We start from the raw sequence: 122,883 nt of genomic DNA, 5'->3' as shown, positions 1-122,883 counted from the left end.
TCAGATGTGTTCTATGTTCCAGTGCTTTCCCACTGAAAAAACATAGAATTTTATTGCCTTGATTCTCTCTTCCTTTTTAGACTGTTTCAGACGATTATAAGTTACCTTCAATATTGTTTTTATTGAAAGATTAGTGGAAATTTTTTTTCACTTTTTTTTCCCCTGTATTTACTTTGTGCTGGACAACTTTTGTAAATACTCATTCTAACAGTTTCCCACATATAAGTATGTATGTCATTTAGATTATCCTGTTAACTGTGGGTGTCTTTCACACAGCAGTGGGTGGAAAAATTTTCTATGGAGCATATGAGAAGGTGCAGTACTTGAAAATTCTCCATTATCATTTAACACAATTGTTCTCATTCACCTTACATTTGCAAGGAAGAAGAGTGCATGGTCCTCCTAGCTTTGGTCTAACGGCCTGTTTCTTGTGGTAAGGTAACATGATTCTAGTAAGGAGTGGATTTGCAAACTTGGGATAAAGGAAAAAGCATTAGGATGTTCTGTTCTTCTCCGTGGATTCTCTCACTTTCTGTTCTTTGCTTCTTTGCTCATCCTCCATTCTGTGCAAATAGAAGGAAGTAACTGTTTGCTCTCTGTAACTGTTACTGTAGACGAATGTAAAATTTTTTTTTTATTAAAATCTCTTGCATTAAACCAATTACAGTTACAGCTGTACAGCCTTATAATTTGCCACATGGTAAACAAGTTGTTTCTACACTGGTCATTACCAAGCCAAGTGGCAGTTTCCAATCTGCATTTCATTATTCCTTCTTATTCATGTTTTTGATGCATGTTTTGCATTAACAATATTACTAAGGCAGGCTACCTGGAAAATAAATACAGAGTAGTGACTGTTTAAGCTGAAGAAACAGAATGGAAGATGCCTGCCTTGTAAGTATTTCACATTATCACAAAGCTCCTGAGAGTTTTGTGATTTTAAGTCTTGATGTCTTGTTAGTCCCATTTTTCATGACTTTACTGCCACGTTATCATCATATAAAAGTTCAAGAATAATTCTCTTAACTTGTTTAATCAAACATGTAAATTTGTCCTTTTCTCTCAAACAGTACCAATATGGGAGGAGATCTAACTAGAATAAAATTTACTGTTTTTGTTATCAACTTGAAGAAAAAATATTAATGTTTAATGTGGAGGAACTTTAGTATAATGTGGAAACATCAGTGATAACAGCTGCATGCATTCTTTCAAATAGAAAAGTCTTTGTTTAATCTATACATGCAAACCATAGTAGTCTTTGTGTCAATACACTTTTTGGCAATTATATGAAAACAAAAAAAAATCTATATGTGTGTGTGTATACATCTATATCATACACACATGAGGGTGCCAGCAATAAGGCTTGAGAAATTAAAAACATGCTATGTATGTTTTGTTTTCAGTCTTTTTTTCCTTCCAGTAAATTTTGATATTTGTTGCCTTGAGTAGTTTTCTCTCAGCTAGAAAATTCCTAATTTTCTTTCATAGAAAATAATATATTAGAATTACCAGCCTAGTAATTCTTAAAGTAAGAGAAATTTTTGTTCTCTTGTTTTGTGCTGTTTTGTGCTGTGTTGTGCCATTATATACTGCTGAATTTACTTGGAGCCTTGCAAAGCTTAAATATGGAAACAAAAAATGATGCATATAATTTGGCAATATGTAATAAAAATAAAGGAATAAATAGTTACTGGCTTTAAAGGAAAAAAATGATTTGCACAGGGCATGTTGTTTACAGCAGTGTTTTCAGCGACACTGAGTCTTGGACTATTGTATGCATCTGTCAAACTCATATGAAAGTATGTTTTGTTTTAATTTCAGTATCTGAAAGCTTCGGATATCTAACTCTGAAATACATTTTGTAACAAGTAGTTGTTAATCCATGTTATCAGTGTAAGTGTGTAAGAAATATGCCTTTGGTTTGCTGGTTGTTAGATGATCTGTTAAAAGGCTAATTTAAGCAAATTCACTCCTTGTTGGGAGTTCAGCCAAGTTGCTAAAACTGTCAGACATTTTGCCAAGCAGAAGAAAGTTGTATCAAGTGATTAAAGACTTGTTTTCCTAGTAGGAAATAATTATTAGAAGATAACTGACAATTGTTTCATACATAAAAAGGGGCATTTATCATTCAGTAAATGCACACATTTAAGTAATTCGATGTTATTCTTTGCTTTTGAGCTTGTGACATTGTTGGTTAAATCTAATTTCTTTAAGTGCTTGCAGATGTTATACGTCATCCTTGAGTGCTGATAGTGAATTAATCTTTTCTCCACCCCTGTGTTAAGATTCCCATTAAACAGCTCCTCGCAGATTAGATGTTAAAATTAAAAGCATTTGCACACATGTTTCTGGCAGTCTGTGCAAACTGCCTATGAAAAGATTATGCTTTCTTGGTCCCTGGTGGTCAGCTAATAAATATTACTGTGAATATTTACAGTAACACCAGCAATGTTTCCTAACCCTCCTAAGCAAGCAGATGGAAAACACCCTTTTTTGCTATCTGTAGCCATTTTTATTTAAGTTCTTCTACACTTTTTTTTTTTCTCCTCATTCATTGAGAATCGTATACAACTGTTTCCCCTTTGAGGAAACACGATGCAGCTTTATTGCAGCTCAAAACTCACATTTATGTGGAATGTTACACCAAAAAGGAAGTCTTCCTTTTTTTAATGTCTGCTTCTGCCAATTCTATTTCTTTTTGCCACAGCAATATTTTCTTCCAATGTGAATTTACAAAATTTAGAGTTTCTCCTATAGCTATAAATGCTTAGGAATGTCTTACTACCACCATTGGCATTACTGTTGTGGTTGCAGAAACTGAGCCTGTGTTCTTCCAGATCAGCTAACTAAACATAGAAATTAAAAATGTCTTTCAAATGTTTGCATGTAATTGTGGAGTTTAGGGCTGTAAATGGAGTGACATCTGAAACTGCAGAAGCTAAAGAGGTGAAGATTAACCCCAAGTCAGAAGTTCCAGGTAAAAAGCGGGGGGGGGGAGGATTTGTAACTCTGGCAAATTTAAATCTGTGTTCATTATGCTAATAATAAGATATAAGAACAATTTCCATTAAAAAGATGGAATCTCTATTGCTAGAGATTGGAGCTTTGCTACATTAAAAGAAGAAAAGTTCAAACCTAATGTCTTCTCAAGCTTTTAAGGACTTAAAACCCAAACTTAAAGGTGAATTGTTTCCAAAGAAAATGGTGGTGTTCTTTGCTGGTTATCAAAACTAGAAAGTGTATTTTGGGATGTACCTAGCTGTTTGTGAGTATTCTGAGAAAAGCAAAAATAACTACTATCATCTACTGTATATAATATAAGAGTTTTCTTTCTAAGAAGAAAAATTAATAGCTAAATAAAAGAGGATTTTTGTGGTTTTGCATCAAAACCTCAGCTTCACAGAGCTGCAAACTCTTTTGTGTTGTGCAAGGATTAAGTCATGTGAGACAAACCTCAAAATGGTTCTAGAATATTGTACTTCTGAAATGTTAAATGTGAATTTTTTTTCTAGATTATCAGGAAAAAGCGGAAGAGCTTTACTATGTTTCCAGTCTCTTTCTAGGTTCTTTAAGAGCACATCTATGTATGTTCTACCATTTTTTTTTAAACCTACTGTAGTACCAAAACAAGAGGTATTTACATGCGTTTTGTCAGTACGTTTATTACTGCTGAAAAGTGTGAGATGGACTGTTGTCTTCTGCTTATCCCCCGAGAAATACACCTAAAGACTAAACATTTCCTTTTTAACAGCCTTATCAATAGATATTATGCTTTGACAAGACCATTCTTGTGGCTAAGAAAGCAGTGTTGCAGTTTAGTCTCAGTGATCAGTACTTAACATGGCTGCTAAACTTGGCTGCAGCAGGGAGTTTTTGTATGTATATCAGATGGGAATTGCAATGAAAGAAATTGTATGCAGTTCTATACCTACAGCAGTGTTTGACAGGGAATGGACTAGAAATCAGTATTTCTTCACGGCTCAGTCCAGTTTGAAATTCTTGGAATTGACTACTTGTTTGAATGAGAGAACCATTTAAAAAGCATCAGTATGATGAGTAGAAAAGATTATAATGTTTGAGTTAAAGCCAACTATTATTAGAGGTTTTTGACAACGATTGACAGAACATAGTAACTTAGAAACCCTTTGCCATGTATGACATTTCGACAAGCACTGTCCTACTACTGGCTACTGAACTGATCAGTAGTACCCGAGAGACGGAACAAACTACTGGCCCATATTTTTTTGCGTTTGTTAACATAGTAAGTGAGACTGAAACTTACTGCACCAACAATCTAAAAAGTGATTCTGTTTCCCTTTATGTAAAAGAAATGTAAACCTTCTGAGAGCTGTCTGGATGCAGTTTGAATATGATCCAGTATCATTAAGGTAAGGGAAATCCTGGCAGTTCTTCTGTGCGGTTAACCATAAGTTTTTCATTTGCAACATCAGATGCAGTCTGTGTTTCACACCATCGAATTGCAAAACATTAGTATATGGCCAGATTTTGGGCACAGCCCAAAAAGGTTTTATAGATTCAAGGCAGCTAGGCAATATTTCTTTTATATTGTTATGAAATGGTAGCTATTTATTATCCATCACTGTAGAACAGCTGCTTCGTATCTAGTGTTTGTTGGTGGAATATTTAGTAGTCCCAGGAGCCAGGGAAGAGAACCTCATAACACAAAATGCTGTGCAGTTCATTGTTGGGCAGCTTTTTATGAAGGCTATTATATCACACAAGCAAAGTCAGGTGACTGAACTTGACACAGTAAAAACAGACCAGTGGTAGCTCATGACTTCCTAGAATGGGAAGTTCTTCTAAACATAACCCTCTGAGAACAGGAAGCCAAGACTTATAATACTTCAAACTAAACTTTTGTAAGTTAGGGAATATGGAGATAAGTACATGCTAAGGTTTTGAGAATTTGACCTTTGGGTACTGGCCAGAGAGACAGTCTGGGGGAGCAGTGCTGCAGAAGCCCATGTTAAGTTTGGCAGAGGCAACTGGTTTTACATCACTAAATAGAAAGGACCTTTTAGGTACTCTGAGTCCACATGGTCCCTGAACACTAACCGTAGTATTACGAATAAAAGTATATTTAGCTTAAGTAACTAAATGGCAACTGGATGTAAATAAAACAACAGCAAGAGGTAGTAGGAGTTTTAAGCAGGTAAGCCTAGTTGGACAAGAGTTCCTAAATAGGAACAGTGCAGAATGCATAGTTCAGCCTATGCAGAAGGTGTGAGCTGCAAACATTCTTTCTCAAGAGAATTCGTAAGGACCATAAGAGTGATCCTGAATGCTTTTAGGTGCAGGTGTCTGAGAAACTGCATATAGGAAGGGAAATGAAGGATTTGGCATTCAGCCGCTCATGGAGGGGAGCCGACCATGTGAGAATGTTGGTTGTAGAACTATCTTCTATGTAAAAATGTTTGCCTGCCTCTTGCAACAGTTTTCTCTAATGTTATAAGGTATTAAAGTGCTCTGTCTTGAGTGAAGCTTTTTTTCATAATCAAAGGGTGTTTTTGAGTTAAAAGCAGTCACTGAGTTGGTACTGATTCATCTGTACATTTCAGTTTACATGGAATGCCATAGATCCAACACTAAATTGTATCAGGAGCAAAAAGATAGCAAAGGAAATAGCTTCAGTGGAAGATTGGAGCACTGAAAAACATCCATCAAAACTGAAATTTTTTTCTGGAAATACAGTTGGAAAATATTTAGACTGCACTTTGCTCTGTATGCTCAAGTAGTGGATGCCAATAAAAATGAAGACAAACAGAAGATCGCCTTATTTTTGACAATAGGAGAAGCAGCAGATGCGTTTAAGAGTTTTCAGTTAACTTAGAGGAGGCTTATTATGAAACTAGAAAAATTTGAGGAGTGCAGCACTCTAAATAAAAAGAATGAGTCATAACTAGACTTGCCAGATCTGTCTGGACCCAAAGCCAGACTCTGAATAGCATACTGTCTGCAGAGTATTCTGGATCATGGACCTATGGAGTGCCATCTGCAGGCAAAGGTCACGTAGGTGGTAGACCTCTATCTTTATGGGGCTTTAAGAGAGCAATGACTGTGGCATGCTGCCCAGAACCTGCTTACTTGGAATGGGAATTCAGGGAGCCCCCAGCACTCTGGCTAAAGTGGTCCTCCCCTGAATTCAACCAGTGGCTTCAACTTCCTTGTGCTGGTGCTTTTAATAGTAGGATGTGTTACAAGCATCCTGAAACCTGCAGTGCACCAGCCAAATGTGGCTGGTAAATCTAGTTACAAGACAGAAAAGTTTTCCATTAGAGACTTAAATGGGAAAAGTTCGGTAGGTATAAACAAAATCCTGATGTGAGACCAGACTGTGATTGAATCCAGCCTACAACTCACAGGAAAAAGGGTACATCTACTCTGTCACAGTGGTGTGGTCTTGACTTTGTGCTTGATGCTTTGTCCCCCAGTTGCCTCCAGTACCTCTGTATCCATGTTTGCTGCCAAAAATCCAGCGCAGAGATGGGTTGGTGCTTAAAAGCATCACTTCAAAAAGCAATCGAACTTGCCCTCTTGGGCCTTCCCTCTTTCCCTCCCTTTGTCTTCTAAAGGTATCTCAGGAGACCGCCTGACTGCATGTTCCAGTGCCAAGACCTGTGGGAGTAACTGAGCCCCAGTGTCTGTTCCATGGTTGCTTCTGGGGACTGCAAAGGGTGCTTACACAGGCTATGGACTAAATCCTATTTAAAAAAAAAAAAAAAAAAAAAAAACTACCCAAGTTTTTGCTGGGAGAATTTCCTGCTCGCTATTCACAGGTGATGGTTAGGAGATGACTGGAGCCCATTTCAGTTGCATGGAATAAAAGAGTAAATTTAAAAATAAGAAATCTGTATACCATGGATCACAGCTGGCTTTCTGAGACACCTGGTTGATAAGGGTAATCTCTAAGAAAGTGTATGCCTCAGAGACCAACCTTAACCTCTTGTGCTGTGTCCCCACCCCCAGGTCTGGAACAAAATTGCCCACTGGAGCACCAAAGCCAGGCTATAGTGCCTACAGCTGCATGCAAATTGAGGACAGTAAGGAGAAGCCCAAGCTTCATATGTGATATAGCCCCCAGAAACCCCAGATGGACTGTCCAGGAACAAGTCAGAGCTCTAGTGAGTGGCTTCATCAACACACTCCTGTTAATGAGCAGCCTAGAGATCAGGGCACATCCTGCTGAATTCTTTTTGCAGTAAGGGAACCAGAAGTACTAACGGTATCATGGATATCAAACATCATATTCACAGTCATCACATCATGACATTTTGCAGTTTCAATTCTTTAACCACTCCTAAAATACTGTTTTGATCATTTCTGAGTATCGAGATTGTATTTTTATAGAACTATTATGACTCCAAAATCTCTCCTCTTACTTGCCTGTGTGAAGTCTTTCCCTCTCACTGCATGGCAGCTTGGTTTCTTTAGCAGCATTTGACAAGATGAATGTTTTTGAATGTCTTTTGGAAATCTTAGTAGATTATATTGTCTGCATCTCCCTTGTCTGCATACTCCCCCACTCCGTCAGAAAGCTGCAGTGGATTCATGAGATATGACTTCCTGTTATGGTAGTCACGATAACTTTTCCTCAGCTTACAGCAGACTTGGGTTCAATAATTCAATTTTTAATTATAACTTCTACCAATCGGCCTCATATAGTGGATTTACTGTTCTGAATTTTATTAAGTGGTGCATGGAAACCTTTAAAAAATGGTATCTTACTTGGTGTTGTCTGTTCTTCTAACACTAAGACAATTTTCTGAGAGGTTACCCTTATGGTAAATAATTCAGCTGTCCCATACCTTCACATTTAATTCAGTTACAACACTTAATTTCTAAATGTCAGATGAGTCCCAGTGAGTTGTTACACTTCATTTTGTTGATTTGTTCTACAACCTTTTCTGCTGGCACTTCAATTTTAGGCAGATCCTCCTATGTATCATCTTTAAAAAAAAAAAAAAAATCCACTATGGAAACCTCCTGAAATTTCTTTAGTAAATGTAGATGAAGAAGAATCATTTAGTTTTCTGCTGTGATTTTATGTTTTCTAAGCACTATTTTTATACCTTGTACATCTGTTGGCTTTGCAGACTGTTTGGCAGTTTTCCTGCTCTTGATGTGTCTGCAAAAGAATTTTTTATTAGCTTTTATGCCTCTTACAATTTGTTTCTCAAACTTTCTTGGACTGTTTTTTTGTGTTCTTACATTTAACCTGTCAGAGTTTGGGTTCTTTTCTATTTTCCTCATTTGGCACAACTTCAGCTTCTTGAGTTTTGCTCTCTAACAGTGGACAAAATGGGAACTGATTGCTTTATTAAGCTCCAGCTATGATGACTGCAGCAGTACAACGTGCCTCTGTTGGGAGAAGGGTCCAGGTTCACCCATTTTTCTTACGGCTGCTTGAGGTTCTGGGCCCCAACAGGACCAGAATGGATGTGAAGCCACTCTGAACAGCCAGGCTGCTTCGGCAGGAGCAACTCCAGGTACTTCTGAAAACCTTGTGCTGTGGCTACAAGTACAAGTCAAAGCAAAGCCCAGAAGATAATGAAAAGAAACACAATCTGTGCAGTAAATTGCATCTTTTTGCAAGAGTTTGCAAACACTGCAGCACACACACAGCAGAACTAAGCAAACACTAATAGCACCCCTGCTCAATGGAAATCCTCACAGAATTGGCCCCTACAGGATTCTGCATTGCTGCCTCATTTGTTTCCTCGTTGCTGCAGAAGAGGAGTGAATAATAAGCCTGAAAACAAATAGACGGCATTTATCATATTTATCACCCAGTTTCATAGCCAATTTATTTCCAAACAATATGGTAAACTGGTAAATTCTGAAATGATATAATCCCTGCTGTGGGAATATGTGCATGAAATGTAGTAGTCAAAAAAGAAAAAAGACTTACAGATACAATTTCTAAAAATGGGGTGGAAAATTACTGTTTTAAAAACACAGTTTTACTATACATCTCATATAGAAGACTGCTCACTGAAGAGCAAAAATCCCAAAACAATTGAAGAGTTTAAAAATGCCTTCTGGGGTTAGGAAAGCAGTCAAGAAAGTACAAAAGAGTCCAAATTAGCCCTTTCCTCACATGCAAATCTTTGATGATCTTATATTCATCTAAAAGAAAGTTGTATAGGCATATAACCCTGGGAAATATATAAGGAAAGGAACCAAAAATGTAGATGACCTTGCTGATTGTTTTATGGGAAAAAGAAGCCAGGAGTCTTTGCTTATGTGTATACCTATAAGAATGAAACACATGTTTAAAAAGAGAATGTTTTCCACCGCTTGGAAGGGGAGAAGCGCTGGAAGAGAGGGCTGATGCCAAATATTTTTCTACTCTGAGTGCATCAGCAGGGTTCTGGCAGGTGCCCTTACAAAAATAGTGCACATACTTGTGAACATTTAAACATCCCCTTTGGGAGATGGTGTTTCCACAAACTTGTTTGGGTTTGTTCAGAACCTGAAGTGTTTTAATGGAAATGCAGAATATGCTTGATGCTACAGAGGGTGATGTTTTGCTCTGGATAAAAACAAAGCAAATTGCCTATGCGGACTAAGCATTTAAAAAAAAGGAGGAAGGGTGTTGAACTAACTGAAACCCCCCCCCACACACCAAAATATAAATTCTATGTGATAGAAATAACGTACCTTTGGAAAGGAGGGAGCACAGCAGATGCAGGTGGAACACAGCAAGGCTGGTGCTTTACCAGCACTCATGCCCCAGCAGACCGAGAAGGCTACCAGGTTAATTTGGAAGGGTGAGCTCCTGTCTCTAGTCAGCTGCTCTAACACGCACCTGGAGGCTGTTGTGAGCAGATGTGCCCAGTGGATGTGGCATGGTGCACAAGTTAGTAAAGAACATGAGAAACTGCACAAGGGGCTAGAATCTTGAGGGAGTTAAGGACAAAATTAAGTTGTCCGTGAATATTTCTCAGGAAGGTTTTGGTATATCTAACAGTTTATAATTGGTGACCAATGGCCTGTGTACCACAGGCGCTTGCAAACACTGATTGTCAGTTTGCTCAAATAGAGAAATAGACTTTAGCATTAGTCCAGGGGTATTAAGAGTTTTATATCTTTATTTATGGGAGGCCAATCTTTGCTGAAACTGTGAAGGTTTTATAATTGTTTCTAAAGGGGCTGGTAAACGTCTTGTCACAAAAATAAAGAGCATTGTTTTTAGCCGTGCTCTCTAGAGCATTTGACAAAAATGCAGGGGAGAAAAGACTGCAGCCTAGATTATGTACATGTCAATCTTATAAACAAAACCAAATGAAAATTTCTGTTTTGTTTCAGGCAAAATGTGACCTGTGGTTACCAGAGCTATGCTCAGGATGAGATTGAACAGAAAGTAAGTAAAAGTATTAAGAGAGTGGCTGGGGCATCGCATTTTCAGATACCAACAGCAATTCAAGGGGGATCTTTGAGTTCTCAAGAAGATATTTTGGCTTTAGGTACAGGATGATGTTCTACACACTTTTTACAGGAATATAGTTTTAAAATGATACATGAAGGTAATTTAAGGATTGAAAAATCAAAGAGAAAAGCCAGGGATCTTCTATACTGTTGCAAAATAATAATACTGAAGAACCTGTTACAGCTTGTCGCATGCACAAAAAAGGCTGTGAAAGACCTGTATTTCCCTAGGGAAAATAATCAAAATCTTTTAAATTGCTTATTTGCTTTACTTCTGTTAGGGGGAAAAAATCTGAACCAAAGCTAACTATTCTTCCAAGAATACTAATCTTATTTTTCTCAGGTGGCCTTTCTAGAAAATACTACAGCTAAACAGGTGATGGTGAATGTCAAACTTGATTTTGCTAAAGATAATGTAGCTGACAATGTTTTGTCTTACAGCAGATGCAGTGCAGTGGGCATAGGTTTAAACTGTCTGGATTTAGTTATATACCTTCTAGATCCTACTATTCCTCATTTCTTGGGGTGATGAACATGTTTTCAAAATAATAAAGCAGAGTCAGATACCTGATCCATGTTTAACACTGTTACATTTCAGAATGGAGCCAGTGGTGCCTGGGTTTTCCACTGATTAATCTTGTTCTAAAAGAAAATGTGCCATTAGAAATTGATACCACATTCACCACAGAAGTTTAAACATGTAAAGAGCTGGATGAGGTAAAACAAAAACTTAAGTCATCTGGTCTGTATGATTGGGTGCTCTGAGAACATCTGCTGCATCATTAAAATGGCACTCTGCTTATTGTTCTTGGGAAGCGGTGATAGCCCCAGTGGCAAAACTGCATCATATAGTGTGGTCAACCCAAAGCAATGCATGCTTCTGACAGATGGATGACATCCCCTTACAGGAGGAAATGAAGGGATGCTGGGTTGCCTATTTTCCCCATGGATATCTCACGCAGGTGGTAACTGTACCATACTGAGACAACTGAGCCCCAGGAGATAGCACAACAGGAACTGCTACATTTTCTCCTTAACAGCAGCAGCGCAACCTGAGGATCAACACAACAAGGCATCTCGGAGACTCTACAGTTCCTAGTATTTTAGTTAGCAGATTAGCTATAATTTTTTTAAATTCTGTATTACGTTAATTTTGACTGCTAATTCTTGCTTGTGTTATGTTTGGCTAGGACAAGAAAATATGTGGGGAATTGTGCTCTCAAGGTGGCAATTAGAATTCAGACACTGAAAGAAGCAGACCTCTGCTTGTTAACACAAGGTAGTTTGTCTTCAAAAAAAAAAAAAAAAAAAAGAGGAAACGCTCCCCAAATGTCAAAAGTTTGCAATTGGGATGCTATCCTAGGAGATGGAAGAAACAAGCCCAACCCTTTTCAGGCAGAACTAGGATTTGATGCCAAGTTCCCATGTGCTTAAGGAGTATGCTATTCATAGCAGTAGGTTGAGATGTGTGTATTTCAAATCATTGCCTGTAATGTGTTATATTGCCACATGACAATATGAAAAGCTTACTTTTGTTGGCAATCTCCAAGAACACTTAGATCGACCTCCAGAGTTTGGAGAAAGCCACACCTGTGAATCTCATGGAGCTTAGGTGCAGTCAAAAAGCAATTGTTTCTGCAAATGTCCAGCAGTTGTAATATAAGTGTTTTACCAGGTTTTGGGAGTAGAAAATCTTGCCCCATAAGGTTTGGTGGCAGCAAAATGGATGTTTTAAGTGTCTGAATTTGGGACATAGGCCCTTGAAGTGTCAGTTAATGGCTAAGTCTTTTTGTGAATTCGGGTCTGCCTGACTGTATAAGATGACGTCTATGACTTGTCACTTTCAGTTACTTCGGGCTTGCACAGTGATCACCATACGCATATACGTAATTTAACTCTGCTCCCTCACTTTGACAATGGCCCTGGGAATGTTCGGAGAGGGTGAACTTTAAAAAAGGGCAAGAACATCTAAGAAGGGTGTTTGGAAGGTATAGTTCTGGAGAAGTGTAAGTAAAATATCAGACAGAATTTAAAAAAAAGGAGATGGAGTGTTATAAAAATTAGTAGGTGAGGACTTGTTCTTGTGAAACAGCCTTTTTGTTCATAAATGTTGGATGTAATTAACTCTTATTGAGTTCACTGATCTAAATACAGCTTTCATCATAGCATTCAGAAACTTAATTATGTTCTCCAGTGCTGAGAGTCCCTGTTAACTGAGTGTCCCGCATTATCTGCAGAAGCATTGGGCAATTCATGAATTCTGTCGTCTGGTCCAAAGAGTGTAGAGATAAGGTTACGCTCCATAGCTTGTGCCCCCTTATGATTATTTATTATACAATTTTCAAAATCCAGGTCTTGAACATAATTAGACCTGTAGTTTCAACCCCAGCTATGCACAAAGCAAACTTCAGTTTTGCTTTCAGTTCAGTTGCTTAACAGAACCCCATTTTGAACTGAGAACTACTCTCCATCCCTTCATGAAGGCGAAGGAAAAAGTCAAGACAATCTGAGTAAACTAGTGGATTTTAGAACATAGGGAATAGTTGACTGTTAAAGTGAAAGAGCTGCTCCACTTGAAGTCTAGCCACCATCCTAAGCATAAATGGTGAAGGCATCAGCAGATGGTGTTGAAAGATATGTTGAATCATCCGTGTTTTTATAAGGTGAACAAAAGAGCTTTTGTATACCACAAATGTCTTCCTGTGTGCAACTCTTCATATCAAAGGGAGCTATAAGAAAGAGATGGCCATATCTCATTATGATCACAGTAACAGAAGGGTACTGCAGAAATTCCACTTAGCTATAACATCGAATCCTTTTATTCGGGGGGGGGGGGGGGGGAAGATGACCACATTCTAAACTAGCCCAATTTGTGGTTTGGTACGCTTTTTATACTCTGGGTTTTATCCACTCCAGCTGTCAGATGGAGACAGGAAAAATCAAAACATTTGTACAGTATCCCTTCTAAAGGAGCTGCTTAGGTGGTCAAGTCTGGATTCACCTCCTGTCTTCAGTGCTACAGCACATCTGCCAATTGGCTGATGAATAAAAATTCTTTAGCTGGAGGCAATTCTTTAGGAGCAGACTTGGGACCTACATCCATACAGTGTTTTTTGGCATGTTCACAGTGATTTTGAGATGTGATGGTGAAAAGCAAGTGAAGTATCAGCAAGTATACGGAGCAAACTCTTCACCGACAAATATGGATGCTCAAAACATCTGATTTGCTCATTCCTCATAGTTTAAGTTGATCTTCACACGCCTAAAATACAGTAAGCGTTGCTACTTTAAGGCTTGCTAGCTTTCCTGATCGAGCGCACTGAGCAGCACTGGACCTACCATGGGACAATGGCACTGCTCATTGCTAACCTTTTCCACAATGAAATTTGCCCAGTCTTTGCTTTCCATCTCTTATCTGTTTTCTGATCCGTGACAAAACTTTTCTCTCACAGCATGCCCAGTTAGCTGCTTCGGAAGTCTCTTGTGTGGGATTTCTTAAGCCTTTGGGAAGTCTATTTAAAACTAGCAATTTAGTTCTTGTTTATCTGTAGAGGTACTGACATGGTTCAAAGAATTCTAGGAGAGTGTTCAATTTTCCATGCAATGCAAGAGTTGTAAGCAAGTCACCAAGAGACAAACCATCAAAATGGCACTGAGCTTTTGGTGCTGTAATTTTTGAAAAATCACTTGGACAATTGCAGCCAGTTATTGAGGTCTTGAGGTCTGACATTTCCCATTGGCATCAATGTAACTTGGTGCTCGGCAGCCCTGAAACAGCTAAATCTTTTGTATCTAAACCTGGGCCATGCTTAGAGGCCACTTTTATGAATATCTGTTATGACATCTGTTTCTCCACTTGTAACATAGAGAAGTATGATAGATTTTATCTTGTTGGACCTTTCACTTTAGGAGAAAAAGAGCTTCCTTGGATAGAAGACTCCAAGAAATTCAAAGTCTTCATTTTATGTCTATACTTAGTTTCAGTGTTAATTCTTGGATCTAGCATAATCTTTGCAGCATCTGATTGCTTAGCTCTCACATCTCGTAAATGTCCTGCTTGACCTACTAAAGCTCTGCCTGTGGCAAAATTGCAAAACACATGAAAAAGTACTTTATTTCCTTCCTCCTCAGTCATAACTGGAGATCTGCAATATATGTGTTTCCTGGGAAATATTCCATTTCACAAACTGCTCCCTTAAGTGTGGGGTCAGCTTAAAAAGGGTCAGTGTTTTTAGATAAAGCATTTGCTTTCTTTTGAATGTTTAATTTGTTTATTCCTGTTTTCAAATAATCCCCAAGCTATATAGTTCCTGTAGTTGTGATTGTCATGAATTCAAGTTATTCACCTCCCAAGGGTCAGAACTTTCATCAGTATGCCATTGGCATGAAGCAGCAAGCATTGCATATTCATTGTCCGAGACACTGGCTAGAGGGCCCCAAAAAAGCTTGACTTTTTTTGTTCTCAGAACAAGGAAAACAATCCTTTCCTTTCTGCAGTCCCTTGATAAGTGTTTCTGTCCAATAACGGTGCTCTCTGCTCTGAGGCACATTTAACTGTGAAGTTTGCAGCGGGAGAGGCTTTCCTTCAAGCTGTTAGTGTTTTATCCTGGCAGGCTCCTCGAGATTGTTGTGAGGAGTCTAGCCAGTTGGTGAGCTTTGTAATCTAAACCAGCTGTCCCCAGGCTGAGGCCCCCATTTGCATTGTTTAACATACTTAGAAAATGAAGTGTTCATTTTTAACATTCCTCCTCCAATTGGTTTAATGCTGAATTACAGAAGAGAACTAAGCAAAACCAGGTGCTTTCTCTGTATTCTCTCCAGTGTCTGAGGAGGTACAGACTCCCGATCTTCTCCATTACTTGCTATTTCATTCTTTGGACTATAAATGACGGAGGAACTGAAGTGCTAGCAGAGGGTAATGTTTGGAAACACTTTCTAGTTATTCGTCAGCGCAGACTCTGTTTTTTTTTTTTCACCTTTCCTCAACGGTTTTGGACATGCAAGGATTAAAAAGGTAAGTGCTATGCGTGAAACTTCTTTACTTACTGAAGGGAAACCTACTTGTGGAAAATATCTGTGGCGAGGATTCAGTATGCCAATCCACTTGCTAAAGCCGTTTGCAAAGAGACAGGATCTTAATGGTCAGAGGTGGGGAAAGACAATCTGTCTGTTATAAAAGCCGTGCTGTCTCTAACAATTTCCTTCTTGATCTGTGCTTTTATTCTACACTTTAGGAGCCCCAACATCTGCAGGAGTGCTGAATTGCAGCAGCAAATGATCCCACTGGCTACAGTAATTGATTTAAAGTTAATTAGTTACTACTGCAGAAGTTAATTACTAATTTAAAATATTTTGCCTGCTAGGCAAGCTACTGTGACCAGCTGAAAATAGTGTTGATAGGTTGTGCTGCATGTCTGTTAATAATTCTCAAGGGTATCTGAGATCAGAAGTAATGGGCAAATTGCAATGGTGGTTGCAGACAGAACACATATGAGGCAATAAGGTCCAAACCAAGAGGAAAGAATACATCATCTTGTAGCAGCTGAAACTAAAAACTGTATACAAAAGTATGAGTTCTGCTTGAACTAAATTTATAGTGTATTTTGTTAGCGTGTACTGCTCTACAGTAATGTAAAATGTAGTCCTATTGCTAGGTATCTTAACATTCAGCTATAACCTGTTTTATTTCCTTCTAGTGCTGTTCTTGCTATACACGAAGTGAGTATGCAGTCATTTTACCCAGTGCATGCTTTAAAAAAATCTTCAAAAAGATTCAAGGAATTAATAAATGAAGTGTAAGCCTAAATGGATAATACTGTACTCTGAATGCTTTGCCTCTGATTCTAAGGAAGAGTCTGTGTAGAATTTGTCTGTCCTTGTCACTCAGAAGTTGCCAGACAAGCACAGTCTGTCCCCACAGCACTATGAACAACCATTTTAGGGATTGTGTTTGCTTTTCAGAGCTTGTGCCCATCTCCACATTAAAAACATACCGTGTTCAAATGTGTCAGTTACTGTTTATGAGTAGTTTTGTCTAATACGTTTGTAGGTCTTGTTCAGCAGCTCAGTTTGCACTGGAAATCAGAGACAGCTTTAAGAGAGAAAGTTGGCAGCTCACTTGGGTAGCAGAACTAAGGCTACCTAAAATATCCCTTGCTTCCTGTACTGGTTTTGTGGGAAATATATTGTATACAATTGCCATTCAGAACTAGAATCCAAAATAAGCAAGACGTGGGTTTAATTGTATTGAGAAGAAATTCTATATAAGGCATCAGCAAAACACTGAAATCCATAGTGCATAGAAAATAAGTTTCATATTGTTCTTTCCTGATTTTCTGTCTGTTAGTAGATATTTGGGGGGGTTAGTTGACCTGAGAATTTTATGCTCTAGGTAAAGAATTCTAGATATATCCACAGAGCTTTGTTAGCGAGGGATCCTACTATTCTTTCAGTTGCAGTGAAAAAAACCAGTAAGTCCCACTAGATCCTGAGATGATATAACTGGGGAAGGCTCCATTGAAGATAACAGCTTCTAGTAGCTGATGGCCTGGCACGGTGTGTCTACTTATAGAGCAAAATATTACTCAAGATTGAGTAAAGGGTCAGAATCTGGCCCTAACAAGTGGATTAATCTCAAGTGTAGTCTCCTGGGGGTGAAATGCGGTTTAGCGGTTAGAGCAACTGGCTTGGATTCAGGACCTCCTGCATGACATGTCTGCAGCCCTGCCAATGAGTTGCACTGTGAGCTTAGGCAGGACCTGTGCTCTGGTTTACCCATCTGTAAAATGTGCATAATGCACATGAAAAACTTTGATATTCTCAAAGGAAAGGTATCAGAGAGGGGCAAAAACGCTTCATTGAATGTTACGCACTTGTTCATTAAACACCTGCTGCGTGGGGTGTCATAAAAAACAGATTAGTTAATAGATATGTACCATCTGATTCTGATCCCACTTGCTTAAACCATAGTGAGATTAGTGACTTGGAGGTCTGAATCTGGCCCATGGTTTTAATATTCTCTCTCTAGAGGTCAAATTTATGTTAACAAAACTCTGGAATGCACTGATGTGTTGCTAGAGATAAATTTTTTCTTGTATATTTAATTCTGTACAGCAAGCCTGGATATCAAAAGGTTTTCAGCCTATTTTCTATGCACATTGCAGGATACTGACTGCTTTCACACTGGCCGTCTGCCTTACGAGCCCTGGAAAAGCACAGGTGAGAGGTGCATACAGAGATCTGTGAACTGTTTTATACTGAAGTGCTATAGGCATGAGACTTATCTGGCTAGCAGGTGAATAGGAAGCTCTGTGGTCTGGGGCTTTCATGAAAAGGAAGCTGTGTGGTCTAAGGGTTTAGAGGGGAGGACCTGGAGCCAACAGGATCCTGGAGTTGAACGTGGACTGAGCTTATTGACTCATTCTTGCCAGCTCAGCAAAATATCCCTGTAGAAACCTGGACCTCACTGAAAAGCTGATTCTGCCTCTGAACTGAGGACTTCTGAGAAAGTAAATAGAAAAAGCCATCCCACAAGAGCAGGGACTGCTTAGTTCTGTGGTGGGGAACATCCATATTTTGAACACTTACTGACTGAACATTTTCGGTGTGTAGCAATCCTGTAGAATTGTGTTTTAAGCCTTTTTATTTTGGACTGCGAGTCTGATGACTGCATCTTAGTCTTCATTTCAATTCCTATCCCAAGCCATTTTTATTCAAGAGGCAGGGCTTTTGAGGATGGAAGGAAGTAGAACAGTCCAGTTCTTGAAATAGCAGAAGCGTTAGTTCTGTGTGTTCCTGGGCACCAAGTAGACTTTGAATTAGGAAAAACAGTTCCCAAAGGCATGTTAAGCTTGGATCCTACTTGATAATCCAGATATGTTCAATGTCCAGAGCTGTGTTTCTAAATACCTTTGCCAAAGGGCTCTGAAGTGTACTTATTTTTTTCTGTTACATTGATAAATTCCTGCGCATGGCTTGCTTCTTGATACTGTTGTGAACATTAGATCTAGATGGGAAATGCTTTTCATGCCCCTGGGGAATTTTTGCGATGCCTTTAAAGTTTTGTTTTTATAATTTAAATAATATTATTTCAATTTTGATTTTTATAAAAACATCTTTTACTGTAAGCTAATTTAAAAGTCAAAGCAGAAAGCCACTTGAAAGCAAAGAGATAGCAACAAATTCTTTTGGAAGACATTGAAACAGGTCATTTCAACAATATTGGAATCTTTTCTGAATGAAGTTCTAGAAAATTGTTGAAACTGGTATTACGGCAGTTTGTGTTTCTGAATCATCATTTACTGTCAAAAAAAATTATTTTGTTAAAAACCATCTTAGCTAGCCTAAATGTTGTGTATAAGATAGGACATATACATTCTTTACAACATGGGGCTGATTATAGCTTCTACTATCAGAATACCTTGGCCTCCACAGCATGATACCAAAACATCTCATAATGCCAAAATAAATGAAGGCAGAACTCCCTTCCACATGTCTGACACTTCTAGCAGTGGTTTTGTGTGTTCATATGTACAAATGGCAGGTGCACTCCAAATAGTACCATGTGTTTCATTTCATGTCCCTTCCCTAGCTCTTCCACTGGCCCACTTCCACTGCCTCATCCATCTCACATTGTCTCCCATCTACAATTTATTACTTTTCCAAACATATGCAAAGTGCTTTACCCACTTATTTCTCCCACAAAGTTCAAAATAAGTGTATTTATCACTTACCAAAAGAAAAAAGAAAGGGGGAGAAGAATAAGGCAGAACCTTGAATCCACTCCATCCCTCTGCTCTGTTACTTCAGTGCTTTGTGTTTTCTGGATATCTCTTGCTTACATTCATCAGTATAACCTGTTTATTGACAGGGTCCTATGCTCATGTCAACTGCTTGGCGCACTGCTAAATAGCTGGAGACCCAGTCAAAAACTAGGGAGAGCAGAGGATCATTTTAATGGGCTTTGAAACACTCACCACCAGGATTGTCACCATTTCAGAAATGCTGAGTGTCACTGATTAGATGCTGAAGACTCCAGGTTCCAGTCCTGATAAAGAGCAGCATCATAAGATACGAGCAAGGCCCCCAGTAATCTTGCATGCCTAGAACAGTTGTCATGTAAACATTTATCCTCTAAAAATCAAAAGGTTTGGTATAAATGAAAAGCCTTACTTTTATTAAGCTTGTCATAACTATGGCTTCAGCTCAGTCGGACAGCTAACTTGCTAAAAATTATGTACTGAATTGTCTATACATGGAGTTGTAGAGCCTGTTACTCAGAAAAGTTAGCTAGTACCTTTGAAATGAGTGTCTTTGTTCTGGCAAAAACAAGACCCAAAAATAGAAGAATGTAGCTTCTTTGTTAACCCCCGGTATGGAGCCCATAGTGCATTTTGTGTTAGTTAGCCCAGTGGAGAGCACTGTCCTGACACTGTCACCAGCTGAGGGAATTAGCTTTTGAATTAAGGGACTGGCATGTGTGCTAGAGGTCTCAGGTTCATGCCTTGCTGTGTGTCCTTTGGGGAAGGGCCCCTATTTTGATGCAGTGTATAACACTGAACAAATTGTTCTACGTCGTAGTAATCCAAATGACTATTTGACTCTGCAGCCCTCTCATTTCACAATCACTGAGTGTCCTTTCTTTTTCTGTTTTTAGCAGCAATGCACTAATGGGTTTGACCTGGACCGTGCCTCTGGGCAATGTTTAGGTAGGATTTTAACTGAATCAATGGATTTAAATTGGGGTTCAGAAACCCTGAGTTTATTGAGTTAATGTTGTGCTGCTGTTAGTATGTTTTGGTTGAAGAGAAAAAGTTCGCATTATATGACAGGTATGTGTGTGTATATATATGTGTGTCTGTGTATGTGTATTTACATAGCTCAAGTATATACCTATCTTTGACATTACTGAGATACTAATTGGCTGTCAGTGCTTTTCAAATAGCTATGATGCATTCAGTTGTGTTTGGGATCTCAGCCCAGTTGCCAATAACAAGTGTTGTTCACTCTCCTCTTTCTTCTCCAAACTCAATATTTACTATCTTTGATGGCAGCCTCCACCTGGAGGCCACAGATAAAGTCTATGCCTGCTGAGTGGCCAGAATCCAAGTTAATTGTTGATTAATTGCTGATTAATAAGGGGGTAGCATGTGCTCAGCCATGCAGCATCTTTTTATCAATGAATGTGAAGGGAGGCTTTAAGTCTCCAGGGCAGCATATTCTGCATGCATTAAAGTTACTCAAAACAATTAGAAGAAAAACAGGAACAGATTGCTTGCCCTGTCATTGCAGCCTAGTGTTTCTGTGCTCTGAGAACCAAACAAATTCTGAGTTTGGCTAAACTGTGTGTATCTTTCTAAATTTAACTCAACAACAACAATCTTGATCAGAACAAGAAAGACCTGAACCAGGTCCCCAGATCTGAACATCCCTAAGCTTTTCTGTGGGAGGGAGCTTGGGAGTTCCAAATCAGGATCCAAGTTTCACAGCTGGGCAAACCAAACCACCAGTGTTTGAAATCCTGATATGCATGTTGTGGTTTGGACAGACCCACTAGCAGGAACAGGCAGTAGCATGCTGTAGCCATGTGTAAATCAGTATTTAAACCGAACATTTATAGAATAGCAAAGTAGGCTTTCCCCTCTCCCCCTACCCTCTAATACTGATGTAAAACAAGTAGAACATAGGAGTTGAATATATGGGATTTTTCCTGTTTTGATGTGATCTAACTACAAAGTGAGACTCATAAGGAAAGATTAGCTTTTCCTTTGAAAGAGGATATCAAATTTTTAGCAAAGTCTCACGTAAAACATATGTGACCTCTTTTTCAATAGGTCACATTAAGAAGCAATCACTGATTTAACTTTTGCAATCTCCTTCCAGATATTGATGAGTGTCGGACTATTCCCGAGGCCTGTAGAGGAGATATGGTGTGTGTCAACCAGAATGGTGGCTATTTATGCGTACCCCGAACAAACCCAGTGTATCGATCACCATATCTGAATCCTTATTCAAATATTTATCCACCGCCCCCAGCACCAGGCGCAGTTCCCAACTACCCTACTGTTACAAGACCTCTGATTTGCCGATTTGGTTACCAGTTGGATGAAAACAATCAATGTGCTGGTAAGTGCTGGAAAACTTTATTCTAGACTTTCATTTATATTAAAGCTTGTATTACATTGTGGAGACCATTGTTCTGCATTGTCCTTTAGTTATTCTTCTGCCACTCATGCCCAATATTTTGAAGTTCTTTTCCTTTTCTTAAAAGTGTGTGAGTTGTACATTTCATATATTCTTCAGTGTAAGCTGAGACATGTTTTAGACTCTTTATTTAATTAGGAAACCTATCTTTATGAGAAGAGTAATCTTTTTATGAGATAATCAACCATCTGATAGCAGGTGATTTGTCAGCACATCAGAAACATGCCTTTTATGTTTATGATTCTGACCTTGACAGAAAGCATGGCCCTACATTTGAAGCATTAGTCTGGGACAGTGGAAACCTTAATTCAGTTCTTGGCCTTATGTGACCTTGCTCAGATTCCTGGACCTCAGTATTCCTCCTGTAAATGGTATAAATAAGAGTTGTTTCTTTCTATGCTTTGCCTTCTTGACTTAGACTGTAAGCTCTCTGGAGCACATACATTGCTCCTTATCTAGAGAGAAGGACACAACTGTTAGCCATTAAAGCAATGGTAATGCTATAGATAATGGCTTTTGATAATGTCAAGTTATGAAGAAATGGAGAGAAAATTTCTGAGCTAAATTAATGGAAGTTCCAGTGGCCAAAATATTTTTTTTTGAGGCAAGACTGGGATACAAGAGATCAGAATCAAACTAATTGCTGGTGACTGCTCAGAGTAAATCCAGGAGATAGATCTCACAGCTCTACCACAAAGTTCATGTATAACCACTGTTCATTTTGGTATCTCAGTTGTCCTAATGATAAAGTAAAAATGTTATCTGTTATTTTATTTATCCAACTTGTTTCAGAGTTTTTATCAAAATCTTTTCTGATCCTGAACCATTCTTTGACTAAAACAAAACCCACCCCAAAACACAGAAGATAGGTGCTTTCAATAGAGAATTTTAGGTTTCCATTGACTAAGGAACTGCACTTGATTCAAAACATTTCTTTATGGAATGCTGCTGCAGCACAACACAAGAGCTATAACTGAGTTGTCTTTTGGGCTGATTCTGCCCTATTGTCTGGAATTTCTGGCAGGACTTTGTTTCAGATGATGCACTTCATTTGCTTCTCTAGTGAGGAGGCTATGATGCATCATGGGAGATGTGGGAGACTAGATTTAAATTCAGCCACTTTTGGACACATTTTTCTATATTTTAATTATTGCCCTTATTATGTTCTGAGGTGGTAAAAATGTACTTTCCAGCCAGCACTAGTATTGATGTACACTGTAAAATTTAAAAACTATTATTTTCAAGGGGTTTTGAAATCCATGAGTAGCTGAAGAGTTAAAGGTAAAAACAAGCATGCACACTATTCATTTCTTTAAAAATTTCAACTAGTCCTTCTGATCTTAGTGAATTAATCAAGCTCAGTTATGTATATACTGATTTGTAGGCTTCCAGGAGTGTTTTCATTTTGCTAGCTTTGATGTTGGTGAATCAGGAAGTGGGGCCATTAATAGAAGTGTTAAAATGAAAGGAGAAAAGAAATCCTTAAATTTTGCTGTCTGTCCTGCTGCACCCAAACCATACAAATCAAAGCAGGGGGATTTTTGGAAGCTTTTACTGTGGAACTTCCAGCCTGCAAAGGGCATATATGTTCCTTATCCATGCTGGCAGAAATGTGAGGGCTAATGCTTTCGTCTATTAGGTCTTCTGTCACTTCAACTTTCAAATATGGGAATTTAATTGTGAGGGAAGGTTTGGTGAATACAGCCATTAACAGGAATAGATGGGAAAAGACAGACTGCCACGTGAGGATCACAATTAGCTGGAAGCAGTTTTTGAAACTCTACATGAGGCTTCAGTTGTGGCAGATGATAGATCACATTTGTGTAAGAGGAAGAAAAACAAAACTTAAAGAAAACAAGACCTGGTCAGAGCCAAAGGGTCCCTGCTGGGGTTAGATTTCTTTTTTCATTTAGTGAAATCTTCTGGAGACATTCAGCGTCTTTATGCAGTATTTATTTTTGTATCAGGGTGCCCTAGGATGGAAAGGGAAGACACCAAGAGAAACAGTAAGAAATACAGCATGTCTCACTGCAGTGGTGGTAGAAAGGCCTGATCTCCTGTGTCCAGGACTTCTGATGCAGTTAATGGGGGTGATGGGCAGCCTCGTGCTTGAAGACCTCAGAGATGAGGTACCAAGGAGCCTTGGCAGGGTCCTCAGGCAGCCGCAGGAATTTCCCCAGGTCACTCAAGGAAGTCTGTACCACACAAGTCATGGCTCCATCTTATTCTAAGCTAATAGCATTGCTAATGTTAATGATACTTCAGTTGCTGTGTGCTTCCCTACCTGTCAGCATTCAGGAAGAGTTTAGGATATGAAGCACTTCAAGGGTTAATTCTGTGGTGGAATGGTTGGAAAGACTGAACTGGAAGATATTTTATCCAGTAGCTGAGCCACTATATAACTTACAGGTTTGTTATATTGATGTTTTGGCATCTCCTTTCAGCACCTTCTTTCCAAATAAAATTAGTCACAGGTATTTCCATTAAAGATAACGAGACTTTTTGCTATTGACTTCAGGAGCAGCAAAGCTATTCTAATGCCGATGTTCCTGAGAATTCTCCAGTTTTTAACAAAGTACACATTTTTGTCTGGTCAGACATGGGGTTACAGGTCTGGGCCACATTTTCTGTAGCTAGGCCAACAGAAATCTTTACTTTCTCTTTGAATTCCAGTCAAAACAATTTATTAAACACAGGAACCTTCCCTGGGAGATTTGCAGCCACAGCTTTGAAACACTGAGCTTGTACAAGAGACTTCCCAAGTGAAACAGGATAAAAATTTGATCTGAAAGCAATGTGAGCCTTAACAAGCTTTTTCCTTTTTCACATTGCTAGAGCTGACAGAAACATAAGGCGGCTGTGAGAGGGTCACTCTGTCCCAGCCTGGCATCTGGCTTGCCTGCCAAGGCTCCACGTTCCCTGGCTCTCGTAGGAATGTGCATCCCGGGTGGTTCAAATAACATTCCCCCTCTTGGGGGATGATTTATTCCAACATAGCAAAAAGAGATATGAGCAATTCCTCTCCCTTTCAAGCTTTTTAGGCCTCATCCTTCCTGACCCGAAATCACAGGCAGGGGTTAGGTGGCCATGCTCCTTCCCACCCTGTTCACCACTCAGAGGAACTTACCTCCTGATCTCACCCTTTGTGGAAGAAAAATCCTTCCTAGCACAAGTGCCTCTCAGACACCTGTCAGTTATCTTTTTGCCCACTCCAGTGTCCTTGGCATGATGCAGAAGGAGCTGTAGCCATTTCTGATTTTAAATGGGGCCTGTACATTGCCTCCTCACACAGGCAAAAAAAAGTACATGAGAAAATCAGTTTTCATCAAAGCAAACATGTTTTCCTCTTAATTGGTTGTTACTGTTAATGGCAGGGGAGTTCACTTGTCTTCTGGGAAGTCAGACAAGTTTTATTTTGCTTGGGACTTCATTGTGACTATTTATACAATAGTGCAAACTCTGGCTTGATTTTTTTTCTTTTGGTACCACAAGATTGCAAAAAAAGAGTCAGTTCTCATTTTAAAAATTGTTTCTGCCCTTTTACAGTAGGAAAGACAGGGTGATGTGAGCCCAGCAAGTTAAAAAGCAATAGGCAGTGAAATATTTTTATGATAATTCTTTTTTAAATCTTCTGTGGGTTTGAGTCCTGATACATGGTGGTGGTTTTTTATTTTTAGTTGCTGAATACCTTGTATCTTGCATGTATAAATGCAGTGTGTTTTAAACTGTACACATAATGTGTAAATTCCTACCGAAGCAGATTGGGAATGATTTGCAACCACAATTAATGGTGGAATAAAAGGCCACATCTAAGACATAGCAAAGAACATCTAGCTCAAGAGCTCTGCTAGAACTTTTTGTCTTCTAATCATACTTCTCTCAAAATACAGAATGTTTAGTCATAATGATGACTTTTTGTTCAAGGAACTTGGTCTAGTAACTGTTGGCAAGAATAGACTGGAGCTTGGGCCTGTGTTTTTGCATTATACATTCATAAGCCGAGAGTTCTTTCCTATTTCCCTTCACTCCACCTCACTGTTTCCTGATTTACAATGATCTTTAAAACATGCCTCAAACACAGATCCTTCTGGGCATTGTGGAAAGAAATGTAATGGGTCAGCACTTGTTTTTGCTTTTTCTCCCATTAATGCATGTGCACTATGTGAGGAGAATGGTGGGGGTGCGGAAGCATCTAAGAGGGTTGAATGGAGGAACTGGAGAAACTGCAGACAGAAAAGACAGGTAAGTGAATGTTAGAAATGGTATAAGCATAAGGCAAAGTGCGTATGACCTGGAGACAGAGAAAGAAGGGAGGAGGCCAGAGGAGGAAGTAATAAAGAAAGGCATCATCTTTATTTTTAAAACAAAAGCTGAAAGTAAGAAGCAGGAAAATAGAGAGAAATGGAAAGATGCTCTTTGCAAGCATAAATGAGAATTGTTCTTCAAGGCCTAATCTGTGCAGTGGTCATTGCTTCACCTTTCCTCATTTCTCAGAGACTGCCAGGCCCTCCTACATTCCCCACTCACAGGTCCCCATTCCTACATTCATGGAGTGAAACTTCTTCTTTCAAAACATTTTGTTTGCACGGATGGGTTTTACATCATTATTATTTATATTGCAAGCTTACCTAAAAACCACATCCAAGCCTGGAATCATACTGACCTGTGTTCAACCTTATTAAGAACAGCCTATGCCTAGATGAGTTTTCAAGCAAAATAAAGGAACCAGATGTCTGTGTCTGGGGAGAGGGGAGGCAAATGAGATACAAGGAAGTGAAATGAGGTGCCCGAGTCATGCAGCAGGCCCCATGAATTGGGGATAGAGCCCAGAACTCCTTATCCAATGCCTTAGTCAATAAGCTGCTTCATAATAGTGACTTTTCTACGGTGTTCTCTTTGGGGATATAGAAACTGAAGGAAGAAAAGGAGGGAAATGTAGCGAGGAGATCGTGTCCTGGAAGGGTTTGTGTAAAGGAAAAGAAATGCAATCCACTCCCATCATTGCTTTCTTTTTTTTTTTTTAATCCTATTTGTTCCAGCTCTGAGTATTTCTCTTTCCCTCTTAGTCTGTGAGGCAATCTCTCTTGCCATTTCAGAGGGCCAATTCCTGAAGGCCATGCCTAGTTCCTGTTAGGACTACACTGCTATCTGTCCAGATTAATGAGACACCAAAAGAAAGGTTGCATGAGGATAAGTTTTGCAAATGGTTTGGAGCAGCCTTCGGAAGGGGTGTGTAACTGAGCGACATCTCCTGATTACATTAAGGACCATGACTGTGTCACCTTTATTCACAGGATGCTTTTCATTTCTGTCATGTGGGGAAATATAAACTTGGACCTCATGTGCTGCTATAGCAACAGGAAAGTCAGCTCTGAAGCATCTCAAGAAGAAGCTATAGTTGGTGGCTAAGGCTTAGGCTAGAAGATTTTGCATTTGGCTCCTGATTGCCATAGACAAACCTGCTGGCTATTTTGAGACTCCAGGTCACTCTGCATAAACTGAAATAATAATTCTTTTCCTGGGTTGTACCAAGGGTAAATTCCCAAGATGATAGGTGCTCAGATAACTCCCTGATAAGTATGATGTAAAAACATATAAACAGGAGAGAAAAAAGGCCTGGTTTAATAATTCTAGAACATTAAAGCTCAAAATGAGGTATATGGAACTTATTTACTAGCCTAGTGCACTAAACTGTATGGAAATCACTGGATGCTTTTGTCTGTGTTTCTATATGGATCAGAGGAAGGGGGAAGTCCTAGAACGTTATCAGTATCTCCTCAGTTTATTTCAGGAAGGCCTGTGCTACAAAAGCTTTCAGTGGTTATTTGATCCTGTTGTTTTTCAGTCACCATCTACTTCTGTTGCGCTCATTTCATGTTTTAACAAAATTCAAAATAGTTTTCCATTGATTATCTAACATAATGATGGGACAAGATAAGCCAGATAAAATAAAGACCTGGTAAATGTGTACTATATGTATTAAGACAGAGGACCATATGCCAGGGGATGAAGAAGGGTCAGTAACACCTTAGAGTACAGACATCCTTAATATAGCACTGCCCTATTGAATAAACCCACATTGTGCTACAGACAATCATAACTATAATTCTTCTGAATTCCTTCTGAATCTGATGGTCTGAGCTATTCACAACACCAACAATCTTCCTAAAGGTAATCATGAGTTGACCATAAAATATTCATGAATAAAAAGGTCCATCTGAAAACACTCAGAGCTACTTCCTCCCTCAGGAAACCATTGCACCAGCACAGAGGATGGGCTGGGACTGAGGAAAGGCAAGATTCAGCTAATCCCTACAGTAGTGTCCATCAGTAGGGTCATTCCTACAGAAACACGTTCACTGATAAACAAGGCGAATGAGGGTGGGAATGCTGCTTTTCACTGAAGTGAATCCACTTGTGGTGGAGGAGTTGGCTTGATAGAGGAGGTTGCTGTATGTATCTGTCTGTACCAGGGTAAACTGAGCCTTCTGTGGCTTGGATTATTACTTCTTTCATTCCTCGCTAAGTGTAGTGTGGGAGTAGTATGCTCTAGTGGTTAAAGCACTGGCGAGTTTCATTTATTTCTGAAGCTTCTACTACTCTTACAGAAATGAGTAAAACTGAACCAAGAAATATAACATGTAAGCCAAGAAAGCTGGCATCTTGTTAAGAAAACTGGCATCTTTGTGTAGTGGAGTGAAAAACGGCAGGTTCTGGGATATGGCAAAGTGTAGCAGTAAGTGCAAGTCCATCATTCTGCATCTCAGTGCCTTTCAAGCATCACTGACTAACTGTATTAATGTGCAGTGATGTGGGAAGGGAAAATAAAATAAACCCAACTTCAGTAGAGCCACAACTGAACTTGGCTGAACTACAGTCATGCTGGATAGGTAGCTGGATACTTAATTGGAGACCAAAATCTCCTCTTAGACCTGTGCTTATGGTACCCACTGACTTTGTGAAGACTTTAGAATCCTGGAGCAAAAGTTCTTCCAGTGAATTTACTTGATTTAGATTAGTCTGGAGCCTAAGCCACTGAGCCCAGCCCAGAATAAACTGAAGTGACTTATGAGCAGGGATGTTTTGAGTTTGGTACCATATTTTTCTTCTGTGGGAATCCTGATACCATGGTAAGGATTTCTTGTGCATTGTGAGGGAGGAAGAGACCGCTGGTTCAGCACATCATCTTCCTGTTCAAAATGGTGGCAGCCAGGAGTGTTTGAATTTGGTTCCAATTTCAGCTTGAACTTAAGCCGATTCAGTCTGTAGATGTGCCATCACCTGCTTATTAGGGGGTGATTAAAAGTGTTATTGTTTCTTCTGTACTAAGACTAGGAGCCAGAAGGGAAGCACAGTGGCATGTGGAGGGGGTCGGCTGAATGGGAATGTGTCATATTACAAAATATAGTTTGGTTGTATGCAGAGAAGGGGCATAAGCACAGAAGGGACAACATCTGTGTCTAGTTAGATGTGCAGACAGCACTTCAGTCACAAGAAGGTTGTCATGCCTGTAGACTGTGACCTCTCTATGTCATCATGTGTTTTAGTTTTCCCTGCTTCCTTGGAGTTATCTGATACTTTGGTACACGAGGTAGTAAGAACCCAGGAATCCCATCTCCCTTGATTTTTCACTTTGAAAACTGCAGAGTGAATGAAAGCGTATGCAAGGCAAAGAGGTTTAACTGATACATTGCATTTTGGTTTAATGGCCTCAGTTAAGCTTGGCCCCTGAATTGGGGGTTATTGGTCACTGGGCTCTGAGCCAGATAATACATAGACTTCAGTTGTCAGCGAGAGCTAGTTGGCAGGAGGTTATATGTGACTCACCTCAGAGGAGCTGTAGTCGTGCCCAGCCTGCCATATTCTCAGGCATGTGTTGGCCAGGGCAGGGTTCTGACCCCCGCTGTTAATCTCTGAATGATTCCTTAGACTCACTGCTAAAAGCAGTTTAATATGTGGGGCTTTGTGGCTGCTTTGCCTTTATTACGTCTTACTTCCAGGGATTTCAGCAGTGCCAGATCAGTTAAAGCCACTATGTACCAATTAGCTCTGTCTGCTCTGGAGTAGATTGAGTGAGCTTTCCTTTGTGGGATAGCTGTCATGCAAATCGGTCCTGCCAACTAGACAATTACAGTGTTTAAAAAAAAAAATTAAGTCACTCAATGGTGCTGGAAGACTGATGGACTTCACAAGTACCCTGTCTCAATCCATTGGCTCTGAGGCTTGTTTTTCTCTCATTTTTCCACTAGTGTCTCTTTTGGCTATGGATGACAGTCCATGCCCAGCGTTCTGCTGAGAGCTTCAGGAACTTCAGTTGTACCAATGATTCCTTCTCTATCTCCCTGCGGCATAACGTGCAGAGTTCAGTCTGTAATATAATGAAGTGCCTTCCTTTGCCTGGAAGGCTTATTTTCAGTGTGCTTAATAGCATCAGCACTCTGCTCAGGCCTGTGTTAAGCATTGCAGTGTCTGCAGCGCCTGCAGTGCCTAGAGAGGGCAGTGTTCTCAATGACTTAAAAGTCACTGTTTTCCTTGGCCTCTCCCTTATGTTTCTTGGGTCAGCTTTGTTTCTTTTCATTTGGTTCCAGCCTGAAATTGGCCACGGCTATATGTCACAATCAAGAAGTTAAGCCAAAATATATAGAAAATATGAACTGACTCCTTTACCAGCATAAATCAGCCAGATGGGCCGTATGTTTTGCCAGACTCTATAGGCAGAGGTAATGTGCTGGCATTGCTCTTTCATCTTGTCCCTAGGACACCAGACCCAGGACAGAGCTGTCATGTGGAAATAAGTGTTGTGTAGAGTTTGATATGCTCTGACCCCCTCATCTGCCAGTTGTCTGGCTTCTCATTTTATTACTTCAATGAGATGAGAGAATTTTTCAAAGAAGATAAAGCTACCAGGAGATGAATGGGAGTCACACATCACCAGGCCGGGTCAGGGGAGTAGTTTCAGTGTTCTGCCTCCTGGCTGAGATGTGCTGCCCATCGGGGATGACGAGAAACACTCTGTAGTCTGTATTCAGTTTTAATACCAGCAAACCCCTCTCTGCTTGCAGTTCTTCCCAGCCATAGCTTATGGTTGCTGGTGCCTTGTAGTGTAAGGCAACACTGTTGTGTGAAGAGAAAAACATCCAGTTGTTAGGGTGCTAGTATAAGTCATCAAACAGCCAAAATGAAGGCCCATGTCCCCAGAGCTTAGTTAGGCCCCTCAGTCTCACTGACCTTCATGTTCAGCAGAAGTTTAGCACATAAACGCCCTTTGATCTGATCTGCAGTCCTTTGCCATGGGTTCCCAGTATGGCCTCAGTCCTCTTAGCTCGATATTATTCTCAGAAGGGACTGCTCCTCTGAGGAATCTCACAGTCTGAGCATCCAGATGGAAATTCTCATGGGGTCTACGTTCTCCAGTAGCAAGTATTCAGCACTTTCTGAAAATCAGGATGTGTACGGTGTCTTCCTTTGGGCACCCAGAAATGTATGTATACAAAATCACTAGTCCTTCCAGAAAATGTTGCCCTAACTTTTCTATGCCTCAGCTCTCAATAACGTGCTACTACAGTGAGAATAAATCCATTCATGTTTGTGAGGCATTCAGATACTGAAAGTACAAGAAATGCTTCAGCTAGACAGAGAGAGCCTAGAAGGGGGAGAAGAGTGTGTCATAGACTTGAAGGACTCAAATGAATCCATGCTCTACTGTCTGGTCTGTCTCTAGGTGTTGGGTTGTTTTTTTTTTCACAAAAGGAAGTAATTTTAATGCCTGTTTTGTTCTAATGTCTTGAACTTGTTTTCATTTTCTAAATTTTTTTGTGAAGTAAAATTTTTGTTTTTCAGCCACCCCAAGTAAAAGAAGCTGGTCAGCCAGCAGATTTCTGGTTGGATCAAAGGCATTTACTGGTTTTGTGTATGACCCTAACATATCTGTAGGTGACACTGAATGAGAAGATTGTACAAACAGTAATACACAGAAGTCTAGAAAAGCTAGAATTGTGGTCAGAAAACTAATGAACTGGAAACTCAGCAGTAGATTGAAAGACAATCTAAACCATGGCCATAGGATGAAAGGGGAACAGTAGTAGGCAGTAATGTCGACAGCAGCATAGCATTAGGCAGTTTCTTGCAGTGTTGCTAAGACTTCTCATCACAGAACACAGCGGGGAAAGTCCTTCAATATGATTCTATTAAGAATGGATCAAAACAACTGACATAAAGCATAAATACTTTACTATCAGATAAATATAGGTAAGTTTATGGAAAACTCAGTTTAGAGCAACAGTAAATTGGAGGCATTACTAAGATTGATTTTGATTAAAAGATTAAAAGAACTAAACTATTGTAAAGCTTAGGTTTAGATGACAGCAATTGAAACTGTGAATGTCACAGAAGCAGAAATTGTTTATGGTGGGTGGTGTAAAAATAAGATTATTCCTGAATAGGGTGTAATTAGTTTAAATGAAGGAAAAATCCTTTCAGACTGAGCATAGGAAAAGCCTTTATGACAGTGCAGTGTATCAGATTATATGACATAATACACTAGGAATATTATACTGGTGCAACAGTATAAAACATTAGCAGAAACATTTAAAAACTGTTGAAAAAATCACTAGTGAGAAACAGTCCTGCAAAAGCGAGGAGTGGGATAAATGTTATCAGATATCTTTAAGTTGCTGTATCTTTGAGTCCTTTGTGCTTCCAGTGTGCATGGAGGTGCAGAAGAAAATTGTTTACTTCATCTAAGACTGCAGAGAAAAATTCACAGTGTGGATAAGAGCCTCCACCCACTAAATAAGTTATTGTGACTATGGTGGAGCAAAGCAAAGCTGAGATAGCTTAAATGGGTAGCCTAAGATCCCCTTCCAGTAGGAGGAATCTTGGAGCAGTGTAAAGTCAGTTTAGCCAGACTGCCACTCCTTACTCCTGGTGCGGGAGCCGGGCCAGGGAAAGGAGGTGTGTTCTGAAAGCTATAACATGCTGCTAACTTCCTGCTATCACAAGCCCTTTGGGGAATATCCCAAACTAGGCACAGGCTGGAGCAGCCTTGAGATCGTGCTCATGTATTTCAGGGGCAGAGTGCAGCAATATATACATTTGTTGCTCGCAAATCACTAAGCGTTGCATCTGGACTCTTAATCTAAAAGCAGATTGAAATTATTTTAATTGAAGGCAGGGCTGATTTTGCAATGGAATAACCCAGAACTGTGTATTGACAGTTATCGGTTAGTTTTGTGCAGTTTTCCCAAAAGACTGCAGTAGTCTGGCTTTGGGAAGGAGATGTTCTTCCCAATTAAATCAGTTTTCTTTGAAGGTGTGGTTTTGCAAAGCTATATCATGTTATTCAGTTAGTGCACTGCATTTCTTGGGCAAAATTCTCAGTGAAATCAGTGTGTGTTTTTCATTTTTTTGTTTTTTTTTGTCTGAAACATTACAGTTTGGTCTATTGATACTTTCAAGAGGTTTAACTATTCTTAAATGAAAAGCGGCATAAGAGGATAATAAACTTTTACAGGATAACACATGAGACTTGCAACACAGCTTATAATTTTAATTGAAACCAGTGAAAATTTAATTTCCAGATTCCCCAAGCAATTTTGAAAACCTGAGTATTAAAATCTGTTGAAAATCTGAGACTTAAGCCCAGAGAGCTATGGCATATAAGTAACCTATGCAGACTGGAGAACCCTTGTAAATGTAATTAGCAGCTGACAATCTGTAGCATCTCCAGGAATGTCCCAGCAGGTCATGTGTGTTCTGAAGCTGATAACGGATGGATATCTTCACAAGATACAAAATATCATGACACTCGTCTCCACCAAAATCTCAGGCTGACATCTAGAAACTTGGGACATAAAAAGACTTCAGAAATACATGATCCATACCAGGTTCACTTCCTGTGAACTGAGGAGGGGTTCCCTCTGAATTAAGCAGAGTCCGCAGTATTCGATTGGACGTGATTAGAAATATTAACAGGATTTGCTAGGTACACTTCTGTGCTGGATGGTGTGTTCTAAAATGTGCCTGCTCTTTTGCATGACTGAGTGTGACCAAAGTCCTTGTGGCCATAATGGATCAATGAAAGGAAAGTGCTATGATGAAAAGATGTAGTTTGGCTTTTCACAAGAGCAGGCCCACATGATGGAAAACTTACTGGGATGTGCCTTCTGGAGAGTAAGAGAAGGAGTTTGCTCCAGGAATAACCACAGACATTAGATCTTCCAGCTGGTTGGGAACATTGCCTTTTTTGTTTATTTACTGTATTTTTTATTACCTAAACAGAATGTGTTTTTTCAGGCCAGGCCAGCTGAAGTTGAACCATTTTGGCTTGGGAAAGTTCCATGTGAACATGCATCTTTCTGAGCTTTCCTGGGGCCTGTGAGAGCTGAGAGAACTGCCCTGTGACATTTGTAATATGACTGGTCAAGTGTTCAGCCTTTAGCACTGCCTGGAAACTTCTGAATTCTGGTGCAAAGAGGATAGATTTACCTTGAAGCTTTGGGAATAAAAATGTTGAGCTTTCAGTGAAAGCTATTATAATGATCTGTATGCTTCAGTGGGACAGTACTGGTTCTAGCTGTGTTTGTACGGCATCCGATGAAATGGTTTTCCCACCTAAATGAACACTTTCTAATAAGTTAAGCAGAGGTTTCACAAAATGTTGCCACTGAGCCACACTGATAACAAGGTTTACAACTAATTTGTGTGTATGAGCATTTTGAGTTAAATGCATTTATGCTAAAACAGATTAAATCAGAAGTTCTCTTTTGAATTTGCTTGGAACAAAAGCTTGCAGAGAATCAGCTTTGACCTCAGACTGCAGTAGAATTCTGATTTCTACAGATAAAACTTTTGTTGTGGTTAAAAAACAATATAGGGCCACATCCTGAGTAAATTAAGATGCTGGTATGCAGATACAAATTAGCTCAGGACAGTGAGGAAGGAAGAACATCTGTTTTATTAGTATTCAATGATTCTGTGACTGCAGTGCTTAAAGTGCAGGTGGCTGTGTCTGTTATAGGATCTAGCCTTTAATTTATCTGCATCTCAGATTCCCATCTATAAAATGGAGGTGGTATTCTCTTTGTTGTATAGACTTTGAGCTTTAGCATTGGTTTTAAGGTGCTATAAGATCTATGGGTGGAAGTAGAAATAATAATCAGAAGTGAAGGATTTTATTCAAATTTCCAGTGAAGTGAATCCTGAGTTTCACTGAGTGCACAGTCAGTCAAGACCATCCAGATCAGTACATCTGTTTTATGGCAGGACTGGTACAGGGGAAGAAGGTCTGCCCTTATTCATTAGTCAATTGATTTACTGATTGACAGTTGGGGGCCAGGACTCCTGTTGGTGTTAGGTATCTTTCATTAGACAGACATCTCATTTTTTGCAAATTCAAGCTCTCATCTTGGCCTGCCTGGGAGGTTCACAACCATTCAGAACCTGTCATGCTCCTGCTCAGAACTGGCAGCTCTTGGGACTAAATGGAACACAACTCTCTGCCTCTAGAGGCTGGGCACACATGCTGTGAGGGATTGTTATCCTAGGATTTCACAAATTATGCAAATTTCTGTCTGAATTTATGCATTAAAGGTAACTGAATGGGTTTAAAAACAAAGAGAGAGAGAGAGGGAGGGAGAATGGGTAAAAAACCCTTGGAGATGAAACATCTCTTCTTCCAGACAGCCATGGACTCAGAGTAAGGAAAGAGGGCAGGAGAATTGCCAGTAGACATCCACATCACACACTAATTGGAACAAGCTAAACCTCCCATATCCACACAGTTTTCATTTATCCAGAAAGGTTTGGAACCCAGTTGGCCAGCGGCAATATTTGGCACATTGCAAGGAAGAATTCCAAGCAAATGTGGCTCAATCATTATAAACCAGCGAATGCCAAATCTAAGTTAAAGCCAGTTACTTGAGCAGGGATTATAGGCATTTTCCAATGATCACCACTGCAGAAATAAATAAATAAATAGATGGCTTGCTATGTATACACTCAAAGAGGAATGTTGCCCAACATGCATAGCTCTTTGCTATTAACAGTAATGAGGACACAGCTGTCTGGGCCTGGAAGCCAGTATTTGCAGACGATAATTTTCAAGGATTTTTCTTCTCCACTGGCTTTTGTCCACTACCCGTTCTTTGCTTACAAAAGACCCCAGAAGGCCCTAACGTTTATACAAGAATTACCTTGGGTTTATGATGCTTTTGAGATTATTTTAGAGCATGCTGACACATGGACAGATCTGAAACACAAATGAAATATGAAAAATAATTTTCTCCCCAGTAAGCTCCCCAACTCCCTTAAGGCCAAGCATAACACTCTCTTCACAGACAAGCAAGACAGCTCCTTGAGCAGCTGGCAAGGGTTGCTGCCATGGGCAGAGGTGTGAAGCCCTCCCTTCCCAAGGAGGAGTGCACAGCTGGTAACTCCCACAGCCTGCAGAGTTAGTGGCTGAGTCTGGGCAGAGAAGTGATGTGACTGTTGAGTTAGGTAAAACCAGCCAGCTCTGCAGAAGCTCTAAAGCAAGGATAAACTGATCCCGCTGTCCAGACATACATTCTGCAAGCACCCTACATGTGACCAGCTTATTTTCCCTGTTTTTATCAGCTAGGTTCAGGGGAGAGGCCTTATGTTCCTGAAGGAAGACGAAACATTGCAGTGTCCACTGTATGTGGTCTCAGCTCAAACAATTCAAGTGATGTGAGGCAAACTACAGCCATAGCACCTCCACCTGGAGCTTCCTTGTATCCCCAAACCAAACAGCTTTGGATGCAGTCAGTTTCTGAATGAGATGTTTGTGATGATAGTGGAAGTTTTGTGAGAGATCAGCTAGTGATGACTCTCATATCACTATTTCAGTTCTCTGTAATGCAGGTCCCTTGTTCATATATATATGCACAAGATCCTCTTTTTTTCATATATATGAAAGATTTTAAGGTATCCTATGAGAGTAACTTGAGCATCCAGATTGAATTCTCACTATGGGTAAGTACATTTTGCATACCTTGAATTTCTCTTGTATTTTCAAGGCTCCAATATGTCACTTGCACAGTTGTCTGTACAATATTCTTGAACACAGGTTGAGGGTTTTGTCCTGTCACATCAGGAGTGGCTGCATTTTACTGGAAGAAGCAAACCTTCCAATGAAAGGTTCTGTTATACCCTGCAGGTGGATATTTGCATCCCTTTGTTTCTGTTGTGGCTTTAATTTCTGGATTTATTTGGATCAACAGGGGGGTAGGACCAGATGATCTCCAGAGGTCCCTTCCAATCCCAGCTATTCTGTGATTCTGTAATTTCTTCTGCTGTATAAAAAGTAGGGCTGTTCTCCTCTTTACTAGTTGTTGTGGTCTATTCACAGTCACAGACCTCTTTAGCCTGCCAAAACACTTGGAAAAGGAGCTCTTAATGACTCAGTTAAAATGTACGGTCAAGAAGTTCACTTATTAGAGGAAATGTAAACTGACCACCAATTGGCTAAACCAGCTGGCTGGACTATTTGTGCTAGTGATGTCTCAAAGCTCCCTGGGGAATGAAAGCAGGAATAGCAGTTCTCTTCTTTTAGTTCTCTCATGCTCTGTTCCCTAACAGAAAAGACTGATAAAATTCAATAGAGGAGGAGCCAATAGTATTTCACAGAGATGTTTAAGGACTTTATAAATAGTGTTCTAAATTCTTATATCTTTAATATTTTTCTTCTTATGAAGTCTTTTTAAACTACCTGTGAAATTGCAGAGAAAAGATACAGTTCAGCCTTAGAAAAGTTAACTTCTTTAATATTAGTAGTTCTGCTCTTCTCTGTGAAGTTTTTTAAGCTTTCTCTAGAGGTGCAGAGTTTGGCACTTGCATGAGACTATTTCACATCATGCAGCAAAGGAAGAACTGTAAGGACCTTATGTCAGAAGTATGTTTTAATATCTTAGTTGTCTGTGCTTTTCCAGGCTCTAACTGCATTCCTTTTTCTTTTCTATTGCAATACCGTCACTTACATAACCTCCTAGGAGCTGGGAGTAGTCTCAGTAAGTGCTCACTGGCTCCTCTTACCACCACACCAACAGATCCCAATGTAGCATATGATCGTATGAAAGGTCATTTTGAGAAATGGATAATGCACCATTAACATTCTGTTTGTTCGGCTGAAAAATATGTTTACTGCTGATGAAGATGAAGCCACAGTGATGTAAGCAGCAGCTGCTTGGCATCTTCTAATTCAGCAGGTTCAGTATAGTCAGTAGGATGCTATCACATCTTTACACCATTCCTGCAGGGTGCTCAGGTCACTCTTGTTCTGCCATGCCACAGCTACTTGGAATAGCATATATGCAGCAAGGAAATACTAAAATTACCAAATCACATGCCCTGACCATGGATTTTATAAGTTGTGCAGAACCCAGATCAGGCAATTATGAATCCAGTTAGTACATCTATGCCCCATTGTGTGGCATCTCCACATTTAAGCAAAGCTCTTAATTGAGAGTGAGAGTTTGAAATCAGTAGTTTGTCTCATTTCTCATCCCAGAATTAACATGCAAACTGTACATTTGTGCAAAGGCTCTCAAACAGCCCTGGGAATAATCCAAGCAACCAGGTGTGTTCTTGTACCACCAGGGAGCCCTAGGAACTGGTGGAAAGGAGGACCTCTGATCAGGCAAGATGATGCAGAGTATGTGTACCACACACAGGACAGTGTTCTGAGCAGAAGGGGAAGAGGCTGCCACCACTTTTGTGCCCTTGGAAAATTCTTATCTGCATCACTGTCCTGTATATCTCAGTCACAAAAGCAGGACTAGACCTGTGTTCAGAAAGCAAAGTCCTTTCATGGTTAAGCTGTTGTTTATCATCCTTGAGTCATGTTAAAAGTGTGCTAGCTAAGGAAATGCTCTGATAGCTGGCAGGAGATCTAGAACCTGTGACACATGTTGAGCAATTTTCATACCAGGCAGAATAAGCAGCATTACAGATTCATGGCTCACACTATTTAGCATCTACTTCCAGGCTGACCCATCTATGTGAAAAAATACTTTAATCCTTGTTTAGCAATCAACCATTAACATAATGCATATGGGATGCAGACAGAAAATGAATTCAGCAATCAACGGCCAGTCCTCAGACACTGAAATATGCAATTAAACAGGTGTTTAGGGAGTTGGTCTTGGATAGTGTCCAAGCTCAGCTGGGACAGTTGTCCTTGGAAAAAAGCATTGACCCCCACACAGCAGCAGTTTGAATTTGGCTTCAGTCTGCACTTTAGGAATGTGGCATTGTTATTTCTCCCCTTTTCTTATCAAAATTAATTATCTTGAGGAAAAAAAACTTCTGAGAAAACATGTGATTTCACTGAGTAAAAATCTACTACTGAGGAAATTATTTCTCAGTGTCCAAATAAGGAATAGGGGAGAAGTTTGGGGAAAGTGCTCCAAGTAATCTTGGAACTGATATCCATGTTACTAAGCTTGGACGTTTAGTTCTGGCCTGTAATTATTCCTGTAAAAAAATAGACATCCAATCTTTGTATTATTCTAAAATGGAGCCCTGAGGGTTATAAATGACTGAATGAGCTTTAGTGTTTGAGCAGACAGAGATTCTGGAATGAGCTTGCAGTTTTGAGCTCACTGCAGGAACGTTGTATCTCGAGAACGGTGCAAGTTCCTGGCATTAGGCTGGTACCACACTGGGACTAAAATACAGACACTGAGAGAAGTAGAACCCCAAAAGAAAACACCTCTTATTAGAAAGGGGAAAAAAGCCTTCTTGGCAAATTCTATAACCGTGCTGCAGGATGTAGGCTCTCCCACTTGTCAAATTAACCTTCAGCCCTAGTGCATTGAATCATATGGTGCTGTTGGCTCTCAAATAATTATGATGGCAAAAACATGTGCACTTTTGTCAATCGTTGGTCAGAAGAATGAAACTCTGTCCTAGCTACTATGACCAACAGAAATCTGTGGCATGATTATCAGAATTCATTACTTAAGAGAGGAAGTCATGCATGCTAAATATGTTCCAAATAGAACAAAATGTAACAGTCCATCTGTGAAACAGCACTCATTGCCAAAAACATATTGTCTTGGAAATCTACTGTCCACATTGTCTTCCCTCTTCAATACAGAGTCCAAGCAAAGTTTCTCTTCTGATAGCCAAAGTGGCCAAGAATGTGGTTCTAGCTCAGAGATGGTAAGTCCATATCCGTCCATAATTGCTCTCTGCTAGGGCTGCTGTAAGCTTGCCAGCTAGCAGGGACAGGAGCTGTGATGGAGGGAGTGGAAGAGCCACAGCACCCTGAGCATGGACCTCGCTCATGGAGAGATAAGTGTAGCCACAAATCCCACCTCCTTCAACACTGGTGGTTGGATTTAGCAAGGCAATGGTTTCCCTTGTTCCTATAGTGGCAGGTGTGAATCATCTCCTTGCAATGGAGCTTCTTGGGTAAGCTTTCCACATGCATTGTTTCTGTCATGTGATATATAAGCACATGCTCATAAATATGAAAATGAAATTAATCAACATAATTAACAACTTCTTTTAAAAGTAGTCTTTTGTCAAGAAAGTGTTTTGCTGAAGAGCACTGATATCGTTGTCTCTAGACTGAGCGATTAACTAATCTTTAGGATTTTGTTTCCTGCTGTATTCTTTGATGCAATTCTGTGTACGTACAAAGTTCTGTTTCTGAGCATAAGAAAGGCAAATAATTTCTTTGCTTACAGATTCTGAAACTCTCTTTGCAGTGAGTCTGATGTGCTCAGCACCTCTGCTCCCTCTCCTCTTCTCTGCTGGCTTTCTGCCTCTTGAACCCACTCAGCTTTCCAAACAATCTCTTAGCTCCTGTATGTCTGCTTCTCCTAAACTGCAGCTTAGTCCTCTCTGGGCTCTTTGATTCAAAAAATTACCCATGATAATAACTTGCATTAGCTTTCTTTGTCTTGCTTCATAAAGACACACAGTCATTCCATGCGTCATGAAAGGAAGGTGTTTGGCATGCCTGACATCTTTAGGTTGATGACTTAACATCTTTAGTTTGATGATTTAACATTGCCTAGCATAAAAATGTTATCAACATTTTCTAAATTTTCCGTAATTACTCTGCCTTTGCTACAAACATCAGAGGTATAACATTGCTCACCAAAAAAAGAAAAAGAAAGAAATTTATGAATAAAAGTACAAATAAAAATTCAACGAAAAAAATCAGACATGGGCACATTTAGATTTTTGCAAAGGAGAAGTAATTTGGGAGAGCTTTACAAGTTCCTATCCTCATTTTCAGCAATTTCAGCAACCAAGATAGATCTAATGGCTTAGAAAATTAAAAAAGATGTAAGCATAAATTCTCAGGTGTGATGGTTTTCAAAACAGATAAAAATGCCTAAACAATGTTAAATTATTCAATGAAGAATGTAAGACACCACTTTGACCCTGTAATCTTACTTTTTTCGTAACACAGACCGTAGAACCTTACCCAGCACCCAGCAGCTGATAAGCCCATGATTTTTGCTAGAGCATAATTCAAAGAAGAGATACTGTTCAGGTACAAAGCTATAAAGTAATGGAAAATCTACCATATGCTTTACTATGTTTTTCAAATGGTTAATTGGTAATACTGATAAAGTATTTGCCTTATTTATATTTTGAATTTGTCTTCTAAACACTGAACCTCAGCACATTGTCTTCTGCCAACTTCACTGACCATCTCCAGCTAAAATCTTTGTTTCCATGAAGGTGTACATAGATCACTGTCAAATATAACTTGAACCTTTTCTTAAGTATATTAATAAACAAAGCAATATTTTGCTATGAAACAAGTTTTCTTGACTTGGAATTATTCTTTGGAGATTTCCTCATCTCTTTGCAATATCTCTGTTTTAAGTGTTGACACCAGAATTGTATTTCAGTAATTATTTTACTAATGTAATATACAGTGGTAAGAACAATTTCCTGCTTCTACTCAGTGTTCTCATGTTTACATCTGCCTTTTCAGTAATGCTGTGTCAGGAAGAATTCATGTTCAGATGATTCTCTTCAGTGACCTTAAAGTTATTTTCATGACCAACTTTTTTTACTCTTGATATATGACCTTGCATTTGTCTGCCTTGAAATGCATTTTCAAATGCGCCCACCATACCTAGCAAACTAGCTTTTGTATAAGAGTGCTGTTCCTATTTTAGGTCTCAGCTCTACCAGCTTTGATCTTCTGCATCTTATCCCAGACATAGAAAGCAGTAGATCTCAGGATCTTGTAGACACTCTCACAGAATGATTCCACATTTACCATTCTCTCTTGAAATTTCTGGTCTCCCAGTTTCATCCTCCTTTGTATGGCCAATGTTGAATATGTCTAGTCTTAATTCAATGGATTAGTGTCTTGTTTTTCTTTCTATGCTGTGCATATTCTTTTCTTGCAATATTATTGATATAAATGAGCATGGGCCTCAGTTGTGTGTTCCTTGTGGACAAGGGTCAGTCTAAAAGATCAGTATGTGTTCTGATGAGATTTAGCATCCCTATTGAGAAGTGATGGTGTTGTCCAGTTTGACATCTAGGTTTTCTTTCTCACTATATTGAGATGCTGCCCCCTTTTTGTATGCATGGCTTTTAAATTTTTTTTATATTATTTTTATTTTGATTATGGGCAATGAATTGAAAATTTCATTCACTGTTCTATGATGTGGCTAAATTCTAAAGAATCTGTGGACATGACTGCTTGCCCTTACAGATTATAAAATACAAAGCCAGTAATTTGCATGCTAAACACAATTAGTTCATTTATTTTGATATTGTAAATGATATCTATCCAGGCACCAGGCATCCTGCCATCCATTAAAAATACAATCTGTACCAATAAAAACAAAGCATCAGCACATCACATCCCGCAGAAGACAGCCGGCCAGGAATATAAAAACCACTCTCTCCACCCTTCCACTCCCCAGTGGAAACCCAATTGCCCCAGCCACTTCACCTCTGTCAGAAAGTCAAATAAATAGAACATCACACCCCAAGCTTGCTAGACTCAGATTATGACCAAATCACCACGGCCATAAGTTTTTTAAGGCAGACAGTTTCAGCTAAGAGAAAGGGATGCAGTTGGTTTTGGTGTACTCAGGCTCAGGCTCTTGCAGAAAGGGCTTCTGACAGACTTGCTATGGAGAACCCTCCTATTCATTCTCCTATTCAGTCCGTGAACTAAAGTCTGGGCAGCTTTGGATCTTTAAAACTTGTGACTTTCAGCTATGATGCTCCTTGTTCATTCTAGGTGGTATTTCTTAGGAGGCGTAGAGTGGTGTTCTGGATGGGCAGTCGCTCTCAGAATTCAGTTGGGAAGTAACAAAGTGAATTGTTCCCACTTGTGGTCAAATTTAATTTCAGTCTGGACTCATGCCTCAACTTCTGCCCTTGAAACTACCTGTGGGAGCAATAATATGAACACAAGAACTGGAGTGGTAGATGAGAAAATGTAGATGACTGATAATTTGATAGCACACAGCAGCATAATCAAGAGCTGAGACATCCAGGGCCACTTTTGGCAAAGCACTCCCAGGCAAGAAAGTTTTGAATAGGGATCCACCCTGCCCTGCCTTGGTTCCCTAGAGTGGTTTTAAGTACTGAACAGCTGTTCTCTCAAAATCAGAAACCTTTAAGTCAAACAGAGTCACTTGTCACTTGGGAAAATCTGGACTTGTACAAAATGATTAGGTATTAGGACAATCTTTAAAATCCTCTTGTTTTTGCAAGTAATTTCACAGCTGCAGTCCCAGTCTTGTCTCTAAGGGTAAGAAAAGGTGTGGTAGCTAAATAAGTCTTTCAATTTGCCGCTGGCCATGTTGGTAGTTCTCTCTCTGCTTCAGTAACTAGTGGAAGCTTTGAGGTTCAATGCATCATTAGGGTAGGACAGTCACTATGTGAGTAGCATAGAAGCAGCAAGAGTTTAGCTGAAAGAGCCTTCAAATGACTCTGAGGTCTCCTATAGAACATAATGCTTTCAGAGTGATGGCTAGTCCTTTACTTTAGACCTCAGTAGCCAATACAGAGGTTGCATGAAATTTCTGGGAAAGGGTTACATTTAAGTGTTAATATAACAGGAGGCATTTTATATTGGGCTGCATGACGGGCTAGAAGTCAGAAACTTTTGTGACCTGTTCTTGTTTCTATCTGGTTGAGCAATCGCAGGCTAGTCCTTTAACATCTTAGTCTTGAATTTCCCTGTTATAATCCAGGGGCACTGCTATTTATTGTCAAATGGGACATTGCAGCGTTTCATTGTATAATTTGATTTATATTAGGACTGAGGGGCTTCAAATAAAAATAGCCTAATTGTGGACTGACTCTGTGTATAAGGAGACAGGCCTTGCTTTGAATAGTTCTAGATACAAATCAGTGAGGGAGGCTGGACTTTGAAAGACATTTTGTTATCCACGTTATTCAAATAGGAAGCAAGGCACTGGAAGATGAAGAGCAAGGGTGAATTACCACAGGGTAAATTCTCAGCACATCAACTGCAGTGTGGTTGCTGCCACTGTGCAAGTCCCTTGTTGTGCACAGTTGCTACCAGCCTGTTTTCACTGAGAACTGATCTAACTCGTATTTGCTTCCTAGTTCCCCTCAGGGCAATTCTTCATCTAGCCAAAATCACAGAAGAGGTACCCAATAAAGTTAGGTACTAGTAAAGCCTAGTCTTTGCTCTTGGGATGCAGGTTATGTTTACTAAGGATCTTGAAGATGAAAGGCACTAAAAGCAGGTTTGGTATTATTAAAATCATACTTGTAGAATAGTAATGGATGACACCATATGATGCTTCCACAGTATTGATGCCAAAATCACCAAATACCACGATTTGTTCAACCCTTAGTACTGGAGTCAGTGGGGTTTCTAGGGTTTCTTTCTCTCTTGCTTAACTTTAGCAACTTTCCTGCTCTCCAGCTGACTAGACCTTACTTTGGGGCTCAGATAAATCATTGTGGGATTTCTTTCCATGGTGAAGACTGCAGCACAAGTTACACTGGGTCACTCTCCCAAGGTCCAGAGAATTGCATCTCAGGGACTTCTTAGCCGTAGGTGCTATCCTTGTATCAAATAATCCTCAGAGAATTTTTATTCCATGAATTTATCTAATCTCCTTTGAAACTACAAAATTATTGACAATTTTTATATTGTTTAGTATCATTTATATTTAGAATCACACTTTTACTCTGGTATTATATATCACCCATCACTAAGGCAGAGGGGGTAGGAGTGAGCTTTGAAGTGATATTCCCCTAGCATGTACACACCTAGGATTTGTGTTTGAATGGGACAGAAATAACAAGCCATGCAACCAGAGTAAGAAGTGGTTTTCACATTATTGACTTCCACTTGTAATTTTCCACCCAACCAAAAATGACCTGGGAGTGTTTTAATGTAGTTTCTGTGCTGGCACTTAATTCCAGAGAATTCATTAAAGGCAATCTCTCCGAGTTTTATGGATAGTTTTTGCCCCTGTTGAAATAAGGTTGGTTTTTTTTTTCTTTCCCTGTTAAATATCTAATTTTGACTTTATCAACCACACTACTTCTCACTGTATGTCCCACTGTGTAAATGGGTTAGGCAGGGCACCCTCTGTCTCCCAGCTCTGATTTTCTTCAGAAAAATATCTAATGGTATAAATTGTTGCACAGACATTTTTCCCAGGGTGTAGACATCAGCTTTCATTTAATGAGCCCATGTAACGTAAATAACCCCTGGCAGACCGGGGTATATTTGAATTGAGAAGGCTGCTTGCTAAACATTATTGATTTGATTGCATTGGCTGGGCCTGTCAGAGTTTAAAGGTGCATCATGGTAAGGGACAATGTTAGAGAAAGCCAGTCAGAGGCATGTAATATACAGCTGAGTGTATGCATTAAGACCCAGGCCAAAAGATATGATATTATCAGTAATGCTGTTTATACCTCTCCATTGCATAAAGCTCCCTTAATCAAGCCAGTGAGGTATTATTCAGTGTAAAATGAGGGGAGTCAGGGTGTTCTGCATGGACAGCTGCAGGCTGATCAGGTTTTCCTGTGGCAGCAGAAACTCCAAAGATAGCCTCAGCTGTAAAAATTTTGCTTCCAAATGGAAATATGTCTCCACTATCACTGCAAAAGGTAAAGAGTGAGCAGAAGCAAAGAAGTCTGCCTGGTAGATGGCAAAGAAAAGAGCACCGACATCTTACTTTTCCTGAGTGATTTTATTACTTCTCATCCTACTGCTACAAAGATGACTCAGGAGCAAAACTGATCCCACAGACACGCATTGCTTTCGGTGAAGGATGCATGTTCTATCCATGCAAGAAAGATGCGCCGCAGCAGGGTGGAGGGTCTGTAGACTTCAAAGAGCATTGCTATCACATGTGATGGTAAGATCCTGACCCTCATTTTGGACTCCACTGGGCCTCATGAGTTAAAATTACTGGAAGCAGTGAGCATGAAAAATGGATATTTACTTCTACAAGCTCGGGGTAGGCTGGAAAGAGCAGGGTTGGCAAGATCCCACTCCTAAAACAAGAGAACACAACAAATAGAAAGTTTTTTCATTTAGAAAACATTAATGTCATTCTTATGAAATTTATGGTTAGATAATGCCTGTGTTCCAATAGTACCAGTTATGTGTGATATGCTGTATGAAGGGAGGATTCATATTTTTTAACCCAGTCTCAGAAGCAACAAATGAAAAGCATGAGGAAATGACCGACATATCTATGTAATCTATATAGTCTAGACTTGTTATCTTGCCCCTTTCCCGACTTACCCCATCTTTTTGCCAACCCTTCCTCTAGCCAATAAATACTTGGGAACAGATTTCCTGCAGATCTAATTACCTCTCACTGTGCCACTCTTGTTATCCTACCAGCTTTGTCTCTCACCATAAATTGCTCTGATACAAGATGTTGGCAAGATAAGAAATCTAGACTCTCTCTGTATATATAATACACATTTATATGTGTGTGAGTGTGCGTATTTATTTATTTATTAGTATATGTTAGATATGCTGCTGTGATGGATCTGATTGGATCAGTCATTTCGTGACTGCTAGGATTTTACAGTTCACTGGCTGTACTAGGTGCCTCGCAGGCAGATCCTGAGACATAATTCCTGCCCTCTGCCGCATGCTCCAACCCAGTGTGTTTGTACGATACTTTAAAACATGACCCAACAAAGTTTGGATTAATAAGAATCAGGGAGGGATCAAGGGAGTAGCATTACTCAGATGACATAGTACTTCAGCAAAGGCCAGTGCACAGTATGCTGGAATAAAAAATAGTTTAGGTATCAATAAATAAAACATAGAAATCTGAGTTGGCTGAAAAAATGACACAATTTATCTTTTGCTATTTCCATTTCTGACATGTAGAGGCAAATACAATGCCAGAAACATCAGGGAAGAGATTGAGCAAGGAGGGATTCAAGCTGAACTTATGACTCTGAAAGGCATTTTTAATCAGTTAGGTTCCAGTGTTCTGGCTTATATAAATGGAGGAATGTTATTCACCTCCTTTGCAAAAAAAAAAAAAAAAAAAAAAGCCCACAACAAAAACATCCTGAGGGGTTGTAATAACATGCCAAAGACATCAAAACCAATATGGATGGTAAAAAATTAAAAAGAAAAGAGTTTTATTTTCAGGAAATTGATTCCAGTGAAGTATACATTTTTTTGTCAGGTAAAGGTTCAATTTGGTTGAACTTTCTGTCAGAAGAAATTACAGTGAAATTTTCTGTGTTGGTGGGGGTAGCAAGTAATATTTTGCATATGTCGGTGCCTCATGACAGTTGTGTTTGTGCCTCTCTCAGCTTGAACAGTCTCTTCTTGTTGTCTTTTCTAATGTTTTGTTGATATACTCTGTGTTGCAGATATTGATGAATGCGCTTCAGACTCCCACCAGTGTAATCCCACCCAGATCTGCATAAACACTGAAGGGGGTTATACCTGCTCCTGCACTGAAGGCTACTGGCTCTTAGAAGGCCAGTGTTTAGGTATGTTCTTCAGAAATGCTCTCTAAAAGGCCTTTGGCAGTTGGTTATTCTAGTAAAAATTTCTCCTCTTCTTTCATCGCCATTGCTTTATCATTAGCAAGGTTGGACTGTTGTTAGAAGAGTTTCTGAAGGTCCATACTTTCACGGTTTATCTGCAAAAAAAGGAAACCTCATGCAATATGGGATTTGTGCATGTGTGTGTGTGTGCCTGTGAATAGCTGAACTAATTTTACTGAGTATCTTTGTCAAGTACACAGTCAACTTTAGGCTACATGGAAACTAATGTCTTTCTTATTTTGTTAAGTGCCAGCAGTATGCTTGGCAGAAAGACTCCCTCGTGGAACAAAAATGCAGATGTGAATGCCATATGACAAGCATCCATGTTACACATGGGATTTCCATATTCCCAGTCTGAAAGGATCCCCTTTCATTTAAGATGAGTCACAAGCATATGTACAAAAAGTCTGATCTATTCCCAAACTGACATGTCCTTTCCACATAGTTACAGTCCTGCCCCAAAGACATCGGTATTCGATACCAAGCAACAAACCAGCAAATCCCTGGGTTCACCCAACCCTTGCTTGGGGACAAGAAAAAACGTAATTCTGAAGCGGGTGTTGTTTCTGTAGCTTCCAAGCAGTTTTATTTTGGTTTGGGGTTTTTTTTGTTGTTGTTATTTTTCTTGCAGCAATGTCCTGTCATCCTTTTAGTTCAGCCTTGTTGAAAAAACATCCCTCAGTGAACAGTACAGGAAATCATTCCAGCTCCCCTCTCCCCAGCCCATTCCCTCGCTGAATGTGCCCATGGGACAGTGAAGTACAGCGCTCCGAGAGAGATAGGACACAACTGCTTTTTTAAAGATTGCTCTTTAATTCCTTTCCCCTCAGCGCGGGCTGTTTGCCTGCCAGCTCTCCAGAGCTGGACCGTCCTGTCACAGCACCTCAGCTGCAAGGAGACCGGGGTTTCCCTGCCCATTCATCCCTGGAGCTTGCCCAGTTATTTTCCAACTTTCTCTTCCCATGTAGCAATTGCAGTGAAGGACTGACTCACGGCCGCTTTTCTAATTGCTGCTAAGAGCGGCTGTAACTCACCTGGCAGGCTTGGGGGGTTGGCGGGGATGGACATGATCCCGATCCAGATGTGGGTCTGTGCAGCGGCAGCTGCTTTGGGGAGCCAATGTCAGTGATATGAGGTCTCCAAGCCCCTCGCTCCTTTATCTCCAGTAATTCCTTTTCTCTCAGAGAAAGTAGGAAACTGTATTAAGTGCCCCAGGTTAACCAGGATTTCGGAAAGGAGCCATTCTGCCTGCTTGGAAGAAATGCCGAGTGGGCCGTACGGAGAGCATCTGCCCTCCCTTGCCCGTCCTCAGCGAGCCCGCAGAAGGGCACTCGCAGGCGGAGGGTGGCTCGTGCAGTGCAGATCCGCTGACCGAACCTTGTGCCAGGGGCTGTACAGGCACGTGTGGCAGGGCGGAGGTGCCGGGAAAGGAGGGGGATTCTGCTCCGCATCATCTGTTGCGTTACCCATTTAGTTCTCCCGGTTAAAGCCCAAATTTAAGGACTGTGTGAAGCATTCAGGGTTTGGACATGGATCTAAAGCACTTTGCTTCTTCATGGATATACCAGAGAACTGAAGTGGCTGCTTTGCTTAGAATTGATTTGAGTATCTGCTTATGACATTTACAAAAGGCAGTAACATCCCAGTGCTTGATTTAAGTAATTATGGGGTAGAGTATTACAAGGCAATGCAAACTGTGTTTAGAGTCACTACATTTTTCTGTAAGTGTCAAAAACAGTCTCAGTTTTCCATGCTTTTCCATTGGCCCTGGAGAAGTGATTTTTGCTGGCATAAGGCAGTAAAAGACCATTTAATGTAATCAGAGGGCTGGGCTGGGTTTTCAGAGCCAGGCTCTTTTGGTGCACTGTTAGTATACCACAGTTAGGAAACGCTACACTATACTACAAATCTATTCTAATTATTCCAGTAATGTTTACACAAGAAGAGCTGCTACAGCAGTGTCCACATGAACCACTCACAAAAAGAAGCCCTATAAGAGTAAAGTCCTTATCCTCAAGACATAGCAATCTTGAAATATAATCCTGCAAAAGGCAAAGCATTTATTTAAATTAATGCATTGTCCCAGTGAAATGGAGTATTAATTTGCTTAAAACCAATGTCACTTTTTGCAGGATTTGGGCCAAGTCTACCCCTTGTGTACATACCATAGCTGACCCTGGCCTTTGGGTTATCTTGCTATTTAGACTGAAGTGGAAAATGGAAACTAGTAAGGGTAAAACTTAGTGTCAGTGTCCTTGTTATTTTATATAGAGAGAATATTTCCAAGACTTCTGACATTTTCAGAATGGCTTCCTGAGCCCTTCTATGGCAAAATTCCCCCAATAAGGCCAACAGCATAGACTTGAATTACCGGATGTAGCTACTTATACAACAGATTCACATCATTATTGTTTTTATGGTATTACCACATCATGTAAATGTTCAGGTCATTCAAGAATTCAGTTTCTCAAAACATTCTTAATATTTAACACCAAAACAGGAAGCAGCCAATTTAGCTAATAAATAATGAACTGCTGGAATTTGTGTAGCTATCTATGCATGTGTATGTATCCAAGGAAGAATACTGCCATTCTGATGTTTACATGTGTTAGAACTTACAATGGAAGTCACTTCACCAAAACCTGTGCCTTTGGATTTTACTCACTCTGGCAGACTAACTGGAGATAATAATTTTCTACTGCACTAACTTAACTTTATGCCCGCACAACTGGTTCGGACTAAACTGATATGAGACTGGTTTAACAGAAAAAGAATTAGGCTCAGTATGTCTGCTAGGAAGAGTATGAGGACTATAGAAGGTCTAGTTCAGACAATTCAACTTTCTGAAATTGTTGGAAACTATACGAGCTGGCTTTTGGGGTATGGAGTATTCACAATTTCCAGTAAATTCAACAGAAGCTGCAGATTCTCAGCTTCACTGAAAAATAGGCCAGGCATCATTCCCTCAGAGTATGACTCTCTGTGGAAGTGTTTATTTGAATGATGTCATCTTTGTAGCTTAGCATTTGATTGAATGCTCTTGTTTGATACTCACTTGAGAGCCTCAGGGTGGATGTTCAGACCTATCCCTCCTTCTGTGAGTCTTCCATCAAGCAGGTTTGGGATTTTTTCAACTTATCCCCAGACTTTTACATAATTATATTTTTTCCATACACAGTTCTGCTTTCAGGTTTGAAAAAGAAAAGGCAAGAAATAATTTGCTATTCCAATAAAACATTCCACAGTGGTCTTATTTACACAAAGTACTTATACTTCCAGTACCTGCTTTCTCATCTGCTGTCATTATAATAGCTCATGAGATCAGCAGGGATGGATATGAATCAGGGGTAATATTTGCTCTGAGATCTTATTGGAAACACCCATAAGGGGAATCTGAACGGAAACTTTATGTTCAGAAGCATCACTGGAAGGATGCAAAGCTTTGTGGGTAGCCATAAAGAAATCTCCATAACTCAAAAGTCAGTTGATACCAAAGGAAATGTAAAGCTTTGGAAGAGACAACCGCTCCAGGTCTTTCATTCCAGTTCCTAGGCAAGGAGTAAGATTCTTCTAGCACGTACCATCATATTTATAGTGTTCATGGAAGATTTTTAGGGTACTGTCATTCTGTAAATTAGCCCTGTTTATCTTATGGTATTTTATTTTGCTTATAACAGTCAAATGTATCTATTTCTAATGCTGCAATTCAGCCAAGACTGTTATTTAATTTTGGCAGCAAATTTGTTTTCACATTTTAGATCATGTAGTTTGTCAGTTAAAGATTCATATAAAATGGAAATGGGAATGGGAATGTGACTATTGGGGAAAAAATCTTTAAAGAATATCTTGTCAAAAAAAGAAGAAGCACTTAGGAACAAATACTTCTTGCTTTTCTAGGTAAGTAGCTTTGGTACATGTGGAGGTGAAAAAAAGTTTCTCTCCTGATTCTGACAAAACCCTGATACAATGCTGGCTGTGCTTGTACTGACTGGCTATCCAAGCTACCGGTACGCTTCAGAGTCATCACTTAAAGGGACTGACCCTGAGCTTTCTGATGAAATATCATTAAATAGAATGTTACATGCATGACAGTCAGTTCATAGGCATTGATATATGTCAGAGGTGTATAAAAATACACTGCTGCATTCTTTTGGGTAGAGATGTGCTTTAACTATAACTCTGGATCTGAACACCTGAAAGTTTGGCTGTTAGATCTGTGAATAGTATGTTGGCTAATTTCTCTGTTACTGGTATAGTTGATTCAATGTGTGTGTTGCTTTGTATCTGCACGTGAAAATGCAGACCATTCTGCTTTTTGTCTTTTCCATTTGTAGACATAGATGAATGTCGCTATGGCTACTGCCAGCAGCTGTGTGCTAACGTACCTGGTTCCTATTCCTGTACATGCAATCCAGGCTTTACCCTCAATGATGATGGAAGATCATGCCAAGGTACTGTCTATGGTCAACCATGAATGAAAGCTTTGGTCCCAACCCTGCAACACCCTTAAAAACTTGCTTAGTTTTTAGAATACAAGTAACCTTCCTAACATTGCGTTTGAAAGTGTTTATAGGTTTGTCTGTCTGAGATATTTCTGTAGCCCTCATGTGAATGTATGTGTTTGTCTTCACCTAGAAGGGACACAGAAGCAGGGTGACCAGTGTATCAGTAGAAATATGCACAGAGGCCCAAACCCTCTAAAATGTAGTTACTCAGCTCACTGAAATTACCAAGAGAGAGGCACTGAAGTATTTTGAAACTCTGAAGCTATGTGACTCTCCTGAGACAGGAAAACTCTGACAGATCAGGAAAGTAGACCCAGGTCTCCCAATCTCCAGACTAGTGTCCTGAGCATTAGACCACCTTTTGCTGTGACATGCTACCTGAATCAGAGTAGATATGACCTCTTCATAGAGCCTCTCCCTAGCTATCCAATACTGCTAAGCAGCTTCCCACATACTCCAGGAAACAGCCTGTGTTAATGGTGTGAGGACTTTCCAGAAGCTGCTAATGTCCTAAAAGGAAAAAATTGTTTCTGTCATAGCCCTAGGTTTACATAAGGACATTCCACATTATATTATTTTCCTCAGGTGTATCCTGCTGCATTTTGTCTCAGGTCTTTATGACAAAAAAATCATTGGATAGCTTCAAAATAACACAATAAGCACAAAAGCCTTTGTAATAAATACTTTACCCCCATGTTCTGTGCTATTTTTTTGTTACAGTCAGAGCATGCAGGTTTCCTCTATGGTTCTTCAGTTGTGAGTGACCATCTTTATCCATTAGAAATGAGATCAGGAGTCAACAGTCATGTTAGAGCTGAGCCTCACTGATTTAATATAGATCCAGCCTGAACACCAGCACGGTGAAGACATTCCCAAATGCTTTGTTTCCAGGCAATCTTGTGTTTCCAGTATGCTTTTTCCAGTCATCATCCTGAATTCCAATTAACAATAGTGACTTGGTTAAATTTTTTCAGACCAAAGCATTTTGCCTGTACAGCTAATCTCTTTGAAATGCTTCACAGTAATGAATCAAAAACAGAGTTTTGGGAGAAGTCACTGATGCAGTGAGCATTATTTTCCCACAGATGTGAACGAATGTACAGGCGAAAACCCTTGCACTCAAACCTGCGTCAATACTTATGGCTCTTTTCTCTGCCGCTGTGAACCTGGCTATGAACTGGAAGCTGATGGAGTTAACTGCAGTGGTAACTATCTTCAGTTATTTATTGTTTTGGTTGCTTTAATTGTGTTAAGTTTTCTCTTTCCAATGTATTGTTCCGTACATGCTTTCTTAAAAGTCTTCTGCATTGGGCTATGGTTAGCAGCAGGATAGCTCCAAACAATCTGATCTTTCTTCAAGTTAAAGCAGGCAGCAAAATCCCAGAAAAGCATGATGGAGTAGGGCTGCAAATCATTTAAAAGAAATAAGTTAAATATTAAAAAGTTCTAAGATAATGGTAAAGGATAAGAAAATGCTTTCAAATATTGAACAGGGAGCAAGTAAAATAGGGATATTTCTAAAGCATTCAATCCATGATTCAAGAAATTCGCATGTGCATAAAGCACTTTTCTATATGTCTGTTGAATGCATGTATTCCTCTTGCTCTTATGCTTGCACACTTCTGCCTGAGACCTTCCCCAGTTTCCCCTGTATGGCTCTGGCTACATTTCAGAAACAATACATGGTTTCTTAGCATAGCTGTTGCTGATCCATTCAGCACATAGCAGATAACTCAGTGTTTATGTCCCTATTCTTTTTCTTCTCTTGTTTTTGTTTTTATTTTATGGCTTTATTTTAATTGAAGGCCAATAGTTAAACTTGTTTCTGTGCTTAATGTTCCCACAGCCTGATAAAATGAGAGAACCCAGCCAATATTTCTTGGAAGAAAAAACACACTGGAAAATATTTGTTTTTTAATTTACAGTAAACAGATGTAACATGCTGTTTTTGAGACAGAAGGCATGTGATATGCAGTATGTGTATAGATTCGTGCTTACAAAGCTATTCTTCCCTGCAAACCTCATTATTACAAGGAAAAGGATTAAGACTTAAATCTCTAAAGGGTCTTATACATTTAACATTCAGAGCTGCAACACCTAACTTAAGATTTCTGCTTTCAAATGGAGTTGCTGCTTCTGAGTTAGACTCCTGGGCCTTTTACATGCTTCTGAGACCATCAGGGGCCTAAGCAAGTAGGTTGAGTGCAATGTCACATAAGCATTGCCAGTAGGAAATGGTGACAAGAGGTGTAGTGCTTGAAACTCATTCTTGTCTGAGAGTTAAACCAGCAAGAGACCTGCCTCCACGCAGACTCAGAGCAGAGAACCTTTTCTTGGAGGAAGGCAAGCACACTACCTTGGCGGTGTCATGTGTAAATGTGCTGAGGCGCAGGTTGTGTTGGTGTTACCAGGTCCCTCGGCACAGCGAAGGACTTAGAGCGCCAGACACAGGAAAAGGAGAATCAAATTCAAATCTGTTCTTCTCTGCCTAAGCTGGAGCAGAGATCTGAATGCTTCTGCACAAGCAAATGCCTGTCATGAGCAGGTTAAATTTCTCTGGATGAGCTTCTTTCACTTCCTAGGCAATCATTAGATATAGCTGAGGTTCGCTAATCTGTTGGGTTAGTCCATGGCCTAGCAATTTTTTTACCATGAAGATGGGAGATATTCCCACTGCAATTCAAGCATAGAGACAGAGATTTGAACTTGGCTCTCCCAGGGTGTTTCCTAATCCCAAAGCTCTTCCATCTGCATTAGATGTGCTCTGAAGTGCCTACCATCTTGGCCCCTGTGGTGAGATGGTCAGCAGAACCCCAGAAGGGTCTAGGAATAGTGAAGGTGCATCTATCCTGTATGGGCTCAGCAGCAGAAACTTAGGGCCCTCTGGATGTTAAGTGCCTTCAGTATCTGACAGCAGCTGAGCATAGGTTTTATGAATCTGATGGTGCTGGAGCATTGGGTCACCTAGAGGAGGAGTTTGATATCTCAATCCCTTTATGGAGTCAGCCCTCGGTCCTTGTTTTGGCAGTAAGATGGTTTTTTTCCAGAGAATTCACTGGGGCAAGTCACAACAATAACAGGACTATGTAGGTGTAGTTCCTTTCATCTCTCTCTTGATAATGTGGTTGTGGACATAAAGCCACTTGAATATATTTGTACTTCAAATACTTTCCAGTACATCTGTACAAAACACCAGAAGTGGATAAATGGACTGAGCCCAATTTAGAAGAAAGGGAAGTTCAGTCTGAAGAGTAAAAGTGATTTGCCTGGGAAAGTCAGTATGTCAGAGCTGGGAATAAGAACTTGGGAGTTCCTGGCTAGGACTCTGGCCTTTGTTTCTTTCTTCCCCTGAACAGGGAAATAAGGAAATGATTAACAGCAGCCTCCCTCAGTCTAGCGCCTTTGCATGAGTTTTTCCCCTCAGTTAGCCACGCTTCCATGTGCAGCTCTGAAGTTCATCTCCTCACTTGAATACAGTTCTGCAGAATACAATGGCTGGTCAAGTCATGAGTAAAAGGGGGGGAAAAAAACAACAACATGATTTCTGCTTTTAATCAGAGATTTGACAGACTGCTTAGCTTCCTGGTTATCTGGAAGATCACTAGGCATTCCAGTAGGTCTAACCCAAGCTGGGATGAGCTTGAAGTCTTACTGGAATGCATTGGAAATAACTGACTAAAGGCTAAGAAACAGCCAGGGTTGGCTGCAGAAGTTCTGCTGGGACGCATGTGTCTCTGGGAAAGAGAAGTTTGCTCTCCAGAAAAAAGAGGAAAAAACCCCAGCAAAGTCTCTCCTTACAAATTACAGTTGCAGCTTTGTTGCTCGAGTAGCTCTATCTCTGATGTAAAACAGAACTGAAAACATGGCCAACTGGTGACAGGTATTCTGAAAAGAAAAATAAATAAGTGAGAGCCATACAGCATGTCCAGCAACAGCCTTGGTTTCCCTAGGAGGAAAAGGTTTAACAAAGAACTTGTTAAATAGTATTTCGCCAGGTTGCTGCAAAGCTCTGAGGAACTGGAGGGCACCAACCTCCAGCCAGGGTAACAGGCTCACAGTCCGGATCCGCTTGGGCGACTGCTGTATTGACTGTAATGCCAAAGACTCTAAGCTTTGTTTTACCACTGCAGACATGGACGAATGCAGCTTCTCCGAGTTCCTTTGCCAGCATGAATGTGTGAATGAGCCTGGTTCTTACTACTGTATCTGTCCTTCGGGCTATATTCTGCTGGATGACAGCAGAAGCTGCCAAGGTAAGAACATTCCAGCTCTGATTAAAACCTGGGGGGACTAGCAAATAGGTCCTGCGTCTGGAAAGAGGCTTTCAAGGACTGAGATACTTGGTCTTGGCATTGCATAATGAAATACTTGTAGGGGCCAGTTATGCAATTCTGGTGAGAATGTCATCACATGAATAGATCCACTGAGGTCACTTGGGGCACTGGTGTAAGAAAGACATTACTGACTAAGAAACAGTTACACAGTAAAACCCTCAGATGTGCTCCTCTCCTCTGCATGTCTCTCTTTAGTAAGCAAACTCTCTGAGGTCAGAGAGATTGAGCAGCAAATTTCTTTTTGCTTGTGCAGCACTCAGCACTTGGGAGCACTCCCATAAGCAGAAATGAATGCAGTAAGAACTGATCTTAAAAGAGGATCCAGTTATCAGAATGCCACTTCACATGGTGCAAGGATGTTTTTGCATTTTGGGGCAATTCCTTAAGATGGAAACTGTTTTTAAGGGTGGTGTCTTGAACAGATTTCCCTGCATTAGCCTCTCTCTTGTTTCTTGTGTTTTAGATATCAATGAATGTGAAAATAGAAACTTCACCTGCACTTCACAGCAAACGTGTTTCAATATCCAAGGAGAATATAAATGTTTAGACCCAGTCAGATGCGAGGATCCTTATATCCAGATTAACGAGAAGTGAGTAGCACCCACAGCCACAAGAGCAAATTCTATCTGTATGAAGCATATCTAGAGTGAACCAAATAAACTGCAGTTTTGCAACACAGCCATGAAGTGTGTCTAAAGAGCTATAGGTACATGCTGTTGCTGCATTTACCACTAGTAAGCTTTATAAAAATAATAGATTGCAGTTCCTTACCAGGTCACCAGGTGGGATATGATATGATATAACATGATATGATACTCAGATGTGTGGGAACTTAGACTGCAAAAACACTTATCAGTGAGTAGAGAAAACAGCAAGGTTTGTAATGTAATAAGAGACACTTAGTAACATTACTAATGGACTTCATATATGCTCAAACACAACCTGTTTGTTAATATGAGTACTTCTTGTGAGTATTAACTAGCTCATGTCTGGGAAGTACTTTATAAACATTAGATGCTAGTTATAGCAGGATGCAGATAGTTGCCTACTACTTAAAGGTTAAATATGCTGAAAAGTTTACAGGCTGATTTGCACTGTCTTGAAATTGGGTATGTCTGAATGGGGTTGTTAGCACTGTTACTGTCTAAATTTGGAATTATTTGACCAGTGATTCTTGCAGTGAAAAGAAAAAATCCCACATTTCTAAAATTTGCATGATTCTTTTACATTTTTAATGTGCCTTCCTGGGGCTCAAATTATTTCAGCCCCAGACAGGTCACTATATATTGCAGTCCATAGAATTTCATCCATAGTGGTTGCACTAAACCTGAGATTGCTTGGTAGCCTAATGGATTTTATAGAAAAGCAAGAGATGAAGAATCCAGTTCTTTGCATGATAATTTATGCATGTGTTCATGTTGCTGTCTGGACTAGGGTAGCTGAGGAGTGGGCACATGTTCCATTCTGCCACTTCTGGCTCAGAGCTGGTAGGGTCTTAAGCTAGAAGTTGAAATGTCTTAAACCCTCTGTATCTAAATTCCTCAGAAGCTATCTCTGGAGCCCTTACAGATCAGCTTGCGCTAAACTCTTGATCTCTGAGCTTTGTATTTGGTGGCTTTGGCTTGCGTCTAGATGTGACTGTATTTAATTTGTGGTATATGTCTAGAAGTGGTCAGTATAAAAGTCAAATGAATTCTTTGCATCTGTGTTCTCTGTGGAAGGAATTGGGTGTTTCCAATGCCAGGAACCTTTTTATAGGGCACTCACTAGAGGAACTGTCTGAAATTGGTGTCAGTAATGGAAGTTATAGAACAAATAGGCAAAAAACATACTCTTTTGCAATGAGTTCCCCAACATGGCTCTTATAAAGGGACATCCTGTCTCACAACTTTATTGGAGTTCTTTGAAGCATGTGGTTTAGGGACGTGGGCTGATACAGTCTGCTTGGGTTTTGAAAGGCTTTTAACATAAAGCTTTTAAGGAAATTTAGCAGCCATAAGAAAGAGACAAATCCCTGGCAGAAATGAATAAAAAGTTGAAAGATAAGAAATAGAGTGTAGGATTAAATTGTCAGCCTTCACAGTAGAGTTTGGCAGGGCTCTGAGCTGGACCTACTCTGTCCAACATATCTGTAAGCAACCTGGGAAACAGGATAAACAGTGAAGTGGCAAAGTCTGCTAAAGTATCTAAGGACAGTAAAGAAAAGGGCAAGCAGAAAAGAATTACAGAAGGATCATACAAAACTCAGTGACTGTGCAAAAAAAATGGCAAATGAAATTCGGCGTAGATGAATGTAAAGTGAAAAGACGATCCCAGCCTCACATATGAAATAAAAAGCTCTGATCTGATCGTAATGACTCGGAAGTGAGATTTGAGCATTATTATAGGGAGTTCTGCCTATAATAATGCTCAAATATTGAGTTCTGCCTGTAACACTCAGTCTGCAGTGTTCAGCAGAGATCAGAAAAGCAATATGAATGCTAGGTGTTACTAGGAAGGGAATAGAAAATAAATCAGAGGATACCCTTAGAGCACTGTGCCATTGTGTACTCATATCCTCAAGGCTGGGCAGTTCCACCCCGTCCTCTCAAGAATATAATACAGCCAGATAAAGGTTCATAAAGAGCAACAAAGATGATCAAAAGCAGGGCATGTCTTCCATGTGAGGAGCAACTAAGTTAGGACACTTCAGCCATGAAAGGGGTCAAATATGAAATTCTGAGTGGCATGAGAAGGATGATCAGGGTTCGACTGTTTGCTGTCCCTTCTGACAGACGAGCTGGGGGCATCAGATGAAGTCAGCAAGGGACAGTTTTGAGAGAAGGAAAGGGGTTGGTTCTGCCCATAGCCTGTTGGGGTTGTGGGACTCCCTGCCGCCAGGTGCTGTGGGTACTAAAAGTTTGTGTGGGTGTAAGGGGAAGTTGGACAGGTTAATGGAAGAGAAACACATTAAGGGCTAATGAATACAAAGAAGGTCTCTGCTTTGATCTACTGGAGAAAGAACAGAGAGTTTGCTAGAACTTTGCTTTGACCCAGGATGGCTTGTCATATGTTTCCACATAATAAATAAAGGATTGTTAAACAAAGAATACAGTATATAGCACCACCAGTGTACTGATCCAATAATTCATGGTTTTGAGGACACTACAGTTTAAATTACTGTCAGAACAAACATGTACACTGGGAGGCTATTCTGCACCTGCAGAGCTGCTTTAAGGAAAGTACAGAATTTTGAGTGATCTAAGGAGGCTAAAGATGCCAAAATATTTTGGCAAAGCCTGGAAGGCAAGAGGAGGAAGGCAGGGATATAGGCAGGCCAGAGTGGCAGCCCAGATAATATTAAAAATGAACAAATTCATTACAGGTTTCATTAACTTTGGTAGACAACAAAATTCTTTTATTTATTTATTTCTGCAGCCATATTAGCATATAAAGAATTAGGTGTTACAGGATTTTTCTAACCACTGTTGATAATCCTCTCTATTAGTCGCTGCATGTGCCCAGCTGAAAACCCTGGTTGCAGAGATCAGCCATTCACCATCTTGTACCGAGTCATGGAGATGGTGTCCGGGCGGTCTGTGCCTTCTGACATCTTTCAGATGCAAGCAACAACTCGCTACCCTGGAGCCTATTACATCTTCCAAATCAAATCAGGGAATGAGGGCAGGGAATTCTACATGCGGGTAAGTCTGGTGCCTGTACAGAGAACCTGGAGTATCCTCTTGTCCTTGAATTTCTTTCTGACAACAGAACTCTGCTTTTAACAAATACCATTTAAACCTTCAAAATGACATTTTTGTATGCAGACATGCAGAGCAGTCTGCTGATCTGCAGGGGCTATTGGCTTTTTCAGGAAGAAAACCTACCCAAAGCAAATGCACTCTGCTGCAGAGGGCTTGGGCTACATCTTATAAGGCATTATGTTCAGCAGGATCTGTGACCTTACCCCCCCTCTAAGAATAACTCGTGTTTGCCATGCTCAGGTGAAACTGTTGTGTGAAACCTTTTTTTATTTAATAGACAATCTGTACTTGCCACCTATAGGGTCAACTTTCCTCAAATTTTTTTTTAAACTGTGCATTGGAAATTGAAATACTCGAAAACCAAAAAAGCTGGCAAAAATCTTTATGCTGAGAATTAACTTTTTTGATTGTTTGCTTTTGTTTGTTGTGGTTTTGTCCGCTGAGAACCCCCATTTTATGTAGACAGTGTTATAGAAAACAAAACTTCTTTAATCAGAAGTTTCTTCAGAGACATCCCTGTTCCCCAGACATCTTCACTGCACTTCTGACATTCAGGGAGAGGTGAAGTGGTCCGGGAATGATCATTTACATCTCGCAAGATTGTTCCTGTTGTCAAGTCATTACTGATCCCACTGACCCTTTTCCCCCCGTCTGGGTTGGTCTGTCACTTCTTAAGACTCCACTGACAAATATCAGCGTAAAGTCTGTTTTTTTTGTTTTGTTTTTGTTTTTTTCATTTATCACATAAAACACCCAGGGCCTTTCTTTGCTTGCACAAGCTGTCCTTTAACTGGCAACAAAATGTTCCTGTGTCAAGTTTATAACCAGCAGGTGGTGCTTATTCATTGTTTTGAGAGCAGCGTAAGACAGGCAGATGGGGAAGGTGCCAGTGGGGAAGGAGCCGGGTGGCCCCTTCCGGAGACGCTGCTCGCGAGCGGGACCCGCAGCCTGGCCCGCCTGGCTGCCTCCTCAGACTTCTGTCAGACTTCGGTAGAACAGACCCCACTCTATGTTTCTGCTGGAAAACAAATTGCACTTCATTTTAACATCAGAACTCCTGATATTTAAATACTCATAATTCACTGGTCTGGCCATTTATTGCTAAGCTCGGCTTCCACTTACTAGAAGTCAGATTTTCTGAAGCATCTGCGAACTGGATTGATTATAGGTCCTGAGCACTTCTGAAAATCTGACCTACCATCACCTTAACAAAACGTATATTTAAAAGTCTCTTCAGAGAGTAAGGTTTTGCATTGTTAACATATGCAAATATAAGGCAAACTGATTCCATTCACATAGGAAAAATACACAAGAACATCTGTTCTTGAAGCTCTGCTCACATAAACTCTCCTTAGCGTTTGCTACTTCAAAGTAATACTTTTGTACATCAAACTACATAATACCTCATCAGAAAAGTGTCATTATTTGTGCATATCCTAAATCTATGTTTTCATCTTCTACTGTTCAGACAATAGCAGATTTATATATACAATGGCTTCTTTCATGTGCAGGGCTCCCAAAGGCTTTAGAAATTGTAGAAAGTGATAGTTCATAGAAAACACTGAAATGGAGCCAAACACCGAGATGAAGCTCTCTGCAGTGACATAGAGTACCTTCTAACAGTGCAACAGAAAACAATGTTATTTTGGCTGTTCTAGGACCAGAGATCATAGTTTTCAAGAGACGTTTTTGAAAATCTTACCTGCTTCCTCTTGTTTTGTGCGCAGCAAACGGGACCGATCAGTGCTACTCTGGTGATGACCCGTCCCGTGAAAGGGCCCCGTACTATTCAGTTGGACTTGGAAATGATCACTGTTAACACCGTCATCAACTTCAGAGGAAGTTCTGTCATCCGGCTGAGGATATACGTATCACAGTACTCGTTCTAAACCTTGAGTTTGTGCCCTTTAAACATTGAAACAGAAAGACCTAATTCCTCCTCTGCAGAACTCTGTCAGTACATATAGCAGCTCGAAACCAAGTCAGTATTACCACAGGCCCCGTGACCTAAGCCAATCTGAGGAGGGAGGCCTCTTCGTGCACAGTCTCTACCAGGATGCAGACATCCAAAGATGTATCGTCAGCAGATCCCATATGATTCTCTATGTGGTTATATATTTTAAGAACTCTTTTTTTTCCATTGTAAACATTTCTAGAGTATGAATCTATGTTTGAAAGACTGTGAACCTTTGTAGCTCCAAAGCTGCTTAGCAAAAAGCACCAAAGAAACTGAGGAAAAAGCTGGCTTTTGCAATCTTGCTTTTTTTTCATTTTAAAAGGAAAGCAGACAAACAAGCAGAAACCAAAACAGAAAGCCACCTCTTGAAACAAGGGATCTCAGAAGTGCTAACTTACATTCCCAAATATCTCTGGAATTATCAGTCAGGCACTTTGTCTCAATTCGCCCTGCATTTGTCTTAGTTTCATCTGTTTTTCTTTCATTTTATTTTATAGTTAAAATTCATTGTAAATTCATTCCAAAATACATGTTGTACTATGTAATCTTCTACTTTCTAACAAAGTGTCACATGTTTGGGTTCCTTACTGTATTAAATCTTTCTATATAATAGAGATCATAGAATCTATCACTGGATGGTATATTTTACAATGTTTAGGGTGTTATGCTTATTTACAGCCAGGCTCTTTGACAAAGGCCTCCACTGCCAGAATAATGTCCAGGGGCTTTAGAGCAGAAGAAAATCAGATCTTTATTTTTCCCTGTTTTTCCGACTGTAATAGTTGCAAACAGTTTGTGACGGTTTTAAGGTAGCAGTACTAACTCTGTAGTTATGGCTGCAACTAATCTCCTGTTAAAGACCATTCAGATCAGACCAGTCCATATTCCTTCAGGAAAAAAAAAATTTTTGCTCCATTTACATATAGTCTCTCTCATACATTCCTAACATTGGAGAAAAAACGCTGAAAAGGACTTGGAATAGTCATATAGTACATGCCTCTGCCACAAAGCAGAACCAGCTATGCCAGTACCCAGACCTCAAATGATGGAGATCCCAGAGTTTCCATAGGCAATGTCTTCTCAGGTATAACTGCTCTAACCAGTAGAAAGTTTTTCCTAAAGTTTAACCTGAATCCCCCCTGTTGTAATTTAAATCTGTTGCTTTTTAGCCTACTCCTAGTAGAAATAGAGAACAGTTTATTATATTCCCCTTTGCAACAGTCTTTAACATGTCTGAAGACTGTTGTCATGTCTCCTCTCAGACTGTTCCTCTCTAGTCTAAACAAACCCAGTTCTTTTGGTCTTTCCTAATACATCACATTTTCTGGACCTTTAATCTTTTTCATTTTTTTTTTTTTCGCTCTCATCTGGATTCTATCCAGTTGGTTCACATCTTTCTTGAAGCACAGTGCCCAAAACTGGGAAAAGTGTTCCAGCTGAGGCCTCACAGTGCTAAGCTAAATATATATATATTTAGGAGTTTGAAAAAAATACATACCTCCAAACTACACAATTATTTGTATATTCCTCACCTTGTTGAAGGCATTGGCAGTTTGGTCTTTGATTTTAGTAGGGTCAGCATTTCATATACCTTGCTTTTAAATGGCCCTGATGCTGGCTCTTTTGCTATTCCTTCCCACTTTTTTCCTTATTGGCTTGTTTGCTCTACACCAGGGCTAGGACTAGAAAGATTCACCTTTGCTGGCCTTTTTGGAGACTGGTAGAACTTAACGTTGCATGGGAAAGGGAATTTATAAAGATTATAATGCAAAGAGGCTGGAAAGGAGTAGAAGCATTATGTGAGGTCTTCGTTAAAGTGGGAGTTTTAAATTGAAGATTACAGATGCAAAATATTCTCACAAAACAGACTGCATGACATGATCAGAAAATTGACTTTCTTGTTCCTAATAAGCTTTGTGAGTTAGTCTGGAGTTGTTTTCTCCCAGCTTTAGTAGCAACACTGCTCTTTTTACTCGTGCTCAGCCTGAAGGAAGCCCTGATGCTTTGGCCCACAGCAGCAAAATACTCTCTACTGATTCAAGTGTGCTTTAGCAGTTTCATCTCTTAGTTGTTCACAGTTTTCTGCCTACTGCTGCAAAGCGCTGGGGTTCAGAGCTCTGAACACCGGCTGCCCTCTCCACAAACAGAAGGGCTTGCACCTGACTCCAGGCTTCAATGGGCCGAGCAGGGTGCATGAAGCCAAAGAGTTTTGCGAGTAGCTCACCTGGAGGGCATAAAGGTAGAGGAAATGTGCAGAAAAATATCAGAAGCAAGAACGTGTTTCGTGAGTGGATCATCACACACCACAGTCTTGGAGGAGAAAATGTAGATGACCAGAAAGGAGGAATGATTGTTAAAACAGTGGTGCCAAAACTGCTCATGGGTACCAAACGATGGCAGGGAGACAGGGGAAACAAGGAGGCTCTGGTGGAGCAGAAAGAAGACAAGGGGGAGGCAGAGTCTTACTTCAAAGGCATTAAACTCTTTAACAAGCTAAAAGTTTTCCCAGTGGTTAGAAGTCCTTCTTTCCTCCCTTTTGTGCCCCTCTGCTATCACTTCTTCATGCCCAGTTGAGGAGTCTGCTCACATCACCTCCTGGAGAGGAAGAGCACTGTCAGACATGAGACAGTTTCTCAGCTCTGGGCTGTTCTCCCATGGCCCCCACATACCAACCTGATTTAACCCTAATTTAGAAACATCAAAAAACAGAGGAATTCCATAGCAAAACACTTTGTTAAAAGAGTAAAGCTTGAATGCTTGGTTTTAGTATGATCCAGCAAATACTCATAAAACAATATTACACTTTCTGTATAAACATTCTGCACCTTTAAAAAAGTGAAAAGTCCGGAAACAAAGGAATTCAGCCACTTCCCAACCGCCATAACATCTTTCATCACTCACTATCACTCCAGTCAACTTTAACTTTGCCAAAATATATGCCAATCTCAAAATAATAAATTACCAGCAGTTTATAATATCTAAACTCTCCATTTCCTCTTCAGGGATTTGTTTCCAATAGAACATTGCAGGCTCATATATTACAGCAATTCTCACCAAATAAAAGAAAGGACTATGCATGTCAGGTCCTTACATGATAAAATTTGAAAATGCAAACTTGCAACTGCTGTATAGATTCATGTTCTCCTTTGAGGACAGCCCTCCCTAATAGCAGACAGATTTCCCGCTCCAAGCTGGTCAGAAAATGATTCCTTCTTCTAACCTATTATATATGGTTTTCTAACATGAGAAGTTTTACCATATAGACAATAATGTGGCCGAAACTAGATGAGGGCACTGACCTGGCTTCTCTCTGGCTCTGCTACAGGACTGCCCTGACATGTTCGTCGCTCAAGGCGACAGAGCAGTTTCTTGGCAGAGCTGCGGAGGGTCAGCTCTCCTCCTCCCCTGCCTGCCAGATGTCATGTCTATTTAAATGAAGTTCCTCCAGAAAGAGATTGCCTCTCACTATGTGGTTGTACAGCACCTGTTGCCAGTGTGGTAATTAGAATAAATATAAATAAAGGCAGAAATTACAGTAATCTTTGATACAGGTCACAGTGATTGGGAAGGAGAATCTATTCCGATAAATGAGCCAAGCGATTCATGCTATTCAGGTTAGGGGGCAGAGGGAGAAGAATGGCAATAGATGAGTGATCCAGTACTGTAGAGTTGAGTGGATCCTGTCTTGGATTATTTGACTTTGAAATATTTTTAGGGAATCAACTTTTTTTTAATACAGATAATATAATGTTATTTTCCTGAGATTTTGCTGCATTCTGCAGAATCATTTTTCAACCTGTGCTTCTCTGACAGCAATAACTTTGTTGGAATAACTAAACTTCTCTGAGTGTCTGGTGACACCCCATCACCAAAAGTGTCATATCCAGTGCCCTTTGGTATTTAATGCAGAGCTGTAGAGCTGTTTCCTTTTCAAATAGGAAGCCTGTCCTTATAGTTATCTTTTCTTGGATCAATCTTTACAAAATTATTCTTCTACCCTTACATCCTCATCCCAGACTGCATCTGAGATTCACATCATAAACACAGTATTAGCATCAGCACAGCTTATTCATTTTTCTCTGACTAGAACAACCAGAGCAATAGAATCAATAAATTTTTTGGTTCTTCAAGTTCTCCAATCCATCATATTCACAAAACATGTTACTGAATCTTTTCTGTAGCAAGTAGTTGTATTAGAACCTAGTGAAAATTTAATAGCACAATGGTGCTGAAAAAGAAGTATGCCCTCATATTGTTTAATCCTGACAGGCACCACTGTATAAGGGCAAATAAATCTCCATCCTGGATGGACTAACCCTCAGCTGATGTTAGTTATCATGAGTCCACTGCTCTTTAATGGAAAGATAAAAAGCATATTGAGGATCTTCCTGATGTGTGTAAGGCACTGTACATGCAGTTGTACAGAAGGAGAATTTATAGGGGTTAAAACTAGTTGTGGTCATATTGCTCTGTGTTTGGAAGCTAAAGAGTTGTAAGGTGACATGGCATGAATAAATTGTGTTTCCTCATCTGACATAAGTGCATAAATGTAATTTAAATCCTTCACATTTTGCTGGTTTATATTTTTGAATGAATTTGGATTGGTTCAACACAAAAGCAGGTGCCATACAGTTTGTGAACTGCTTGAAGGTTGAGGCTGATGGTCATAACTGGACTTTTTAGGATGCTGTAGAAAGCCTGCCCAGAAAAGGGACCTATGCTGAGGGGTCAGTGTCATGGGGAATGCAATGGTCCAGAGATATTTGCGCTGGGACGTGTCTGATCCAGCAGCTGTCTCTTTCCTCACCTGCTTTCTGTGCAGGGTGCACCTGATATTTTAAGTGCACATGTCACAGGAAGAAGTCACACCTATTTTGGATTTCATTAGTTCAAACTTCTGCACATGTTTATGTAGATAATGAGATCCCTCATTCCTTTGGCCAAATTGACCCCCTGTGTAACTTAACTAATATCAGTGAGATCATGTGAGGGAGAGTTTGGGTAGCAGGCAGATAAGTGAATACTGATGCAGTAACATTGGTGAAAGAGCTGGGGAACCTAGCCGAGTGTCAAGGGGATCTTTAGAAAACACTTCATCTCACCTACCAAATATGCCCCATCCCCATCTTCCCCTCTTTCCCTAATGGTAGTATTAAATTATGTCCCTTGGAGGCTTCAATCTCTTTCAACTCCCTCCTACATCCCAGAAGTCACTCATTCTCCCTTTTGAGTTCGTCCTGGACAAATGATCTCATTAAGGTCATGCACAGCAAACACATGCTGACTGAGCTCTACTTCACTAGTGTCATGTAACATTTTTCACTCTGTTTTTCTGTGGATCAGTTGTAGGTTATGTGTCTTTTCTGGACCCTGACTGACCTCTGTTGCTTTTTCCCTAGCCAAGGCAGACCCTTAACCTCCCTGCAGGGCTCCTCTGCACCTACTGTTTGTACAGCAGGCTCTTCTTGTGTTTCCTTGGACAAGCGTGGGACAGCACGCTGCTGCCCCACCTGCTGCTTCTGCACCCCCCTCCCTCTGTAACCTAACAGCAAAGTGTGAGGTCTGAATCGCTGAATGGATCTCCCAGCCTGCCGGCAGAGCCTGATTTCATGAAGAGGATCCAAAAAACAAACAAACTACCCCCCAGTTTTGAAGGTAACAAATGCCATTTTAGGGTCTGATGAATCGCTTTTCTCCTGAAACTGTGTATATATCATGCTGGCTTGATAGTCTCCAGGTTTTTTAAGAAGCCTGATAAAGACATGCTTATGTGATACATCCTTAGACTCCTCACACTTTGGATGGGGTTTTTCCAGTGTGTAAACCCAGTAATTGGCCCAGTCAGACAGTGCAGTGTGATCACCTCTATGCTGAAGTCAGTGAGATTGCTAACCACTTTACATCAGGTCTGGATTAAACCCAGTTTCTTTTTTTTTTTTTTTCAGTCTTGAATCCCCACGTCAGTGATATAAATGTAAGCAGACGTATTATTTTTGCTGTAGAGTTGAAAGATTTTTTCTAGTAATAAACAGTAGCACAATTGCAGCATCTCTTTCTCTGTGGGAAATATCTTTGGGTACTTCAATACTTTCTGAGATGTCCTTTGGCACTTTAAAATTTTCTCAGATATTTCAGACTATCCATTGATGTGTTTCCATGAATTATTCCTTGCCCCTGTTTGTCAAAGGCCAACACAGGCACTTGACTTTACACATTTTAAAAAGCTCAGGCTACATCCAAACTTTTCCAGAGTCATGGCTCACACACTATTCATAGAAATTGTTCCTTGAGTTATCGTTATAATATATAAGGAATCATGTTGACTTCCTCAGGACTCCACAGCGTTCAAAGTAATGCACGTACATGTGTCTGGAGACCTCATCAGCAACTTTCTACAAATGTTCTGTATTCAATATGTGAAAGCATAGCTACAAAGGTTATTTTGACAAAAAGCCTCAAAACAGATGGTGGTATGTGTGTCCTGGCTGGTTATATGTAATGCAGACACAATTCAAATGTCCAACTCTAGAGTTCTCCAGTATTCATAGGAAATTGCTGTTTTTAAGAAACATTCCAGCCAATACACTCATTTTGTAGTGTGAAATGCAAACAAAGAGGCAGAACTCCTCCCAAGATTACACAGATTTGTTATTCAAATCAATATACCCCCAAAACTCTAACTCTAGTTCATCATTTCAAAATGTTCCTTTGGACTTTGACATCTGATGTCATTCAGGTAGAGAAGAGGGACAGAAAAACTGTCCACTTCCAAAATATTGGTAGCTGTTCTGCAGAAATCCCTGGGCTCCTACTGCTATCAGAAAGACCCATCAGCCCAAGCCTGCACCCTTGCTTTTTAAGGAACTTCAGGGAGACAGGTCCTCAGCTGGAGGAGAGAGATCTTCATAGACTTCTTAATGATGCCAAATGGGGATTTTCCTCATGACATGTATAATATTCCTTGATGTGTTTATACGTATATGGAAAATTTTAAATGGCTGGGCCAAGCTGTTGCCTACCACATGCCTACTACCTGCAGCAAGCGCTAGCGTATCCCTCTGCCTTTCACCAGGGTTGGGCTCATTTAGAATTGTGCCCTCCAATTTGGTGTGCCTTACCACAGCGGGACAGCACTCAGGTCACAACAGGGAAAAGTCAGTCCCATAGATTAAAGGAGCGAATTATTGAGAGATAAAATCAAAGCTGAACCAGAACGTTAATAAAAGAGAGCTTGGTATTTAATTAATCTTCAATGCTTTTGTTATGATGTCATTGCTATTGCCAAAAATAATCAACTAGAAACACAAACTATTAAAAAGGAGATTATCTCCTTAGAAAGATAAATGCCCATGTAGTCTATAAATAGCTCTGGAATGAAGCCATCCCATGCAGACTCTGGAATGGGAAGATTAATTCCTTGCCATCCAGACATCCTTGTCTCCCACCAATAGGATTAAGCACAGTCGATCTGTACCTGAGTACAGATGAAATGGCTGGCTGACGGGTGGCCAAGGAACAGGCAGGCACAGCCAGAGGGAAGGACAAACGAAGACAGTATAAAACTACTAGGGAATGCTCTCAGTGTGCAGGATCTCTGAGACAAGCCTTCTGTCACTGTAGGATGCATTTTAGCTTTGCTTGGGCCTTGGAAAGACAGAAAAGTGTTAGCAGCTACTTTGGTTAAAAAAAATGGGACAGCATTTATGCATTTGAATTCAGCATCAGTTTCCCCAGAAAACTGTGCTTATCCTACTGCCATGGACAACCTGTCACCCAAGCAGATGTGTTAAATACCGGAAGGCCCTATGTTCAGTTTTATATAAGGTCTAGCACTTTCTCTAACCCCACCTTTTATCACCAGTTTCTCATGTAACCAGTCCAGATGTAGGGGCAAGGATTTGCTGCCTAGCTTGACAGATGCTCCACAGAATTCCTGCTTCTGTTTAAATAGTCATTTCCCTAATCCTTACTTGCAGGCTGTCTGGGCATGCTAAACATGACATATCTTGTCATCTTAGTTCTTATCAGAAGAGGGATACTGTAATTTAAAATGGATGTTTTCAATGTTCCTCATCCTGCCTCTTTAACCTACAACCGTTACTTTATTTATAGCAGAAAATAAGTTTTTAATTCTTGTGTCATTTTGTAATTGTGAACAATTTACATAGAATATGCCAGTAGGGATTATTGTAAAGCTTTTTAAAATAAAAAAATATATTGCCAACAAAAATTATAATTGAACTGTAGTCTGTTTTGACCATTGCCTGGTTTAGTAGTGATCATAGCATCACTGAAAGCATTCATGCCAAAATCATATAACCCCTTTGCAAAGCAAGTTTAATGACCATCAGCAGTATTGTTATATCTATTGGTCTTAAATGCTAGTAAATTATACAGTAGTGCAGTAAACTTCAAAGCAAAATTAAAATTAGTTCTTAAGAGACTGGAAGATATTAGTTTTCTTTCATAGTTTTAATGTTCTTGTAAACTTGTCCATAGTCGGGGGGTGTATGCATGTGTTTTACCATCTTTTCCCACTGGGTTTGTTCATGACAAGGCTCAATTTCAGTCAGATTTTGTGCAAATTTACTCCATGTGTACAGGGAGCTTGATGTATCTGAGGCCCTTCTTTCCCCGCTGAGCTCCACTGAAGGCTGGAGCAGTTCATTGCTTCAGCCAGCAGGGACAGCTTCCTTCTAGGTCCCCAAGCACCAAGCATGCTTCACCCAATGCGTGTGGAGGATGAGCAAGGGAGTGCAGCAGCCTTGGAGGAGGTGCTGGAGATCAGGATCCCAGGAGACCTCTCCTCTTGCCTGACGTGATGCCAGACTGCCAGGTCCTCCATCCCCTTCCCAGGGCCCCGAGTCTCAGAGGCACAGCATGGACCTGCAAAGGTAGGGATTTGTGCAGTGAACGTGTGGCTATGGGCAGAATTTGGCTTAGCTTTGTAGAATAAGCTAGTCTTCATAACAAGTAGTGTTAATATGATCTAATTTAGACTGAACTGGTTACTCGATACATAAATCATTAACTAGGAGCTACCCCCACCTACTCCCACCTGTAGGACATAGCTTGTGATTTTAGTACAAGAAAGGTTTTTCCACCCCCATGATACTCAATGACCTGTGCCTAATGGGGTTTTGGTGTTCGTGGGTCCGTTTTGCTTTTTGCAGGTGGAATGTTCTTACTTCAGCAAATTGCAAGGGCAGCTGAGTTTGGATCTGGTTTGCTTTGTGGGAAGTGAATGAACTTATGTCCCACTGTTGCTTTTTCTCATTCTCACCACCCAAAGAACTCCCTGTAGAGGTGTGGTAGGTAACGTGCCATTCACTGGCCTTGTTAAGATTTACAAGCCACTCAGAAAGTTGATAAAGATCTTTACAACTGTTTTGAACTCAAATGAACTGCTGCTGCTCATTTACAGTATCACAAGGACACTTCAGTTCCCTCCACTGCACTGCAAACTCATTAATTCTGAATCACACGCTCAATAAAAATTACCTTGAAATGAGACAGGCACACATGCAAGGCAAAAGAGAAGAGGCTGAGGGCAGGAACACTGAGCTGAAAAATTACAGGAGAAGCCAACAAGCCTCTAGAACTGCTCAAAGAAAATGTGAAAGTAAGTCTGTGATTCACGACCAAAAACTTCTAATTCTTCAATCCCCAGTGGTGTGCCTTAGTAGGAGTGACTTGACCAGTGATGCTGGGGAACTGCTAGGCCTTCACTGTGGTGGAAAATGGACATTTTAAGAAACAAAACTTACTCGTATTTAGCTGTTGGCATATAGTTCTAGTGGCCTAATTTGAGGTTTCCAGACTTGAGCCACTGCATTCTTCTTTCTCTAGCTGTTTACAATGGGCTTTTTGAGTTGCTCTACATACACTGTCGCGTTTGTCTTAGGTGGGTTTGCACATGGGACTGAATAGTGTCACTCCTTCCTCTTTTCTTTGCTCTTTTCATGATGCTAGAATAATCCATTCCTACACTGGGGATGTCCAAGGATGTCTCCATTCAGCAGAAGCTGATGCAAATGAGAGCTCTGTGAATAAGGCAATGGTATCTCCAGAGAAGACTTGCAAGTGCGAAGAGGAGAAGAAGGTTGTACTTGCTCTTCTGTCCCTGCTGTCGCAGCTGGTAAAGGACACCATGCTGCTGGACAGATGGGGCTTGGCTGAGCTGTAAAACTGATATCCTGCAGGGATTTAAACTTCTGCTGCACTTTCCTTAAGAGTGACCTATTAATCATATTTCCTTGAGCAGTCCTATGGGGAAACTGTGTTCTGTGTCCCAGAACTCCCGGCTCCTTCTCCCCTTTTGGTGGCACTGGTTGTTCCTCACCCCCATGGGCCTGCAGGTGCTGCTGAACGCTGTTAAACTGTCCTCCGTGTCAGCCTGCACAGAGCCACCAGTGATGGACAAAGCAAGTCCTATGCGGTCACCCCAGTGAGCCGGGTGGTGGCTCCCAGTCTCATACAGGTGCATATTTTCTCACACAGGTAACTGATTAGGAGGGCACATGTGAACTGCAGCTCACTCACACAGTCGCAAGGATTCATAGTCTGTACCACTCTTTGTAAGGACTGTCCCGAAGGAAAGCTGATATGCAAATGCAAAATGATGATCTTTACCAGCAATTTTGCATCTTCATTTTTCTCTTACTAGCCTGTGTTATTTCTCCTTTCCAGGCCTCTTGCACAGTTAAGTCAATGTACCGTTAAAGAATGATCAACAAGGCCCTCTAAAATCCAGTACTGATACACAGCTTCCATCTGCCTGCTAATGAAAAGCTTTGTCAGTTGTAGGGTCACCATATCAGTTTAACTGAGAGCACTTAGGGAGCAACCAGTGCATTGCCTGAGAAATGTTCTGTTCAGTTTACTAAGATCTTGAAGAACTAGTTCAATAAATCCCTGCTTGCTTGAATGAGTGCACCTTTCATCTCCCACCACATTTTTCATTATGTCACGCAGATACAAATGCACATGTTTTTAATGTGAAGTTAATCCCTGAGCTGCAGTGAAATGATTAACCCTTCGCCCTTGAATTCCTTGCTACCATATGATCTAGTTCTTATGGAGTTAAGAGTTAAAGCAGTAGTGATAGCTGAAAATACTTTAGGTGAGTGGATATTTGTTCACCATGGAAGGCCAGCCTTAATCATAAATGTAAATACTTTTTGGCTTGGGGAACACGGATAAATAACATGGCATAGCTACTGTGTCCTGAAAATAAATATTTGCATCTACAGTTATTATTGCTGACTCAGGATTCTTGAAAATAATTTGTCAAGACAATATGGTCAAGAATAAAGGTTCTAAAGTTTGCAGCTATTAAACTTTCTTTTAAAACACAGGTCTGCAACACCTGTGCTATGCAGCTCAGGTGTAAGATCAAGTTGTCACAGGAAGGTAATCCATTCTGTTCACTGATGTGATCTCTGAAGAACTGCATGTTCTCATCTCACTGAACATTTATGTGTATAAGTGAACATGAGCTAAATATGCAGAATCCTGTGCTTCCAGACAAGATTGTATCCTTATCCCTGCTCTAAAATCTCTAGTGATATCAGCACTGATTTTGGCTACAGCATATTTACTTCTCAATGATTCTGAGTGCCCTGGGTGAGGAGCAGCCAATGCTGCAAAAGGGCCTGCAAACTGAAGACCAGGAGGGTGGGCAGCAGGTTGGCTTTGCCTTATTTCATATATCATTTATTGGCATGTTTTCCTGGGAACATCACTAAGCACCCTGCAGCTGGATTGAAGGCATTAACTGAGTGGAGTAGTAACCTCTATTTCTAATTGTGTTATTTCTTGCAGATACAACTTGATATTACAGAAGCATTATTTATTTCTCAAGTGCTTTTAAGTATCAAGCCAGATTGGCCTGTTTTTTATCTACTTGCCTTTCTCTGAGTGATGTGTCCAAGGCTCCAGCCAGAAGTTCAGTGTGTGCTTTCACTTTGAACTGAGTAATTTTAGATGAAAGAACAGCCTTCCAGTTTCTGTAGATGATCTGTTACCAACCTATATAGATCTGCTCTTTCTGCCAGTTCTTTTTGGCTTCTTCATATCCATGAGACAGGCAGTCTGTAGGGTGTTGTGATTTGTGAGATGGCTTCTTGCCCACAGCTCCTTTAAGTGAGGTAAATGAAGTTTGATGCACTTGAAAATAGAGAAAAAGAAAAGTTTTACACCTGGCAAAAACAAATTATGTTCGCACTTCACAACATGTCCCTGCTTCTGGGCTCAGTGCCTTTCAGGAAGGACCTTTTGAGTATTGCCCTTGCTCTAGCATGCGAGTGACACCGGGCTGGCCCCTGTATCCTGGGGAGAGGAACATCTGCTCATCCTCAAGCAGGCCCATATCTTTTTCCAGGAGAGAGGGCAGCTCTGAGGCCCCAAGGAGACCGCCAGAGAGATGATGGTGTAAGAATATAGGGCAGGGCAGTGGCACCTGGCCCTGAGGTCCCAAAAAAGGGAGGAGGAGAAAGGGGCTGGCCAGACATTTGAACATCTCCTGTTCCAAGGTCAGCTGCCTGCTTTGCTGTTTGCAGGGCCCCATGGAGACTGGGAGGACCCAGAGGACCGCATCTTGTCACCTTTTGCACATTGGAAGAGGCAGTTCTGGATAGTGTCAAGGACAAGGTGGCACCAGAACGGCATTCAGGGGAGATACCCTAAAGGCACCACAGGAGGTGGCACCAACCTGGCCTGGACTTAGGCAGGGAAAGCACCTCCTAGTGTGACTGGGCATCACATATAGCCCTGGCTCCTGTGGGGAGGATCCTCTGGGTTTGAGAAAAGGGCTGCTCCTGTGAGATTTTTGCTCTGGTCTAGGCAAAAGATAAGCGAGACAGAGCAACGAGAAGGCCGGGGAGCCTCACGTGCCTCCCACATGATGAGAGCCGGGGCAGCCTTGCTGACACCAAACTGCTACACTGCCCATCTGCGGGGGCTTAATGTGCACAGTGTCCTCCTGAGGGTGGCCACTCATTTCTGGAGCAGGATGGAGTAAACCAGTGCTTTGGAGCTGGTGCCAGCTCACCGTGCAAGGCCAGGAAGGTGTCCTTGCACACCTGGAGATGAGCACCCAGTGGATGGTGTGGATGCACAGGCGAAGGCCACTCAGTGAGGCAGGACCGGGCTCGCTGCTGGCAGCCTCTAGCTGGTCCCTCTCTCGTGGCTGTCACGGCAGGTGTCAGGACGGCAAGAGCCCATGAAGTGAGACCCGCCGGCTGGAGGCCTGCACAGACATCACGCCCTGTGCTTTCCTTCCCTCAGGGACACCCTGTCCAGCCCCACGGGCACCACCCCCCCCCGCCTCCCCCCTTGCCCGGTCCCAGGCCCTCTCTGGCTTCCCCAGCTATCGGCACTCCCTGCCAATTTACTCCCACCTCACTTAAAAAAGCAGGGGTATAGCGAAAATACATACATGCACTTAATTTGGCTTTGGACCTCTGTTTCCAGCCTATTCCTAACTGCAATGCTGAAACACAGATTTTTCACTTTTGTTTGGTCACAGCTATCATTCCTTGACATACTTTTGAATTCAAATGAATGAAAATAGTTCTGTGAGATCTATTATGTCTCTGGCTTGTAAAATACAATAATTTCTTACTAGGTTATACTAATATTTCGTAAGTCATTCTTATTATTATTATTCAATAAAGCTCTGCACAAACAATCTATCCCACAGGAGGAATTTCTGCCAGATCCCAGATGTCAAACACATTTGCTTCAAATACAGGAGTTCATGACCTTTTATGTTTGTTAATGTGATGCCATGGAAATTATTTATCATAAATAAGTGTATGTCAGGATCAGGTGCTCCATGGGGCATTTACAGTGGTACAACAGCCTTTCCTGAAACAGGTCTTTCCTGTTTTTTTGTTTTTTGTTTTTTTTCCCCCTAACAATGAGGGGTTTGGAACGTTTCTAAACCCTGTTATTGAACAGAGTCCAGCTACTGCATTGAAAGGTAGACAGGAAGTCAAAGATATCTCAGATTTCAAGTCTTTCCTGAAGTCAGCTGCAGATAAGGTTCTTTCTTTCTCTTGTATCCTTTACCCTAAAAATGCATTTGCCAAAGTGCAGACTATGTATGGACCCAACCACATGCTACATGCATTGGTTTAAAGCACTGAATCAAACAGAAGACTATTGGAATTGCTTGGATTCAAATGACTAGTCTGATATGCCAGGGGATTTTTTGCATGTGACAAGCTCATTTTAAACCCAGGGAAGCACTGCCCACCCACAGTCTTGAGGGTGCAAGAGCTCTAGAAAATATCTGAAAGGGTCAATACATTGATAATGTTTCATTCTATTACCTTTTTTCAGCAGATGTGACAATGTTCTTACAAACCTGTGTGGGACCAGCGCTTAAATTAAAAGCAGCTGGTTCTTAATAAAGCCAGGCAAGAAGAGATAGGCTGTAATAGGAAAAACACTCTGAGGAGTCATCCTTGGCTCTGCCTCATCCTTTTAGCAACTGTACATTAAGGTTTATAATGTCTCCTGGGCTTACTGGATTCATCATCCCAGATTCCTAGACAGCAGCAATAGCAAGAAATGCCTTCTTTGAGCTTCTCCTGAGAAGAAAACTGCACCTTTTGTTCCTACATAAATATGCACCCACAATGACCCTGCCAGCTGTCGCTTCAGGCTGAGGTTGATAGCACACAAAAACTCCAACTTAGGCCCAGCACAGCAACCAGTTTGCCTCAAAGGTTAGCCACCAAGGAAGCTCCCCTTGCCCTGTGCTAGTTTTGGATGGCAGCCGTTTATGACGCTGAAGACTAGCTCAGAAGCAGTTGTTGCAGTCCTCAGATGACCCAGACAAATGTCTGTGGAGAGACAGGACCACAGTGCGCTGGTGAATGAAGGATGAGCCCACCTTCAATTTATTCTCAGAACATATTAGTGACTTGTTTGTGCACGAAAAGATCTGCCTTATAACTGCAAGACATAACAAGCCAGCAAAACACGTCTCAAATTCACAGTAAATCTAAATGAAATAAAGAGAGATGATCTAATTTGGACAACAAAGTATCTTCATTGAACTGTTACCCTAAGCATCCAAGCAACACTTTCAAAAGATGCCTGACGCTGTGCAATAAAGCTGTTCTTCTAAAGCACTGTGGGAGGAGGCAACTAGCTGCAGTCTCAGATGGGGGACAGAATTACAATGGGTTATGTCAGGAAAGCATGATGTTAAACATACATTTGAAAAAAAGAAAAACACAGAATAATAGTCACAGACTGAATTATAGCAGCTTTATATAATGGACCACACCCAGCATCTGTGGTAGAGGAGGGAAGGTGTCTGTTAAAATCAAAAGCTGTGTTGGGAATGGAAAAAGACAGTCTCCAGCTGACAGTAGGGCAGGGAGAATGAGGAATACAGTTTCATGTTTTTCCCAGCAAAACCTCAAGGGATAAAGATTATTGCTGTAATAACTTTCATGGCTGCAGAAGTTGTTTATAACAAAGGTGTATTAACCACTTATAGACTTTGGCTGAAAAGGACTCTAATATTTTGCTGAAATCTAATTTGCAGAACCCTCTTTCTTCTCTTTCAAAGCTTCTGTGTAACAAAACTTTACTTAGTGGCTACACACAGAGTTTGGCTGTGAAAAGTCCTCTATTGTGTGTTGGACTTGTCCTGATAACGTCCTACTTTTAGGTCCCGACAGCTGAGCTCATCACTTGGCTATTGCAGTATACACTATATTTTAAATCTGATCATAAGCACATCACTTTATGTTACTTTCTGAAACTAAAATATTTCAGACGAATCGGCATTAGAAACTGTCTAACTCTGAAGGACTCTAAGCAAGCTGGGGAAGCTATTTGCAGTGATCAGTTGCTTAGTTGCATTTCATCTTTTTCAAACTAGGTAAGAACTACACCTAAGCAAAAATGTTTTCAACAGATACACACTTTTTTGCTTGAAAGATTTCAGTGACTCTCTACAAACATGATTCGTCCTCTGAACAGCTGGATATTTAAAATTAAGGTTGACATGATCCAGTAAGTGAGCAGAACTGGTAGGATCAGGTTTCTGATGCAGAAGATTACTAGGGAGAATTCAGTCAGTTTCTGCAAAGTTGCAGCCTCCATGAGCATTTCTGGTTACAAACTTGTTTGCTGGCATATTTGCAGAAAGTGAAGAAAAAGAGTCATACATAGTCTATTTGAAAGCTTTCACAGACACAAAGAATTATTCAAAAACATTAGACACAAAGAATTAGTCAAGAACTTTTTTCAGCGTTTACATATGTAGTTATTATTGTTTCACATCTGGATGTTTCCTAAAAGTTTGAGGTCCACGGTGGATAATATGCTCTCCTGTTTGTAGCTACTTACTACAGTCTTCTCTTCTGGCTATTGTTTTTTCACTGTGAAGAATATTGTGAAGTTGTAATTCAATAGCATGAACAGTACCATCAGCAAGTGAAAGCGTGTTGTGCAGAGGTTCAAAACAGATGAGACAGCCCTCGCTGGGGAATATGAGAAGTGCAGTATAGCCGAGAGTCCAGACTAATAAATTCTCCTCCGTTGGCTCTGCGCAGGGCTGCTCAAATGTCCCAGCCCTGCATTTCTGGAACTGAGCGTGCAGTGGTTTGACACAGTCATCCCAAACCAGCCTCGTTTCATAGCTTGGTCTCAGCACCAGGGGTGCCCTGGGTGGAGGCAGCATGAGGAGGCAAGAGCAACTCCAGAGCACTGGGAACTATTAAGGATGAGCGGTTGCAATGATAGTCCTGGGCTGGGCATGGAGGAGAAAGGGGCCAAGAGCAGGTCTCAGTGAGGCAGGGAACATTACCAGGTTTCTCCAGGGAGGTTGAGTTACAGAAAGATTAGAAGACTAGTAGCAACTAGTGCAGAGCATGGGTCACGCCGTATACTGGCAGGAGGCAGGCAAGAACCATATTTGCAGCTGAATGAGAGCTCGAGGCAGCAGAGAACAGAGGTGAACTGGCTGCATTCCTGAGCTTCAGGCTAGATCTGTTTGGGACAAAAATCTTGTAAGGGAGGGAAGGTTTATCTCCTATCCCAGCTAAGAAATTGTAGCTCAGTAACATTCTCCACTGCCACGAAAATCAGGTCAGCCCCATCCCTTACCATGTGCAGCATGTCCAGTCTTCAAGCAGGTGAAAGCAGAATGGAAGGTGGGCTCTAACCATCAAAAAAAGTCAAGGGAATGAGAAAAGAGGCCCCTTAAATTACAGAGGATGGCCTTTCCCATACCTTGAGAAAGAAGGAAGACAATCTTGCAAACTGTTTTTCTCCTATTACTTCCTTGTCAGAAATATCATTTTTATGTCCCTTCCGTAATCAGGGATGTGACCTGCATGCCTGGAGGCTGGCTATTGCCACATCCTGACTCTAGCAGCTGCAGAGCTACTTAGGCAAAACTGGAAATCACTGAAGAGCTTGAAGAAGCCAGGTGCAGACCTATGCTCACGTAACCTGATAGCAACAAGTTGCATACAGGAACTGTATCAGTAGTTAAACCTGCTTTTATGAACAGTGAAAGTAAAGCTGCTCAATCACATAAAGACATGCCTTGAAATGTGTGCTTAATGTACACTTCAAAAGAGCTCAGATAATTTTGGAAGCATGCCAAATTACTTTTATTTCTTTAAAATAGTGACCGTATATAATCACACGAGCCCCATTAGTAGGAATCAGAACTACTCCACTACATGATATCCCAATATCGTGCTATTGGCTCTGAACTGTTAACACAGATTCTTTGCTAGTTCAAAAGTGAGTCTGTGCTTTTGGCAAAGGCTCTATGCGCACAGTGGCTCTGGAGCTTGAAGTAGCTGTGTTACAGTGCATGATGACAAGCATGAAATTCTTAGTTAGCATCAGGTCCATGGTGCTATTAAATCATAGAAAAGCTACGTTCTTGGTGGATGGGGAATCCCCAAAAGGCTGGAATTCAAGAGCAGTCAGGATGAGCCTGCAAAACTTCAGTCACTTATCTGAGTTTTTGAAGCTTTTAGAGTAAGTACAGAATTTCCTTGAGGAAACACTCACTTTTTCCCAGAAATGCAGCCCCACTTCCTGCTTACCTCCCCCCACCCAGGGTATTCAGCACTTCTGGTTCTGGTCCTTGTGAGACACGGCAGGAGGGGAAGCAGGAGAAGAGAAAGGGCCCAGATAAAACAGCCTGGAGCCTCCCAACCCCTGCACTTCCTGAAGGGAAATTTCTGAACCCGAATTTCCTGGGGAAATTTCTGAACCTGTTTGCTGTGCATGAGCTGCAACTTATCCTGCATCCCATGCAGCCTGCAGCAGGGGCTTTTGCTCATGTGTCCATGCAAAGCCTAACTTAACAGGGCTCAGTCCTCCAGGTGGAAACGCTGCTTGCTGTGACACCATAAACATTAATAAATCACTTTTCTCCCTAAAACACAGGCCCGGTCTTGCTTCTGCCGAAGCGAGGAGCAGCACTGGCACCGGCTGCGGCGGGGCAGCGGCCCAGCAGAGCTGCGGGCAGCGCTCACGCGCGCGAACCTGCCCCCGCGGGCGGGTCGGAGCCGCCCGGGAAACTCCCCGCGGCCGCCCGGGACCGGCGAGAGGCGCCGCGGCAGCGCACCTGAGCGCCGCAGCTGCCGGGGCCGCGCCGAAGCCGCGCCGGTGAGGCGGCAGCCGGGCCGGGGGCGCAGGGGCAGCGGGGGCAGGGGCAGCGGGGCCGGGCTGGGGGCTGGGGGCAGCGGGGGCAGGGGCAGCGGGGCCGGGCCGGGGGCGCAGGGGCAGCGGGGCCGGGCCGGGGGTGCAGGGGCAGCGGGTGCAGGGGCAGCGGGGCCGGGCCGGGGGTGCAGGGGCAGCGGGTGCAGAGGCAGCCGGGCCGGGCCGGGGGCGCAGGGGCAGCGGGGGCAGGGGCAGCGGGGCCGGGCCGGGGGCTCAGGGGCAGCGGGGGCAGGGGCAGCGGGGCCGGGCCGGGGGCGCAGGGGCAGCGGGGGCCGGGCCGGGGGCGCAGGGGCAGCGGGGGCAGGGGCAGCGGGGCCGGGCCGGGGGCGCAGGGGCAGCGGGGGCCGGGCCGGGGGCGCAGGGGCAGCGGGGGCCGGGCCGGGGGTGCAGGGGCAGCGGGGCCGGGCCGGGGGTGCAGTGCAGTGGGGCCGGGCCGCACCGCTCCGGCAGCCGCGGGGGAGCGGCGGGGCGGGCGGCGGCGGGCGAGGCCGCCCCCTGGCGGCGGGGCGGGAGCGGCGGGGCGCTGCCCGCCGCGGGGCCGGGCCGGGCGGGAGGAGGAGGAGGCGGCCCGCGGCGAGGCGCCGGGGAGCCCGCGGGGCGGACGCGGGCGAGCGGCCGGCGCAGGTGAGGCGCTGCCGGGGGAGCGGGGCGGGCGTGTCGCGAGGCGGCGGCCGCTCCCTGCCGCCTGGCTCCTCGGGCGGCCGCCGGGCTCGCGTGGGGCCGTGCGGCGGGGGCCGGGGCCGTGCGGCGGGGGCCGGGGCCGGGCCGGGGGCCGGAGCCGGGCCGGGAGCCTTCGAGGCGCCCCGCGCCCCCAAGGAGGGAGGCGGCGGCCGGCGGCCGGGGCCGCGGCAGCCCCGCTGGGCCCCGCGGTGCCTGGTCGGTCCGGCCGCGGTGGGGCCGCCGCTGGGGCGGCGCAGCCGCGGGCCGGGGCGGCGGCCGGGCCCTGCTGCCGGAGAGGCGCTCGGCTGCGGGCGGCCGGCAGCCTCGGGCGCTGCGGCGTCTGCCTCGCTGTTGTCTGGTGGGACATTGACGTGTGCGCTGATATTTCTGCCCCTTGTAAATTGTTGTTTTCTCGCCACGTATATAAGGTTGCTGAGATGCAAAGGTGAATTAATGACCGTCTCTACAAACTCTGATGTGTTTCGCTTGATGCATGGTGATAGTCAGGAATATTCCTGTGTGACAGCGCGTGTTTAAAGTCAAAGTTCTGCAAGGATATGAGCATGCTGGTCTCCTATGTATGGTTGCAAGTAGGCTGGAACTTGACTGAGTAATTCAACTTGCAGAGCGTTAATTGTACAAGGCAGCATTACCGGGCAGTTGGTGTTGCAAGTGATGCTACACATCTGTAATACCTTGCCAGCTCACTACCGTATCGGTGAGGGTTTTGGAGTGGTCTTCCCCTCTCAGTGGCTGGGGTTTCATTTCTTTGTGGCTGCAGTAATGTTAATTTGACTGTGTGCTTCCAAGATTTGGCTTGGGACTGTATTTTTTATTGAATGGTAGACCTTGAGAAATGGAGACAGGTAGAAAAATAGTTACTATATTCAAGTATTACAAAATTGTACCGTCATATAAATTATGTCCAAGATTAAGTTGTATTTAAAATAGTCTCAAACTGGTATTGCTAAAAGAAAATGTTCTTATAAAATCAAAATATTCTGTGTAAATTAACATCTAGGCATTATGATACCAGACAAGAAATAACACAAATAACCAAATTGCCATCTGAAGGAGCACTTCAGGTAGTTAGCGATATGGTTTTGCCAGAACTCAAACAGAAGTTGTGAATATGGTTAGCTAGAGTTTCCCTTCTTTACTAAGTGAAATTGGCATTGGAAAATACGTTATATTTACTGAAGTTATAATCTTCTGTGTGCAAGAGCACTCTTAAAGTCAAAGTAGCAGTTGTGATTATAAGCAGTTTCAAACCATCCTCTTCTAAAGCCAGCCTGTACTTTTTTAATGTTTACCATACTCTTGGGTTTCTAGGTGATTCAGATCTTTCTAGTCAAATAACAGTCTAAAATAAAGATCAGCTTAAATTAAACTGGGCTTGTAACTTCCCTTCAATGTGGAAACATGCCCCATGTTTAATGTGATGCATTTCACTAGTTAGGAATGAAAAGGTGAATACTATGGACATTCTTTTAATTTACACTTCCAGTCAGGGTGGTTGTAGTTGTGTACAGAGAGGACTAGACCTCAATGAAGTAGCCTGGGCTAGAACTGGGGCATCTAAATGGTCCTGTAGGCACCGACTCCTCGGAGCTAGAGCCTCGAAATTCCTGCTCTGTCTCTATTCTGTACAGTCTGTACAGTTTTTTTCCGGTAAAACCCTCAGAATGTGTAAAGATCTGCTGCTTGGTGTGCCTTAGTTCTGGCAATGCTGGTTAGTTGGGTGCCTGAGCTGTCCTGGGATCTACAAGTGAGGTGTTCCTTGACATTTTGCCCTTGGAGAGCTCGGCTGTCTTCAGATTATACCTGCATGATCAGGGCCCATTTAAAACACACGCAGGGGAATACATTGTCGTGTCTGGCTGTCTGTGTCTGTTTCCTTTCCGTCCTTTTCCTTTCCGTCCTTTTCCTTTCCGTCCTTTTCCTTTCCTTTTCTTTCTCCCCCCCCCCCCGCCTTGCTTTTTATTCAACAGGCCATGTCTAGAACTGTCACCCAGATGCGAAGAGCCACGTTCTGAATGTGCATCTTTCGTTTCTCAAGAGAGTGCTGTAGCCGTAAACCTGCATGTTGTTCTGGGCTGGTGGTCTCTGACTCCTTACTTTTGAAACTGTTTCACTTTACTTTCAATACAGAAATACTTATTAGGTGAGCTGTGATCTTAACTCAGTGGTTAGGGCATGAATCCAGGAGTGGGAAAGCTTGAATTTTGGTCCCTTTTCCAGCTGTACATTAAATATTAAAACACATATTTGCAGAACACATGTGGTTGAACCATATTGAATTACAAGAAAAATATATTTATTATTAAAGTGTCACTTGATTCTTGCAAATACATATGAAAATCACACTTACTAAAAACTGCATGCAAAGGACGTGTTGGATCTGTGAATGTCCCATCAGTTCCCCTGCCCCTATCTGCACTTAATTCAGGTGATGGATTGAGGTGATCCCCAGGTGATTAAATCCTTTTTCTTGCTATGCTGTGAAAAGAGTCTGAATGTCGGCAGTGTTGTTCGGTCGGTCACATGTGTGTAGGCTATTAATTTGTTATGGTGGAGGGAAAAGCTGAAATTCCAGTCTCCTCTTTGGTGTCCTCATCATTAGACTCAATCTCGCTTGTTTGTTCTGCCACTTGTGTTTTCTACTGGCTGATTTGCTTTCTGCTCAGCCTTTGTTGATCCTGCGATTAGATGTTTAAGACTCAGGTTTATGTTACTGTTAATCCGCGGTGGTTGTGGGTTGCCTCTGGAAAGGGCAGTCCTGCTCTGGCTCCCCGCGTGCCCTGACCGCACATTCCTGCCCCACCCTTGTGTAGCCAGCCACAGGGGGAGCTGGAAAAATACTTTTTTTTTCTTTTAACGTTTATTTTAGTGGTTTAGTTTTCCATCTAATCCATGAGCTGAGCCAACTCCTCGTGCAGCTGCGTGATTGCTAGATCCAAGGTGAAGGGCTGCTGGCATGGAGAGCAGACCTGCCCCTTCTGGCAGCAGCCGCCCCTTTAAGTGGCCCACAGTGAAGCGTGGCCTGCGACCATCCGCTGCTCTTCCCGCGTGCGTGCGTGGAGCCAGCGTGCCTGAACTGGAAGGGCAAATTCCACTAGGAAGCCAGGTTTTGGCTCACTTAGGCCTACTAAGCCCTTCTGTGAATCTCGCCCACTTTGGTTTATACCGGAAGCACCTGGTGGAGTTTGTTTGTTCGTTTGATGAAAATGTTGTCATTTTCTTCATACTGTGATTTTTTGCAGGATGTGTAGCCAAACCTGTTGTTCCCCTCTTTGGTCTTTTATTTAATTTTTTAATAGAATTGCTCTGTTTACTCTAAATCTCCTGAGATACCTTAAATCTGGTAAATATTATCTCTCTAATCTAAGCAGGACAACACCCAAACTCTGTCAGCAACCAACTTAAGATATCTTCTTTTTAAAGTGAAAGGCAAAACTGATTTTGACTTTAGAAAGAACAGGCTGAATTTGGGTTAAGCTATATTGTCACACTGGTTAGTAATACTATTCAGTCTCCTCAGAAAAACTGATTATGCAGAGAAGAAATCCTATTGATTGCTTTCGGTGGCTGGAATGAATCTTCAGAGGAGCCTCATCTGGGAAGAGATGGAAATCCTGGGTTTGATTTGAACTCATCTGTGTTGTATCATATCTCTTAATCACATTAATACATCAAACTGTGCTGAATTAGTGAGGACACTTCTCTTAACCTTAGTATGAATGTTTATTTGCCTGTCATCACAGCTGAGGTTTACATTATTTCATTGCCAAAGAAGAAAAATTATGTCAGAAATCTGATGCTTATCTTTCCTGTAAATTGTACCCTGGGGACTTTGTTATGAAGTTTTGTTTTTCAGTGATCTAATAGCCACACTTACACTGGAGGAAACAGATAATTAGGCCCCACACTTAGGCCCTTGGTGTTTTAGGGTTTTTCTGGACACTGCAAAGAGCTTTGGGTCTGGCCCTAAGAGCAAGTCCTGGAGCGGCTGCTTTGGCAGTTAAAACCGCGCTGAAGTCCAAGAAAGCAATCCACAAAAACCATGCCCTAGTGACCTCAAAACCTATTAGACACTTAAATTAATTTAGCACCTACGTTTTGGAGTATGAACCCTGCATTTAGACTTGTGTAACGTACCCCATCCTGGGCAAGGGGGTTTGCCATCCTATAAAGATGAGGGTCAGTCAGAACTAGGTTTAAATGTGGTCGAGCTAGCAGTGCTTCTGTGGTTAGTGACGGACTGGCACACAAAGAAATTGTGCTTCCTATTTCTGAGAGATTCTTAAACTTAGAAAGGTCATAGTGTTTTGTATAGAGCTTCTAGGAGACAGCACCACATTCTCAGGAGTTTGAAGTCTGGTTTCATTTCACCCAAAACCTTTTTTCCTTATTTTTACCTTTGGAAAAATGTGATCGTCTGCCTCTTAGGTTGAGAACTCTTTTGCAATCTTCAGTTCAGGTTGTCTGTCTGCTCAGCAGTGATCAGAGTAAGTAATAAATCTTCCTTGACTAAACTTTGATCAAACCCAGAACATCTCCCTGAATCATCCTGGCTTTTGTTCAGTTCAGTGGTATGTTTACTTCAGATCTGCTTTCACCAATGTGTGAAATCATAGGTCAGAATCTCTTGTGCAGAGCGTTGTTTTAAACTCAACAGGATTTTAAAAAAAAAGCCTGTATATTCATGGTGTAGATGTTGTTCACTTCTTTCAGCAAATCTGTCTTGCGGGGGGGGGGGGGGGGGAAGAAGGGAATGATGATTTCCTGCTGCCAGCTTCTCTCCACACCTCCGTCCTCTCAGAGCTGAGCAAAGCCCTGCTGCCTTGCCACATAGTTGTAGCAGCATTTGGCCAGTAGTAATTGGGGTGCCAAATTGGGACGGTTCTGATTTCGCCTGGGTTCCTCCACTGTCTACATAAAATTATTTTAAAATACCTCTTTTATGCACTGACTCTCTGGTTACCATTTACCTATGAACTTGGGCAGTTGCCAGCTACTCCAGCCAGCTCATGTCTCTGAAAAGCATGCTGGGATTGTTAAAGAGGTTGTGAGCCTCTAGTCTGGGTGGATTTAAAGCAAAAAAAAAAAAATCCTCCTGGATTTTTATTCGAATGTGTGTTTAGGCAGCTTCCTGAGCTTAGTATGTGTGCCCTGTAGAGTCATACTCCCAATCTGTTTTGGATTTGAATTAATTAAGGTCTGTTCCCTTTTCCTATTCTTGAGCGATTCATTTAATCTGTTTTCATATATGAGATGTAGTGGAGTCACCTGTGTCCTTTCTTAATCTCATCCATACTTCTTTCACCCTTGATTTATACAATATATGTAATTCCTTCCTCCCCCCAAAATGTTGTAACTGATTGCAGAGTGAGAGAATGAGAAGCAGAACTGCTGAAAAGGAATCTTCTTCCTATGGAAACCCCATAGTTTAAAGGTTTGTTTATTTGTTTGTTTTTAATCCTGAATCAGGATCGTGAAATATAATTTTGCATATAATTATTGATTATAAAAAAAGTACTTTGCCTAAAACAAAACACTAGATTTGTGTACATGCATGTATATACAAAATTCTATTCCATCTTGATTTTTATAAGTCAACAGGGTTCTTTTAAGATAGTATTAATGTCGATGAAACAGTATTTTCTTATGCAGAGCTGTTTGGGTTTTCTTTTTGTCTGGGTTTTTTACAGTATACAGGAGGAGCTATTTTTCATTATCTGTCTGGATATTATATGTGTGTCCATGTGTTGTCTGTGTGGCTTTGTGGTCGCAACAGATGGCTGAGGAGTTCTGGATCCTGTTCAGTGCTCTGTTTCAGTGTTTCACTGAGCTGGTTTTGGAGGGCCGTCTTCTCAAAGCTAGACACTTTTAGCCATGTTAAGGAACCCAAGTGCACAGGCAGATGCTCTTGCCTAAAACCTTCTTGGCTGTCCAGTTGAAAAATGCATCCAGATGTCTCTAGTTCTTTTTGGTATCGGGGTATAGAGGGACAGTTCTATTTTTGTTGTCTCCTGGCATTACCACAAAAAGAGAAAAAATTTGGATTAAAAACCGACACAGTATATATAAAAATAAAGTTCTTAATAGTTCAGTTAGATTATAAAGTAACCATCAGTGATTGTCATGATTTTTCCTAATCTGCTTAGAGCGAAGGACTTATCTTGTGTTGAATTCTTTCCATGTTCTCATCAATAGCCAAGCTCTTTTTACAGAGATTTCAGTCTCTAAGTTTTCTTTTCTGGTGTCCTGACTTCAACTCCTTTTTTGCTGTTTTCCATCCAAGTCCAAACAGTCCAACATAATGGATTGCAGTCCAACATAATGGATTTATTCATTTATATTTACTGCCCCAATACATACCACATTGTACATCCTTGTCCAAGTCAGTACATTTATCTACAGTTCACAGGAACAGTGATGTCAGTACAGTAATTGGATGAATTGGTTACTTGCCTAATGCAGCATTAGGAAGTAATACTATCTCTATCAACTATTACAGCCCAGAGCATAAGGGATTCAGTATATAAAAATTCCAAGTTTTAAGCTTTATCATGGGATAGATTTATAATGTTCTCTTCTTAATTCAAACATAAATCTTGCATGAGGAAAATTGGCTCAGATTTATGAAAATTGTGCTTTTGGCCCTCGTAAATGATATTATTAATCTTCTGCATACTAGGGCAGGCTCGGATTAAGTCTGCATTTAAGGGATGCAGGTGCAAGACTGTAACGCTAAGTAAGAGTCAGGATGTCACTGGGGGCTGTGTCAGAAGAACGACTTCTGATCGTGTGCTCTTGCCAGAGCTTATTCCCCTTCTCCAAGGGGTGCCTGAAAAGCAGAGGCAGTTGTTCCTATAGCATAATAGCTCAAACACACACCTGTTCTGCTTTATTTTTCTTCAGGGAAGTAGGCAATAGCAATTAGTGCTGCTTCGTGACTTACTCTCAGTTTGGTGGTCTGTTCCTGGACTGTGTACGCAGATGCGCTGAAGGGTTTTTGGCCTCCTCCAATTTGGAGCCCTGGGAAGAAGCAGCTGCTGAGCTGAAGGAGACCGTGGCTAGGTTGCACAAGTGCCTTTCCTGTAGGGTTCAGTTCAAGACCTGTGTGAAGGGAGACGTGTATTAGCTCATCTTCTTTAGGGTAGAGAAGGTGGAGGAAGAAGGGAGAGGTGCGATGGGACAGGGCATAGTCTTTCCCCGTCGCACATAGGAAGCTGTAGCTGTTCAGGCAGAGCTTCTGCAGTGGGTCACTTGCATCTAAACCTTCTATGCACAAGAATGTGCAAATTGGCTCATGGGATCGTAGTAAACTTCTGTTATGACAATAGCTCAGCTAAGAACTGACTTTTGAGCTGGTTTCTCTGCCTCAGGAGAAGCCTGCTAAAGGTGGAAAAAAACCCAAACGAGTAATATTTTTGTATCATAGTTGCATCCTGACCACTAGTGATAAAGTGCTGAGCACTCTTGCTGATTACAAATATTTTAAGCTTTATGTGCAACTGTTATCTCTAGGAGGCAAAACAGCAAATAGTGTCCTACCTGAATGCTACAGCAGTCTTCAGAGGGCCTGAGCAGGAGCTCTCTGTAGTTTCAGATCCTCCATCTCATCTCCACTTGCTCATAGGCCTGTTGGGAGTATAAAGACGGCAGTGGACCAGAAACAGAGTTTGGGATCTCAATACAGCGCTGTGGGAATGAGAGCAATCTTGCTCTTGTGAGCTTTAATTAAATATATTCCAATCTTATTCTGTGTAATGGTTGATCCTGAGGTGCATAGTGCAATTGTAGTATCAGCTTGAAAAAGAGCTATCAGAGAAGTGGGCTGATGTTTTGAGAACTATAATACAGATCTGAATCTATCTGTTGAACTGGAAATAGGGCTAAGATATTAACAGTGAAGATGATTACTTATTAGAATATTGTATGAAATAGTTGTGGTAGGTTCACTACTTCTCTGGTTTTTATATAAAAATTGAGTGTCTTCCTGCTTAAGCTGCTATGTTGTAATGCCAGGGTAGCTGGATGAAATGTTAGTAATTTAGGAGGTCAGAACAGGGGAACATAATTGTCCTCCTGGTCTTGAAAAGTAAGCTTCTATTTTAGAAAAGTGTAACTAAATAAGAGGAATTTGCAGGAAAGGACCATGCTAGCTCTGCCCCATGGTCCGTTTAATTCTCTGTCCTGTTTCTGAGAACAGCTAGAGGAAAGCGTAAAGCTTCCCCCTGCCCATGGGCTGTTAAGTCATAATTTGCCAAAGTGGGAAGGTTTTTCCTGTGCCAAAACAGTTAGTGGTTTGCTTGCATCATGGAGCGTGACACTTTTCCTAGCAACTTTTAACCATCTATTTCTGTTACCAGATTTAATTGTATAACTATTTACAACAAGCTGCTAGGCTCTTTGCCCCAGGAAGGCTGTGCCACAGTCCTTCGTAGAATCCGTGTCATCTAAATTAGCTTACTGATGCACAGTCTTTTTCTGTTTTAAATGTGTAATTACAATTTTTGTTCTGCATTTATTTGCTGCATTATGAGAGTTTTCCATCTCTTTATGACGTTTCTGCTGAACTGTCTGTAAGATGTGTCTCACGTGAAAGTCTTTCTGCACGCGTCTTTCAAAGCCTCTCTGTCCCGTGCGGATGTTACAAATCAGTTAGGCCTGCCTATAATGCCAAAACTCAGGACTTTTAAATTGCATACATTATGTCTTTGGCAAACATATGCCTGTGCACGGCACTGTGTGTGTGTGTGTGTGCATGTGCTGTCCTTGCTGATACAGTAGCAAAGTACCTGGAGGCAACTTTCTCAGAATCATTTAACCTATTTTAGTAGCGTTCACTGATTTCTGGATGCAGTAATCACAAGCTGTCCCTCCTCAAATGAAGAGCTCCTAGATGCTCTCCCCCAGAAACCAAACCGCTACACAGCTGCCTGTGCAAGCTTCCCCTTTTGCAGCATCTGTGTCACTGAAAGGAGCCCTCCAACCTGTGCTTTTGGAGACCTGTCGCGTTATTGCGGTGCTCTTTGAAAGACTTGCATGGTTGGAATTGAATGCATCTCCTGGGGCTGAACCTCCGAAAGGCAAAGAGGTAGTGGAAAAGTGCTGTTTGGCTGAGGCGTGAGCTGACAAGCCTGTGCTGGCCCTCTCCGCGGCGCAGATCCTTAGCTGCTGCAAATTGTCACAGCTCCACTGGGGCTAGTGGAGCTGTAGACACTTGCATCATGGAAGGGTCTGTCCCAAATGCTCCATAAGAACTGATCGTCCCTGTTTCAGGATATTTTCTTTTACACCTCTTGCTTAGTGAGTACTGGCTGCAACTAGAAACTTTGCTGTGGTGTTTCTGGAACACAGATCTGAGAAAGTGTTTTATATATTTATGGCTGGAAATAAATCTCCTAATGATTTTTGGTGGCTTTTTGAAACATCTGGCTTAGCCAGTTTTCCCAGTTTGAGATCAGATGCTTCACCTTTGTTTCTATTACGTAGTATTAAATGTGTTACTCGATCATCTCCTGTGGAACAGTGCTATGACTAAATGTGGTAAAATACATCAGCAGTCTACCAGTTTGTTGCGAAACGCATCCTTTCATCATAAGGCAGTAAAGACCTGACATTTCTATTGAGACTGTGCAGCTTTTAATATTTAGTATTACACTCATTCGTTTTCTGTCATGTTCTTTTTATTTAATGGGTTGTTGAAAATATTTGCTTTCTTCTCCAAACATCTCGGTCTTGTAATCATTCTGGAAGCATCTGGAACTAAAGTCTTCGATACTGTGTTTATCTGACTTTCACGCATTCAAAAAGTCTATCAGAGAAATCTGGAAATCGTTAAGATAATTATGTTCTCCATCTAAATACATTAAAATAGTAGTGAGACTAATTCCCTGGACTCTATGCGTGTTTGTGGTTGGTTTTTAAACTTTCTTCTTTGATGTTGTTTCCATGATGTTCTAATAACATTGGCTTTCCTTCTGCATTAGTGTCGAAGGACTATTGCTGAGTTACATTTGGTTATCTTATTGCGGGTTGATGTTGGGAAGAGGAAAGCAATGAAAAAGCTTGCTGAAATTGATGAAGAACACCAAGAAAGAGAGAGAATTTGAACGAGGGAGTGCTGAGATCTGGGCTCAGTGCCCTCTTCTGCTGCAGGTCTTCTGTGCAAGTGACTGGATTTCTCTGCCTCAGTCTTTTGTCTGAAAATTGGGAAGAATCCTCCGCTCAGGAGGAGGTTAACTCCGGTCCTTTTCCCAGTCTAGTATCTCCAAAATGGAGTATGTTTTTGATTGTGTGTGTGTGCATATTGCCTAACAAAAACTTAGCTCAAAACTTGGAGGTGGCATATAGGAGTCCTAACTCGTTAACATGGATGGCATTGCCAGGAGGTCAGTACCTCTTTGAAATTTGGTGGTGTACCTGAGAAATGTCCGTACCAGTTCAGATTTATTCAGTAAACTTATTCCCAGGCATGTAAGTGCGACTGTTTAACAACCGTTAAACGATATACTGAAGATTTTGGGGTAGCCAACGTGAGCCGAAGGTTCTGGCATATAGGCGAAGTTTCACCTTTGATAGAAGTGTCACCTTCTGTCAAGATCATGAAGTACTTGCTTAGTCTTCTATGAGACTTTTTTTTTATGCCCCCCCCACCCCATTAAAGGAATATACAACAGAGCTCACTAAATTTCTCTCTGCCCCACGCAGTAAAGACAAAACTTTTGCTTGCAATGAAAGTTGCACGGCTAACCACAGGTAACGTAGAAAATATCAGTATTATGAAAGAAATTAACTGGGTGCCAAGCCATCTAATTTACTGCCAGGATTGCTCTTCTGAAGTAAAGCCCAAATATGTATATCTATATAGCTTAATTAAGTAAACAACTTTAAAATATGACTTAAAGCATCCACATTGTGATTTCATGAAAAAAGCAGGGTGCTCTAAAAAGCATGAGGGAGGACTGCATTTCGGTGATCTGTCCCTCAGCAAATACTGTCATTTTTTCCTAATGTGTTTAGGAACAAAAGTGAAAATTTTGCCACTGGCTTTGACACCATTATGTTTTTAAGCACAAAACCAAGTGTAAACATCAATCTTGGAATTTTCTTTTCAGAAGTATCTTGTTTAAGTCCAAAGTGAACTGGAAACTCTAAAGTACTTTGCCATTTGCTACTGATATTGCCTTGCTACTGATATTACCAGGACTGTAAAACAGTAATATGTAGATAGCAATATCATAATGTACTCTTCAGTACAATCGGCAGTGATGAATTGCTTTTATATTTGCCTGCAAGTAGAAAGAAATGTGTGGATGCTTCCACATCGTTAAATGAAAACAGAAGCTAATGGTCAAAGAATATCACAGGATACTTGGTCTTACTGTAAAAAAAAAAAAAAAAAGTTTGTTTTTTTTATTACAGAAGTATAAAAGATGTAGAATTCCATTCTTACTGCTAAATCCTCAATATCAGTGTGTAGCCCGTCTTTCAAAGCAAGGCACTCAACCCAGTGACAGAAAGGCAACGGCTTGTGACAGATGATTTGCATTTGTTTACTCACTCACATGAACGATTCCAGCTAAACAATTCCAGGGAAAGAAGTTATTTCCATGAACTGAATTTTCTCTGATGCAGAAAAACTGTGCTTTTTTTTCCCCATTTATGTAACTAGAAAATTGGGCCATCACTCAAGTTTCTGTTTCTTCACCACCAGTAGTGAATAAATTCAACCTTGACATTTTGAGATAAAAGAGTGTTTTGCCTGAGCAAACTGCCACTGAGGCTTAGCTATCGTTGTTGCAAAGCTTAGAGCAGATGAAACAGCTGTTACAGCCCAGTTTAAATATGATGAACAAGAGTAAAGCATATTAACTCCAGCTGTGTACTGATAACAGCTGGGAAGGAAAATCACTGCATGGGAGCCTTAAAGTAAACTTTGAATTCTAGCGTGGTTCACCAAGGTGAGTGTCCTGGAGGGAGGAGCAGTGCTGAAAGCTTGATTCATAGAGGATTCGTGGAAAATCCCATGAGAAGCTCTTGTGCATCTCTTTGTGCTTCTGTAAAGATATAGTGGGTTCTGTTGGTGGCGGTGGTATCACCTCTGTAGTTTTTCAGTACAAATCTTGTATCAGACTTAAGTTCATATGGCAATTTTGAGAACAGGGACAGTAGTGTGAGTAGAGTAATGGTGTCCCTTTTTAAGTAGGATTTTGAGCACCTGTTCTGCCTGGTTATAGACTACACTGTAATCTCTTGAATAGCATTCTGCTCTTGCAGAATAACATGTACCAGTGTTCAGGCTACTTATGAATTTTTTTATGTTCAGGTCACTGCATTTTGTTCATTTTGGTCTACTGAGCACAAAGAGCAGTATAAAATCAGAGGAAGTGATTAATGTCACTTAGTAGTAAAAATAGCAAAAGTTCTTCAGAGAAAATTGCATTAAACGAAAAAATTCCTTGAGTCCTTGTTGCAGTAGGATGATGGTTCACTTTAGCTGTTTGATAGGTTTAGGACTAATGGGAATATATTTTAAGAATTTCCTTCTAATTGGTACTCTACGGTAGCTTGTAATTAAGAATAATTCTGGAACAGTTATGTAGTTGTAGTAATAGATCTTCATTATATATCACACTTGCATTTTAAAGTTGATAAGGTAATTCAAAGCCTTCTAAATGAAGCCCTGTGCTCTCAATGACCTTGCAAAACCCATAACTTAAAATATAAATAGCAATGCTGAGCCACTGTAGAGTGCGAAAGAGGGAGTCAGGGAATATATGCTGTGCTGGGCCATTACTTGTAAAGTGCCACATCTATTGATACCTTTCTTTCAGATGCACCCTCCCCGTGGAAGTAAGTAATGTTAACAACAGAAAGTTTTCGAAGTTAGGTGAAGCTTTCATAGCTTAACGTCGCCACTTGGCACCCATCAAATTTTTGATTTTGCAGTGTAATGAAAGACAAGTTTTTGGTTGATGCTTTGGCAATTAATGTTATAACAACATTCGTGTGGTTCCCTAGCTGTCCCTGAACACACATACAAACAAAACGCCTGCCCCACCACAGTGCAGATGCGAATAGCTTCTATGCTGGAGCACGAGAACTTTCGGCAGTTTCCTGTGATTGAGATAATTGAGCAAACGTCTGTTTTTGTGTAACTGTCATCTTCTCCGTGTGTTATCCCCGTTTCTCCCACTTGTTGTCTCTCCCATCCCTTCAGCTTATTTTCATGTTCTGTTTGGTGTCTTCTTGTGACCTCTGTGGAGTTGGAGTCATATCTTAGGTATGTTCTGTAAAGAACCTTGTGTACTTTAGGTACATGTAAAAGGACTAGACTTAGCTGAAATGTTGGACAGGAGGCAACACAGCTGTGTGTGTCCCTCTGAAAAGAGAACATAAGCATATGAATAGAGACATTTAAATCAGGCCAGTTAGGATTTTCATAAAGTCCTTTTAATGTTAACCAGCTGTTACAGACTTGTTCTCATTCTTTAAGAGATTGCTTGCCTCTTATTTTGCTGGAAGTCGGTGCTCTCTCTTTCTAGATGCGTAGTAGACAATTATGTAATAAAACGGGTCCTCAATTTCATGTGTATACAATTACAAGAGAGCAGTAGTTCCTCAAAGAAGGCGATGTTGGCCTTGTTCATAAAGAGTGTTTTCACATGTAAAATACAGAGTATATTGAGTAAAACATGTAAAGGCATATGTATGTGAAAACATTACATGAATAAAAGAGAATAGGAAAAACATGAGCAAGGGAAATGGAATAAAAAACACATCTTGCAAATGACTTGACAAGACCACATCAAAACAAATCTAATGCTGAGTAAACTCCAAAGCCCAGTGGCACATACAAATATGAGGTGAGTTTCAGTGTTCTTGAAAGGATCTGTTTGAGTGGATCACTGAAAGTATTGGGATGCTGTATGTTATAAAAGCACAGGAAAGGAGAAAACCATTTTATATAAAAATAATTTATCTCGGTAAGAGAAATCTGATGGGTCTGATCCTTCTATGGCTGAAGTGAACGGTAACTCTCTCAGTGACCCAGAGACCGAGTCCAACAAGCAGCTGCAGAATTAAATAACTAATAATTTTGCATTTTAATTTCAGTTGCTTCCATCTTATGCAGTTTGTTTGGCTGTGATTTTCAGAGTTGATAGCGGCGCTGGATCTTTGATTGTGGTTTCTTCTGAAATGCAACACAGAAACAATGGCAAAAGAATATCTAAAGAACTGCTGTAAATGGTGCTTCTACGTGGAAAAAGAAAAAAATGATCGTGAGTTCCAACATAGTAATCACATTGACTAAGAGTTCTGCTATTCCAGCTTCATTAACAATGAGATTCCCATTAATAAAATTGCTATGTCACCCCTGATAAACTCACATTCTTTTACAACATCCAAAATTCTTTCTGTACCTCCACTTGGAGATTGAACACATGCTTGTTAGTGTTATGAATTGGAATTGGAACTGAAAAATAACACTTGTCTGAAGTCTGCTCCTTGCAGCCTGGAATGCTGTCCAAAAAAGCCAACTCTTTTACCCAAGGTCATATAAAGGTCCTGTATTTTTCAAATGCTCTAAAAGAGAACTCCCCCCCCCCCCCCCCCCCCCCCCGTGGATTTGCTGTCAGGATTTTCTTCTGGTATGTTAGTTGTTTGCACAACTGTTCTATGATACAAATGTACAGGGTACCTCTTGTAAAAAATGATTTAAGAGCAAGGTAACTATAAATACTAGCTTCTGCACCAAAGAGTTTGTATCAGTACAGGTGCCATGAGGATGAATATCTTTTCCAGGTGTTAGTCCTGACTGCTAGTAAAACTGAATACTAGCAGCAGTAAGTAATGTATCAAGCACAGATCCTATTAAACAATAGAGATCTGTTCATAGTATTGTTCAAAACTTAATGCACATGTGGACTCTGTTTTTCTTGCTCTTTATTTTTAGCAGTTTCCATGGTGCAGGAATCTGAAGTGGTAGCCACAAGCAGACCAGCTATTGTGGAGAAACCTCCAATGTCTTCTGTGTCAGTGAAGCGTCAAGTTGGCTGTTCAGAGGATTATCTGCTTTCTAAACTGCCTCAGGATGGTCAGGAGGTACCATTTGTGGTCCCTCCATTCAAACTAGCTTACGTACAGCCGAAGAACCTAGCTAGTGTCTCGCATGCTGGGGGGATTCAAGGTGAGATATAAACAGTATTGCTGAAATGGTGTGCAGGTCTGTAGGGAAAATCTGACTAAAAATGCTGGTACTTCATTAGGCAGATTAACCAGTGTCGTTGTCTAATCAAAGCCTGAGTGAAGGCTTTATTTTCTTGGAAAAAAATCTTTTTTTGCCATTATAACACAATGATGTCTTCCCCTATTTTTTATGTTTACTGTATATACTACTCAGCTGCCAGAAGCCGGAGGAGATTTCTTTTTTTAGTCTGTCATAGGACTCAGAAATAGTTGTTTAGCTTCTGCTGTTCCTTGAAATATCAAAGTTGTCCAGTGTTCCTACTACAAACATATGTTTGTAGAACTTGCTAGAAGCCTGGCTTTGTGGCTTTACTCTCTGGACATCCAAAGAACTTTTGGGAAAGATACCATCCCACTGTGAATCTCTCTGATCTTGCATGAATAAAACTGGTAGCAAGGTTGCACACCACCACTTGTACTCAAAGTAATGGCACTCGAAGGAACCAAAAGTTCTACTAAAGAGAATTTGTTGGAGGCAAGGAAAGACCTAACACTTCCCCAGCATCCAGACCACTCAAGTAAAGAATGAGGGTGGTCTGGCTTTCATATTTAATGTACTGATACATTTTAACATACTAACACATCTTCCTTTTCCTATTTCCAGCCAATAGGTAGCATGTGCTAGTATTCAGAGGACATTTTTCTTTTTTTCTGCTATTTCCTGCTCTCCTTGTTATGCTTGAGGAGGCCAAGGGTCACAGATCTCACTGGAATAAGAGTGGCACATGATGCTATGGTACTTTGCTTCACAACAGCCTTGTGCTTCATACCACATCAGCTAGTCCCATGCACAGACTGCCCAAATGACGCACATCCAGTTTAGGCAAAGTGGTATTTTAAAAAATAGAAGTCTGGCCCAGCAGCATGAGTTTTTCAGGGCCTAGATTATTGCTAGGCTCTTGGTCCTATCAGGAGATGCCTGGAGTTACCTAATGGAAAATTTAGGCCCAAGGTGTATGTGAACTGTTGCTTTCTCTGGAGTTGCTTGCCTCAAGGACATGATAAGCTGATAACATGTTTTTAGTCCCATGTGATTAGATCTCTTTTTTGAGGATGGAAACCTTAACAACTGAAGAAAGTCAGCTGCAGATTGCATAATAACTAATGCAGTGCTACCAAACCTTCTTGTGTGTGTGTGGTTTTACTCCCATCCTTCTTTTCCCCCCTGCCCCAGATCCCTGCTGTTGCTTCTTTTCTCCCCCTCCCCTCCTGTTACTGCAACTTCCTCCTTGCCCTCACCCACTCCAAGAGCCAAACAGGTCAGCCTGGCAGAGCTTGCTGGCATAGATGGGCCCTTTCTGTGCCCGGTCTCTTCGGCAGACTTTGTTTGTGATGCCCACCTCGTAAGTTGTGAACAGGCAGCTAGTAGTCGGAGGTAGGAAGTATGAGGCAGTCGTCGTCACTGAGCTCCTTCGGGTTCCCTGCTTCCCAGCAGACAGCCAGGAGCAGCGAGACTGATGTGTGGGGCTGTTCTCTGCCTCCCACCTAGCAGAGCCAGGCTGCTGTGCAGAGGATTGGTTGATACATACTTTTTTCAGTAACTAGTCAACGTAAGAGCAGTTGGAGGAGCTGTGGGAATCCAGGACATGTTCCTGGATAATCCCATTTCTCACTGAGCCTGGGTTCAGGCTCTGGTCTTGCTTCATCCTACCTCATCCTCAAGATACACAGATATAGATAACTCCATCAAGGACTCCAAGGCACCTGGGTTCTTCAGGAGGAAGGGCGAAGAAACATATGTGTAACTTTGAGATGGATGTTTTCTTTGTTCCTGCCATTCTGCATAATCTTATGACTTCTAAAGCAGCGATTTTCTTCATTGGGAATCCTGCTTCATTATCATTTCTGGAGGATGTAGTGAACAGAGTGGCCCTTGTTAGGCTGTATAATGCTGGTAGGTCTTCTGGCCAGATGAACTGGCTCTTCATAATTGTCTCTCTTAAATGAACATTTTCAGTGTTCCTCTTAAGTAAGCAGCTTTCATTTCTTTTTTTAAAAATATGTATTTATATTGGCAAGTGCAGCTTTTTAAGCCTCATTAAAGTTGTGTTTAAAATGCAAAGTTTACTTTTTAGGGAGATTTACTAAATACAGAAAAATGTGCTGTCATTCCTTCTTCACTGTACTGTGATATTTGCCAAAGCACTAGTGCATTCAAGAAACCCATTTAGATTATTTGCTGCTTAGACCATTGGTAAATATCTGTAGAAGTCAAAGTTCTACTCTTAGTTCCACTCCATTTTCTGTGGTGTCTGTCCATTTTCCTTTCTTGAAACAGGACATGCTCAGTTGTTAGCTCTTGGCATCCCTTCTGAAAGTAATTAAGTTCTGGCAGCCTTTCTCTTCAAGACTCACTGCAGTGTCTCACGTTCTCACAGAAGCAGCCTAGCAGGAAGAAGTGCACTCCTGGTCTGGAAGCAGCCTGTGGACTTCTCTGTCGTCTGTTGTGTAGCGGTCCTTTAAGACCTCGCTTCTAGCGTTCATCCTAATTTGAGTTCTGCTCTAGTGTATTATACTTGAATGCATACTTTATCATCTGTTATGTTACATCTCACTGTTTTAGGTATTCTTTTTTTACTTAATCTACTATCATCTGGAGGAAAGGATGTTATAATAATACAGTTTCCTTCTTACGGTGCAACACGCTTGCAGATCTGAAGGCATTTTATAATGGGCTAAAGAACTGTTTCACAAATAGCCTGAAGTCCAGGGAGGTGAAGTGACTCCAACCAGGAAGCGAATGTCAGACCTTGGAGTAGAGTCCAGGTCACCCCATCCCCAGTCTCGTCTCTACTTTTATACATGGCTTATTTTTGTTCCAGACAGACGAAATGAAGCACTACAGCAGTGTGCTTTACTGTTCTGCTGCTCACTCATATTTTGTCTGAAATCATTACAAATAAAGGAAAGAAAAGTAGGGCAGCTGTGCTGTAATGGACTGAATACACAGCTGGGATTCAAGCATTCTCAAGTCTGTCTAGTCGTGCCTCAGCCAACAATTCAAGTGATCTTGGACCAGTTATTTTACCACTGACAGGCTTCCTGTGGAAACTGGATGACAAGGGGGCTGTAGTCACGAGTTGCATTATCTTTCTGTGTAAGACTCTCCTGAAGTTTGGGGAGTCCATTAGCCAAGTGGGGATGCCCCAGTGGTATGTAGCCAAATGAAGTCAGAGGTTGTCTATACACATGGCCCTACCTCTCCAGTGAGTACCTATCTTGTTCGCTGTCTTTGGAGCCTTCTGTATTTTAACTGGTTGAGCATTTATTGTGGAACTCCAAGGGAGGGTGTGCATAGCTTTTTATGGACAATTTTATTCCAGTCTTTCCTAGCACACTGTTGAAATCTGACCTAACGTGTGTGTGTGTGTGTGTGTGTGTGTGTGTGTAGGGGTTTTGGAGAGGAGGGTTTGGGGATTGGGGGGGGGGGGGGGTCCTTTTCTTGAAGCAGATAATAATGGAATGCTTTGTTCTTTGCCCTAAAGGCACACTGCCTGTCTTATGAAGCCAGGCAGTATTTTTTTGTCTTGAACTCTTGTGCTTGATGTTTACTTGTGCTTCACAGAATCTGCCAGAGCTTCATTTGGTGACCGAAAAGCAGAACTTTGCAGCACGTACCAGTGGCCCCACTATGATGTGTACAACCCGTTCTTTTTGGAGCGCCATGTTTCGCCAGATCTTGTTAGGCGCTTCCAGGAAAAATCAGATAATAGGAAATTATATGGATCAGGTGAGAAGAACAGTACCCTTCCTTTCCTGTCTTCCTCCCTTTCCCAAGATTTATAGGTAAGAGAGAAAGGCCATTAGATTACGGAAGACATGTTTGATTACAACAGTTCTCAAACTGGTCTGTAGACTACAGACACTTTCTGATTTGTTGGGGTTGCTGAAATGATCTGTGGAGCTGGCTCCAGCTGTGCTGTTGCTTTCTGTCTTTTGGGGCTTAATGTTGCATCACAACAAGATGGACAAATGGGCAAAGCAAGGTAGTGCAGCTGCCTCCCATCACCAGAACAGGAATTTTCTCTGCAACCAGATGCCATCTGCTGTGCTGGAGATCGCAGCTATCAGTAGTAGGACTATTTGAGGGTGAATGAACAAGGAAGTGGGGCAGTATGTTCAATGGAGGAATGGCTGAGGAGCATATATACAGAGAGAACAACAAGCACCAAAAGCATTCAGGGACAGAACTTAAAAACAGGTGCAAAATGGGAAGTTGTGTTATATGGCAGCTTTTATATTGCTTTTGAAGGTGCAGAAGTGTCCCCACTTCTTACTGTATAAGTATGTATAAGAACAGGAGGGCTGTGGGACTGTAACAGCAAAAGTTTAGAAAGTGTTTGGCTGCCTAGGTAAAAATTTTGTTCTGTGCTTTTCATTGGTGTATATATATGAATGCTATTTAGAGTAAAGTAAATAAATAAGTGTTGCTTGCTGTAAGTGATTGCTAAGGCAAATACATTCAGAAACCTCATACGCTCAAAGAAATGCACATGCCTCTCTATTGGATCAAAAGCTGGCAACAGCACGCATTTTTAAAAGTGAGTTTTTTAGAAAGATACAACGTGCTTATTTCACATCTGGAAAAATGTCTCCATCAGTGTCCTGTTTTACAAATAATTCTGAATCGCTATAAGGATAAAATGAAAAGAAAAATATGTGAAGTTTGGGGTTTTTTTGTGTGTGTGAGGCTTTTTTTCTTTTTAACATGAACAAAATGCACACATAATATTATCAGCCTTTCACACATTAGATGCTTTCACTTGGCTTCACAGGTGCCTGTGGTGGGAGCCACGTGGGTTTTATAATATTGTCTAGAATATCTACCCTTCAGTTCATCTATTTCTACTTTTTTTTTTTTCCAAACTAAGTGAACACTTCAATAGTTTTGTCTCAGTAAGCTCAAATGCAAGAAGAGTTACTTAAATGTGTCTAGAGGACAGTTTTAGATTGAGTTACATGACTTCTTACAGAGTTTTTGACAGCTCAAAAACTCAATTCTCTTCATGTGTGTTTATAGACTATTTAAGCAAAACTCTAAGCCTGTTGCACTGCAGCAAGTACTATGCTACTGTTCGTGTATGTTGGCTTGGAACTACAGAGTAAGTTTAGTTGGAATGTATAGAGTGAACTCTTGGAATTTTCATGTGGAGTCCCTCCTCTCCATTAAAAAAAATAATAATAAATTTATTAATATTTTCCCAAAGTTCTGGTTATTTGGGGGTAACAAAATATGTTGATGGTTACCATTTATCTGCTTTTTTGTTTTTTTTTACAGACAAAATTCTCAATGTAAAACTGTCACTGTGTTTTCCATTAAAAATTTAAGTTTTTTGAAAAGGCACCATCTCTTCAGCCCCCCCAGCCCCATATTCTTTGTCTGAAAACTCCAACCTGCTTCACTAGAAACTTACAGTAGATCATACTGTCTCTAAAAATTTTCAGTGATTTACAACCTTTAGGTTTGAGTGGAGGAATAAACAACTGGATAACTATTTCACAATAATTTATGAAACTCATGAGTTTTGAATATGGAGTTAATTTCTGTAAGTATCTTCTGATTTTTATTAAATCAAGTAATGGGGTTTTCTTCCTACTTCCATTATATCAAACAAGATTTCTAGGTCTTTCATGGTATTGTAACACTATTTCTACACTAGACTCTAGGTGTACCTCAGTAATTCCTTCTGTGTCATGCCCAAGGAATAATTTGGACCTGCTTCCAGACATACAGGCCTTCATGTTTTTAGTTCCCTCTAACAGATTGTCCAGACTTTCTCCATCACTTTTGTTCTCTTTTTTCCCTTGGGAAAAGTAAGAATTAGTTTGTATTGTGATGTCTTACAAAAAGCGTAATCATTTACTTCCTTCAAAGGCAATAAAAGGGAAATACATTTGTGGTAGTGAGTGATGTGATGTTCTCCTGTTACGCTATGATCAATGAATTGTAATGGAAGTCTTTTGAAATGGGCAGAATACAGCAGTGTATCCAAAAATCAATGCATTTCATCAGATAGTCCTGTAAGTTAAATCATACTGCTTTGACCCATTTCAGTATGGGTCAATTTTGAAGTTGGGAGGCTTTAAAAACTTCTTGAACATTTGCGGAGTCAGCAAAGGTTCCTGAAACAGTGGCGTTAGTTCAGCTTTCATCTTCTGCTGTTGCGGTGTAATAAGCATAGGCCGAGTGCTTCAGCTCTGTATTGCTTCAAGGCCAAAAGAAAAGTGATGTGATCTGCTTAGCCACCTCCAACTGCTGAGGTAGCTACCTTGTCTATAAAACAAAGAATTTGCTTTTGTGATATAACAAGCAGTTGCCTTCTTAGAGTTTAAAGCTTGCTGTTGTCCGAGATCTGGTATGGGTACACCGTGAATGTGTAGTCAGCAAAGCCAGGGAGAGGAGGCCAAGTTTAGTAGGCAGCATGTTTTTGCCACTGGAATCTTTACTATGGAAAAAAAATTAAAAAGGAGGCCAGGCTAAGCTGCAGTTCTGGCTTGATCTAAAGGCAAGACCAAAAAAAAGCATCTACTGGAAACACCATTCCTGTTGTGAGGAGGCAGAAGCACTTGAAGAAACTTAAGAGGCAGAAAGGAAAGATAGCAAATAAAAGGGAGGAAAAAACTACCTTCTGTTTACTGAGCAGGTGGTTCTGGACACCTTGCACTCTTCTGTAAATGAGTATATTCAAATTATATCTTAACATATGAGGAATAAGTGAATTGCAAGAGTTAAATTTTCAGGAATCCGAAGGTTTTGCATTTGCTTGTGCTTTTTTTGAGGTGGCTTGGATTTGCTGAGCATCCAGTGGCTTCTCATCTCTTTGTTCTGGATTAACCATTTAAAATCAGAAGTTATGGTTTTTTGCATATTCTTCCAGTTAGTTTTAAGTAAAATCAGTTATCTTTTTCTGACAGACCCCTTTTCAAATGAGAATGTTTTTCCTTTTATTTTCTTTCTTAAAAAAAAAAAAGCCCAAGCAAATGCCATATTCAGTAATTTTCTTTAACTGTGTTTTAAAGATGCAGATAGGAGGGGGGAGTTTGTTCTAAACTGTCTGCAAAATGGAAATCACGTTGAGTCCTTCCATTAGGCTCTTTGTTCTGCCTGTGCTACCAGTGTGACCTAGTAGGTTCAAACTATTTCAAAGACTGAATTGAACAAGTTGTTTTAATGGCTTGTTTTTTCCATTGTGTTACTTCAGGAGGGTGTTTTGGGGGTGGGAGACAGAGAAGGGTGGAGATGTCCTTCCTTAGATGTTACTTCAATTAGGTTTCAACTCTATCAGTAGTTCTATGTATATTTAAAAATGCTTCATTTTTTTTTTTCTTCTAGCAATGGCACTTTATTTGTACTGTTCCTTTTCTCTCTTTAGCTAGTGATTTAAGAACTAGCACTCTACCTGGATCACCTGATTTAAGTCATTCAATGTTTGATCTCAGAAGCCCACCTCACAGATTCATGAAGGTATGTTTTCCTTGTAATTTAGGTTATCCTGAAAACTCAGATTATTTGGTACATCTGTTTCTGTTACACTGTATTTTCAGAGTAAACAGTGAAGGGCATTGTACTGTGCACTGGAAGGAAAAAAGTTCAATGGAGGGAAAAGTTCAATGTCCTGATTGACTTCAGGAGGTTCTTTCTTGATGTCTCCCCTGCCCACAGCTGTTCTGGCCCTACACAGAAGTTGCGAAACCTGAGTATGCTGTAGGGCAGGACAGGACAAGTGACAGTGGTTCCCTATTTTCTGATTTCTCTGATTAGTTGAGAAGTGGAAGACACACTGGGTAGGAAGACACAAGTGATCCATTTTCCATTTATACAATAAACAGTGGAGTTCTTTCAAATAATCATCTTTTACATGAGATGAAGTTGCATATGCATCGGTAAGCAAAAAAATCTGTGCTGACCTTGTGTCCTGTATTTACTCTTTGCATCAGGGAACTAATTCCATGCTGCTCTGTGCAGGGATTACTAGGGAATGAAACAATAATTTGAAATTGCATGTTGCTTTGTTTTCATCATGTTTTGTCTGATGATAGAATCTCTGTGACTTTCTGCATCTACTACTCAGACTAAAGTTGTTTTTTTTTTTCTTTCCTCCAGAGGTATGATTCACTCTCTAGTGTACCTAGCAGCACCTCTTCCAGGAAGGATTCACAAGGCAGTAACAGGAGTCTGGGTAAAGTTCTGTTGCTTACCTTGTAGTGAAATATTTCTCTTTGCACATGAAACTTGAAACATTAAACTGTCACTGCTGTTGACAACTTTTATGTAAAAGGATCTGATTAGCAAGTCATTTTGGAGATTACTTTGCAATTTGAAATGAAGTGTCTTAGATGTGCACTTTTCTGTTGTCAGGAGACCAACCAAATGGGGCTTTGAGAAGCACAAGTTCTAATGCTTTTGAAAAAATCAGTCATGGCTTTACTACCTCAGTGAATAAGAAATTACAGATTTTTTGCTAGGATGGAAGGGGGCCCCTTGGTCACAGCTCTAGTCCTTTTTCATATATCAGTATTTTCATATGGAAAGTGTCTGGAATCCAATACCCATATTACATTGATAATTATGCAAGAATATTGCATGCAAACCTAATATCCTTAGTTTTGAAAGAATGCTGAAGAAGTGGAGGTGATGCAAAATAAACTCTCAAAAATAATTCAGCTCTCCACAAAAGTGTCCCTAGTGAAAGTCAGAATTTCTTGCAGTCTACTCAGAAAGAAGACTGAGATGTGACCCAGTTTCAGTCATGGCAAAGAAACACTAGATTTTAAAAGTCTCTCTAACTTAGTAGAGAAAAGCATAATAGTGAAATGTTTATTAAACTGCAATTTGAAATCTGAGAAAGGTAAGTTTATAAACTGGCCTGCTTTTTAACAGTGGAAGTGTTTAAATCTAAGGAAGTGGTGGATTCTCAGTGAGTCTTGGATGTCTCAGGCACATGCTTTTTCTTTCTAAGAGTTGTTTGAGTACAACACAAGTTATTAACCTCAATAGAGGTGAGTGGGGTAGAGTTGAAGGCCTTCAGTTATATAGAAGGTCAGGCCACAGGACCTCATGGATATTTTGTCCTTAAAATCTATGTGTTAAGATATTTCAAACTTACTTTGAGAGAAGTTTTCAAAAATAGGCACATACTAATGACATCCCTTATTTGAATGAATTTTTAAGGTACTGCATTACTTCTAAAAAGACTAATTGGCTTCCCTCCACAGATACTATTACATTATCAGGTGATGAACGAGACTTTGGAAGACTGAATGTGAAGTTGTGTTATGTTCCTTCTGTAGAACAGATCTGGATCACAGTTTTACATGTAAGCAAATATAAATAACCTGATTATTGTTTCCTCAGATGGCTAATTTACTATACTTAGTGTTAAAGTAAGAGAGCCAGATTTAGTGAGAATTAAGAAATACTTTCAGGAAGAGAAGAAAATTACTTCTAGTATTAATATGAACACAGAGCAGTTGTTTTTCTTCTGTTGGATTAAGTTGTGATCTCTGTTCTGCCTCAATTAATAGTAACAAGGAGCATATAACTCTTCGTGTTACTCTACGTGAACTGTTCTGATTGTAGAGTGAGATACTGTTTGTCATGGATAAAGCTAAGTAGGTTGTAGGCTGGCCTGCTATGGAAATTTTGAGGCAGCAGAACTGACTTTAAATCTAACAGTTCTTTCAGGGCAGAACCACAACAGCATTTTGAAGATGCATAACTTCTTGTGACTTTTATGTTAGCTAATGTGATACTGTTACACTGGCTGTTTTATACACTTCCAGGAACTGTGAATAATTTTTAGGCAATGGAATTTTGAGTAGTCAGAAACCACATAACTGTATAAAGTGATAAATACTACCTAAGGGAATTCATGATTTATCTGCTGTCAAATTGCCACATAGTGAAATCATTAAAGTCTACTGAAAAACTTTTTTCTCTCTGCTGTGAAAATGAATTATTAAATGGTCTGCAGTGATGCAGACATTACAGTGGCCCTGATTTACATTAAATATTACAGGAATTATTCATAATTCTAGAACAGTTTAAAAGACCTTGTGTGCCTAAGCTGTCTGAAAGGCGGAGTCTTACGTTGTCTAAACTGATTCTGTTTTCAATGTTGCAGTGCAAAGACCTGAGCTGGCCTTCTAGTTGTGGGGAAAATCCTCATATCTACGTCAAGGGAATTCTCACACTGCCAAAGCCAGTGCAGTTCAAATCCTCTGCCAAGGAAGGGTGTAATGTAAGTAGAGGCAGGAAAAACAGCTTGAAATCTTTTCCTGCAAAAATGAATGTGAAATGTAAATAAATGTATATGAATTTTAAAAATGGACCAGAGGTTCACTCTTCTGTGCTGTGTTTGTTGTGATAACTACCTTGGTTCAGGTTACTATTTTAATAGGCTTTTAAGAAGTTGGGGGGAGAGGGAAATCTTGTTCCAGTTTCTCCTCCTATCTTCTTATATTGTTGCCCTCCTTATCTCCCCTTTTGTTGAAGTCTGTGGGATAGGTATGGGATACACTCATAGGGGACTGCCCCAGAAACTGCTAGTCTTGGCAACTGAATGATGGGGGATTGGAGGGACGCTGCACATAGCTGTAGATGTGAATTCCCTTCGTTCTCACCCTGGAGAAGGTACATGATGTTCTGCTTCCAGCCTCTCACTAGGGCAGGAGGCAAAGAGAATTCATACTTCCTTTCTACAGAAAGTATTAAGGGTTGGTGGCATGGGGCAAGAGTACTGAGGGTGACAGGAAAAGAAAAGAGGTAAAGCAGCATAAACCTCCCATAATGTGAGTCAAAGGTGAAAGAATATAAAACAAGCAGGAGGGACTGGAGCAAAAGGCCGCAGGAGAATCTCCTGTGACAATGTGTGTGTGCTGTCATAAAGCTCCAGAAAAGATGGCCTCAGCTCATTATGGCAGTAAAAAAGAATCCAGAGCCTTGCTTGTCCCTGCGAGGGTGTGCCGATGAGATGGGATGGCCACTCTGCCTGAACTGACTCACTGTAAAAGCACACCTTTCCCGGGCAATCTAAGATGGTCCCTAGGAGCAGTGGCTGTAAGACTGGGCAGCCTTTGTTTCTAGATTTTGGGCTCGATGGAACACTTTTATGATAGTGAGTGTCTTTTTGTTTCCAGGACATTGAATTCATGGAAACTTTTGTATTTGCCATTAAACTGCAAAGCCTGCAGGCTGTCAGACTGGTGTTTAAAATCCAGACACAGACTCCCAGAAAGAGAACGATTGGAGAGTGCTCCTTGGCACTGCGAGAGCTCAGCTCAGAGGAATCGAGTCATTGGCTGGATATAAGCCCTCCTTCCAAAGCACCGGTAAGTGTCAATACACGTATCACTGCAAAAGCATGTTATCCTATCACCTAGGAAGAGTTGACAGAAATGAAAGTAAAGTAATTCAGTGAGACTTCAGCAGACTTCAATGCTAACAACAAACAGGTTCTTTATGCTTTTTTGCGAGGGGCCTTTTGGCAGAAAAGTGCAGACTTTTGAACTCTGTACATAACTGTTATGGTCATAAACTGCAGCTGTTTGTGGGAAAAATGCTACAACTAGCTATTCCACAAAATGTCTCACAGTTTGAGGAAGGGCCATGCTGGGAAAACTTTCAGCAAAGGGCACTGGGTAAATACCTTTTCCTAACAAGCACGAGAAGATCCTTAGGGTTCACAGCAAGAGTGCAGAGGAAATAGAATCCGATTTCATTATGGAAGACAAATGCTAAGATTTTCAGTAACATTTTGAAACTTAAAGTGTGTGTGTATATAAATGTGTATATTTATAAATATTTATTTTTGAGTGTTCAGATTGCATGCTGTGAAGTAATAATTCAGACAGTTCATTTCCATTAGAGTAATAAAAAGCAGGTGGTTGTCAAGTGTCATTTTCACAGTGGGATTTGTCCTTTTCTCCCTTCCCCATCATAATATCTGACATTTTGTTTTTCTTTTACAGATTATGTCTAGACATATGCATTTCAACAAATTGAACTTGATTTAACTATTCAAAAGCAAATTTTTATTTAAGAATGTCTGCATTATATGAGTGACCATCTTGATTCCTAACATAAGTTACATGTGACATTTTTAGTTCTATCAAGAATAACATATGGTATTGCTTCTGTTGGTAAAGAAGCAATAACTTTCTAAAGATTAAGTGAAAAAGGAAGCCGCTTTAGAAGCTGCTTCATCCCAATGTAAATTCCTAAATCATCTCATTGTTTCTCTGTTTTGGCTCTCCTCACCATGATATCTGAGAGCCCTCCAGACACTGCTGGAATTCATCCTTGTGCTACCCCGTGAGATAGCAAAGAATTATCCCTATTTGCCAATAGAGAGCCAAAGCTCAGAGCTTTGTGAAATTCTGGGTTTTCAGATTTTCCAAGGTTACACAGAAACCTTGTGGCTGAGCTGCCAAGAGAATTTGGGGGCCTCGGACTGAGTGTGAATGGGAACCTGACTTCCTCTTTTTATCTGACCTATTGCTCTCTTAGTTGGTTCATTTTGCTTCACTGAAATGTGTTAAAACTTGAATGGAACCACGGCTAACAAACTCCTTTTAACCGGAGGCTGTCAGGAAAGCTGGGCCTCCACTGGCCTCCTCCTGCTGTTCTGCCAGTGTTCAGAGTTCATTTGTCTCCAAGAGGAGAGCAGTGAGTCCTCAAAGCAATTCACCATTATGTTTTTTACCACTAACAAAAATTCCAGGCTATAGTAATTTGTGCTGGGAGATAAACTCAAAAGATGTAATGGATCTGTGATCTGATATAGCTTTCCAAGACGCAGGATTATCATATTGCCAGGCACCAGCATGCATAGGTATGCCTTGCGGGAACGAGGCCTGTAAAAGGGTGTTGTGCAGGGCAGTGGAGTTGTCCAGATGTGTAATAGATCTGCATAAGATCTAGATGCAGTGTTGCCTTGCTGACTCTGGGCATCTGGACTCTTTGTGTGGTGGAGGGCATGCTGCACTGTGCCACGTGGGCTTCCCCGATCAGGTCGGGCCTAGTTAGGGCTCATTTTGTGGTGTAGATATGCCATGACAGCTCACCTGTCCCTGCTTTAATCCTCACTTTAACCTTCACTTTAATCCACAAACCACTATAACAAGAGCAAGTATTGTCTCTGTATCTGTGATGTAATAGCACCAGAAAAGAAACAGCCGTACAGAGACCTAAATCCTGAAGTTTTATTGAGGTGAGATTTGTCTTGAATAAAGGTCTGAGGTTTGCTGCTGGATCGTGTTTTCATGCAGTTTCATCTACTGATCAGAAAACAGAAAAGAAATATTGTAAATGTCTACAGGAAAAGCCACTATCTTCTTCTAAAAGATCTTGAAAAAACATTTCAACAGCACTCTAAATACTTTCATCGTGAGAATTTACTGCAAGCACAGACTGGAGACCTCAGTACACTCATATATGGTGTATGTAAACCTGTGAAACACAAGTACTTCTACACAGAAAATTCCTCAGGATGCACTCACCCTAAACATTCATGATGTTAAGTGACAGGGCCTTCTACCTCACTAAAGCTGTACTTATTTCTCCGTATTGCAAAATTCAAGTGGGGGAGGAGAACTCCAATGCCTTATGTGTCAGTAGAATACATCTGGTCTTTCACTTTAGTACCAAGGTTTAGTAGAGCTTCTGTATGTCTGTGTTACGCTGTATGGGTATTTGTCCATCATTTCTGGCTGTCCTGCAGCCCACAAGGGCCATACACATGCTGCACATAAGCAGGCAATCAATGGAGCGTGTGTACTGCAGCTATGGCAAGTGCAAGATGCATTTACTTACTGTACATCTGCAGGTTGTATATACAACACACACTTATATTTCTGTCCAGAAATCCCAGATAGAAATGTGGGAGCTCTACATATAACAGAATTCCTGTGTTTCCTGAGTTTATATGCAGCTTAATCCAGATGTTATGGCAACATTCTTCTGCTTCTAGGTGTGCCACGCAGAACTTCAAATAGGAACTTGTTTCCAAGCAATAAACAGGAGGATTCAGTTACAGATTCTTGAAGCTCAAAACCTTCCAATTTCATCTACACCACTGTCTTTAAGTAAGTTACATCAGCTATCTCATGCCTCCTGTCTAAAAAGCATTTGTAACAGGTAAAATGCTGCTTGAGTGGACTGGCAATTTATGACATTCCTTACAAACTTCAGACTAACATATTGTTCAGTAGATTTCCATTGCCAAGGTTTGTTTCCGCAGATGTTGTACTTGATTACATTTTGTTTGATTTGAGGCTATGTGTTTATGTATTTTGGAAGATTTTTTTATCCCAATATTAATTCTGATATGCAATAGCATTAACTTGCACTTGCTGTTTGGATACTGTGTTAATCAGTTCAATATTATTCGATATATTCTGTTTGTGTGACTAGTCAGGAAAGCTATTGTACAATTCTTTTGGCCAGACTTTTGGGAAACTGTTGCAACTTAAACTGTACATGTGGATCTTGTCAATTCCTCTTTGTGTGTGTTTGCAAGTAACCCTTTATATGTTACATCTTTTTCCTCTCCTCTTTTTTATTTTTGCTAGATTTCTTTGTGAAAGTTGGAATGTTTAGTACAGAAGGGCTGATTTATAAGAAGAAGACTCATCTTCTGAAGTCCACTAATGGCCAAGTGAAGTGGGGAGAAACAATGATTTTTCCAGTTAGCCAAGCTGAACAAGGAATCAGTTTTCACATCAAACTCTACAGCAGAAGCTCAGTGAGAAGAAAACACCTCCTTGGACAGGTTGGTTTTTTGCTTTGCCCAAACATTGATAACTAGCATGATATCCTTTACTTAAAATCCAGTTCCACAGGTTTGTTGGAATGTATTGAATGGTATGAGTTTTAAAATACTTTAAATTAGGTGGCATATAGCAAAGTAGTAAGTTGTGATAAACTCTTCTAGATGGAATAGTATTGGGCTCTTATATGTGCACTAAAGTCAGAGTGGGAATTGATATTTCATTGTCTCTTAAAAAGAAGTCTATAAACCATTTTTGTGTGAACTGTCATTATGTGAAAGATGACTTCCTATGGACAGATGCAGAATCTCTTCCTTGCCTCTAGGCTTTCTAAAGAAAACAAGTATAGCATTCACTGGAGCTTCGCAACCCCTGATGCCCTCTACAGAAAGAGGGTGTGTTGGCTTATGATAATAGAACACCTACAAACAGGTGTGTGTAGAAGGAAATACCAGCAGCTACATTATCTGCCAACCTTTCTGGGTAAAACAATACTGAAAACAGCACATATTCTAAATATGTATGATCTAGTGCTAACATATGTGAACAAACACAAAATGATGTTTTAGTTGTGTTCTTTTTTCTCTTCTTTTTACAGCTGATGACTTCTATAGTATCTCTTTAAAAATATTTGTGTGCTCATACTTATTTAACTACTGTGAACTTGGTAGTCTAGCCTCCCTTGTCCTCTCTGTTTCCTTCCCCTGGTTGTTCCAATTTACCATCCTCCAATCCCTTCTTTCTCTCCTTTTCTTGATATAGGGGGCCATAACTGGTTTTAATGCTTAGCACTTTCCCTGACCCAGCTAGATTTATTACTACAATTTGAATACATTGGAGACCCAAATTATGATGTCCCTTATCAAGTGAAGGTCTGTGCTATCCTTAGGCACAGAAAATGGTGGCTTCCCATTCTGGTGGTGTATCTTACACTTAATGAACATGTGCAATTGTAGGAAATCCTGAGTGCTATAGAAACAATGTGCCAGCGAGGGCAACTGTTCTGTGAGCTTCCTCCATTTTATGGAGAGTGTCATGTCACACATGTTGGATTTTGCTGCGAATCCTGTTCGTGGAATTGGACTTAGAATAGGAAAAGAAAAAATATTTGTTCTTTCTGGTGTGTTACCTTGGGGCAAAAATAACTGGGTATGATTTTTGCAGTTACCTAGCAATACATGAAGTCATTTCAATCTGATAAGTTTCGTTTAATCATGGGTCTTATTTTTAGGGGGAGGAAATGGGCTACTTCTGCTTTTCTGAGGTTATTTGGAAAAGGTTGTTTCAGCTCAACAGGCAGACATTGCCACATAATGTATGAAGATATAAAACATGGCTCAGGGAAAAATGTACTTCAAGCAATTGGCTGGGTAGCTGGAAAAAGATGAATATAGCTGGATCTATTAACTTTGTTCTTCAGAGAATGATGTTTAATTGGATGCTGTTCTAAACAGACAATACTTAAAGATTAGGCTGCTTTTATAGGCATGTCTTTAATCATGGGCAAGATGTATATTGAATCTCTGTGGATGAAACATCAGCTGTCTGTGGTACTCTGGAAGACATTATTCTCACTTCTTGAGGACTCATGCCTCAGCAGTGTAGGCTAAATGTACTTCATGGTGAAAGTTTCTGAGAAGTATTAAAAGGATTCATTCTTGGAAGAGTGCAGAAGATAAAGCCCTGTAAATAATGATACCTACTTACATAAGCAGAATTCTTTTGGCAATGAACCTGGTGACACTGTTCAGGGAGAAACTTCCTACTTGTACCTCATTTCCTTGTTTAATATCCACTGTCCATTAACTGAATACTGGGAACAAACAGACTCCTATTGCGTGACTATGCATGGTATGGGCATGTTCATAACTTCTGTGGAATGCAGGTTTGGCCCTGTCTGTTGAAGTGTGCAGTTTTTAAATGCTCGTGAAAATGATGGGCAGCTAACTCCGTTTGCCAGATGGCTTGCAGCCAACTGCAGTTTGAATGCACAGTCTGTAGAGCCATCCCTGGCCCTGATGAGCTCTTGACCTCAGCACATGTGGAATTTGAGTGTAGCAAGAGATGCTAGACTTTAACCATTTTAGTAAGTAGAGAAACATCAGTGTGTAGTGAGTTCACTAAGCTCCTGTTTACTCAGAGACAAAACTTAAATGCACAAACTCCTTTTGATCCCAGCTGAAACCCAAAATATGTTAGTCTTAACAGAACTATCTTTGTTGCTTGTATGCTTTGGTCTCAGGCTGCATGTTGTATCTCATTATACCCTTGCTTGATCTTTATTTGGAACTAACAAAGGCTCGGCCTCTGTGACCTCTGTATCAGGTAAAGTCCATTTCATTTCTGGTTTTGTTTCTTACTGCAGATCTGGCTAAGTTCTGATAGCAGTAACAGTGAAGCAGTGGAGCAGTGGAGAGATACTGTTACGAACCCTGAAAAAGTTGTTGTTAAATGGTACAGCGTTGGTCCATCATGAAGACTGGAGATGAAACTAAGGACTGATAAAAACTTTCTACAGAAATATTCTTACACTGTTTAAAATAGTACAAATAAAAAGAAAAGTTGTCTACACAAGTTCTTCAGAAGGCTTCCACTGTGTCAGCTCCGTGTTAACTGGGAAAACCCAAAATTTCACAAACAAAACTGCTGGTTAAATATTATTAAGAGGAAAGCTTGGGAACTAGGAAAAGTGCTCATCTGTTGTGGGTGAGGTTTGTTTGTTTGTTTTTAATCCACCTTGGAAAAATATATTTTTCCCCCCTTTCAGGCTCCATTAGAGCACTGAAATAAAATTTTGGAGAGAAGCAGCTTGAATCACCATCCTCTTCACTGGTCATTGACGTCATCCTCATCTGAAATCTTGTCCTTGACAGACTCCAAAGTTGGTGGGAATTGATCTGGTCAACAGCTCGATCCTAGGCACCTCTGAGCTTAGGGGTTTGCCTCTGTGTTGGCACCATTTGATCGGAGTAATGCGTGCTTCAGCAAGTGGGAAAACTTTGGCTGTGGCAGGAGGCATAAAGGGAACTATGCAATGGGTCAGTCCCCAAAGGCTTTTCTAATCTATAGTGCCTGACAAAAGGTGGTTCAATGCCCCGATGTGGCTTTTCCCCCATCCCTCTCACTATTCTAAACATAAAAGATACAAAGAGATAAAGATATAAAAGGTAAAGAGTTTTTGTGATTAATGTAATCTTTGCAAGTGGGGTCCTCTAGACTGGATATGTTTGGGTTTATGCTGGTTGGAATCAATGGAATAATGCAAAGACACAAGAGCTCTGCCTAGGATCAGCGCCAGTATTTTTAGATAAATTGCTTTCTTATATTTAATTCTTGTACGTAAACCACTTCTTATCTAATCAACAATGTTGTAGCTTTTACTTACATTGCTAAAAGCCAGACTAACCTGTACTAAGGAATAAGCAAATATTTACTGACATAAGTGCTTTTTGATATTAGTTAAAATGCAGCATGGTAAAGGACTCAGGCTTTGTTTAAAAGATGGGCTAATATTGCAGAAGTATTTGTTACGTGTATAGGATGTTGAAAAAATAATGTGTGGGAGTAGTTTTGCTAGTCGTTTCTAGCAAGCGGAAGTTACCACATATTTATTGCAAAAGATGTTTTATTTTTCCTGCATCACCTGTAGTAAGATCTAGTAGTTTTTTCTGTTAGTCCCTATATTTTCAGGGTTTTATCCGTAGTTATTTTTAAGGGGGAAAAATGCCATACATATAATACAAAATATATACATCTAAAAGCACAGGCCTCTATGCACTACTTTAACTACTGGCTTTTAAAAAAATAATTCCATTAAAACCATTGTTTACATATTTACTATTGGTTGTTTGAACTGTATACACTTGTATGTTTGTGTAGACCCTGAATAATTATACTTTTTATAACATGGAGCCAGTTCAAACATCTCACACAAGAACTAGAGTGGTGCTGCGAAATGCTGCTGCTTCAAGGCAAAGGAGCAGTGAAAATATTGAAACAGGAAAGCGTGTGCTTTTTAAGCATGGAGCTCAAAGCTGCTTTGAGTTTTGACTGTTTTGATCAGCTGTTGATTAAAGTTTTTAAGACTTCAACTATCTAGATTTTTGGTTTTGAAATTTCTTTTTTTTGCCCCTTTCTTAAAATACTAATTTTCCCAGTCCCCTACATACTCTGCTTCTTAACACGTTTTTTAGAAATGAACTGAAACAGTTTTAGCATGGTTTTTAGAGAACAAAGATTGTTTCTTGCTCTTACTGATGCTCTTTGCAAAGTTCCTGGTAGGCCCAGCAGATCTTGACTTACGGTGTTGACTTCCAACCAGTTACGATGCTTGGGATGAGCCTGGCCTGTCGAGCAAAATGAGACTAGTAATTGGTCCAAACCAATCTTCTTGGAATATGTTTACTAGAAGATGTAGATCTTTTATTCATTCATTCTGGCTGGACTGCAGTAAACAGACATGCAAAATAACTGTGTCCTCATGCGAAATGCTATTTTACATGAGAGGGGAGGGAATATTCCAGCGTTTCGGAGACTGCAGTTACCACAAAAGTGGGTCTACGGAGATTGCCAGCTGAGTGGATACTGTGTAAAATGGACTTTGGCTGTTCTAGGACGCTGAGCCTTTTAAAGGCATAACTGGTAATGTCCCCTTTCCCCATGTTAATAGGAAAATATTTATTAGTATTAATCATAAGCCATATTTAATCTAGGTGTTTATAATACAAGTTATTAACAGAACATATCTTCATCTTTTTTAGTTGTGCATACCAATGTTTACCAGCATCTCAAACTGAAATCCAAGTCCTACCTTTTTCTCTGAGAAAATGCCTGCTAAGGAACTGTTTTTCATATAGTATTGTATATAGTGGTTTAATTGCTAAAACACTGAAAATATATATAAGGCTTTTCTGTTTGTAAGTGCACAGGCACTGGAGTACTCATGCAAGTGTCCCTGAAGAATGTACTCTGAGGCTCTGCTTCATGCTGTGTTCATTCCCTGCCCTTGGGGTTTCCTACCTTGCTGTGTGCATTCATGTAAAATTTTCATGAATTCTTAACAGCTGGGAAAGGGGAAATGTTTGCTATACTGTTCATCAGCAAGGAAGTTTCTCAACCAGTGTGAAATAGAGGTTCTTGCCTCTCTTTCTTCAGAAAAAAAGGTGGATGGATCTTCTCTTACCTCTCTAAAGATACTGCTCCAGCACTGCTGGAGAAGATTAGGAGAAAGTCAAAATACTTCCTTTCACATCTAAAAAAGCTGAGGCTAAAGAGATCATGAGACTTTTCTATAAAAGCAGTGCAGTTAAGTTGCTTGTTGCCCAGATTTGTATCCCAATATGTCTAGGGCACTGCAGACAATGTTCTTGATGAAACTGATTATATTTCAAGTTTGGGGAGAGCAAAAAGTCACTTTTATCTGTCCCAGCATGCAAAATTTGGCTCTGCTTGTTGATATTCTCAGCTGACTCAATGCACGCTCCGTTACTGAGCGCATGGCAGCTGAGCATTAGGGTCTGTGTGTACAGTCTAGCCTTGTCCTACCTGGAGGGCAGACGAAATGTGCTGTACCCAGCTGCAATAAGATGAGGAAAAGAAATTTCTGTTGACCTGTGTCAGGAGCCTTTTAACTGCTGTATCCTGCTTGTCTCCTATTTCCTGGGTCCCAGAATCCTGGGATGAAACTAAGAACTTTCTTCCTGCTCACTGCTGAGGAAAATCTAGGGATGAGGAGAGATCTGCCCAGCTCAAGAACCAAAAAGTGCCCTTCATCACATCAAGCATTTACCTTGCAGACAGATCAATGTTGTGCTCCAAACAACCCATCATCACCTGAAACTACAGTCCTGCCCTCCTAATGCCTGTTTTGGTGCTTCTGACACCTGCCAGGTAAAGAGGCTGTCCAGAGGATTGCCTACAATGTGTTGGAAAATGAAACTCTGTTATGGAGGCTGGGGCTGCCAGAAGGATACTCAGGTGAGGTTATCTTTATAAGAGGCATTAAGGATGATATATGGGAATGGAGAAGGGCTCTAAAGAAAAGCCTTGCTAGATAACCTTCTCCCATGTGTCACGTTTATGTTGAGAAGACCCTGAAGCAAATACACACTTACTGATTCTAGAACAGAACCAAGAAAGACTGAAGAAAAGGGGTCGTGTAGTACAATCAACCAGTTAGACAAACTTATTAGCTGCAACATAAAGCATTTTCCTCAATGATTCATCAAGTCTAGAGCTTATTGATATGTTTGTTATGTTAGACAACAGTTTTGAAAAAAAAACATGGAGCAGGGGGAGACATAGGTGTTCCTAGTGCCAGTCCCAGTGTATGACGGGCTTAAACAAGAGTGTTTCAGCAAGTGTTACTTCAATTTGAACGTCTTAAAAGGACAGCTAAAAATCACGTAAGATGTCTTGTCTTTCAAGTGCATAGTGTTTTGCTTTACTGCTTCTTGATTGCCTTGCTATGAATGTGAGACTCTAGCGCATCCAATTTCAGCTCCTGGCTTATTTGAGACCAAGGCTGTTTTCCAGAAAAGGAAAATGACACATCATTTAAAGATCAATCTGCGATATAAATCAGCAAGAAAGTTTGTGTACTTCAAGATGCATGGAAAAGAAGGAAAAAAAGTGTCTAAAAGCTTTCTTCTAATTGTGATAGTTGTACATTGTCCCTTTTAATGAATGTTTAGCCATTACCTTAATTATAAATGATATCCAAGTTTACTGTCATTGAACAAACTGTCATGAAAGCTGTTTTGTCAGTTTACTTAATTCATAGATGTAAACCACATGATTTATAGTCAGACTTGCTGTTGCTTATAGTTAGTGGCTCACTCAGCTTCTTAATTTCTAACAATTTTGATGAAAGCTGCAGAGGTTCAGAATCTGCACCAGTTTTATTTGAATTAGCTCAAAAATGGAGGTAGCTGAACTGGCACAAGAGTTATCATCTTATGTTAAATGCTATTCATATAGAGATCTTTGCCTTCTTAGTTAGAAACTGACTGTAGACTAAACCAGATTTTCAGACTACATGTACATAACTACACTGGTTAATTAAACAACTCTGTTCTAAGTTTATTTATTTATGACTAATAGCATTTTGTATGTAAAAGAGGCCAACAAAGTTATTGTCTGAGTCTTTACATCTCAATGTCATGGCCTTCCTTTTAAGGAAAAAAATGTAAGATTCTACCTCAAAAGATGAGTGGGTGGAACAGGCAGTTTGTAAACCACAATACAGTAAAACATCACTAGGAAAATAATTGTATTTGAGTATCCGATCTCTTATGATCACAACATAAATAGCGTTGTCCTGCTAAGCCCATTAGACATCACTGCTTCATTTTTTTGTTGGCAGGACATTTATATAAAACAAAAGGTAATTTGTAAGCATTCGACTAAGCACATATGCTGTACGACTTGAAAAACTGTCTGCCTGGTGGAGCTTGCTTTTTGCTTTTGAGTTATGAGTTGATTTTGCAGCCAAAGTGTAAGGTTGTCTAGAACCTGGGGCAGGGGTGTCCCACTTGTTACCTTTATCCTGCCAAAATACGTATGACATAGGGGGGAGGCTGCATAGTTGTGGAAAGTTTGGCATAAATCATGCTGGACATGATATACTGTCCTTGTTTTTCCAGCTTCTGCTGTAAAATTACATCACCATGTAAATACAGCCCTGTACATGATCTCATGCTTGGTGCATGGAAAAAGCCATCTCTAAAATCAGCACCATGTTCTGCAAACACTGTTCCAGCAGATTTACATTCTTTTCCCTCGCTTGCACTGAGGGATAGTCCATCTTCTCTCACAGTCTATGGCAAAGCTCCATTCAGCAGAAGCAACCAGTCTGCAAAGCTGTCTTAGTTATTTTGGCATTGTTATTGTACATCTCACAAAAGGAAGTTACACACAGCTTAATTTTTTTTATATATATTTTTAAAATACACAGCTGGAAATCCATCCTCAGTGATGTTTCTGTAGAAACTTAATTTCACAGAAAATGGATCTGCAGTGGCTTTGAAACAAATCCTACTTGCAATTTTTTCCATATTTCTAAAAGTGTGCAATTTTTTCCTTCCTTTTATTTGCCTGTAGACTGCTCTTCTCACTCCCTATGCATAAATAGGCCTTAAAATGTTGTCTGCTTATTGCAACTAGCTTTCTGCTTTCCCAGTAATGTTTCACTTCTTTATCTAGTATTGGGATCAGCATTATATATCCCCTATTGATGGAGTTTAAAGAACTAGCTAAAGGCAGAAGGCCTCTGGGCCTCAGATTATGTCTGATGCTCTGCATTTCTGAGCTACCTTCGCTTGCAACTTTGGTATGGTTCTTTTGGAGCTCCCTGAATTTGTGTTCTTTATCACCTCTGAGCAACAGTGGGATAAATCAGTTGTAACTTCTTTTGTGTATCTGGGAATCTTCACTTGCCTTGCTGCTCCTCCATATATTACCTTAGGAAATGATTTTGCAGGGGGAGAAGAGGAAGGAGCAAACTGTCTGTACCTTTGACCATAGAGGGACAGTATGGTTGCTTGACCTGCCATTATTTGTGGTTTTATACCAAGAAGACTAGAGGAGGTGTGGTGGAGAATCTGTACCTCCAGGTGGAGGGAGACTTGTATCTTCTATATATATGATCTGGGAAACACTTATTAGCCTGGGGACTGGAGTCCCATCCCAGATGTCCAAAGGGAGGTGTAGTTGTATTCTACTTCTTATCCTTATCTTCAGAAACTTTCTGTGAGGCAGCTAGATGTGGAAATATTCCATAGCAGCAATACTATGGCGCTCAGATCTCTGTGAAGCAGAGCGATGTTTGACATACCTTAGGAGCCTTTGAAAAATAAGAGTTATAGGAATGTCCTTGTTAGTTTTAATTATAGCGAAGCTTTGTCACTTGTCACAGGAGAGGAGTGAACTCTCAGTCTGTGGTATGCAGCGAAAGAAGAAAATAACATGTTACACCCAAAACAGAGGGCTGGGTCTCTCCTGCATTAGTCAGCATTAGCCCTTCAAACAGAAAGGTGGAACCATGTGTGCCAGGTTGGCTTATCTGCCTCCTTTTCCTGCAGTAAAGACAGGTCAGGTGGAGGATTGTTAAGGGAAGGCACTGAAGGAGCAGAAGTAAAAGCAGCGCTTCATTTTTAAAAACAGTGTAATGTGCCTGTAACTATTGACACAGCTTTTGTTTGAAGTGATTTAACATAGATGATTACGCATTTAGGTGTTTGCTTAGGTACTCTAATACTTCCCTGGCATGAGACTGAATTCATCCTCTTTGTATTTAAATAATGCTTCATTTTGAGGTGTTCATTGACCTTCGAGCTCTAGACCTGATTATGCCCATTTTCCTATGGATTTGTGCCTCATGGTTGATGGACTTTTTGGTGCTTAAATAAGGACAGATCTGCTTGAACTTTTTTCCTGCACTTCAGGTAGTTACAGAGTGTCTCTCCCAGGTGGATTCTCTGGTCTCTAGTAAGAGGTGAGCTCACAACAGTTCTTCCTTCAGCTGGGAATCTATACAGACTGTCTCCTTTACCCCCCCCCCTTTTTTTTAAAAACCTGTGGAAACAATTATTTGTGTTATTTCTACCATCTGTCAAATTTGGCTGAAATTTAGGTAATGAGCTCAAAAATTATTGTGGGCCTGAGGGGTAGAGAGAAGGAGAGAGAAAGAAACCAAGAAAGCAAGCTGTGCTCCTTCAGGATCCTGGGGCTCAGATGTCTGTTCTGTCACAGGCCAGAGAAGCTTTTCAGATCATTCCTGATCACTAGATGTTTCTACTCCCAATTCCAGCAGTACTAGCTCTCAAAGCAGCTCAAGCAGTTTCTCTGAAGACAGATTTGTTAAAATGTGGATATTATAGTGCAGTGTGCTATGAAGCTGGCTGCTTACTGGGGTTTCGCAGTAATGCAGTTTTAAAGATCCCCTGGGCGAACAGTATTTTGATGTATCTTGAAATTACCAGTGATTAAAAGCAGAAGCAGAGATTTAGGTTAGGTTAGTATGAAGAAATGCTTTAAAAGTTTTATTTTTAGGTAGTAAAAAATGACTAGCAGCAGCTATCAGATCCCCTTTTGCTATCCAGCATGTACCTCAAGCTATGAACCATTAAACTTCACAGGCAATGACAATGCCTTTTTGAAACCGCTAGCCTTGCTAGATATAACTCAGTGCTGAGGTTGAAAAGCTCCATGTCGCACTGGCAGAGCATTGACTCCTACAGCTTTGGAGTGTGCTGGAACTGTAGCAGCAGGATCTGAACTTTTTAACCACTGTTTTCAGATCTGTGCACTATGACTTGTGCAGAACATCAATAAAGGGTTTAAGGCAGTCTGCCTTCTTTTTAGAGCATGTACCTTATAGGGAGTTGTGAGTTTGTGGATCCAGATTGACCACAAAGACATTCCCAAAGAGCTGGACGATTAGATGATGTGAGTTCACTATGAAACTTGAATTGCTTGAAAATCAAAAGGTTTAGAGTTCTTTTTTATAGCAGGACAGACAGGTCCTGGAATTCCAGATGGAAGTGTGAGTTTTGTGATCAATAGACTGGCTTTCAACACCAAGCTGCAATGCCTGTGTGGAAAGGAGAAGGTCAGCATCTCCCTGAAAGAAAAGTAGGGAAAGTGGGATAAATGTATAGGCAGTTACAAAATGCTGCAAAACTCAGGATAAATACACTTCTCTAATTTCATGGACAAGTAAGTAAAACTTTGATGATGTTAGGGCACTTAAAACAAGCTCTTATACTAAGGTGAAGTAGATCTGGGAATAAAAGAGGATCTCTGAGGCCCCAGTCCTTTGCTGCAACATGTTAGACTTTCCTGTCTATCTCTGCACTGGACATTTTGTAGACCAAATGCAAGCCCGCTGATTACCAGTCTCTAGTGTGGACAAATTGTAGCCTTCAATGTGGTGGATTCAAAGGTATGCAACGATGGGATTTCTGGTGTCAAGTCTGCATGAAATGCCAAAACTCATACAGGAGGAAATGTGACCTCAGTGTGGATTCAGTATTCTCTGTCTAGCAGCATTGCTCCTTGCCTAGCGAGTAATAAACCTACAACTACCCTTTCTGAAAAATATAGCAAGTGCTGATATTCAGGTACAGCTACATGGTATTTATGGCATCTACTCACTCTCAGACACTTTATTTCACCAGCACTTCATTCCCTTTCCCTGCCTGCACCTCTCTCTTAGTTGCCTAAGAGACAAGTGTAGTCAAACACAT

At 40.9% G+C, this 122,883-nt stretch overlaps 2 protein-coding genes across 11 annotated transcripts; both read left to right on the top strand.

Annotated features, from left to right (window-relative positions):
- The first annotated feature begins 15,016 nt into the window (after positions 1-15,016).
- FBLN5 (fibulin 5) lies at positions 15,017-68,272 on the top strand. Of its 6 annotated transcripts, none has more exons than XM_013940674.2 (11): positions 15,017-15,463; positions 17,613-17,667; positions 20,105-20,156; positions 21,331-21,573; positions 47,512-47,634; positions 52,026-52,142; positions 53,282-53,401; positions 56,327-56,449; positions 56,994-57,120; positions 60,018-60,213; positions 62,001-68,272. In XM_013940674.2, exons 1-11 carry the CDS (start codon positions 15,447-15,449, stop codon positions 62,160-62,162), a joined length of 1,335 nt encoding a protein of 444 aa, XP_013796128.1. In that variant the 5' UTR covers positions 15,017-15,446; the 3' UTR covers positions 62,163-68,272. The 6 variants fall into 6 exon arrangements, with proteins under 6 accessions (XP_013796128.1, XP_013796131.1, XP_013796126.1 ...); XM_013940672.2 differs by lacking the exon at positions 15,017-15,463 and adding an exon at positions 15,541-15,597 and having other exon boundaries at positions 20,108-20,156; XM_067296941.1 differs by lacking the exon at positions 15,017-15,463 and adding an exon at positions 15,541-15,597.
- A 12,570-nt stretch (positions 68,273-80,842) lies between these two features.
- On the top strand, positions 80,843-115,697 carry TC2N (tandem C2 domains, nuclear). Of its 5 annotated transcripts, none has more exons than XM_067295616.1 (12): positions 80,843-80,890; positions 95,776-95,901; positions 96,576-96,809; positions 100,434-100,598; positions 104,242-104,333; positions 104,973-105,048; positions 106,085-106,185; positions 106,993-107,109; positions 108,008-108,199; positions 110,839-110,953; positions 111,440-111,639; positions 114,003-115,697. In XM_067295616.1, the coding sequence occupies exons 2-12, from the start codon at positions 95,835-95,837 to the stop codon at positions 114,111-114,113; spliced, it is 1,470 nt and encodes a 489-aa protein (XP_067151717.1). In that variant the 5' UTR covers positions 80,843-80,890; positions 95,776-95,834; the 3' UTR covers positions 114,114-115,697. The 5 variants fall into 5 exon arrangements, with proteins under 5 accessions (XP_067151717.1, XP_067151719.1, XP_067151716.1 ...); XM_067295618.1 differs by lacking the exon at positions 80,843-80,890 and adding an exon at positions 81,512-81,568 and having other exon boundaries at positions 96,579-96,809; XM_067295615.1 differs by lacking the exon at positions 80,843-80,890 and adding an exon at positions 81,512-81,568.
- The last annotated feature ends 7,186 nt before the right edge of the window (positions 115,698-122,883 follow it).

This window comes from Apteryx mantelli, chromosome 4 (assembly GCF_036417845.1).
Source record: "Apteryx mantelli isolate bAptMan1 chromosome 4, bAptMan1.hap1, whole genome shotgun sequence".
Taxonomy (NCBI): domain Eukaryota; kingdom Metazoa; phylum Chordata; class Aves; order Apterygiformes; family Apterygidae; genus Apteryx; species Apteryx mantelli.
The sequence above is the reverse complement of the archived record's forward strand: the minus strand, read 5'-3'. Positions and strand labels throughout refer to the sequence as shown.

Coding starts and splice junctions, on each gene's coding strand:
- FBLN5 (XM_067296941.1), top strand. CDS start 15,542: ATGCCAATCCACTTGCTAAAGCCGTTTGCAAAGAGACAGGATCTTAAT. Junction 20,157..21,330: donor TGCCTCTGGGCAATGTTTAG/GTAGGATTTTAA, acceptor ATCTCCTTCCAG/ATATTGATGAGTGTCGGACT. Junction 21,574..47,511: donor TGAAAACAATCAATGTGCTG/GTAAGTGCTGGA, acceptor TCTGTGTTGCAG/ATATTGATGAATGCGCTTCA.
- TC2N (XM_067295616.1), top strand. CDS start 95,835: ATGGCAAAAGAATATCTAAAGAACTGCTGTAAATGGTGCTTCTACGTG. Junction 96,810..100,433: donor GCATGCTGGGGGGATTCAAG/GTGAGATATAAA, acceptor TGTGCTTCACAG/AATCTGCCAGAGCTTCATTT. Junction 111,640..114,002: donor GAAAACACCTCCTTGGACAG/GTTGGTTTTTTG, acceptor TTCTTACTGCAG/ATCTGGCTAAGTTCTGATAG.